The following is a 144179-nucleotide window of genomic DNA, read 5'->3' on the forward strand; positions in this document are numbered from 1 at the left end:
AACACAAAAATCACTTAAAGAAATTCAGGAGAATAAGACTCAAGAGATAAAAGCCAATAAAGAAGTAACGCAAAAAAAGAATTAAAGAAATGCAGGAGAAAGTGAGTCAAATGGCAGAAGTCATAAAAGAGGAAACACAAAAATCTCTTAAAGAATTAAAGGTAAACACAAACAAACAAATGAAGGAAATGAGCAAAACCATCCAGGATCTAAAATCAGAAGTAGAAATAACTAAGATATCGCAAAGGGAGACAACTTTGGAGATAGAAAACCTTGAGAAGAAATCAGGGGCCATAGCAAATATCAACAACAGAATACAACAGATGGAAGAAAGAATCTCAGATACCGAAGATACTATAGAAACCATTGACTCAAGAGTCAAAGAAAATGCAAAATGCAAAAAGCTTGTATCCCAGAACATCCAGGAAATCCAGAACACAATGAGAAGACCAAACCTAAGGATTATAGGAATAGATGAGACTGAAGATTTACAACTGAAAGGGCCAGCAAATATCTCCAACAAAATTATGGAAGAAAACTTCCCTAATTTTGCCCATGAGATGCCCATGAATAAACAATAAGCCTACAGAAATCCAAACAGACTGGACCTGTGCATAAATACCTCCTGTCAGATAATAATCAAAACCCCAAAAGTACTAAACAAAGAAAGAATATTAAAGGCAGTAAGAGAAAAAGGCCAAGTAACATATAAAGGAGGATCTATCAGAATCAGATCAGACATCTCACCAGAGACCATGAAAGCTAGAAGATCCTGAGCAGATATCATGTAGACTCTAAGAGAATAAAAATGTCAGCCAAGATTACGATACCCAGCAAAACTTTCAATCACCATAGATGGAGAAAGCAGGATATTGCATGACAAAACCAAATTTACACAATATCTTTCCACAAACCCAGCACTACAAAGAATAATAGGAGGAAAACTCCAATACAAGGAGGGAAACCACACCCTGGAAAAAGCAAGATAGTAACCTTCTTTCATCAAACCCAAAAGAAGATAACCACTCAAATATAAAAATAACATAAAAAATGACAGAAAGCAATAATCACTATTTCTTAATATCTCATAACATTAATGGACTCAATTCTCCAATAAAAAGACATAGACTAACAGACTGGATAAGGAAACAGGACCCTACATTTTGCTACATACAGGAAACACATCTCAGTGTCAGAGACAAAACTACCTTAGAGTAAAAGGCTGGAAGACATTTTTTACAAGCCAATGGTCTCTGGAAACGAGCCAGAGTAGCAATTCTAATATCAGATAAAATTGAATTTCAACCTAAAGTCATCAAAAGAGACATGGAAGGACAATTCTTGCTGGTCAAAGGAAAAATCCACCAAGAAGAACTTTTAATTCTCAACAACTATACGCCAAATGCAAGGGCACCCTCATTCATAAAAGAAACTTTACTAAAGCTCAAAGCACACATTGCAACTAACACAATAATTGTGACTAACTTCCATACTCCATTCTCCTCAATGAACCGATCAGGAAAACAGAAACTAAGCAGGGACACAGTAAAACTAATTGAATCTTTGGACCAATTGGATTTGACTGATATTTATAGAACATTTCACCCTAAAGCAAAAGAATATACCTTTTTCTCAGCACCTCACGGTACCTTCTCCAAAAATGACCATATAATTGTTCACAAGACAGACCTCAACAGATACAAGAAGATCCAACTAATCCCCTGCGTCCTGTCAGATCACTGTGCAATAAGAGTGGTCTTCAATAGCAACGAAAACAACAGAACACCCACATACACATGGAGGCTGAGCAATACTCTACTCAATGACACCCTTGCCAAAGAAGAAATAAAGAAAGAAATCAGAGACTTTTTAGAATTTAATGAAAATGAAGGCACAACATACCCAAATCTTTGGGACACAATGAAAGCAGTGCTAAGAGGAAAACTAATAGCCCTGAATGCCTCCAAAAAGAAACGGGAGAGAGCATACACTAGCAGCTTAATGGCATATATGAAAGCTCTGGAAATAAAAGAAGCTACTTCACCCAGGAGGAGAAGAAGATGGGAAATCATCAAACTCAGGGCTGAAAAGAATCAAGTGGAAAGAAAGAGAACCATACAAAGAATCAATGAAACCAGGAACTGGTTCTTTGAGAAAATCAACAAGATAGATAAACCCTTAACCAGACTGACCAAAGGGCACAGAGAAAGTATCCAAATTAACAAAATTAGAAATGAAAAGGGGGATATAACAACAGAACTGAGGAAATTCAAAAAATCATCAGATCCTACTACAAAAGCCTATACTCAACAAAACTGGAGAATCTGGAGGAAATGGACAGTTTCCTAGACAGAGATGAGACATCAAAATTAAATCAGGATCAAATAGATCATCTAAACAATCCCATAACCCCTAAAGAAATACAAGGGGTCATAGAAAGTCTTCCAACCAAAAAAAAATCACAGGACCAGAGAGTTTCAGTGCAGAATTCTATCTGACCTTCAAAGAAGACCTAACACCAATATTCTTCAAACAATTCCACAAAATAGAAACAGAAGGAACACTACCCAACTCCTTCTATGAAGCCACAATTACTCTGATGCCAAAACTACACAATGATCCAACTAAAAAAGAGAACTTCTGACCAATTAATTTCCCTTATGAACATCGATGCAAAGCATTAATCAATTGAAGGCTGCTTTTGGGTTAGAAATGAGAACATGTGTCTGATTTTCCTTTCTGTTCTAGGACAAAGCTGTGCATGTCCTGTGCAAGCTGCCTCAGTCTATGGCAGCTGATGTGTGCCTGGAGGTCCTGTGTTTATAGAATCTGGTTTCTTTGATTTCTTCAATCAATTTTGGCTGTTGTAGTCTTTTCTGCCTCCTCTTCTGTAGCACTCCCTGAACCAGGAATAGATTAGATGGCAAAAGAGAAATTGATAATACAAAAATTTTGGACCAGGAAAATAGACATACATTAAACTAATATTTTTTTGTGTTTATTTTTTTAATTTATTGATATATTTATTTACATTTCAAATGATTTCCCCTTTTCTGGACCCCCACTCCCCGAAAGTCCCATCAGTCCCCTTCCCTAACCCTGTTTTCCCACCCAACCCTTCCCACTTCCCCGTTCTGATTTTGCTCCATACTGCTTTACTGAGTCTTTTCAGAACAAGGGGCCACTCCTCCATTCTTCTTGTACCTCATTTGATGTGTGGATTATATTTTGGGTATTCCAGTTTTCTAGGTTAATATCCACTTATTAGTGAGTGCATACCATGATTCACCTTTTGAGTCTGGGTTACCTCACTTAGTATGATGTTCTCTAGCTCCATCCATTTGCCTAAGAATTTCATGAATTCATTGTTTCCAATGGCTCAATAGTACTCCATTGTGTAGATATACCACATTTTTTGCATCCACTCTTCTGTTGAGGGATACCTGGGTTCTTTCCAGCATCTGGCAATTATAAATAGGGCTGCTATGAACATAGTAGAGCATGTATCCTTATTACATGGTGGGGAATCCTCTGGGTATATATGCCCAGGAGTGGTATAGCAGGATCTTCTGGAAGTGAGGTGCCCAGTTTTTGGAGGAACCGCCAGACTGACTTCCAGAGTGGTTGTACCAATTTGCAACCCCACCAGCAGTGGAGGAGTGTTCCTCTTTCTCCACATCCTTGCCAACACCTTCTGTCTCCTGAATTTTTAATCTTAGCCATTCTGACTGGTGTAAGGTGAAATCTCAGGGTTGTTTTGATTTGCATTTCCCTAATGACTAATGAAGTTGAGCATTTTTAAGGTGTTTCTCTGCCATCCGAAGTTCTTCAGGTGAGAATTCTTTGTTTAACTCTGTACCCCATTTTTTAATAGGGTTGTTTGGTTTTCTGGAGTCTAACTTCTTGAGTTCTTTATATATATTGGATATTAGACCTCTATCTGATGTAGGATTGGTGAAGATCTTTTCCCAATTTGTTGGTTGCCGATTTGTCCTTTTGATGGTGTCCTTTGCCGTACAGAAACTTTGTAATTTTATGAGGTCCCATTTGTCAATTCTTGATCTTAGAGCATATGCTATTGGTGTTCTGTTCAGAAACTTTCTCCCTATACGGATGTCCTCAAGGGTCTTCCCCAGTTTCTTTTCTATTAGCTTCAGAGTATCTGGATTTATGTGGAGGTCTTTGATTGCCAAAAGCAATATACAGATTCAATCCAATACCCATCAAAATCCCAACTCAATTCTTCACAGAGTTAGAAAGAGCAATTATCAAATTCATCTGGAATAACAAAAAACCCAGGATAGCTAAAACTATTCTCAGCAACAAAAGAAAGTCTGGGGGAATCAGTATCCCTGACCTCAAGCAATACTACAGAGCAATAGTGTTAAAAACTGCATGGTATTGGTACAGTGACCAGCAGGCAGATCAATGGAACAGGATTGAGGATCCAGAAATGAACCCACACACCTATGGACACTTGATCCTCGACAAAGGGGCTGAAAACACCTAATGGAAAAAAGATAGCCTTTTCAACAAATGGTGCTGGTTCAACTGGATGTCCGCATGCAGAAGAATGCAAATTGATCCATCCTTGTCTCCTTGTACTAAGCTCAACTCCAAATGGATCAAAGACCTCCACATTAAACTAATATTTAAAGAACAACTACTGTAGAGCAATTTTATTTAAGAATGCGGAAAATATTTAATAATGTTTAAAATAATGTATTTTCCTATAGGTCATATTCATTTTTTTCTAAAAAGAAACCCTTTGTTCAGAATAAAAACACCATAAAATAACTATTCAAAATAGAATTAAATCCTGCAAAAATTATTCATAATTGTTATTTTCTTCAATTTGATTTTACAAAAATTCCTTTAAATTGCATTTTATAATAAAAGTCCTACACAGATTAGGTGTGCAAGTAGCATACCAAATATAATAAAGGCAGTTTACAGCAAGCCCATACCAACATCAATTAAAATAAAGAATATCTCAAAACAATTCTACTAATATCAGGAACAAGATTAGGTTGTCCACTTTTTCCATAACTATTCAATATAGTACTTAAAGTCTTAGCTAAAGCAATAAGATAACTGAAGAAGATTAAGAGAGTACTAATTAAAAGGTAGAAGTCAAAGTATCTTTATTTGCAGATGATATGATGGTATATACATATGTGATCCAAAAAAATCATCACCAAAGAATTCCTACAGCTGATAAATGCTTTCAGCAAAGTATCTGGATAGAAAATTAAATCTAAAAAATTATCCTATATACAACTAAAAGCTGACTGAGAAAAATATCTAGAAAACAAACATTTTATAATTGCCTCAAATAATATTGAATATTTGGGGATAAATCTAAGAAGACACGTTAAATATGAGTATAATTAAAAACTTCACATTTTTGAAAAGAATGTGAAGGAATAATAAGAATTTATCTTGAAGATGGAAAGATCTCCAAGGCTTATCGATTGCTTTGATTTACATAGAAAACTGCCATAATACCAAAAACAATAATATGCAAATCCAATGAAATTCTCATTAAATTTTCAACTCAATTCTTCATAGACCTTGAAAGAAAAAATTTCACCTTCACATGTAAACCAAAAATCTCAGAATAGCTAAAACAATCCTTAACAATTAAAAAATGCTAGAGAAATCACTATCACCTATTTCAAGTAAAACTATAAACCTAGAGTAATAGGAACAGCCTGCTATTGGCATATTAAAACAAACAAAAAACCCACATTGATCAATGAAATTGAACTTCAGACACATACCAATGGATACCTCTTTTTTTAAAAAAAAAAAAAAATCAGGACAACAATTTTAACAAATGGTGCTAGTCAAAATAGATGCCTCAAAATACAGGAATGCAAATAGGTCCGTACTTTTCACTCTGCACAAAATTCAACCCCAAATGAATTTTAAAACTTCAAAATAAACAAAATAAGATTCAGTGAAGCAGTATTCGGCAAAACCAGAACGGGGAAGTGGGAAGGGGTGGGTGGGAGGACAGGGGGAGAGAAGGGGGCTTATGGGACTTTCGGGGAGTGGGGGGTTAGAAAAGGGGAAATCATTTGAAATGTAAATAAAAAAAATATATCGAATAAAAAATATAAAAAAAATAAAAACTTCAAAATAAACAAAATACAGAGCCTTAAAAATACAGAGGCAGATGCTTGTAAGCAACTATTGGACTGGGTGTGGTCCAATGGAAGAGCTGGAAGATGGTCCGGAGGAGCTGAAGGGGTTTACAGTCCCATGGGAAGAACAATGATTTTGGCCAGGGATTGAACCATCAACCAAGGGGCACACATGGTTCCAGCCAAAAATGTGGCAGAGGAAGGTTTTGTTGGGCATCAGTGGGTACAGTGGTCCTTGGTCAGTTAAAGGCTCAATAGAGGCCCCTACAAAGGGAAAACATGGGGGCAGGGGAAAGTGTGTAGGGTAGAGGGGCAAATATGTGGAAGCAGGGGGTGAGAAGAGGGCCTGGGGCTCTTTGGGGAGGGGGGAAATCAGGAAAGTTTTTACCACTGGCAATGTAAATGAAGATGATACTGAATTTAAAAAAAATTTATCTTTGTGGTTGAATGGGGAGATTTGGGTATATGTCCAAGAATGGTATAGGTGGATCCAGAGGCAGGTAAATTTCCATCTTTCTGAGAAATTGCCACACTTGTTTCCAAAATTTCCAGAAAACATTTGCACTCATACCAGCAGTGGACAAATGTTCTCTTGCACCATATCCTGCCCAGTATGAGCTGTTACTTATATTATTGATCCTAGCCTTTTTGACAGATGTAAGAGGGAATTTCAAAGTTATGATTTGTATTTACCTGTTGACTTAAGGTGATGAAAATTTATTTGTTTCTCAGCCATTTGAGTTTACAATGTTGAACATTCTGTTTAGATTGGTACTGCTCTTTGGGTAGGATTATTTGGTTTTATGATAACTCTTTTCTTGAAATATTTTGGTTCTTTGTACATTTTGAGTATTAGTACTTTCTTCAGATGTGGAGTTAGTAAAAATATATTCACATTCTTCAGGATATCACTTTGTCCAAATGATACTGTCCTTTATCTTACAAAAGCGTTTTTGTTTCCTGACGTCTATTTATTAATTTTTGATGTTAGTGCCTACACTGTTGTTGTTACATTCAGACATTTTTTCATGTGTCAATGAGTTCAAGATTATTCCCAACTTTCTCTACTATCAGGCCCCTTCGGAGACAACCATGGCATGTTCCAATTGGTATATATTTCTTGTCATCCATAATAGTGTCAGGGCTTGGTGAGGGTTTATACCATGAATCCCCAGGTAGGGTAGTCTCTGGGTGGCCTTTATTTCAGTCTATGCTTCATAGATTGTTCCCCTTATTGCTCCTGTGAGTATTTTGTTCCCTTTTTCAGAGAAACCAAATCATCCTCATTTAAGAACTCCTTTTTTTTCTTTTTTCTTTTTTCTTTCCTTTTTTTTTTCTTGAGACAGGGTTTCTCTGTATAGACCTGGCTGTCCTGGAACTTATTCTGTAGACTAGGCTGGCCTCGAACTCAGAAATCCACCTGCCTCTGCCTCCCAAGTGCTGAGATTAAAGGCGTGCGACACCACTGACACTGATGAGCCTCTTCCTTCTTCTTAAGCTTCCTGTGCTGGGTGAATTGTAACTTGTTTATTTTGACCTTTTGGGCAAACATCCACTTATTAGTGAGTGCATACCATGTGTGGTCTTTTGTGATTGGGTTACTTCACTCAGGATGACCCTTTCTAGTTCCATCCATTTGCCTAAGAATTTCATGAATTCACTATTTTTAATAGCTAAATGGTACTCCATTGTGTTTATATACCACAGTTTCTGTATCCATTCCTCTCTTGAGCGGCATCTGGGTTCTTTCCAGCTTCTGGCTATTATAAATAAGGCTGCTGTCATTGAGTAGAGTATTGTTCACCTTCCATGTGTATGTGGGATTTCTGTTGTTTTTGTTGCTATTGAAGACCACTCCTATTCCATTGTGATCTGATAGGAGGCATGGGATTATTACAACCTACTTATATTTGTTGAGGTCTGTCTTGTGACCAATTATATGGTTAATTTTGGAGAAGGTACCATGAGATGCTGAGAAAAAGGTATATTCTTTTGCTTTAGGATGAAATGTTCTATACATATCTGTTAAATCCAATTGGCCCAAAGGTTCAATTAGTTTCACTGTGTCCCTGCTTAGTTTCTGTTTTTTTGATCAGTCCATTGCGGAGAGTAGAGTGTTGAAGTCACCCATGATTAAGATCAAAAATTGACAGATGGAACTTCATAAAATTGCAACGTTTCTATAAGGCAAAGGAAACTGTCAAAAGGACAAAACAGCAACCAACAAATTGGGAAAAGATCTTCAAAGAACTCAAGAAGTTAGACTCCAAAGAACCAAATAACCCTATTAAAAATGGGGTACAGAGCTAAACAAAGAATTTTCACCTGAAGAACTTCAAATGGCTGAGAAGCACCTTAAGAAATGTTCAACAACATTAGTTATTAGGGAAATGCAAATCAAAACAACCCTGAGATTTCACCTCACATCAGTCAGAATGGCTAAGATTAAAAAACTCAGGAGACAGCAGGTGTTGGTGAGGATGTGGAGAAAGAGGAACACTCCTCCACTGCTGTTGGGGTTGCAAACTGGTACAACCAGTCTGAAAATCTTGTTTTCTCTGTCTATGGTAATTGAAAGTTTTGCTAGGTATAGTAGTCTGGGCTGACATTCTGTTAGGGTCTGTATGACATCTATTCTGGCTTTCATAGTCTCTGGTGAGAAGCCTGGTTTAATTCTGATAGGTCTGCCTTTATATGTTACTTGACCTTTTTATTTCACTGTTTTTAATATTCTTTCTTGGTTTAGTGCATTTGGTGTTTTGATTATTATGTGACAGGAGGAATTTCTGCTCTTGTCCAATCTGTTTGGATTTCTGTACGCTGCTTGTATGTTCATGAGCATCTCTTTCTTTAGGTTAGGGAGGTTTTCATCTATAATTTTGTTGAAGATATTTACTGGGCCTTTAAGGTGTTAATGCTCACTTTCTACTATACCTATAATCCTTAGGATTGGTCTTCTCATTGTGTCCTGTATTTCCTGGATGTTTTGGGTTACAAGCTTTTTGCATTTTGCATTTTCTTTGACTGTTGACTCAATGTTTTCTAAGGAATCTTCAGCATCCAAGATTCTTTTTTCTATCTCTTGTGCTCTGTTTATGATGCTTGCATCTATGACTCCTGAATTCTTTCCAAGGTTTTCTATCTTCAGAGATGTCTCACTTTGCGATATCTTCATAGATTCTATTTCCAGTTTTTGATCCTTGATAGTTTTGTTTAGTTCCTTCACTTTTTTGTTTGTTTTTTCCTGAAATTCTCTAAGAAATTTTTGAGTTTCCTCTTTAAGGGCTTCTACCTGTTGACCCATGTTCTGTGTTTCTTTTAGGGATTTTTGTGATTCTTCTTTAAGGGCTTCTGCATATTAACCCATTTTCTCCCATAATTCCCTATGGGATTTTTGTATTGCCTCTTTAAGGACTTCTACCTGTTGATCCATGTTCTGTGTTTCTTTTAGGGATTTTTGTGATTATTCTTTAAGGGCTTCTACATATTGACCCATGTTCTCCTATAATTCCCTATGGGATTTTTGTATTGCCTCTTTAAGGGCTTCTACCTGGTGACCCATGTTCTCCCATATTTCTATAAGTGATTTTTTGTGTTTCCTCTTTAAAGGCTTCTCCCTTTTTATCCATATTCTCTTGTATTTCTTTAAGGGATTTTTGTGCTTCTACCTGTTGACTCATGTTCTTCTGTATTTCTTTAAGGGAGTTATTTATGTCCTTCTTGAAGTCCTCCATTAGCAATATGAGATGCAATTTTAAATATAGCTCTTGATTTTCTGATGTGATGGAGTATGCAGGGTTTGCTGTAGTCAGAGAACTGGGTTCTGATGCTGCCATGTTGCTTTTGTTTCTGTTGGTAATGATCTTGTTGTTGCCTTTGGCCATCTTGTTATCTCTGGTGTTAGCTGGTCTTGCTGTCTCTATCTTCTCTGTCATGCAGGCCTGTGTTTCTATACTCCTGGGGTTCCCTTTCTCTCCAATGCCCTGCAAACAGCTGGTTTTCTAGGAAGTATCAGGTGATGGGGGTCTCCCCTGTGGCAGACTTGGCAAGGGTTGAATGCCCTGCAGGATGCTATTTCTCAAATTTTCTGCTGCTGCTGGATCTTGAATGCTCTGCTGATGCTGGTTCTTGAATGCCCTGCTTCTACCAGTTTGAATGCCCCACTTGTTCCAGTTCTCAAATGACCTGCTCCTGCCCATTCTCTAGAGAGTATCAGGAAGTAGGATCCTCCCTGTGTCAGAACTGGCACAGGTCTACCACATCCAATGGAATGGGGTGGTGGGGGAAGAGGAGAGAGGGGTAGAAGGGAAGGAAGGGGAGTGGTGATCTGGAGGTTGTTGAGTATTAAGTTCCAAAGTAGCTCAAGGCCTCTAAGGGTGATGGTGATTTTTTTTTCGATATATATTTTTTATTTACATTTCAAATGATATCCCTTTTTCTGGCCCCCCACTCGCCAAAAGTCCCATAAGCCCCCTTCCCTTCCCCTGTTCTTCCACCCACCCCTTCCCTTCCCACTTCTCTGTTCTGGTTTTGCCCTATACTGCTACACTGAGTCTTTCCAGAACAAGAAGCCACTCCTCTATTCTTCTTGTACCTCATTTGATATGTGGATTATGTTTTGGGTATTCCAGTTTTCTAGGTTAATATCCACTTATTAGTGAGTGCATACCATGATTGATCTTTTGAGACTGGGTTACCTCACTTAGTATGATGTTCTCCAGCTCTATCCATTTGCCTAAGAATTTCATGAAATCATTGTTTCTAATGGCTGATGCCTTGCTCCTGCTAGTTCTCTAGCGAATATCAGGAAGCAGGATCCTGCCCATGCCAGATGTGACACAGATCTACCACATCTGTTGGAAGGGGGCAGTGGAGGCAGAGGAGGGAGGGGTAGAAGGGAAGGAAAGTAAGTGGTGATATGGAGGTTGCTGGGTAGTGAGTCCCAGAGTGGCTCTTGGCCTCTAGGGGTGTGGGGTGATTCTTACCGAGTAACATGCTACTGCCAGTTCTCTAGAGACTATCAGGAAGTAGGATCTTCCCTGTGTCAGATGTGACACAGCTCTACCACATCCAACAGAGCAGGGTAGCGGCCATGATAAATTCTTAACAGTGTTCATAGCTGTTTTATTCATAATAGCCAGAAATTTGGAAAAAAGGAAACCTAGTTATCCCTCAAGAAAAGAATGCAAAAAGGAAATGTGGTACATAAATTATTACTTTGATCCTGAATAAAAGGGGAAAAACCAAAAAAAAAATTAAATTGAACAAAACTCTATAAAATTTGCAGGCAAATGAATGGAACTATAAAAATCATTCTCATTGAGGTAACTCGAACCCAGCAAGATAATTATACCATGTAATTGCCTATATCTGGATATTAGTTATTAAGAAATTAATAACAAAATTACTATCTGTAGACTCAGAGAAGTTAGGTATAGAGCAAGTGACTCAAGATGCAGTGTAAATACAATAGATTTTATAGGTGGCCTGGAGAGAGATGAGATGAGATCAGGGGGATCAAGTACTGAGTGTGTGGAGAGAGAAAGCAGAATTTGAGGTCGTTTGAGGACAAATATGGAAAGCTGGTGCCAGAGAAACCTCCTAAATTTAGAAAGAAGATCCCAGTGAAAAATTCTATTAATCAAAGAGATGGAGTTCCAACTCACCACTTCGTGTTACCAAGAAAGCTTCATTACCATTTATTTCATTCTGGGTTACATACAATTTAGCTGTTAGTCAAAAGGTTCCTAAGGAAATACACATACAACTCATGTTGTTGCCAAGGTGATAGGTTGTTCTTAATGAACAGCTTTAAAAAAAAATTCTGGGAGAATCACAATCCCTGACCTTAAGTTGTATTACAGAGCAATAGTGATAAAATAAAAAAGTGTATGGCATTGCTACAGAGACATGCAGTTAGATCAATAGAATAGAATTGAAGACCCAGAAATGAATCCACACATCTATGGTCACTTGATCTTTGACAAAGAAGCTAAAACCAACCAATGGAAAAGAGAGATTATTTTCAACAAATTGTGCTGTGCCAACTGGCAGTCAGCATGTAGAAGAATGCAAATCTTTCCATTCTTATCTCCTTGTACAAAGCTTAAGTCCAAGTGGATCAAGGATCTCCACATAAAATCAGATATATTGAATCTACTAGAAGATAAAGGGGGGAAGGGCCTAGAACATATGGGTACAGGGGAAATTTTCCTGAACAGAACGTCAATGGAAAATACTTTAAAATCAAGGGTAGACACATAGGACCTCATAAAATTGCAAAGCTTCTGTAAGGCAAATACACTGTCAATATGACAAAATGGCAATCAACAGATTGGGAAAAGATCTTTACCAATCCTACATTCGATAGAGGGCTAATGTCCAATATATACAGACAACTTAAGAAGTTAAACTGCAGAGAATTAAAAAACCCTATTTTAAGAAAAAGGAATATAGAGGTAAAAAAAGAATTTTCAACTGAGGAATACTGAATGGCTGAGAAACACATAAGAAAATGTTCAACATTCATAGTCATCAGGGAAATGCAAATCCAAACAACCTTGAGATTCCACCTCATACCAGTTAGAATGGTTAAGATCAAAAACTTAGGTGATAGCAGATGCTAGTAAGGATGTGGAGAAAGAGGAACACTCCTCCATTGTTAGTTGGCTTGCAAGCTGGTACAAGCACCCTAAAAAATCAGTCTGGAATTCCTTAGATAATTGGACATAGTATTACTTGAGGACCTAGATATACCACTTCTGGGCATATACCCAAAGATGCCCCAACATGTAACAATGACTCATGCTTCACTATGTTCTCAGCAAACTTATGTATAATAACCAGAAGCTGGGAAGAACCCAGATGTCCTTTAACAGAGGAATGAACACAGAAAATGTGGTACATTTACACAATGCAGTACTACTCAGCTATAATAATCAATGATTTCATGAAATTCTTAGGCAAATGGATGGAACTAGAAAATATAATCTGGAGTGAAGTTACCCAAACACAAAAGAACACCCTTGGTATACACTCACTGATAAGTGAATATTATTACAAAAGTTTGAAATACCTGAGATAAAATTCACAGACCACATGTAGCTCAAGGAGAAAGAAGACTAAAGTATGGATGTTTCAGTCCTTCTTAGAAGGGAGAACAAAATACTCATGGGAGGAAATACAGAGACAAAGTGTGCAGCAGAAACTGAAGGAAAGGCCATCCAGAGATGCCCCACCTGTGGATCTATTCCTTATACATTTATCAAACCCAGACAGTATTATGCATGCCAAGAATTGCTTGCTGACAGGAACTTTATATAGCTGACTTCTGAGAGGCTATGCCAGAGCATGACAAACACAGAGGCCAATGCTCGCAACCAACCATTGTGCTGAACATAGAGACATGAAAGAGAGGTTAGATCAAGGACTGAAGGATCTGAAGGTGTTTGCAGCCCCATAGGAGGGACTACAATATAAACCAAACAGAACTCCCAGAGTCTCCAGGGACTAAACCACCAAAGTGGAGGAACCCATGGTTCCTGGTGCAAATGTAGCAGAGGATGGCCTTATCTGGCATCAATGGGAGGAGAGGACCTTGGTCCTGTGAAGGCTCCATGGCCCACTGTAGACTAATACCAGAGCAGGCAGCAGGAGTGGGTGGGAACACTGTCACAGAAGCAGGGGGTAGGGGTTGGCCAAGTGGAAGCCTGGAAAGAAGGTAACATTTGAAATGTAAATAAATAAAATATAAAGTAAAAAACAAACAGTAAATTGCAACTCAGCCATAAAACCTTTTTATGTTCTGTCTTGACTACAAAAAACTTATAACAAACACAGCTAGGGTAGCCAGAATCCTGAGACAGATAGACTAGAGATCTAGAATAAAATGAAATACAACTGGTCATTGGAGAGAGAGAGAGAGAGAGAGAGAGAGAGAGAGAGAGAGAGAGAGAGAGAGAGAGAGAGAGAGAGAGAGAGAGAGAGAGACTAGTGATAAAATGACTTGTAATAAAATGTTCTACTCATAGATCAGTGTTTTAAACAGCCATCCCTAGAGAAGCTTTCTCTGGCAAAAGAGATCCACAACCAGACAACAGATACACACACACACCCATACACACACACACACACACACTTACACAAATGCACACACACAGTGAGACAGACAGATACAGAGAAATAGATATAGAGAGTGAGATATACAAAAGAACACACAAAGAAGAGACAGAGACACACACAGAGAGAAACATATTGGAACATAAAGTTATAAATGGGATAGTTCCATCAAATTCTTCCCTTCAGCATTCAGGGGAACCCACTGAAGAGGAGGCAGAAAGAATGTAAGAACCAGAGGAGATGGAGGATACCTGGAGAACAACATTTGCTCTCTAAATCAACTGAAAAGAGCTCATATGAACTCACAGACTGAAGCAGCAACAACACACGAGTCTGGTCTTCTTTGTATATACCTCTCTTTTTAGATTTTTAAGAGACTTATGAGTATGGAAATGGGGAGATGGCTCATTCTTGTGTTTTTTCTCCAGTTGTATTTCTTCTTTTGGTTTGACTTGTACAAAATTATTTTAGTGGCTTTTTAAAAAAAAATCTAATTATCTTTTGTGTTGCTTTGTTGTTATCTCTGAGAAGCCTGTTCTATTATAATGAGAGACAGAGAGTAGATACAGATATGAAGTGAGGTGTGGTGTAACTGGAAGGAATCAAGGAAACAGAAAGTAATTAGATTACATTCTATGGGAAAAGAAGTCCACAGAGAAAAACATAGATAATTTCAAAACGAAAATTTAAATTTAAAAACTATTGTATGTCATTGCATTTGTAAGAAAAAGCTTTTAAAAATTGTTAAGTGCTCATATTCCACCTCTGACACTTCCATATCGCAGATACGCTGTCCCTACACCCACTATAAACTGTTTCCTGACTGACAGGCTACTATACTCATCCAGAGTGCAACATTTTCATTTATTCATTATTAACTAAAACACAGCTAAAGGTCTCACAATATCACAGTTACTATTTTCTAAACTCTCGTGATGAAGACTGCCTTATACTGGCTTAAAAACAGCCAGAGAAACAGAACTGAGGAAATGAAGATAAATCACCAAAGACATGGCCAAATCAATGCAGAGGAATAAAAATTGCTTATTCAATATATGATTCTCAGAAAAATATATATGCATGCAGAAGAATGAGTATATATACACATATATATTTCATTTTATGATTTGATGTACATCTCTATTTTGACTACAAATTCTGTAACATTCATAAATTATAAAGTCTTGATACCAATATGGTTATAAATTTTAATATAATATGAGTTGGTATGGTTAATTTACTGAAGCACATTTTCAGGAATAACCCCATAATCTAAAACTATTAAAGTTGGTTTAAATGCTTAAGTAACTTACTTTTCCCTCCTCACAGTGACAATCAGTCACAATATACTAATTTCTTGAAACATTTTATTACATGTACTTCAGAAATCATACAGTGATTTCTTTGATTTCTAAGTCTTTAAAATGACATGTTACTTTAAAATATAGTTTTGTAAAGGGGTATAATTTACAGTACATACTACACATTTCTACATATGCATTCATAAGCAGAGTTGTGTTTACTTAACATAAATACATACTTCTTTTAAATGTAGTTTTAGATAAATACTATTAAATTCTTTGACTTTGATTTATGAAGCTATTATAAAATATAATTTTCAAAAGGAGTGCCTCTCATAGGGAATAAGCTGCATATCTATGTACTAGAAATGTTAAAATGTGTGCAAAGAATTTTTTTTTAATTGTCTACAATATAGGTATGAAATCTTTTTTCTTTGGCTTGAGCTACCATTTAACTCTGAATATTTATGACAGAGGCAAAAGTAAACATAAGATGGCTTCAAAGGCTAGAAAATTAAAAGTGATGCAGTAAACTTGATTAATTCTGAAACAGAAGGAGAACATAACACTAAAACAGGATTACCAACTCGTGGGTTACAGATAGAAAAACAGTAAATTTCCATAAGGCAATATAGTAGAGAGATGCCTTGGGTACAACACTCATAATTCAAACATATTTAACTGATAAATATGAATAGATCATCTAATTGTTTTATGATCTTTAACCTTATTTTTTGCAGAACAACTAGAGAAACTTTAAAAAAAACATAATTTTAAAGTTAGTTTTTACATTATCCATACAAAAGTAAGGAATCCTAGACATGCATAGGTTGTGGTAATATTTTGTATATTTTATATACATGTATCCTTTATAATATACAACCCTTGATATCCCTTCATTCAGTTTCCATATCAGCAAATCATAGAAGAAAACATGTTGATTTCATCTGGAGTAAGAAGAGTGTTCTCATCAGCTCAGATGAGACTAAGGAGCAACTTTGTTTGTTCTGATGTTCATTCCACACCACCCATTTCCAACATGCTGCCCAAGTTCGACCCCAAGAAGATCAAAGGCATATACTGAAGGTGCATCAGAGGCAAGGTTGGCAGATTGACACCACATCCACATTGGCCTACAAGATCAATCTCCTGGATCTTTCTCGAAAAAAGTAGATAATGACATCGCCAAGGTAACGGCAGCAAAGAGCAGAGGGTGTTGGATAGGTCTAAGATGAAAGTGAAAGTTACTACTTTGAGCAGCCAGACCAGGATGGAGGTGATGCCTTCTGTCTCTGCCCTGATTATCAAAGTACTTCAGTAGTCATGGAAACAGAAGGGCACAGGCAAACATTAAACACAGAAAAAAACCTCTCTCTCTCTCTCTCTCTCTCTCTCTCTCTCTCTCTCTCAATGAGGTAGTCGACACTGCTTAGCAGATGCCATACTTATCTTTAGATAAAAACTTCCTGGAACTCCTAAGGAAAGCCTGGATGTGAGCCTCCTGGATATGAACTTCACCTTATGTGGGTTGCAAAAGTTGATAGCTGCCACCTTGATGACACTGTGGATGTCATCATCACACTCCTTAAGCATCTGCACAAAATATTTCATTGAAATATCATCTGACAAAAATAAAAAAGATTCTAGTTTTGACCCAACTATTACATGATTAGGAAATAGAGAAAGAAAGGATAAAAGTGTCACATGTAGAATTTTATTCTGATATGTGAAACTAGATCTGTCTATCTCTTTAACTGAAATTAATAAACCTTGACATTTTTTATTTTCCTATGAGAATATGAATATGGTACCTGATGTTAGGATTATCCTTTCATATTTATGTCACTAGATACTTAAATTCACAGCAAATATGTAATGTGGTTCATTATGTTCTGTGTTCTAAAGTCCTGTTCAAGAACAAATAATTATTCTGCACAATATCTACATTTCTATATCTATATTTTTTGATTATAATAATCAAACCTAAAACCTGTGTAAGCTAGGATCTCTTTCCATTACCACTCTAAGCTAATCCACTACAGTAAGTATATGTAAATATAAAATGCCTGGATTTTTAGTGTGTATTTCTAAAAGTTGATAATTTTGACCAATGCAACTATGAAAGTCCCACTTTATTTTTATAAATTCATACTTTAATATGTTATTAATCTATGATTTTCCAAAGTTACAAGATATCATTTTAATCACATTAAAAATAAAGCTTATGTGTCATAATTGAAATAATTGTTGATTTCTAATAAAAAATATCCCAATATATTTAGAAATAGTCAAGTAATTATGTAATCGCTCATTTCTAACTTGGAAATGTTTCTTTTATGTTTAAGAAAATTTGACAAATATTCTACTATACTAATAAATTTTACTCAGTCCACCTCATACAAACATTTTGAATTGGTAACCCACAACAAGAAAATGGCTTTCCATTTAGGAAGCATAAATGTAGAAGTTTGAAGAAATTTAAAAAGAAAATAAGTGAACTAAAATATAATATAAAGTGAAATAAATGTTGGGAAGAAGTGCAAATGGCCAGCAACTGTTCACTTGCTTTGTTATTTTACTGTATGTGTCTTATCCTTAGCAGAAAGGCCAATATTAAGAAATCTAAAAACAAATAGAAAAAGTGCAGGGAAAAGGGAACAGGTATTTGCTACTTGTGGGAGTAGAATTTAATACAGCTATTTCTAAGTTTGTAGGAATGTCCTTAAAAATATTGAAAACATCAGTAGAGACAGGCAAAGTCATTTGTGGAAGTTTTTGAGGCCTTAAATAAAGATGGGATTCCTTGAAGAGGACTTGCACTTGAAATTGCTGGCTAATACACACACACACACACACACACACACACACACACTCACATACACACACACACACACACACACACATATATATATATACACACATATATATGTATATACACACACATATATAGGTATATATACACATACACACACATATATATATACATATATATACTTTATGTATATATATGTATAGCAATACAGTTTGTATAATATAGAACACTACAATATTATGATTTTATACAGGGGATTTTTTGGATGATTTCTTTATTTACATTTCAAATATTTTCCCCTTTCTAGGTCTCTTGCAGTGTACTCTGGTCATTTCTTTTCTGTTGTTTTGCTTCAAATAAACTTTCCTTGCCATGTTCTGCACATGAAAAATACCACAAATATAATTCCAGAAAAATGAATGTGTAACTATCAAATTCCATGTGCTTGGGGAGAGAGAGCATATTCAAGGACCAAGAGAGATAGTCAACAAGGAACGAGACTTATAAGGACTGTTCCTTTAGATACATAAGGCATTAAACAAAAAGCTGTAACATTTTATAAAACCACAATAATTAAAGAAGACTTAAGCAGATGGAAAGATAAGTCATACTCAAACCTTGGACGTTCAAGCATAGTGGTGCACACTTAGAAGGACATGGAAGCAGGAGGATCAGGAGTTCAAGGTTATCCTTGGCTACACACAGTTTGAGAGCAGCCTGGGCTACAAGAGTACACACTACCTCTGTTTTTGTCTCTCTCTCCATACATATAATACATAACATATATAATACAGATATATATTTTACATATCTGTACAAATAAACAGATACTTGTTTTCATAATATTCTATACATTTTATGCAATTCTAATAAAAAGCCCATTAGGAATTTTTATGTAACTGGAGACACTGACTCTAGGATTATACCAAAAATAAAAAAAGAATTAGTCGGCAATAGGCGGCGGCGGCGGCAGCGGCAGCAGCAGCAGTGGCTGCTCCAGCTGAAGGGCCATCAGCAGTGGAACCAAGGCGTCACAGGGACCAGTTAGGCCCTGCGCCCACTACCACTGACCTTCGCTGACCAGCCGGGCAGCAAGCAGCTGCAGTTGTGCGGCACCTTTCCTGCACGGAGGCCACTTCAGAACTCGGCCTCCCACCAGTCAGGAGAGGAGCACCCATCTTGGTTCCGTACTCCAGGAATCGGACAGACTGAGGTACACAAACATAATCCGAGGCCAACACCGCGGTGGTCTGAGCCCGACGGGCGTTGGCCTGCACCCAGGCCCTGGGCGGGTCGGGGGGCCATCGGGGTGCCAACCCAGCCAGGAGGTTTTTTGCCCAGGCCTGCGAGCGCGCCGCCGCCATTTTGCCTGCAGGACGACAGAGAGCTCAGGCGGGCAGACCTGTAACAGGCATAGCCTAAGGCTAACAAAGCGGGGGTCCAGGCCCCAAAAGGCACAGGACTGACCCCAAGAACTGGGCGGCTTGGTGGGCCATCTGTGAGTCAACCCGCCCAGGTGATTGTTAAGCAAAGCAGACTCTCCCGGTGCTTTCAGGGAGCGCGGGCGCGCACGCCCGCCATCCTAGTCACCTGGCAAACCCAATTAACAGTCAAAACCCTAGGGGAACTTTGCTCGGACCTTGGCCTCCCAGGCTTTTGCCTGGAATCAGGGACTGGGCGGCCAGGCTAACCTTGTGTGCGACAGCCCGGTTGGCAGATCGGCTGCCCAGTGGAGTGAGCGGAATACAGGGGAGGTCACAGTAGCATACACCGTAGGCACTCCCTGGGAGTGCACACGGGCTCCATCTGCTCCACAGACACAATCTGGGGCAAGGCCTCAGGCAGAAGCCCTTAGCTCTACTCTCTCCGCTTCCGGATCCAGATCAGTCTGGGCAGCAGCATTACATCTCCAAGTCCTGCAAGTGGCTAGCTGGGCTTCTGGGCGGCCAGCTGGGAGAAGTCAGTGTGCTCCAGTGAATCCAGCGGGCCCCAGCGGGAGCCTTCGGGTGCCTGTTTTGGGATCCGAACAGCCTGGGCAGCAGCACACTGTCTACAAGCAGTGCAGGAGATAAGCTGTGCACCAGAGGCCAACTGGGAAGGGGCAGCTTGCACTGGTGAGTCCAGCACTGACAAGATAAACTAACACCAGTGAGATCTAGATGGCAAAAGGCAAACGCAGGAACGTCACTAACAGAAATCAAGGCAATATGGCAACATCTGAACCCAATTCTCCTCTACCAACATGTCCTGGATACCCCATCACACCAGTAAAACAAGATTTGGATTTAAAATCACTGGTCATGATGCTGGTACAGGAACACATGAAGGTCATACATAAAGAAATTCAGGAGAAAATGGATCAAAAGTTAGAAGCCCTTGCAAGGGAAACACAAAAATCATTGAAAGAAATCCAGGAGAATACAAAAGCAAACAAGGAGGAAATGCAAAAAACACTTAAAGAAATACAGGAGAACTTTGCTCAACAGGCTGAGGTCATGAAAGACGAAACACAAAAATCTCTTAAAGAAATACAGGAGAACTTTGGTCAACAGGCTGAGCTCATGAAAGAGGAAACACAAAAATCTCTTAAAGAATTACAGGAAAACACAAACATGCAAGTGAAGGAGCTAAGCAAAACCATCCAGGATCTAAAATCAGAAGTAGAAACAACTAAGAAAACTCAAAGGGAGACAACTTTGGAGATAGAAAGCCTTGGGAAGAAATCAGGGGACAGAGATACAAATATCAACAACAGAATACAAGAGATAGAAGAAAGAATCTCAGATGCTGAAGATTCCATAGAAACCATGGACTCAACAGTTAAAGAAAATGCAAAAGGCAAAAAGCTTGTAACCCAAAATATCCAGGAAATCCAGGACACAATGAGAAGACCAAACCTAAGGATTATAGGCATAGATGAGAGTGAAGATTTACAACTTAAAGGGCCAGCAAATATCTTCAATAAAATTATGGAAGAAAACTTCCCTAACCTAAAGAGAGAGATGTCCATGAATATACAAGAAGCCTACAGAACTCCAAACAGACTGGACCAGAACAGAAATACTTCCCGTCACATAATAATCAAAACACCAAATGTTCTAAACAAAGAAAGAATACTAAAGGCAGTAAGAGAAAAAGGCCAAGTAACATATAAAGGAAGACCTATCAGAATCACAGCAGACTTTTCACCTGAGACTATGAAGGCTAGAAGGTCCTGGGCAGATCTCATGCAGACTCTAAGAGAACACAAATGCCAACCAAAACTACTATATCCAGCAAAACTCTCAATCACCATAGATGGAGAAACTAAGATATTTCATGACAAAACCAAGTTTACCCAATATCTATCCACAAACCCGGCCCTAAAAAGGATAATAGGAGGACAACACCAATACAAGGAGGGAAACTTCACCCTGGAAAAAGCAAGATAGTAACCTTTCATCAAACCCAAAAGAAGTTAAGCATTCAAATTTAAAAAATAACGTCAAAAATGATAGGAAGTAACAATCACTATTCCTTAATATCTCTTAACATCAATGGACTCAATGCCCCAATAAAAAGACACAGACTAACTGAATGGATACGTAAACAGGACCCTGCATTTTGCTGCTTACAGGAAACACACCTCAGGGTCAAAGACAAACACTACCTTAGAGTTAAAGGCTGGAAGACAATTTTACAAGCAAATGGTCTCAGGAAACAAGCTGGAGTAGCCATTTTAATATCAGATAAAATTGACTTTCAACCCAAAGTCATCAAAAGAGACCCTGAGGGACACTTCTTGCTGGTCAAAGGAAAAATACAAAAAGAAGAACTGTCAATCCTGAACATCTATGCCCCAAATGCAAGGGCACCCTCTTTCGTAAAAGAAACTTTATTAAAACTAAAAGCACACATTGCACCTAACACAATAATTGTGGGTGACTTCAACGCTGCACTTTCCTCAATGGACCGATCAGGAAAACAGAAACTAAACAGGGACACAATGAAACTAATTGAAGCTTTGGACCAATTAGATTTAACAGATATATATAGAACATTCTATCCTAAAACAAAAGAATATACCTTTTTCTCAGCACCTCATGGTACCTTCTCCAAAATCGACCATATAATTGGTCACAAGACAGACCTCAACAAATATAAGAAGATCGAACTAATCCCATGCCTCCTATCTGATCACTATGGAGTAAAAGTGGTCTTCAATAGCAACAGAAACAAAAGAAAGCCCACATACACGTGGAAACTGAACAATACTCTACTCAATGATACCTTGGTCAAGGAAGAAATAAAGAAAGAAATTAAAGACTTTTTAGAACACAATGAAAATGAAAACACAACATACCCAAATCTATGGGACACAATGAAAGCAGTGCTAAGAGGAAAACTCATAGCCCTGAGTGCCTCCAAAAAGAAAATGGAGAGAGCATACATTACCAGCTTAATGACACCCCTGAAAGCCCTGGAACAAAAAGAAGCTATTTCGCCCAGGAGGAGTAGAAGGCAGGAAATCATCAAACTCAGGGACGAAATCAATCAAGTAGAAACAAAGAGAACCATACAAAAAATCAACAATACCAGGAGCTGGTTCTTTGAGAAAATCAACAAGATAGATAAACCCTTAGCCAGAATGACCAAAGGGCACAGAGAAAGTATCCAAATTAACAAACTTAGAAATGAAAAGGGAGATATAACAACGGAAACTGAGGAAATCCAAAAAATCATCAGATCCTACTACAAGAGCCTATACTCAACACAACTGGAGAATCTGGAGGAAATGGACAATTTCCTTGACAGATACCAAATACCAAAATTAAATCAGGACCAACTAGACCATCTAAACAGTCCCATAATGCCTAAAGAAATAGAAGGAGTCATAGAAAGTCTTCCAACCAAAAAAAGCACAGGACCAGATGGCTTCAGTGCAGAATTCTACCAGACCTTCAAAGAAGAGTTAACACCAATACTCTTCAAACTATTCCACAAAATAGAAACAGAAGGAACACTACCCAATTCCTTCTACGAAGCCACAATTACGCTGATACCAAAGCCACACAAAGATCCAACAAAGAAAGAGAACTTCAGACCAATTTCCCTTATGAACATCGATGCAAAAATACTCAATAAAATTCTTGCCAACCGAATCCAAGAACACATCAAAACGATCATCCACCATGATCAAGTAGGCTTTATCCCGGGAATGCAGGGTTGGTTCAATATACGGAAATCCATCAATACAATCCACTACATAAACAAACTCAAAGAACAAAACCACATGGTCATTTCATTGGATGCTGAAAAAGCATTTGACAAAATTCAGCATCCCTTCATGCTTAAAGTCTTGGAGAGAACAGGAATTCAAGGCCCATACCTAAACATAGTAAAAGCAATATACAGCAAACCGGTAGCCAGCATCAAACTAAATGGAGAGAAACTTGAAGCAATCCCACTGAAATCAGGGACCAGACAAGGCTGCCCCCTTTCTCCTTATCTTTTCAATATTGTACTTGAGGTACTAGCTCGGGCAATTCGACAACATAAGGAGGTCAAAGGGATACAAATTGGAAAGGAAGAAGTCAAACTATCATTATTTGCAGACGACATGATCGTCTACCTAAGTGACCCAAAGAACTCCACTAGAGAGCTCCTACAGCTGATAAACAACTTCAGCAAAGTGGCAGGTTATAAAGTCAACTCAAGCAAATCAGTGGCCTTCCTATACTCAAAGGATAAGCAGGCTGAGAAAGAAATTAGGGAAATGACCCCCTTCACAATAGCCACAAACAGTATAAAGTATCTTGGGGTGACTCTTACCAAACATGTGAAAGATCTGTATGACAAGAACTTCAAGACTCTGAAGAAGGAAATGGAAGAAGACCTCAAAAAATGGGAAAACCTCCCATGCTCATGGATCGGTAGAATCAATATAGTTAAAATGGCCATTTTGCCTAAAGCACTATACAGATTCAATGCAATACCCATCAAAATCCCAACTCAATTCTTCACAGAGTTAGAAAGAGCAATTATCAAATTCATCTGGAACAACAAAAAACCCAGGATAGCTAAAACTATTCTCAGCAACAAAAGGAAATCTGGGGGAATCAGTATCCCTGACCTCAAGCAATACTACAGAGCAATAGTGTTAAAAACTGCATGGTATTGGTACAGTGACAGGCAGGAGGATCAATGGAACAGGATTGAAGATCCAGAAATGAACCCACACACCTATGGCCACTTGATCCTCGACAAAGAGGCTGAAAACATCCAATGGAAAAAAGATAGCCTTTTCAACAAATGGTGCTGGTTCAACTGGAGGTCAGCATGCAGAAGAATGCGAATTGATCCATCCTTGTCTCCTTGTACTAAGCTCAAATCCAAATGGATCAAGGACCTCCACATAAAGCCAGACACTTTGAAGCTAATAGAAAAGAAATTGGGGAAGACCCTTGAGGACATCGGTACAGGGAGAAAGTTTCTGAACAGAACACCAATAGCGTATGCTCTAAGAGCAAGAATTGACAAATGGGACCTCATAAAATTACAAAGTTTCTGTAAGGCAAAGGACACCATCAAGAGGACAAATCGGCAACCAACAAATTGGGAAAAGATCTTCACCAATCCTACATCAGATAGAGGGCTAATATCCAATATATATAAAGAACTCAAGAAGTTAGACTACAGAAAACCAAACAACCCTATTAAAAAATGGGGTACAGAGTTAAACAAAGAATTCTCACCTGAAGAACTTCGGATGGCGGAGAAGCATCTTAAAAAATGCTCAACTTCATTAGTCATTAGGGAAATGCAAATCAAAACAACCCTAAGATTTCATCTTACACCAGTCAGAATGGCTAAGATTAAAAATTCAGGAGACAGCAGGTGTTGGAGAGGGTGTGGAGAAAGAGGAACACTCCTCCACTGCTGGTGGGGTTGCAAATTGGTACAACCACTCTGGAAAGCAGTCTGGCGGTTCCTCCGAAAACTGGGCACCTTACTTCCAGAAGATCCTGCTATACCACTCCTGGGCATATACCCAGAAGACTCCCCACCATGTAATAAGGATACATGTTCTACTATGTTCATAGCAGCCCTATTTGTAATTGCCAGATGCTGGAAAGAACCCAGGTATCCCTCAACAGAAGAGTGGATGCAAAAAATGTGGTATATCTACACAATGGAGTACTATTCAGCCATTAGAAACAATGAATTCATGAAATTCTTAGGCAAATGGATGGAGCTAGAGAATATCATACTAAGTGAGGTAACCCAGACTCAAAAGGTGAATCATGGTATGCACTCACTAATAAGTGGATATTAACCTAGAAAACTGGAATACCCAAAACATAATCCACACATCAAATGAGGTACAAGAAGAAAGGAGGAGTGGCCCCTGGTTCTGGAAAGACTCAGTGAAACAGTATTCAGCAAAACCAGAACGGGGAAGTGGGAAGGGGTGGGTGGGAGGACAGGGGAAGAGAAGGGGGCTTGCGGGACTTTCGGGGAGTGGGGGGGCTAGAAGAGGGGAAATCATTTGAAATGTAAATAAATTATATCGAATAATAAAAAAAAAAGAAAAAAAAAGCAATAAAGGTTTAACATATATAAACACAAAAAAAAAAGAAAGAAAAAAAAAAAAAAGAATTAGTCAAGGCAAAAATTGAAAACAGAACTGCCATAAGGCCCACCCATCTCTTGTAGTCTTGAGCATACACTCAGAGAATGCCATATCCTACCATAATGATCTTTTATTTCTAAGTTTAAAAAATTTCATGTCAAAAGAAAGGAAGTTTCCATCTATTGTATTTCTCATGATCTGCTGTAGGACTCTACTTCACATTATTTCAGACATAGAGTCGCCATTCCCCTTTAGTTGACAGGATGTGTATGCAAAGTTCAATTGTTGATAGAGTCAACTAACCATAACCATATTGTGACACAATGCACAAACCGAACTATTGCTTAACTGATGTGGGACGTTAATAGTTTTTAAGAAGAGGCACATGTATGTAAACTGGTCCCAGACTATCTTGATCTAACTTATTGCATAGACCCCTTCACTATGCCTCCCTCACAGTGATGGGACCCACCTGTCTTCCTACCCCAAAAGTTCACTTCTTTCCAGAAACTCTAGGTGTTCCTATTTTGTTATCTCATGATCTCTCTATAATTGCATCTAACCATTTTTTTTTAGTGGATTGTAATGTTCCAAAACATGTAGCTATTACCTCTATAGTCTTACCTACATATCTTTTCATTTTTACACTAGATTGCCTAGAGTTGTTAGTGGAATGGAAATTTGCCCAGAATGAGTAATTAAATAGAAATCACCACTGAGCTTACTTTGGTCTACTGATAGCACATGATTGAGCTATGTAGTTTGTTCATAAACATATATTTATAGGTTAGTATTCTTTTCCTCACTTGTTTCTAATAATTACAGGGAACTGACATCTTTTTAATTCACACCAAGGAAAGTAAGTAAACTTATTATACATGTGAGAAAAATAAAAAAGACAAAAAAATGTTTCTGATTCCTTACCTTCTTAATTTTCATCTTTACTTTATTTCTTCTCTCTATGCTGACTGAAGGACATATTTTTTTAAGTTTCCTACATATATATGTCAGTTCTAACAGTAGCATATACTTTTAAAATCCTTGTGCAAAGAGGTCAAAGAATTTATCAGTGATGTCAGAACCAACACTGAAAGGAAAAGAATTATTTTAACCATGTGAGTTTAGAACAATACCAGACTCACATCTGGCCCACCAGCTGTTACATCTCAATGATAATCAGCTATTTCTTATCCCATGAAAACTGGAGATAACATATTTCTATTGCTTTAAAATATAAAATTTATGAAAATTGTTGCTCAACCATAGAAAATTCATTCATGATTAAAGGTGGAATGAATGATCATTGTGCACAAAATTTCTCATAAATAACCCTCTATCACTATGGATATGTAATATTAATAAATAACATATTATAGATGTTCCATGTCTAAGGTCTGAACATCTTAAACAGCATGCTATTTTAGTCTACATTAATTTATGTTTATTAAAAATCTTATTTGAATTTTATCTTTTTTCCAGGTTTCAGTATCATTTTATTCAATATGTCTTGTATGATAATTAAATACAATGGTTTTACTTTTGCAACAATTTTTGTTGACACCTAAAAATTGCACATTTTATTTGTGCTCCGTGTGCTATACACATGTATGGAAACAAATTGTACTGACACAAACATAACTTTTTTATCTTCTGTAAGCCAATACTTAATCAATTTCTAGTTTTCAACTTTCTACTTTGGGTAGACACAGAAAAAAGTACCGTGACATTCAATTTTGGCTTTCCTTTCAAAAGAAATAAATATTATGTATGCTAATATATTTTGTATTATTATATATTTCAAAATTATGAAATAATCTGATCATGAGTACTCTATTAACTTCAGTTTTCCCTAATTCTAACTTTAGCAAGTATAATAAAAGTGATTTAAATCAAATATATGGATAAGGAAACATGCACAAATGAAAAAGAAAATGCAAAATAGAGTCACAGTTAAATTAATAATTCCATCTACAAATCATTTAATATTACTTAAAAACGGGAGCTAAGAATTCGTATGTGCAGCCAAGATAAATTGAAACAGGATGTGGTATCCTACAGCAATATGAACTATATTTATTACATATGGACATTGTTGAGGACTAATACCATTATGGAAATATCAAGTTGAATTTTAAAGGAACATTTATAACCCCTTTGCCAATATCTCATAATGTCATTCTGATGTGGAATCTTCTCAGAAAGTAACTTAATAGGGCCATATCAACTCCAATAAAAAGGCATCCTCTGGTTTCTTTAAAAGATAACTTGCCTGAAGAGGATAGGAACTTAACAGTGACACTAACAGAGTCAACTAACCTGGCCACTTGGCGCCCTCAGAGATTGAACGGGCTGGACATAGGCACCCACACCCACGCCCTGCACATTTGTAGCAGATGTGCAGGCTGGTCTTCATGTCCGTAGTGAATAATAGAGGACAGTGCACTAATCCCTAAAGCTGTTGTAGACTCTGTAAAGCTGTAGACAGCTCTATCTCAGTAGCCTTGTCTGGCCTCAGTGGGAGAATTAGCATCTAATGCTGCAGAGACTTGATGTGCCAGGGTGGAGAAGGACACCCACAGGGGAGGGCACAGGGCTCCACTCTTTTAGCAGAGAAGGTGAAGAGGATGAGGGGATTCAGGGATGGTGTCAGTATCATGTTAAGTAAGGACTTGGTATCGTTTGGCTCATCTTTTCTTTTTGAAGATTCCAGACTCGTGTATTCCAAACACAGAAAATGCCATGGAAGGATTGCCACAGATTCAGAGCCACCCTGGACTGCATAGTCAGTACAAAGAAATTTACAGTTATAGAATGACGTTTTGTATCAAAAGATTATTTGTAAGGGACATATATGGCAAAATTTGGCATGAGAGAATAAAAAATTCTCTCATTCTGTGAGCTTTGTAAAATCATCCCACATCTGCCTCTTGCCATTCCAAACATTTGTGTGTACTGTCATACTGCCAAAACAGATAAAATTTATAGCTCTTAACACTTCAAAAATCACATGCGAACAGTAAGCAATCGCCACTCTCAGACTACACCTGTTTCAACAAGACTTTCTACAAAATCATATTTCTGAAAAAATGACTGTATAGTTTGAATATGATTTGTGAGCTGACTTTAATTTCTGAAATCCCCATATAACGCTGAATGCAGTGATTGGCATCTGTAATTCCAGCACTTCTTGAAATGGAAGGTAGAGTCCCAAGAAACTGCCAGAATCTATACAGAGAAACTCAAGTACATTAAGCAGCTATTGAAAGTGCATACATTCTGCCTCAGATCCAAGGTGGAGGGACAGAATGGCACTGGGAGATTTTGATTCTTGCCTATCCCCAGGCCATGCCATGCCTGTGACTGGACACACAAATGCATAAACTGTTAAGTATTTAAAATTTTCACACTATTTAGAGATTAGTTCTCTGCATAATTTTAACATTATGTTACATTAATGAGCATATTCAAAACCATACTTATTATTTAATATAAATTAGGTATTAATTTAATTTTTAAACACTCGGTCAATCCTTGCTAATTCAGAAGTAATTTTTATGTTTGTTAATAGTGATACATTTTATGTTTGTTAATGACATAAAGTATGGGACTGGAGAGATGGCTTAATTAGGGTATATACTACTCTAGAAAAGGACCCAAGTTCACTTCACAGAAACTATTTGAGGAACTACATTATTATAATTCCTACTCCATGGTGATTCCACTCTTCTCTTCTCCACATAAACACACATCCATGTAATGACAATAAAACAAAATCTTTACCAAAAAAATTTTAAATGCTTTTAAAATTCATCTTTTTAAATAATAATATTATATAGTTGAAAATACTTTTGTTTATTTGTACCGACAATGTTTTTTCTATTTTAAGATGTAACCTTTTAAATAATTTTTACCCTCTTTGAAGTAAACCATTACCTTAAGAAAAATCTTATGCAACATTGTAAAAAATAGCTTTTTATTTTACATGCCAATGACTAGGTTGAAATATAAATCAATATGTAGGAGAAATAGCTTAAAGATTGTTTATTTCTGTCCAAATAATAGAGGATTAAGGTTATCTGGAGTAGAGAAATCTTGAAATAGTTATATTTCTGACAAATGAAATGATAAAATACAAACTACTCAGTTTATATTTGTCATTTAATATGTCTTTCCAGTTTTTATGTTTGTTCATAGAATTATTTTAAATATATAGTTTTAAAGAAATATCTCCCGGGAAAAGAAAATACTTCTGTTGACATGCATTATATTTGTCTCATCACATTATAAACAGTTGTGCCCAGAATGTCCTTTCATTAGATCTGGTTTTACATTACATTTAATTCATCAATATTATCGATGTACCTTACAAAGTGAACAAAAGTATATACAACAAAGTTTAAAAGTTACCTTGGACTGAGACTGGAAAAAAGTTACATCTTTATTTTAATATGGCACATAGTAAATAGTGCTGTATGTTTAATTAGCTGAATACCTTTGAATGGGCAAAAATTTGAAATAATTTTGCAGTTGATGATTTGGTGGTAGAAACTGATATTGTATAAGCATACTTAAAATTACTCAATATCATAAATAACTGAGTTTTAAAAATAACAACAAAGGAAAATTTTACATGATGTTCTGTGTTATTAACTACACTGTTACTGCTTTACAACACAGTGAGTATTTTCTATGTTGTTGAAAGACTTGCCAAGAACGATGAAAGTATTTTTTTTCTTATAATAACAATCAGTATTTAAATACTGACTTGAGAGTAAAAGGTAGAAAAACTTAAAATGTTGAAGAAGATATTTTGCATATGCTAATAGATAAACTTATAGGGGGCACTTGAATCTAAAGTCTTCACATTTTAAGGTTCCTGGATTGCCTTATGATGTGTGTTTTCTTCATTTTGATAGAAAAATATAAATTGCTTCCTTGTTATTGCTTCCTTGTTTAGTCTTCCTTGCATAATAGAATCATCCCGAGGCTGTTGTTAATCACACACATTTAAAGCACAGGAATTTATTTACTAATAAGTAAAAAGCATAGTAGTATAAAATAGTGCAATGCTAGCATGGTTATCTGCAGGCAGTACTGTTGTGCTCAGCTTTTTCTTTGTATATGCACACTACCGGATTTTTTTTTTTTTAAGTTGGGCTCTGCAGGTAAATAAAGGCTGCTTGTGGATTTCACTTAGTCTTAATGACCTTATTAAAGGTCTGTTTTCAAAGATCGAGTTTAAGCATCTCTACATGAATTTTGGACTTAGTTTCATAACAAGTGATACTGAAAATATTTTACAAATTGCAGGTCATGGAACTAACTGATGAATATGAGGGAAAAAGAATGACTATGGAAATATGAAGGTTTCAATCTTGACAAATGACTTTCTTTCTAATTGAATCTATTTATTGACCTTTTTGGCTTCATTAACCATAATCTAAATACATCTGACATCATAATGATTATACCCCATTAACTCCTCAATAGTAATATTTATCCACAAAACTTGCAATTTACAAATTAAATGCCTAATACATCTGTATAGTACAATACTAACAATTAAGTTTCTCAGCTGGATGCTACTATAATCTGCAGGTAATAGCCATAGTCATCAGAAAATATGCTCTTGGAAAAATTCGACTGTGTCAATGTGCTGTAAGTGAAATAAATATCATGAGAAGGCTCTAATTCTGTTCATTAGTTGAATATCTAGTTTTCTAATTAAGAAGTAATACTCGCCACTGCTGATATAGCTTAAACTTTTATTGTTTCTTAGAAAAAAATCTATGAAGTTCCCATTTCTTTGGATTAAATATGATAATGTCATAAAATTTAATGTATTTTCTTTTAGATTTCTGGCAAACTGTGATAGCATTTATTTGAGATGTTAAAAGGAGTTTCACATCCAAGAAAAAGAAAAAACTTGTATATAAATACTTAAATATAAAACATACAGATTAGAGTTTAAGCCACCAAGGTTTCAATTACTGCTCCCTATTCATTTGCTACGTGTGTTAAGATATATCCCCTTCTCAATCACAAAATAAATGAATGTATTGAAGGAAGACCTGTGTAGGGAACAAGATTTTTATAGAGGTATCAGATCTGACAATTCTTTTGAGACCCTGGCGATATTATGAAGATACATACTCAGCTGTGTGTCACCTTTTCTATCCCTACTGTAAATAAACCAGAAGGGACTATCACCATCATCTCTAGTAGAAAGAGGGATATGAGAATGTGCCACTTTCATCTTTTTCCTAAACATGTACCTATTGGAAATTTGTCTCATACTGAAAGTGTTTGAGATGCAAATGGTGTTTCCATTAGTCAAAAGAGGGATTAAACAAGAAATTCACAGTCACCTTCTTTGACATGTCTTGTGCTTATCCTCATAATTTATGTTAGCAGACGGAGAATTTGTTTCATTTGGAAACCTAATCATGCTCTACTTTTATGCATCTAATTTTTATGTCCTTTCATTTCAAAAAGAAATTCATTATGAGTATCCACTGAAAACACTGCATGCTAAACACTGAGATGATTTCATGTATAGCCACCAATATCTATTATGTAACTTTCCCTTCGACAAGAGAAATAAAAAGTAGCTGAGGGTAAGAATGAATTGAAAAGTAAAAAAAAAAAAAAATCCAGTTATTGTAAGTTTTGTCTAATTTACTTAAAGCAAAGCAAAGCTGTAAGCAAGGAAACGTGAAGAAAGAGGTGAGTTTACTTAATCAATGTTTTAAGCATAAATAGTCCAGAAAATTAAGAATAACATAATAGCCCAATAACAAAAATCCCAGGATAGCTAAAACTATCTCAACAGTAAAAGAACTTCTGGGGGTATTAGTATCCCAGACCTCAAGCAATACTGCATGGTATTGGCACAGGGACAGGCAAGTGGACCAATGGAATAGAATTGAAGACCCAGAAATGAATCCACACACCTATGGTCACTTGATCGTCGACAAAGGAGCTGAAAACATCCAGTGGAAAAAAGATAGCCTTTTCAACAAATGGTGCTGGTTCAACTGGAGGTCAGTATGCAGGAGAATGGGAATTGATCCATTCTTATCTCCTCATACTAAGCTCAGCTCCAAGTGGATCAAGGACCTCCACATAAAACCAGACACACTGAAACTAATAGAAAAGAAACTGGGGAAAACCCTTGAGGACATAGGCACAGAGGAAACGTTCCCGAACAGAACACCAATAACTTATGCTCTAAGATCAAGAATTGACAAATGGGATCTCATAAAATTACAAAGTTTCTGTAAGGCAAAGGAAACTGTCAAAAGGACAAAATGGCAAACAACAAATTGGGAAAAGATCTTCACCAACCCTATATCTGATAGAGGGCTAATATCCAATATAAACAAAGAACTCAAGAAGAAAGACCCCAGGGAACCAAATAACCCTATTAAAAAATGGGGTACAGACCTTAACAAAGAATTTTCGTCTGAAGAAATTCAGATGGCTGAGAAGCACCTGAAGAAATGTTCAACATCATTAGCCATTAGGGAAATGTAGATCAAAACAACCCTGAGATTTCACCTCACACCAGTCAGAATGGCTAAGGAGACAGCAGGTGTTGGTGAGGATGTGGAGAAAGAGGAACACTCCTTCACTGCTGGTGGGATTGTAAGATGGTACAACCACTATGGAAATCAGTCTGGCGGTTCCTTAGAAAACTGGGCATGACACCTCCAGAGGACCCTGCTATACCTCTCCTGGGCATATACCCCGAAGATTCCCCAGCATAGAATAAGAACACATGCTCCACTATGTTCATAGCAGCCTTATTTATAATAGCCAGAACCTGGAAAGAACCCAGATATCCCTCAATGGAGGAATGGATACAGAAAATGTGGTGTATATACACACTGGAATACTATTCAGTAATTAAAAACAATGAATTCATGAACTTTTTAGGCAGATGGATGGAACTGGAAAATATCATCCTAAGCGAGGTAATGCAATCACAAAAGAATACACATGGAATGCAATTATTGATAAGTGGATATTAATTAGCCCTGAAGCTCTGAACACTGAAGATACAATTAGCATATCAAATGATTCCCATGAAGAAGGAAGAAGAGGGCCCTAATCCTGGAAAGGCTTGATCCAGCATTGTAGGGGAGTACCAGGACAGAGAAAAGGGAGGGGGAAAGATAGAAGAATGGATGGAGAGAAGAGGACTTATGGGACATATGGGGGGTGGGACTAGGAAAGGGGAAGGCTTTTAGAATGTAAACAAAGAATATAGAAAATAAATAAATAAATAATAAGACCATAAAATGATTCATTCTTTTAAATTCAAGCTCAATATTATTTTACTTTTTATTAGTATTATATTTATATTTAAATTTACTCTACTTATAAATTATAAAGGATCCCCCAAATAAATAAGACACAAAGTTGTGAGGTATCCATACTGAGGCAATATTGGAAGAATAGGAGAGAAGTGGAGAGTTGGATATTACCATGATTCATTTTATACATTTTTAAACTTATCAAAAATAAAGAAAAATCACAAGAACTCAAGGGATATTATATTTATCAATTAATTCATCATATAACAGAAGAAGAAGCCATGATTTTGGAAAAGAGTAGGAAGGATAACAGAGTTTGAATGGCTCAGACAAAAGGGAAAATGATGTAACTAAATTTTCACAAAAATAAAGTTCATTTAAAAGATTATGTTAACCAAAAACATTACAATATCTAAAAACATCCCGAGAAAGCAAATTTTAAATTAAGCATCATTTTAAAAGTATATAAATACTGCTTATCAGTGAGTGCATACCATGAGTGTTATTTTGAGACTGGGTTACCTCACTTAGTATGATGTTCTCCAGCTCCATCCATTTGTCTAAGAATTTCATGAATTCATTCTTTCTAATAGCTGAATAGTACTCCATTGTGTATATATAACCACAATTTTGTATCCATTCCTCTGTTGAGCGACACCTGGGTTTCATAATCTACATATCAAGTGATGTCCAAAAAGAACAGAGGAGTGGCCCCTGGTTATGGAAAGGCTCAGTGCAGCAGTGCAAGCCAATACAATAACAGGAAAGTTGGAAGGGGTGGGTGGAGGTATGGGGGGAAGGAAAAAGGCTTATGGGACTTTCTGGGAGTGGGGATTCAGGAAACGGGAAATCATTTGAAATGTAAACAAAAATATATCAAATAAAAATATGTAAATACTTCAAAGTAATTATTTTTATTTCTCTGAGAAAGGAGAATTCAGAACCCATATTTATCAATAAGCAAAACAAATTTAACTCTCACCAATCACTATACATGATTTGAAAATTAACAAAACACACACATATAATTACTAATGTAATTTTAATATACCCATATAGAAAGTATTTTCTTCTCATATATAATATACATTTTCATATTCCAATCTGAATATTTGTGTTGTTAAGTATTTAGAATGATATAAGGGTCTTATGTGCAATCATTGTTGAGCAAACAATTGAAAACATGATTTCATGTGATATAGGACAACTTAGACTTACAATGTTTGAGTATCAGTTCTTTAAGTAATTTTAAAAATTTTATGGTACAGAATTAGTAACTCTGTATGTTCAATACACCTGTCAAAAAATTGACAGCCATACTCACACTGAATCATAGGTTAGAATACTAAAACCTGCTATTAGATACTGGGTATCATAGAAAGAGAAGAAATTTAAATTTATCTTCTCTGCTTTGGAGGGAAAAGGTTTGTGATTAGGGTCTCAAACCTTGAGAGAAGTCTGTGCTCTCATCTGAGAACTGGATATTTCTGGTGCTGTTTCTATTTTGATGCTAATTCAGTTTCTTAAGACTGGGACAACCACTCTGGAAATCAGTCTGGCGGTTCCTCCGAAAACTGGGCACCTTACTTCCAGAAGATCCTGCTATACCACTCCTGGGCATATACCCAGAAGACTCCCCACCATGTAATAAGGATACATGTTCTACTATGTTCATAGCAGCCCTATTTGTAATTGCCAGATGCTGGAAAGAACCCAGGTATCCCTCAACAGAAGAGTGGATGCAAAAAATGTGGTATATCTACACAATGGAGTACTATTCAGCCATTAGAAACAATGAATTCATGAAATTCTTAGGCAAATGGATGGAGCTAGAGAATATCATACTAAGTGAGGTAACCCAGACTCAAAAGGTGAATCATGGTATGCACTCACTAATAAGTGGATATTAACCTAGAAAACTGGAATACCCAAAACATAATCCACACATCAAATGAGGTACAAGAAGAAAGGAGGAGTGGCCCCTGGTTCTGGAAAGACTCAGTGAAACAGTATTCAGCAAAACCAGAACGGGGAAGTGGGAAGGGGTGGGTGGGAGGACAGGGGAAGAGAAGGGGGCTTGCGGGACTTTCGGGGAGTGGGGGGGCTAGAAGAGGGGAAATCATTTGAAATGTAAATAAATTATATCGAATAAAAAAATCAAGCTATTAAAAAAAAAAAAAAAAAAAAAAAAAAAAGAAAAAAAAAAAAAAGACTGGGACAAGGAGTGATCTAGATGACTTCCTGTGAACCTTCCCCTAATGAATAAAGATTTCTAGGAACCAATTACTGGGAGAGGAGTAGGCAGGTTGGAGGGGGGAAGAGGAGGCAGGAACAGGTATCTTGCTTCTGGAGGAGGTGGGGAAAGAAAAAAATGTGGCTAACAAGAGGCCCAGGTTTAGATGGCAGATGCACCAGGATTCGCCACCGGAGGATTTAACTTAGAATGTCTTATAAGTTAGAATACTAGTTGTTGCACCCAGAGATTGAGTTACCTATTAAATGCAACACCTCAACTGCATTCCTGAGAGAAAGGTATGGTGGCCAAGTGTGGGTTTGTGAGAAGTGCATCCCAAAAGGCTGTGGAATTTGGAAGGGTGGGGCTGGTATGGCAGCAGCCCACTAGTGAGAACAGTGAGTTGGGCAGTCATTGTATGGGATTAGCCTAGCCATGGATGAGGGGAGACTGTCAGGGCCAGAGAGTAGCTGGTGTTAGCACGGGATGGTGCCTAATATTTCATACAACAGAGAAATATCAAAAAGACTCATTATTTAGTGAACATTTTATCCTATAAAATAGCTGCAATTGTATTTCTTATTTTATATAGAATACAATTGCATATATATATATATATATATATATATATATATATATATATATATATACATACAAATAATATGAGAAGGTACAGGTTATTTAATATGAAGCAATCATTCTTAAATACAAAATTAAAACTATAGAGTTCTTATGAAAAGACAAAACCTTGAGAAAATGGGACCACAATCCATAAACAGAAAGGACCAATAAATTATTAATCAAAATTAAGGTATTTTCTTCAAGATATTAGAAAACAGATAAAAAGTGAACAAATCAATAATATTTATACATATTTAAAGTTCAATTTTACTGAGGCTGAAGACATAGTTTAGTAGTTAAGAGTGCTGATACTATTACATGATCCTAAGTTCAATTCTCAGCAACCACACACCATGTCCCAACTGTTTATAATGGTGATTCCCTTTTCTGAAATGAAGACAGAATACTCATAGACATAATAATAATAGACAAATAAATGAATAAATAAATATTTTTCAAAAAGTGAGCTTAATAATATTATATATAACATCATATGAATCACTATGAATTCTGCTATGCTTCAAATATAAATTAAACTCACCCCAAATTGTATTTTAAGGACTCTCTCCTTATTCTGTGAGGCATCACTGTGAGATGATTGCATCTTCAAAGTTTTTTCTTAAACAATGATTGGTTCATAATCTGTTGGCATTACTGTAGGGTAATAGGAACTATTAGTGGTCAGGCCTAATCTGAAATGTAGTTCAGAAAAGCATTTTGGGTGTATCCTGTCTAATTCTGGGGCATTTTCTAATGTTATCTGTCTTCTGGCCACCAAAGTGAGCACTTATGGCTTTCCATATTATTCTGCTATGTCATTACAATTCAAAAGAAAGACAGAAGAAATGGATCTAATTGTTCACTGTAAACATGAAAGGCCTAACAAATACAAGATATATAGTGCCTTTAGGAATGATCCACTAGACAAGATGAATTTGGGTTTAAAGGTTTTATAGGTGATTTGGTGTCTCAATCGTTCCACTGGCATTACTACCTGGCTTCAGGAGGCAGCCTCTTCAGGTTCCATGTTCCAAATGCTGTGGTTCACAGCTAAGGTCTCCTCCACTGATACTTGGGCATCATCCTTATCCCAGGTCTCTGTCTTGTTCTTGAGATGCCCCCTACCTCCTCACTCCCGTTATTTGAAAATTTCCATTCATTCTCATAGCCATCTAGCCATCTTGCTCTCCTTCCCAACACCTTATCCTGAACATTCTTCCATTCCCCTCCCCATCTCCCTTCATTCCCAGTTGCCTCTCTCCCTCTTCCTCATATGACTATTTTTCTCCCTTCTAAGTGAGAGTCAAGCTTTCCCACTTGACCCTTCCTTCTTGTTTAGCTTCTTTTTTTATGTAATAAGCATGGTCCTCTATTTTAAGGCTAATATAAAATTATAAGTGAGTTACATACCATGCATGTGCTTTGGGGACTGGATTACATCATTCAGGATAATATTCTCAAATTCCACCCATTTGCCTGAAAAATTCATGATGTCTTTGTTCTAGTAGCTGACTAGTATTTCATTGTGTACATATATCACACTTTCTTTATCTATTTTTCATTTGAGGAACATCTATGTTATTTCTAGGTTTTGTCTAATATGAATAAAGCTGCTATAATCTTAGTTGTGCAAGTGTCTTGCAGGATGTTAGAGCATCTTTTGTGTATATTCAGGATTAGTATACCTGGGTCTTGAGGTAGAACTACCTCCAGTTTTCTGATAAAATGACAATTTAATTTCCAAAGTGGTTGCACAAGTTTTCACTTCCAGCAGCAATAAAGGAGTGTTCCTTCCCCCTTGCTCCAACCCATTGCCAGCATGTGCTATATCTTGAGTTTTTTATATTAGCCATTCTGATTGGTATAATATGGAACCTCAGAGATTTATTGATTTTCATTATCCTGATGGCTATGGACTTTGAGCATTTCTTTAAGTGCTTCTTTGCCATTTGAGATTTCTCTTGAGAATTCTATGTCTAGCTTTTTACCCCAGTCTTTAATTGGCTTATTTGGGTTTCTGGAGCCTAACTTATTAAGTTCTTTGAAAACTTTTGATTATCCCTTTGTCAGATGTAGGATTGGTGAAGATCCTTTTCCAATCTGTAGGATGACAGTTTGTCTTATTGATAGTGTTCTTTGCTCTACAGAAGCTTTGCAGTTTCATGATCTCCCATTTATCAAATATTGATTTTAGAGGTATTAATATTTAAAATAAGCTAAAAATAGCCTTAGATTGTTTATAATCACAATTAGCAAAGAGACAATATAAATTCTAGCCTTAGGAAAATGTGGAGTGTATGTAAAGAATCCCCAAAACTCAAGTTAGATAGTGAGATACTTGTTAGCAAAGCAATTTAAATAATTTATTCAGACACGAGTGAAAGTTTATTAGATAATTATTTATGCTCTTACAAAATATAGTTGAGAGACAGTGGGAGAAATGAAGAGATTGGTTCATTATTTCCTATTGAGTTCTGTCAGTTTGCAGGTGGTAATTAACTGAAATACTTCCAGTTGTGTCAAAGGAAGTAACATTAGCTATTTTGAGAAAAGGTCATAAAAGAAGATCAATTTTTAATTACTGCCCCACATCCTTTTGAAGCTGACCATTCTCAGTTGTAAACAATGTTCTGAATGAAGAACTGCATTTACTTTAACTTATTTCTAGATCAAAGTTCATTTTTAATAGCAAGCAAATGAACATATTTTTAATATATATATATATAAATTCTTTCAAGGTTCCAGAAGGTCAGGGGGACCATCATTTGGAGACTGCCCATTCAGACTTTTCTCTCTGAGGATTTAGCAATGTTGTTAGACATTCAGCATTTTCTCTACATCTGAAAAAAAGCAAAAATCAAAAAAAAAAAAAAACAAAATAAACCCTTGTAAATAAATCTCAGAGTTGCTGTTTTAGGTTTGTCATATAAACGTCTATCAATTAAATTATCAAAATTTTTTTCATCTTGGATATTGAATTTCAGTCCCTTTAATTTAAATGATTGCACATGTCTTTTGCTGATCAGGCTAACATATTAAATTGGTTTAACCTTCTTCTCTGTGATTCCTGGAATTGTCTTTAAATGAGGTTTGATATTATGTTGAATCTGCATATGTAAATTTTTCTTTAACAAAATAGCCTTACTGTTTTATTAAACTAACATAATATCAAAAATCATGACATCAGTTTTAAGGTCACTTGTTCATTTCCCTTTTATTTTCATAGTTTATGTTAAATATCACTACCAACTTTATTTTCTCAACGTAATGTGGTGCTATGTCCTTTTACTACCACATGGAATGACATAAAACAATGTAAAAAAAACATTCATCAATTTGGGGTATATATGTAAATATGCACAGACATTAAAAAGCATACTCAAGGTTTTCCTGATACCAAAAATTAATAAAATGTGAGGTGCTTAAAATATCTCACATGTATTCTTCCCTGATCCCTGGCAATGTACAAAGAGACACTTCATTAGTTGTGTTGTTCTTTTGTCAGTCACAGATAGAGCAGGTGCATTTCTGTACTCATCCTAGCTTGATGGCTGGCTTGGTGGCTAAAGCTGTCTTATATCTAGCACTCACAACAATCAAATCAAATTACATCCAGGGAGCACAGTGTGATAGGAAATGACACACCCCTCATAGACATCAACCACACATGGCATATCATTGCAGTGAGACTAGGTATCTTCCTCATATTAAGGCTGGACTAGGCACCCAATAGGAGGAAATATTACCAAAATTATTCAAAAGACTCAAAATCAGCTTTCCCCCACCATTAGGAGTCCTACAGAAAGACCAAGACAGAAAAACCATATGTTACATGACTGTAACATATACCGAAGGCCTATTTCAAATCTGTGTAAAACTGTGCAAAGTAACCAAATCAGTTTTAGAACTGTAGTTGATGTAAGAAGATAGAAAATAATTTAAGATCAGCCTGTAAAAATTTATCTGTTATGGCTGTCCACTGAAAAATGTTTCTTCTTGTACAGGGAGGGTGACTCACATGAAATTATTTTTCTTTTCTTTCCCTCCCATTTCTCCTCTTCCTTCTCCTCTTTGTTTCCTCCTCCTCTCTCCTCTTCCTCTTTGTGTTTTAGTATCCAATACATTTTTTACTATTGTAAATGATATGCAGACACAAAATCTTTATGTATTAGTTTAGTTTTCTATTTGACTTAGGTACACATTGTATAATATTTAAATGCATCTCATTCAAAAACACCATTTCAATATGATGAAAATGTTAGTAATTCTAACTTTTAATTTTTTAATACTAATAATAAGTGGTTTTCTAATACTACTAATAAGAGGCGTGTTTTTTCTTTTCTTTTCTTTTCTTTCTTTCTTTCTTTCTTTCTTTCTTTCTTTCTTTCTTTCTTTCTTTCTTTCTTTTTATTTTTTGAGACAAGGTTTCTCTGTACAGCAAAGGTTTTCCTGGAATTCACACTGTAGACCAAGCTGGCCTTGAACTCAGAAATCTGCCTGCTTCTGTCTCCCAAGAGCTGGGATTAAAGGTGTGTGCCACCACTACCCGGCCATAAATGGTTATCTTTATTCAGCATATAATGAAATACTATGAATTTCTCTCAAGGAGGAAAATAGGGGACTTACATAAGTGTACATTTAATTTAGATCAAAGAAACTCTTATTCTCAGGCCCTTTGCTCTGCTTTCCTTGTGGGTGGTAAGGGGAAATAAATTGTGTTCTGGTTAATCTTCATGTCAATTTGATTGTCCCTAGTATTAACTAAGATGCATGGTATAAGTAGGTCAGTGAAGACATTTCCAGAAAGAATTGACTGGAGAAATCCCTCTGTCTGTGTAGCAACACACACACACACACACACACACACACACACACACACACACACACATACATAAAAGGCCAAGAACAAAGCTACATTCCTGTGCCTTCTCTTGATAACCAGTGTGTCTGTCTTGTCACTGCATCTATCTCCACCATCATCCTGAGATGATATCAGAATGCAGGTTCTTCCCCCTTCTGATGTAAACTAAAAACCAAAGGCTCTCTAGGCCTCCTCTAGATTGTTAGCAACAGATTTGACCTGCTAAAATATCCAGGCACTTGGACCAAAAGTTACTTTACTGTGTTCTCAGTTTCCTGAGTGTGCACAATCAGCGCTTATAATGTGAGTTGTGTCATAAATTCCCCTTCACAATGTGTTCACTCTATCAGTTATAACCTTTAAAGGACCCTGAGTAGTAGGGTCCTCTCTCTCAGTCTGTCAGATGACTTTATGAGCTTTTCCTAGCGTTCACAAATGGCCTCCTCCGCATTCTAGCCAGGTAAACTATATCAAGTCATTCTCATAATTGCCATATCTCCTGATTCTCTTTTTTCTATATAAAGTCATCTGCTTTAAAAATAATTCATTTGATTAAGTCAATGGCTTAATTTAAAGTAATTTCACTTTATAAACTAAGATAAAACTCTGATTTAGATAACAGGTTCTGAACATTAGAATAGGAAATATTTGGGATGTCATTCCAAAAGTAGATGCACTACTGTCAAAATTTCATTACTTAAACTGGGATTCTCAACAAAAAAATTTAACAAGCATCTAAAAGCACATGCTACATTTTTAATTATTTAAGAAAACATAAATGCCAAGAAAGTTTAAATGATGACATGCTATTACATTCAGGTAATGTTGCATTTTAATTAATATACACAGTTGTTGTTCTGCTATGTTTAACATTAAGTGGAGCAGTATTCAAGGAAAGAAATAAATGTGTTCTACTATAGTGACAATCTTACACTCGAGATCAAATGGTAAAAATTACTATCAGAAAAATACTTCACTATATTTCTTTGGAAGGATATTTCAAAATAAAATGCTCTGAAAAATGCTAGATATCACTTTTGGATTCCTAGAGTATTAATAATAGTCTAATGTGTATTGATTGAATCAATGTTCTTTATAATATAGAAATTTGCTTAAATCTATGAACAATATTTAAAGAAAGATATAAAGATGTTATTGAGCGAATAACATTCATGAATACATAAAAGAAAAATAGCTGTATTTTGGAAGACATTTAATTTAGAACTATACAAATATGTATACAGAAATAGAAGATAAAACATACATGAGCATTAGTCATAATCTTTGTTTTCATAATTTTTGTCACATTTAGTGTTTACAGTATGCTTGTGTAAGGGATATAACAGTTTGCTTTCTCTTCTTTATTGTATTAAGATGGACTTGAAATTGTGGTATAGTATAGATTGTCTGTAGAAGAGTATATGAATTGATGTGATTCCTTCTGATAAGGAAAGTAGGTAATGAAACAGATGTGAAATATATCAGTGAATTTTTTTCATTTACATACTGGATTAAATAAAGTTTAGAAAGTGCAAAAACAACTAAAATGTACAAAGAAGGTAAAAGAAGTTAAAAAATCACTTTATCAAGTACTGTTTGCAGAATTTTTAGTCTCTGGCTTCTTGATTGAACATTTCCTATCTTGTACTATGTGAAGAGTGGATCTCACATGGAGATATAAGTTGCTATGTTTTCAAAGAAGAATGACCAGTGAGTTCTTTTCAGATTTGATGCTTTTAAATGCTTTTATCTCAAGGTTAATATAGCAGAGTCAAAGGTGATGGAATGATGTCATTTCTACTCGTTGTGTCTTGCAAGAATTTTGAAAGTAACGCACATAGGGACTTCCCTTTACTGAGTTTTTAATAAAATATGATTAATTTATTAACTCAATAATCTTGGCAGAATACTGCCTAACTTATTAAGTGTGATTCTGGATAGCCTTTAAGTACTTTCTGAATATTTTTGTGAACCATAGCATGAATCTTTGAATTACCATACTCATGAAATTACCAAACATAGACCTCAATTTATTTTAATTATAAGTATTTATAAATAAAATGGTTGTCTAACTTAATTCTTTTTCGTTTCACAAACTGAATTTATATTTCATTTGACCTTCACAATTCAAATGCATATTTTACAGTAATTTAAAACTAAACAAAATGTAGAACTGCAAATGACATTTCTGAACTCCTTCCTAACTGCAGAGAAATATTATAGATATAAAAATTTAAAGGAAAAAACAGTAAAGAAATGGTGTGAATCAATGAGTATTGTCTTACCTTCTAAAGCCTAACATTTTGCAAATACAGACACCAAATCGAGTATGTATGTAGTATGCTTTGTTCAAATGCACTTCTTTCTTCTTCATTTTCTTCTCCCTCTTCTTACCACTTCCCCTTCCTACTTCATTTTCTCTAGAATCCATGCTTATTTTAGTGCTGTTGTCAGAGAAAGGGGAGAGAACACGTAAAGTTGGGTGCGTAGAAGTTGGCAGAAAGATCTGCTAAGAGTTAGGGAAGATATTGTTGTTCTTCCTATGGGGTTACAAACCTGTTTATTTCTTTCAGTCCTTATCCTAACTCCTCCATTGGGGTCCCTGCACTTAGCACAATATTTGGTTGCATGCATTCACATCTGTATTAAGCTCTGGCAGCTCTCTCATGGCTCCAGCTGGATATGTAGCAGAGGATTGCCTTGTCTGGAATCAACCAGAGGGAAGCCCTTGGTCCTGTGGTGGCTAAATGACTCTGAGGGGAGCCCCTTGGTACTGTGGTAGGTAGATAACCCAGAGAAAGGGGCTGCTACGACACTTAGGAGGGAGTGGGTGGGTGGATGGGAAGGCACCCTCATTGAGGCAGGGGGTGAGAGGACAGGATAGGTGATTTGTGGAGGGGAAACTGGGAAGGGGATAACATTTGAAATGTAAATAAATAAAATAACCATTTTTCAAAAAAAAGAGGGAAGAGGAACAAATATGGAATATATGGTATGGGATTGTTGATAAATAAAAACAATTAGAGACTAAGAAATAAACCCCACTGACTACTTAGTGCTGACTTCATGTTCATGAATATAAGACCATCTCCTGGGGCATGGTTCATTCCTTAGGAGCTGTTTCCTTAAAAATACTGACTGTCTGCTAAATGGATATTAGCCAAAAGTTCAGGATAAACAATATAAAATTCACAGACCAAATGAAGCTCAAAAAGAAGGAAGACCAAAGTGTGGATGCTTCAGTACTTCTTAGAAGGGGAAACAAAATAATCTCATGAGGAAATATGGAGAAAAAGTATGGAGCAGACACTGAAGGAAAGGCCATCCAGAGACTGTCCCACCTGGGGATACATCCCATATACAGTTGCCAAACCTGGACACTATAGTGGATGCCAAGAAGTATTTGATGACAGAAACCTGATATGGCCATCTCCTGAGAGGCTCTGCCAGAGCCTTACAAATACAAAGGTGTATGTTCTTAGCCAACCATTGGACTAATGGGGGGTCCCCCTCATATGTAAATATGAGAGTGGAGGAGTTGGAGAAGGGACTAAAGGAGTTGAGGGGGTTTGCAGCTCCTGCAGGGAGCAACAAGTCAGATCCTCAGAGCCCTCAGAGACTGGATCACCAACCAAAGAGTACAAATTAAGGGACCTATGTCTCTGGCCACATATGTGGCAGAGGATGGCCTTATTGGGCATCAGTGGGAAAAGTGACGCTTGGGCCTGAGGGGCTTTGTAGGCCCAGTGTAGGGGAATGCCAGGGCAGGAAGACTGGAATGGGTATGTGTGTGTGTGTATGGGAGCACTCTGATAGAGGGGGGGGAGGGAGAGGGAAGATGGGATAGAGGGTTTCCAGAGAGGAGACCTGGAATGGGGATATCATTTAAAATGTAAATAAAGAAAATATCCAATAAAAGACAAAAGAGGAAAAAAACTGACTGTCCCTTCCTCACAAGGCAAATACTGTCAATAGTTTCTTACATATAAATTTTTGTGATCTTAACAGTACCAGGAACTTAGCTTTATAATCCTACTCAAGGGGCTTACAAAGTTACTGCTTTAGACTAGTCTTACTTAGGTTTATGAGTGGCAAATTATCTTGGAAGACAAAGATAATAGTCCTTTCTAGTTCACACCTATGTTTTAGAATATGATAATGAAAGGAATGTTTTTATGTATTTGGAGCATGCACACATAGGACTGCAACATCAAACAGATCATGCTTGAACAGTTTCTTTACACGTCAAATTATTGAAAATTATTTTGGGGTTTTTATTGTGTTTTAAGGAGCACTTTTAGCATGGAAAAAACCCTGAATGGAGAATATATTTTATGTAAAAACATTTACACAAAAATAAAAATAAATAATAATATAGCTCATATATTAACAAAAGATAAATTGTTAAAACTGAATCATGGAAGGAGAATTAATTTGAGCTCTATATGAAAAGATTTTAAACACTTACTGCTATCATTTATGCTATTACAGATAATTTTATAAACACATGGAAGGTTTTTAGGTGTGACATGGATGCTGCATTTCAGTCATGCTAGATGCTAAAATGGTTCCGAGAAGCTAACTGCATGACAGCCTAGAAGTAGACATTGTTTGACCATGCAAGGGCATCGGGAGATTTAAGGCATGCTATTTACCAGTATAGGGAGTGGGGCCAGGTGTAATCAGATTTGTAACAAGTGAGGGAAATTGTCTAAATACCTAATATATTTTCAGAAAACACATTGGCGGTTTTAGCTAAGTTATCAGATAAGTGTCAAAAGCTATTATGAGACAACTAAAAGTTGACTTTAATTTTGCTGTAATGAGTTAGTTTCCTTCCAGCCATTTGTGACATGTACTTGCCATCAAAAATTCATCTTTTTTTCATTTTTTATTAAATATATACTTTATTTACATTTCAAGTGATTTTTCCCTTTCCTGGTTACCCCTCCCCGAAAGTCTCATAAGCCCTCTTCCCTCCCCCTGTTCCCCAATCCAACCCTTCCCACTTCCCTGTCCTGGTATTCCCCTACACTGCTGCACCGAGTCTTTCCAGGACAGGGGGGGGGGGGCTCTCCTTTCTTCTTCTAGGGCACCATTTGATATGTAAATTGTTTCTTGGGTATACCAAGCTTCTGGGCTAATATCCATTTATCAGTGAGTGCATACCATGTGTGTTCTTTGAGACTGGGTTACCTCTCTTAGGATAATGTTCTTTACAGGTGATGAATAAGAGATGCAGGCAAGTATTTTTTTGTTGTTGTTGTTGTTGCAAATGTGTAATAATTGTTTTTTTTATTCGATATAATTTATTTACATTTCAAATGATTTCCCCTTTTCTAGCCCCCCCACTCCCCAAAAGTCCTTTAAGCCCCCTTCTCTTCCCCTGTCCTCCCACCCACCCCTTCCCACTTCCCCGTTCTGGTTTTGCCGAATACTGCTTCACTGAGTCTTTCCAGAACCAGGGGCCACTCCTCCTTTCTTCTTGTACCTCATTTGATGTGTGGATTATGTTTTGGGTATTCCAGTTTTCTAGGTTAATAACCACTTATTAGTGAGTGCATACCATGATTCACCTTTTGAGTCTGGGTTACCTCACTTAGTATGATGTTCTCTAGCTCCATCCATTTGCCTAAGAATTTCATGAATTCATTGTTTCTAATGGCTGAATAGTACTCCATTGTGTAGATATACCACATTTTTTGCATCCACTCTTCTGTTGAGGGATACCTGGGTTCTTTCCAGCATCTGGCAATTATAAATAGGGCTGCTATGAACATAGTAGGGCATGTATCCTTATTACATGGTGGGGAATCCTCTGGGTATATGCCCAGGAGTGGTATAGCAGGATCTTCTGGAAGTGAGGTGTCCAGTTTTCAGAGGAACCGCCAGACTGATTTCCAGAGTGGTTGTACCAATTTGCAACCCCACCAGCAGTGGAGGAGTGTTCCTCTTTCTCCACACACTCTCCAACACCTGCTGTCTCCTGAATTTTTAATCTTAGCCATTCTGACTGGTGTAAGATGAAATCTTAGGGTTGTTTTGATTTGCATTTCCCTAATGACTAATGAAGTTGAGCATTTTTTAAGATGCTTCTCCGCCATCCGAAGTTCTTCAGGTGAGAATTCTTTGTTTAACTCTGTACCCCATTTTTTAATAGGGTTGTTCGGTTTTCTGGAGTCTAACTTCTTGAGTTCTTTATATATATTGGATATTAGCCCTCTATCTGACGTAGGATTGGTGAAGATCTTTTCCCAATTTGTTGGTTGCCGATTTGTCCTCTTGATGGTGTCCTTTGCCTTACAGAAACTTTGAAATTTTATGAGGTCCCATTTGTCAATTCGTGCTCTTAGAGCATACGCTATTCGTGTTCTGTTCAGAAACGTTCTCCCTGTACCGATGTCCTCAAGGGTCTTCCCCAGTTTCTTTTCTATTAGCTTCAGAGTGTCTGGCTTTATGTGGAGGTCCTTGATCCATTTGGATTTGAGCTTAGTACAAGGAGACAAGGATGGATCAATTCGCATTCTTCTGCATGCTGACCTCCAGTTGAACCAGCACCATTTGTTGAAAAGGCTATCTTTTTTCCATTGGATGTTTTCAGCCTCTTTGTCGAGGATCAAGTGGCCATAGGTGTGTGGGTTCATTTCTGGATCTTCAATCCTGTTCCATTGATCCTCCTGCCTGTCACTGTACCAATACCATGCAGTTTTTAACACTATTGCTCTGTAGTATTGCTTGAGGTCAGGGATACTGATTCCCCCAGATTTTCTTTTGTTGCTGAGAATAGTTTTAGCTATCCTGGGTTTTTTGTTGTTCCAGATGAATTTGATAATTGCTCTTTCTAACTCTGTGAAGAATTGAGTTGGGATTTTGATGGGTATTGCATTGAATCTGTAGATTGCTTTTGGCAAAATGGCCATTTTAACTATATTGATTCTACCGATCCATGAGCATGGGAGGTTTTCCCATTTTTTGAGGTCTTCTTCCATTTCCTTCTTCAGAGTCTTGAAGTTCTTGTCATACAGATCTTTCTGGAAGATTTTATTTACAAGATTTTTATACTTAGTATCCTTTTCAAAACTAGTGTTAATTTTTCTATCCATAAGGTTGCTCACAGAGAGAAGGGAATATGAATCAGCTGTCAGAATTCAGAGTCAAATGAGATGTTTTATTCTAGTTAAATTACTTGTCACTATAACTTAAAGAGAAAAACAAAAATAACCCACTCTTTCACATAAATATCAATAGGAGGACATTACAGCTAAATTTATTCTATTAAAATTTAGAATAAAATATAGTACACATGGAGGTACTTTAACTAGAAATAAGTATATTGGTATTAATTTAAAGGAAGATATTTTCATATTTAGTTTTATATATTATGCTTAATATTAGTTGTGTAATATTTACACAAAAGAATAAAAAAGAAAAACTGCTTCTATGATTAAAAAATATTTCATATACAAATTTAAAAGAATGTCTTCTCATTATTGTATTAAAAGGCTAATATATATTATTTAAATGTAATATATATGAATATTGTGATTTGAGTTTTCTCTTTGTTATATGAACATACACAATGATCAAGGAAACTAATAAAAAAAAAGACATTGAAAAGGGGCATGATCACAGTTTCTGATGTTTGTTGAGCAAGTATTCAGATATGCTGCTGGAGCAGTAACTAAAGTCATACTTTTAGAAGTAACTAAAAGGATACATTGTTATCTGCTGGTAACAGGCAAAGAGAAAGAGAGCCAGACTGAGCCTGGCACAGGATTTTGACACCTCAAAGCCCACACCTAGCAACACACCTCCTTCAACAAGACACGCTTCTTACTTATTCTCAAACAGTTCTTGTTGATATTATATAAGTCTTGTTGATATTAAATAATCTATGTAAAGGAATGCCAGCACCTCCAAGTATCTTTGTTCTTCTTCTATTTAAATTTACCTTTTTTGAGAACTTCACTGATGAGAATTATGTCACTCCCACTCCTCCCATGTCCAAAAAGATGGCTTTTTAAAATATCATTGTCATGTGTAAGTCTGTTTGTCTCTGTGTGTACACTATCCAGGCTGACCACTTGAGGCTGAGGAACCAATTGTTTTGCTGTGATCTTAGACTATACAGTAGAGAGAAGCTGAGTAAAAGCAAGCTTTCTTGTTTTCAAATTGTGTATGCGATGTGACCTGTCTCTTCAAAATACTGCCTCTTTAACTTCCTAGCCATGGAGAATTCTAACAACAAACTTTAAACCAATTTTTAAAAATAGTTTTTATTTCTTCACTTGCTTTTTTCAGAGCATTTTGTTATGTAACAGGATAAATAGCATCATTATGAGATAAATACCAATAAATAAGTCAAATAGATGTAGAATGATAACTCTCAAAAATATTAAAAAATTAGCTAATAGTATTTATTCTTGTTAAGTACTTATTGTTGGTTAATATATCATAATTGCAGTTAGGAAAAGTTAATGGAAGGGTACATAGGAATTCTTTGTTACCTTTATAACTTTTCTGGAAATCAAAACTTAACTTTATCCAGAAAGTATAAAATATTAGCAGTAAACAATGAAAGTGAACTCGGTCTTTGTAAGTGTCCTAAGGAACTGAAGCTAACTCCACTCTGATAGCCACATGGGCAAATGTGAGAAATGTCTCTCTTATAGTTTCCTTAAACTTAACATTTCAAAATTACAATATTTACTTTCTATGGAGGTAAGTAAATGCCATCCACTCCCAACTTAAAATATATAACTTGGAAACTACAAGAAGTTAAGCCATAGACTCCAAATGATTGAAATAAGATCATCACTTTCCTAATTCTTAAAATAATGTGCATTTCAAAGGATAAAAATTAAACCAATTTCCAAATGCATTAGTTAGAGTGACTGTGGCAGAAGGTTTCAATAAACAATTTAAGAGGGGCATGACAATTTGGCTCACCATTGCCGCGGGCTACAGTACATTATAACAAAAGAAGCACTGAAGAGTAACTCACTGTGGAGATGGCAGCCGTTTTCCTGGCAATAAACAGGAAATAAAGGCTCAACATAGTGACCTCTGCAACCTAGCCCCCTACTTCATACAGTTCCTCCACTCTTGAATTAGCATCAGAATCAAAGAGCCAAAACTTCTCCTCATAAGCCAGAAGTGATATTTCAAGTTCCAACCATTATAGAAACAACGTTTTGAAATTTTAATAAACACTGGAAAGAAAAAATAAAGATTCATGAATGGCAATAAAGAAAAACAGAAGAAAAAAAACATGTGAGCCCTATGTCTAGATTCAAATGTCTCTTTAGTTGGATAAATCTGATCATTTGTGATTTTGTCAGTATTAATAGGATGGAGAGTTATATGCCCTGTTTGTATATCATGACTATAAGGTCATTCATTTCCCTTACAAGAAGCACAGGATGTCCGAAGACCATAAAAATAAGGAAATACACACTGAGGAAAAGATGCAATTAGAAAAGAAGCCATGGAGAAGCATCTTTGGAATGCACTTTGGTTCTGTGAATTCGAGGAGAAATGTTTACACAACTTCAAATTTGAAGAAACAAGTGATAAGGTTAGGACAAGGGATTTGAGATTCACAGCAGGCTTTGGAAGCTAAACTAAGAAGTTGTGGTTCCTTTCATATGTTATTTATGAATAACAAATTTAAACTAATAATTTGAAGCCATGAAGTTAATTGTGAGAATTAAAACAATAATTGGCCTCATGTTTCCATAATTTTCAGCTTTATACAAAAAGTATATTTTCAAGAAAGAATGAAGAAGTCAAATTAGAACATATTAATAGTTACAGTAGCAGCTTATATATATATACACCCCATATATATATACATGTAAATACACCCCATATATATGTAGAACATAATTGCATATTGGTTAACTAGCATAACTTTAATGTCTTTTACACTGATATATTTTGCATATTTTACTATGATTATAATATTCTGTACATGTGATTTAGAAAATAGCTGCTATAAATTTAATAGTATGATTAATTAAGTCCTATGTTTGTTAAAGATATTTTCTATAACCAAAACCTGTCAAGAGGAGAAGAAATGTTCCAATAGACCTTGCTTTCTCAGTCTATAGTAGCAGTATGGTACTATTATGATTTTAATAGAATTTTAATTTCATAAGGATTTTAGTTCAAATAATATGAAATTTTGTAACACTAGTATTTGTGAGTTGTAGTTAAAAGAATTTGCTGAAGTCAGAGACAAAGATGACTATTGTTAAGTAACAAATTAAGACTTATACAGATCTTGGCTCCCCAACACCAGACAGATCTAACAGCACCAGGTATGCAGACATTGCCTAAGGCTAACATCACTTGGGTCTCAGACTGTGAGCTTTTGCCTGCACCCAGGGCCTGGGCAGCTCTGCTGGCCGTCTGTGTGCCAACCCTGTCGGGGATCTTTTTCCCTGCACTTAGAAAAAGTCCCCGCAGCATCTACCATCTTTGCTCCCTGATGGAGCAGACAGGCAGCACCAGGTTCACAGAGATGACCCGAGTATAACATTGCTTGGGGCAAGACACACAAGGGCTCCAACAGCACCCAAGAGGAGGGCAGCACATCATCAATCTGTGCCAGGGGAAACCCAGTCATCTAGTGGTGCGGAAATAGCCTTACAGGTATAGGACGTTCAAGCACAAGCCAGTGACAACAAGACCAACTAACGCCAGAAATAACCAGATGGTAAAAGGCAAATGTTGGAACATTACTAACAGAAATCAAGGCAATGTGGCAGCATCTGAACCCAATTCTCCAACAACAGCAAGCCCTGGATACACCAACACACCAGAAAAACAAGATTTGGATTTAAAATCACTGGTCATGATGCTGTTAGAGGAACACAAGAACGACATAAATAAATCTTTTAAACAAATACAGGAGAAAATATATCAAAAGGTAGAAACCCTTACAAGGGAAACACAAAAATTTAAAGAAACTCAGGTGAATATGGGTCAAAAGATAGAAGCCAATAAAGAGGAAATGCAAAAATCACTTAAAGAAATACAGGAGAACTTGGGTCAAAAGGCAGAAGTCATGAAATAGGAAACAAAACAAAAAAAAAATCTCTTAAAGAATTACAGGAAAACAGAAACAAGTGTAGGAACTGAGCAAAACCATCCAGGATATAAAAACAGAAGTGGAAACAACTAAGAAATCACAAAGGGAGACAACTTTGGAGATAGAAAACCTTGGGAAGAAAACAGGGGCCATAGAAGCAAATATCTACAACAGAATACAAGAGATCGAAGAAAGAATCTCAGATGCCAAAGATACCATAGAAACCATTGACTTAACAGTCAAGGAAAATGAAAAATACAAAAAACTTGTAACTCAGTAAATTTCTTGCCAACAGAATCTAAAAACACATCAAAATGATCATTCAAAATGATCAAGTAGGCTTCATCCCAGGGATGCAGGGATGGTTCAATATATGGAAATCTATCAATGCTATCCACTATATAAACAAACTCAAAGAAAAACACCACATGGTCATTTCATTAGATGCTGAAATAGCATTTGACAAAATTCAACATGCTTTCATGCTTAAAGTCTTGGAAAGGACAGGAATTCAAGGCCCATACAAAAACATAGTAAAAGCAATATACAGCAAACTGGTAGCCAGCATCAAACTAAATGGAGAGAAACTTGAAGCAATCCCACTAAAATCAGGAACTAGACATGGCTGCCCCCTCTCTCCATATCTTTTCAATATGGTACTTGAGGTACTAGCTAGAGCAATTAGACTACATAATGAGGTCAAAGTGATACAAATTGGAAAGAAAGCAGTCAAACTATCACTGTTTGCAGATGGTATGATAGTATACTTCAGTGACCCCAAAAACTCCCCCAGAGAATTCCTACAGCCGATAAACAACTTCAGCAAAGTGGCTGCTTACAAAATCAACTCAAGCAAATCAGTAGCATTCTTGCTTCTCAAAGGATAAACAGGCTGAGAAAGAAATTAGGGAAATGACACCCTTCACAATAGCCACAATATAAAGTATCTTTGTGTGACTCTAACCAAACAAGTGAAAGTTCTATATGACAAGAACTTCAGGTCTCTGAAGAAGAAATTGAAGAAGATCTCTAAAACTGGAAAAATCTTCCATGCTTGTGGATTGGCAGGATTAATATAGTTAAATGGCCATCTTGCCAAAAGCAATCTACAGATTCAATGCAATCTCCATCAAAATCCAAACTCAGTTCTTCATAGAGATAGAAAGAGCAATTCTCAAATTCATCTGGAATAACAAAAAGCCCAGGATAGCTAAAACTATTCTCAACAGTAAAAGAACTTCTGGGGGAATCAGTATCCTGGACCTCAAGCAATACTACAGAGCAATAGTGTTAAAAATTGCATGGTATTGGTACAGTGACAGGTAGGTGGATAAATGGAATAGGATTGAAGACCTGGCAATGAACCCACACACCCATGGTCTCTTGATCTTTGTCAAAGGAGCTGAAACTATCCAATGGAAAAAAGATAGCCTTTTCATCAAATGGTGCTGGCTCAACTGGAGGTCAGCATGCAGAAGAATGTGAATAGATCCATTCTTATCTCCTTGTGCTAAGCTCAACTCCAAGTGGATCAAGGACCTCCACATAAAACCAGACACACTGAAACTAATAGAAAAGAAAATGGGGAAGACCCTTGAGGACATGGACACAGGAGGAAAGTTCTTGAACAGAACACCAATAGCTTATGCTGTAAGATCAAGAATTGACAAATGGGACCTCATAAAATTACAAAATTTCTGTAGGGCAAAGAACTCAGTCAAAAGGACAAAACAGCAACGAACAAATTGGGAAAAGATATTCACCAACCGTACATCTGACACAGGTCTAATTTCCAATATATATAAAGAACTCAAGCAGTTAGACCCCAGAAAACCAAATAACCCTATTAAAAAATGGGGTACAGAGCTAAACAAAGAATTGTCACCTGAAGACTTTTGAATGGCTGAGAAGCATGTTAAGAACTGTTCGTCTTCATTGATCATTAGGGAAATGCAAATCAAAACAACCCTGAGATTTCACCTCAAACCAGTCAGAATGGCTTAGATTAAAAACTCAGGAGACAGCAGGTGTTGGTTAGGATGTGGAAAAAGAGGAACACCCCTCCACTGCTGGTGAGATTGCAAGCTGGTATAACCACTCTGGAAATCAGTCTGGTGGTTCCTCAGAAAATTGGGCATGACACTTCAGGAGGACCCTGTTATACCACTCCTGGGCATATACCCAGAGGATTCCCTGGCATGCAATAAGGACACATGCTCCAGTATGTTCGTAGCAGCCTTATTTATAATAGCCAGAAGCTGGAAAGAACCAGGATGTCGCTCAATGGAGGAATGGATACAGAAAAATGTAGTATGTTTACATAATGGAATACTCAGCAATTAGAAACAATGAATTCACAAAATTTTTAGGTAAATGGTTTGTTCTGGAAAATATCCTAAGTGAGGTAACCCAATCACAAAAGAATACACATGGAATGCAGTTGCTGATAAGTGGATATTAATTAGCCCAGAAGCACTGAATACTCAAGACACAATTAACATGTCAAATGATTCCCAAGAAGAAGGAAGGAGAGGGCCCTGGTCCTGGAAAGGCTTGATGCAGCATTGTAGGGGAGCACCAGCATAGAGAAACTGGAGGGTAGTGATTGGGAAATGGCATGAGGGAAGAGGGCTTATGGGACTTACGGGGAGGGGTGAACTGGGAAAGGGCAAAAGCATTTGGAATGTTAACAAATAATATAGAATAGAAATAAAAAAATAAAAGGTTTATACAGAAGAGGGAAAATCATAGTATTAAAGTTGTTTTTGTGTATTCTTTGGCATCGGTAAATGAAAGAAATAAGCATGGGCTAGGAAGCCCAAATAGTATGTATTTTACACCCTCAGATTTCATTATTGAGATTCCCATGTTGTGGAGGGGACACCCAAATATATGTCAAGTATAAGATTTTTAAATATATTTAAAAAGGATTTAGTCTTATTTTAATGAAAACAAAATCAACACTAAAGCTGTTTGCATCTGTCTCTTTCAACTTTAGTTAGTATTTTTTTTAAAAAAAATCTCAGCTCTAGGTATAAGACATATGGGTAGAGGAAGTGACTCAGTTCACACAGTGATTGCCACAACATGATCACCAGACCTTACATAAAGGAAACATACAGCCGTCAGCCATCATTATTCCTAGTAGTGGGCAGGTTTCACAAGCAGAAGTCTGATGTCTGCTGGCCAGACAGACTCAACAAACCATGACTATGTAGTTTCAATTAGAGATACTGAGAACAACACTCCTTATCAGATTATGAGTGCCCACATGACTGCATATCTACATTCATAATAGTATACTCATAATACACACACACACACACACACATACATGCATGTACACATGCACAAGCACTGAGAGTGAGAGAGAGAGAGAGCTGATAGACTTGTAACCTAAAAATGCTTGTTCAAATATTCGTGTGTACTCCACCCCACATGTTTTACATTGTGTACGTGCATGTGTATGTGTAAGAGAGAGAGCTACAGAGAGAGACACACACACAGAGATGGACATAGATAGATAGATAGATAGATAGATAGATAGATAGATAGACAGACAGACAGACAGACAGACAGACAGATAGATAGATAGATAGATAGATAGATAGATAGATAGATAGATAGAGACAGAAAGAGAGAAAATGGAATGAGAGAGAAAAGAAGAGGAGTATTCACATTCCTTTCAAAGTGCCCATCATTTGAACTCTATTTTAAGGGAATTGTGTCATCTGTAATGTAAATGAATAGACTGAAATTTAATCCAATGTACTTCATGTTCATTACAGGGCTTTTAAAAGTCAGTTTGTATAATACATTTCCAAATACAATTTTCATTTAAGAGTCTTACACACATCATATTGTTCAAAAACACTTTATGGGAATATTTTTATCTCTTTTATTGGCTTTAATACACAATAGAATTGTTTTTGGCTATCTTATATCTCTACTCCAATCTTTGCTTCTAAAATGTTCCCAAACAATGTTTTTACTTCATTTACTTTCTATAAATAGAAAGCTAGTTCTAATTGCTTATGTTATCTGGTATCATCTGGTTAAATAAACTCTAATGAGTCACAAAATTCCTTTCTCTCTTTGTCAGCAATTTCATTTAATGATGGTAAATTCTTATTTTAATACACATAGTTACCCACTAGAGTTTTAGATTTAATGAGTTATATAAGTCTATCTTGCAATATATTTAGCTCCTATCTCTTCCTCGTGCATCTAATTTCTGTTTAATAATATGATTTTGTGCAATTAAAATCAGGAATTATTGCAATTTCTGGTGTTTCCAGGCTATATATTCAAGATATACACTAATATATATATATATGAAAATACATACATATATATACATATATATATATATATATATATATATATGAAAATACAAAGATACAAGAACAAAGAATTTGTGATTTTTTTTTTTTTGCTTAAAGAAAAAACTGTGAAACGGTATAATTCTTCATTTGGGTTTGGCTTTCTATGTTTTTGATATTTATATTAAAACTCTGTATCACAACAATAACAAATTGGTGAGCTGATATCCAAAATACTGGAACATCTGAATACTCCTTCAATATTCTCTTTAAGATGCCCTGTGATCTCCATTATTAGATAAAATAATGATTTCTTCTTATTTGTTTTCTTTACACATAGTTGCAGCAACACACCTGCCCACAGTAAGTCCAGTCTCACTGGGAATATACACTTAGGTGTGATTTAACTATTGTGATTTTGTGGTGCTGTTGCCAACAACATAAGACAAATTAAGCTTCAAAACATGTTTTCATAGATTCATGGAGCTTATTTATGTTTTACATCTATACATTGCATCACTAAATTTCAAGGCCTTTTCTACCTTGCACTGAAACTACTGCAAACAGAAAATATAAAAGAAATAAAAGAAAAATAATCAACCATGTGTTGATCTGCACTATCAAAATTTCCAACATCTTTCTTGATTTGAGCAGATGGCATGGGAGATTCTGAACTAGGAATAACAATTAAACATCTGTAAAGTTACAATATATTTCAAAAGAAAAAAAAACCTACTGTGTGTTTGTGTTTGTGTGTGTGTGTGTGTGTGTGTGTGTGTGTGTGTGTAATTGTATTCAAAGATGACTTATACAGCTGTACCGTTTCTGCCAATAATTGTTCTACTGCATCTTCCCCAGAGGGTTCCTTGGTAAGGTGAGGTGAAACAATTTTGACTAGAATGTATATGCAGAGTATCACATTGATATTTCCATTTTTAATGGACATAGATAGAAAATAGATGGTAGATAGATACATAGATAGATAGATAGATAGGTAGATAGATAGATAGATAGCTGGATAGATAGATAGATAGATAGATAGATGGAGATGATACATAGATGATGTAAATATCTGATAGATAAATAGATGATAGCTCACTATTAGCAATGACAATGATAAATTTTACTCATACAAAAGTAAATTGATTTTTATGAGCCTTCTAGGTTTTTTTCAGATAAATCACAATTAAAAACAATTTAAAAATCTACTGATATTCAACTGGATAAGAGAAAGTTTCATTAAAAATCAAAATAGTCTGAATTATTTATAATTTAAAACGATTATTCACAGTTTAACTAATGTTGCTAACCATTGAGATCCATTAGATACTACATATTGGATCCATAACATACTTTGAAATCTTTTCTCCAAAGAGAATTTTGATACAATACTACTACCCAGGCTCATCACTAAAATTCCATGTCCAAACTACTCTATGAGCATGCCTTATGCTTTAGGAAATTATGTGGCAGGTGACATAACTCAAACATTGAGTGAAACCATTTCAATCTATTTTGTGGAACCTCATTAACAACATCACTAACTTTGTACAGTTTAAATCGTGAGTTCAGGTTAAATATTGCCGGCGACAAGTATACCAAGACTGTAAACTTGGTGATAGCTTTGGAAGATTCTAATATTTGTCTTTTCTTTTCATTTTTTGTTGTTATGGCCAATGGTCATTTGGCATTGTAATATTCAGTAGCGATTACTTCATCTTTGTTATTTTAACAGTAATAAAATATATTTAGTGTAATAAAGAAATGTCATTATAATGAATACCCAATACTCAAATCTATAAAGAAGATCTGAATTTTTTTCAGAGCTGAAAATTTTGATCATGTCATTTATCTTTGATATATATATATTTATATATATGTCCTCTTTGTAAAATGAAACAAATGGAATAGCTGTAAAAATTTGCAGGATTGAAATAGCTTTCATTGTTATGTACCTATACCTTCATTTCCAAAGGAGAAATAAATGTCATACCATTTCTTTCTCATTGAAATATTAAACTACTAATTTATACTTTGTAGATCATAAATATCAGTCTATACACATATACATTGATCTACTTTATAAATTAATTTTCTATGTAGATTGAGAGAGCATATTTCACTCAGCTGAGATATTATATAGTCACAGTTCTTGTGATCCAGCTGAAACTATAATTATCACACTGGAAAAGAAATGAGCAAGCAACTGAGTTCACGCTCAGACTCAGTGGAGAAGCTTTCTATGATGTCACTCCATTATCCCTTCCTGAGCCAAGCAATTGCTTACTGCTTCCAGTAATATCAAGTTATTTGCAGGGCCAGCATAATGGTACATTTGTCAATAGTGTTTGCTCTGCAGGCCTTATAACTTGAGTTGATTCCAGAAACTGTGATGGAAAAGGCTCTCTATCTCCATACACATTGTGCCCTACAGACACAATGCTAATAATTAACCTCATGAGAATAAAGTTCTTTTAGCATGTAAAAGTTAAAAGTTACTTCTAGCATGTAAACTCACAAAAACAAAGAAAAGACCATGCAACTGTAGAACGGATTCAACTATTCAAACAAATATATTTATTGCTCTGTTGCCACAGTCTATATACTATCCTTTGCATTTATAATGTTCTCCCCTATATTGAGACTAATACATGTTTTTGTATATTTCTTTAAAATGAGGTTGTATGATTAGTGACTGAGATGAATATGGCTTCAAACAGTAGTTTTCTTTTTTTCTGAAATGGATTGAAATGACCTATATTCTTTGTTAGATTCCTAATTGTAATTTTTTTATTCAGAGAAAAAATGTGATTCTTTGTATTTCTCCAGTGGCATATCCAGCATAGAGGAAAACTGACATGAATAACGATACATTTTCTGTAAAGATGTCTTTTCTTTCCACTTCTCACAGTAAGTTTGACAGGGAATGTAAGTTTGCCCTATACTATAGGTAGTTTGAAGACACTTGCTTCATAAATTGTCAGTGTGTTCTCTCTTCAACATTGTAAGAATGACCTTAAACAGAGACAAATGTCTTGTTAGAATACTAAATATTTTTTCAAGAATAGTTTGAGCTTTAAACAGAATATCAAAGTCTTTTCATAAGACCATATCTAAATCTTTGATTCTCATCAAGCTTAAGAATAGGTTTAAATAAATTATATCTTGATCAAATTCCATGCAGCTTGATTATAGTTCTCTTATTTCTATAATGTTAATTAATACTTATTATAATACAAAATAAGAAAATCTCAAAAATATTATGGAATGTAGTATTTTAATAGTCTTTTCGAATTTTCATTACATCTTTCAATGTGAATTAACTCAGGCATCACATACTTTGTAGCTTCCTTTGTATATCAGAACTGCAATTCGTATCTACTCAACTCAAGATTTACATCTAAATGGTACTGCATCACTTTTACAAATGATTACTTGCAATAATGTGGATAAAGTTAATATCAGTGTCACCAACACTAGACAATATTACATAATTTATTAGCTGATAATGCAGACAGGGCCCTTGATTTCTTACTACTCAAAAACAATAATAATAGTGGACATGAATGCAATAAAAGTTCAGTTGGCATCCTTTAATTGCTTCCCGTAATGATCTATACTTTTAGAATGAAAGAGAAATTTAGCAAATTCTTCAAATTATACTCTATATAATGGAGGATATTTAACAAAATATTTACTCATAAAGATGTTAACTTTATACTCTAAATGATAGTGATGATGTATATAGTTACCTAAGTAACAAACTTAGAAAAAGCTAATTTTAAATACACTTTAATTTTATTTCATTATATAATTATTTTATAATAGATTTATTTATCAATTTTTAAGTTGGTAATGAGTGCAGTATCTGATTATTCACTATGACAAAACCATACAGGGTAGATATATTCTATTTGTAATCAAAATACCTTTCATCAAAACAATAAACGTTCTCAGATATTTATATGTATTGTCTGTGAATATAGTTCAAAATATACACAAACACACACACACACACACAGAGAGAGAGAGAGAGAGAGAGAGAGAGAGAGAGAGAGAGAGAGAGAGAAAGAGAGAGAGAAAGAGAGAGAGAGAAGGGGGAGAGAGAGACTCAAATACACAGATACAAATTGAGAGAGAAAGAAAGAATTAAGGAAATTTCGACCAATCATCCTCTTCACATAACAGTACACTATCTTGCTTCTTTTTCTTTTTTTAAGTTACTTATTCATTTTACATGCTTCCTTCCTGGTCTCCCCTCCCACAATTCCACCTCACCTTCTCTGGGCTTTTGATGACCCCTGTGTATCCCCAACCCCATCCTGGCACTGCTTCAGGTCTCTTCAAGGCTAGGCATTTCCTCTCCCACTAAGGTCAGACAAAACAGCCCAGATAGAAGAATATATATTACAGACAGGCAACAGCTTTTTGCATAGTTCTACCACTCCATTTGTTGCGGATATACATGAAGACCATGACGCTTCAAATCTGCTGCATATAGGCATCTCCAGTCTGATTTGTGTTTTTTGGTTGATGGTTTAGTTTCTGAGAGCCCCAAGGGACAACATTAGTCTGTTGGTCTTTCTGTGGAGTTCCTGTCTCCTTTTGGCCCTCAACACTTCTTCCTCTTCTTCCAAAAGAGTTCCCAAGCTCCATCCACTGTTTGAATGTGGATTTCTGTGTCTGCCTGAGTCTGCTGCTTGGTGGAGCTTCTCAGAGGACAGCCATGCTAGACTCCTGTCTGAAAGCATAATAGCATGCCATTAACAGTGTCAGGAATCGGTTCTTCTCCAAAAGACGGGTCACAAGTTGTTCTGGTTATTGGTTGGCCATTCCCCCAGACTCTGCTCCATCCCTGTGCCTGCATTTCTTGTAGAAAGGATAGATTTTGGGTTTGTTTGTTTTGTTTTCTTTTGTAGAGAGGTTTTGAGGGTAGAGAGTAGACAAGAGGGGATGGGGTAATGGATGGAACTAGAGTACATGATGTGAAACTCACAAAGAAGCAGTGAAAAGTTGGAAAATAAATGCAATCAAATACTAAAAAACAAAATGTGTTGAAAGTTTGGTGGGTGGGTGGGTGGGTGTATCTATCCCTACATTGGGATTCATGCCTGACTGCAGAAGGTGGCCTCTTCAGATTCCTTAAATCCAATGTTGTGAGTCATAGCTAAGGTCACCCCATTTATTCTTAAAACAAATATATATATATCAACACTTGATTTTTGATAAAGAAGCTAAAACTATACAATGGAGAAAAGAAAGCATCTTCTAAAAATAGTACTGCTCTAACTAGATGTCTACATGTTGAATGCAAATAGATTCATATTTATCAATCTCCCACAAAATTCAAGTCCGTGTGGGTCAAGGACTTTAACATAAAACACTAAGTCTCATAGAAGAGAAAGTGGGAAATAACCTTGAATTCATTGGTGCAGGGGACAATTTCCTGAAGGGAACACCAATGGCTGATGCTCTCAAGATCAACAATTGACAAATAACAGTATAATTTCAAACTCAAAGTATTTGAAGAACCTTCCTGCTGATAAAATAGAGTACTATAAAATTAAAAAATATAGATACAGCTTTTTAACCGTTCGGCAAATAAGAAAGCTGAGAAAATCAGGGTATTATAGGATATAATATCATTTTACATTTGAAAAATATTTCCAAAAGTTTTTACTACATTTTTGCACAGGACTGGTGTAACTAGAACAATGCCGTACCAGTTAGCTTAATTTTAATTGATAAAAATTATGCTACATATATTTTCTACATTGTCTCATAATGAAAGATAATTTGAAGCATTGTAACTTTGGTCCTGTATTTATGATAGATTTCAAATATTTGTTTTTACTTTATTTTAAAGTAAAATCTCAAAAGTTTGACGTTAAGTTCTTTATTGAAATTTCATACTGTTTTCCAGTATTGTCAGAAAATACTCAAATATACTGATAAAATAGTTATTTGTTCTTTTGCAAACAGATATCTGTACTATAAAGAAAAGGCTAAGAAGCTTTGTTTTGAAAATTTTCTTGAAACTTAAATTGTTACTGGGACATAGCCATGTCAACCGATGTGTACACTGCCCATAGTGCCTGCATCATACTGTCAATGTCATGCATACATTACTTCTGCATGAAATTAACAAGAACTGTCAAGAATTAACAGCCATACTAACAGGTTCTTGGCAGCCAAATGCTAAGCCTGTGTGTAAGAGCTACCCAACCATACTGCTGTAGCATTACAACACTAAATCGCATGTAAATATCAGTCAAAATAGTTTTTCAGGACTGTAGCTGTGGACAACTTTGGAAGCAAACACTGAGCATCATTCCATGTGTAAATGATAAATACAGATGTTAAAGAATTTGGATAATGCTAAGAAAGCAACAAAATTACACTGATGCTGTGAAGAACTTCAGCCTTGATGTAAACCAGAGAAGTATAAAAGTTATATGATCACCACTATTCAAACAAGATATATAGGTTTACATTTATAATTTTGGTGCTACTAGTTTTAAAGAAAACAAACAATCAAGCAAAGGAGCCTTAGTGAAATACAGGAGAAGACCGAAGCCAAGAGCATGGGCATGTTATGTAGTCAGTGTTGTGTAAGAGCTTTGAACCACATGCTAGGATGGATCTTAACCCTTTCATTTTCATCCTTCCTAGAGCCTCTTTGAAGTTGTTTACATTACTCAGCTGGCTTTGTTACTTGTTTTTGTTCATGTAATTTTACTGGATATAGAGTCTAATTTTCAAATAGAGAAATTAGTGATCTTTATCCTTTATTTTGGGGAAGGAAAATAGACAATGAAAGGTCTGGGAGAGAAAACTATGTCTTAGTGACAGAATAAGGTTATAAATAAACTTATATTTAGGTCTGAGAGACAAACAGCATACTTTAAGGCAGTATTATCAAGGAAACACAGTAGATGCTGAGGAGAAGAACTGAAGAATGGAATATTAGGTTTTTGTCACAGACCCCTTTCCTCTTGCCATCTATCTGTGTGACAGAATTTGTAATGAAAAAATAAATGATGTACATACTAGTTTGGCTAACTTTTTTAACCTTGAGACTTTATAGCAAATATACTGCTTTTTGAACCTCAATATAAAAGGTACTTAAAATATAATGGTTGACATTTTGATGGTGTCCTTTGCCTTACAGAAACTTTGTAATTTTATGAGGTCCCATTTGTCAATTCTTGATCTTACAGCATACAGCACTAGTGATCTCTTCAGAAAATTTCCTCCTGTACCGATGTCCTCAAGGGTCTTCCCCAGTTCCTTTTCTATTAGCTTCAGAGTGTCTGGCTTTAAGTGTAGGTCCTTGATCCATTTGGATTTGAGCTTAGTACAAGGAGACAAGAATGGATCAATTCCCATTCTTCTGCATGCTGACCTCCAGTTGAACCAGCACCATTTGTTGAAAAGGCTATCTTTTTTTCCATTGGATGTTTTCAGCCCCTTTGTGGAGGATCAAGTGGCCATAGGTGTGTGGGTTCATTTATGGATCTTCAATCCTGTTCCATTGATCTGCCTGCATGTCACAGTACCAATACCATGCAGTTTTAAACACTATTGCTCTATAGTATTGCTTGATGTCAGGGATATTGATTCCCCCAGAAATTTATTTGTTGTTGAGAATAGTTTTAGTTATCTTGGGTTTTTTGTTATTCCAGATGAAATTGAGAATTGCTCTTTCAAACTCTATGAGAAATTGAGTTGTCGATTTTGATGGGTATTGCGTTGAATCTGTATATTGCTTTTGGCAAAATGGCCATTTTTACTATATTAATTCTGCTGATCCATGAGCATGGGAGGTTTTTCCATTTTTTGAGGTCTTCTTCCATTTCCTTCTTCAGAGTCTTGAAGTTCCTGTCATACAATCCTTTCACATGTTTGGTAAGAGTCACCCCAAGGTACTTTATACTGTTTGTGGCTATTGTGAAGGGTGTCATTTCCATAATTTCTTTATCAGCCTGCTTATCCTTTGAGTATAGGAAGGCTACTGATTTGCCTGAGTTGATTTTATAACCTGCCATTTAGCTGAAGTTGTTTATCAGCTGTAAGAGTTCTCTAGTGGAGTTTTTTGGGTCACTTAGGTAGACTATCATATCATCTGCAAATAATGATAGTTTGACTTCTTCCTTTCCAATTTGTATCCCTTTGACCTCCTTATGTTGTCTAATTGCCCCAGCTAGTACCTCAAGTACAATACTGAAAAGATAAGGAGAAAGGGGGCAGCCCTGTCTAGTCTCTGATTTTAGTGGGACTGCTTCAAGTTCACTGTACACCAGTCAGAATGGCTAAGATTAAAAATTCAGGAGACAGCAGGTGTTGGCAAGGATGTGCAGAAAGAATAACACTCCTCCACTGCTGGTGGGGTTGCAAATTGGTACAACCACTCTGGAAAACAGTCTGGTGGTTCTTCTGAAATCTAGGCACCTCACTTCAGGAAGATCCTGCTATACCACTTCTGGGCATATACCCAGAGGATTCCTCAGGAATCAGTCTGGAGGTTCCTCAGAAAACTGGACATGACACTTCCAGAGGACCCCGCTATACCTCTCCTGGGCATATACCCAAAGGATTCCCCGGCATGCAATAAAGACACATGTTCCATTATGTTCATAGCAGCCTTATTTATAATAGCCAGAAGCTTGAAAGAACCCAGATGTCCCTCAAAGGAGGAATGGATACAGAAAATGTGGTATATTTACACAATGTAATACTACTCAGCAATTAGAAACAATGAATTCACAAAATTTTTAGGCAAATGTTTTGATCTGGAAAATATCATCCTAAGTGAGGTAACCCAGTCACAAAAAAATACACATGGAATGCAATCTCTGATAAGTGGATATTAATTAGCCCAGAAGCCCTGAATACCCAAGGCACAAATTGCATGACAAATGACTCCCATGAAGAAGTATGGAGAAGATCCTGATCCTGGAAAGGATTGATCTAGCATTGGACAGGAATATAAGGACAGAGAAAAAAAGGAGGGAGGTGATTGGAGAATGGATGGAGAGAAGAGGGTTTATGGGACATATGGGGAAGGGGATCCGGGAAAGTGGAAATCATTTGGAATGTAAACAAAGAATATAGAAACTAAAAATATTTATGAAAAAATAAAAATGGAATACCCAAAACATAATCCACACATTAAATGAGGTACAAGAAGAACGGAAGAGTGGCCCTTGTTCTGGAAAGACTCAGTGTAGAAGGATAGGGCAAAACCAGAACAGGGAAGTGGGAAGGGGTGGGTGGGAGAACAGGGGGAGGAAAAGGGGCTCATGGAACTTTCAGGAGTGGGAGTGTAAATAAAAAATATATTGAATAAAAATAAAGAAAATACAGTATGAATATATATATATATATATATATATAATGGTTGAATTTAATAATCAGAATATTGAAAATATGTACTGCCTTGACTATCAGCATGGTAATGACTTTATCTTATTTCTACCTGTTGGAAATTAGAGAAAAATAATCATAAAATAATCTTCAGATTAAGGAGACTGACAGAGTCCTTTGCGTCTGGTGGTTAGATGAAAATATCTCTCAATCCAATAATTTATTAACTGAATTTTCATAGTTTATATGTCTATACACATATTACATCCACTAATAAACAAATTGGTAGCTATAACACTAAGGGATTGGAACATTAAACATTGTGCCTTAATACAGTGTATCAAGAGCTCTAAATAGGCGTCCAACTCCCAAAAATAGTAGGAAGAGTGTTATTTATAATCTAATACCATTTTTCTTGTAACTTTTAAAATAGTTATATGAAAATGTGAGTATTTAAAGATAATATTTGGTTTTATTTTAAAATTATCAGTTATATGGATTTTTTTCTTTTTTTCTTTTTTCTTCGATATATGCTTTTTTTAAAATTTGACATATTTTTTATTTACATTTCAAATGATTTCCCCTTTTCTGGTCCCCACCCCCGAAAGTCACATAAGCCCCCTTCCCTCCCCCTGTTCTCCCACCCACCCTTTCCCACTTCCCTGTTCTGGTTTTGCCTTATACTGCTACACTGAGTCTTTCCAGAACCAGGGGCCACTCCTCCATTCTTCTTGTACCTCATTTGATGTGTGGATTATGTTTTGGGTATTCCAGCTTTCTAGGCTAATATCCACTTATTAGTGAGTGCATACCATGATTGATCTTTTGAGAATGGGTTACCTCACTTAGTATGATGTTCTCCAGCTCCATCCATTTGCCTAATAATTTCATGAATTCATTGTTTCTAATGGCTGAAAAGTACTCCATTGTGTATATGTACCACATTTTTTGCATCCATTCTTCTGTTGAGGGATACCTGGGTTCTTTCCAGCTTCTGGCTATTATAAATAGGGCTGCTATGAACATAGTGGAGCATATATCCTTATTACATGCTGGGGAATCATCTGGGCATATGCCCAGGAATAGTATAGCAGGATCTTTCGGAAGTGACATGCCCAGTTTTCTGAGGAACCGCCAGACTGATTTCCAGAGTGGTTGTACCAATTTGCAACCCCACCAGCAGTGGAAGAGTGTTCCTCTTTCTCCACATCCTCACCAACATCTGCTATCTCCTGAGTTTTTAATCTTAGCCATTCTGACTGGTGTAAGGTGAAATCTCAGGGTTGTTTTGATTTGCATTTCCCTGATGACTAATGAATAGTTTTGGTCTAATATAATATAAATTTATAATTTATACCTATATGACCATATAATTTAAGGCTGAATTATTAGAATATTATAATCTATAAATTTTGCTTTTTGATTTAAGTTTTTTTCATTTTTATTTACTAATTTTGAACCTACCAGGAAACATTTTCAACCCAAGTAAACGTGCTGAAGTCTAGCCCCGGCAGGGTTCAAAACCCATAGATGGATGCATACTAGAGAAAAGAAGACTTGGACCAAGAAGTCCAGTTCACACGCTCTGGCACTGATACAACACAGGCCACTTTTATTTATACATCTGTTTTTTCACAGTTGTAAGGGTTTTATGTTCGTTCTCTCATTTTCTCACATATAATCAGTCTCTTTTAAGAACTGCTTACATTCAACAATAATGGGAAGATTGTACTTTTTTTTTCTCCACATCAATCTTCAGGGTTTCCTCCTAATACACAAAGTGTATCAAGAAACAGGAAACACAACTTTAGCAAGTAGTTACCATCTTACCTACTACATAACCAAGTGACCATGTAGGCAGCAATTGTGTTTAGAATATAGAGAGGTGATAGATTATGTATTGAGGAAATGCTGATTTAATTATTGTTACCTAATATGTCCCCATATCATAATCAGGAGATGTGATTCCTCTAATACCCAGGGCTCCCCAAAAATTAGTAACCTGAGTTAACTTCCTTATCCTTGCTTGACTCGCTTTTGAATGTTCCTGTTATGTCTTGGAACCAACAATTCAGCAAGACTGTCTGAACCTTTAGATAATCCTCTAGCTGCTGTATGGAACAGGTTGGTGGGCACACTGATGTCAGAAGTAAGTTACCATTAGGAAAAAACAGGAGATGTTAGCTGATATGCCTGGATCAGATCCTCATGTTGAGACAACTGCATCATCATTATTATCAAACAGCAGAGTAGTAATGATCTATTCCATTCTCATAGTCCTCAGAGACAAACAAGATTGAATCACAGTCCATGCAATATTTTTATAATTCTGGGGATATGTCTGTTCCAGACAAAATTAAAATAAAAATGTCCAATAGCCAAGACAAAAGTGCACATTCATAAAATAAGTGAACCAAGACATCTCTTGCAAAAGGCCAGGAGATTCTGCATGAATATCCCCACAGGTCTTGCCATATAGGAACCCAACTCCTCAGACCATGGCATAAGGAGAGCTATCTGCATTACACTCATGTAACTTTTCCAGAAGAGGCTTGTCTACTGCCATTAATGCATTTTAAAATATGCTTCTCCACTAGTTGCATTATCTCATTTTAAGAAAATTTTAATGCTGCTTTTTAGCACCATGACTCAACTGAAAGATGCACTTAACTTGTTTGTACATAAAATGTGCCTGGAGGGATAGGGATGCTCAGTGATTAAGAGTGAGAACTGCTCCTTCTAAAGCCCATGGTTCAATTTTTAGCATGCATATGGAGGTTTACAAACATTTATAATTTCAGTTTCCATGAATCTGATATCTGAAATGTGTCACTTTTTTCTTGAATATTGCTGAAATGTTACAATTAGTTAAGCAAATATTGTTTATTCATGACATTGAAATGAGGTCAGCCTGGCTTCTCTGGAAGACTTAGAAAGTAGTTGCTTATATACTATGAAATATAACAAAAGAAGCACTTAATTTTAAAGAACTGAGTCATTTTGAAGCAAAAATGTCTATCCTCTAATAAGTATCTTTCTTGATGACATAATGTTTATAATTATATATAAAACATGTTCATCTTCCAAAGATTTAAAATATTTTCATCAGTTAGTCTAAATTAATAAGTGTTTCTTATATATTGGTTATTTGATAGGCACAAAAACATTAAAAAATTCTTGAACTTAAAAAAAAACCCTAAAGAAGTATTTAGATGTTTGGCAAAATGAATACATTTCGAAGTTCTCAAATAATGAATTATCCAAAAGCCATAATAACAACCTAAAATAGTCTCTTAGTGTTATGTTAAGGTTTCTATCTACCAGAATTTCAGAGTAGATACATATCAGAAAAAATTCATGATACTTCAATACAAAATTTTAGCATTTCAAAAGGTATTAAAAGGCAATAATATAAGATACAAGCTTAAAATATACTTATATCAGAGGCAGTAACTATTTGTTTTAAAATAAAATTCTAGGCAATAGCTTATTCTTAGCAGTTAATATATATAATTTGGTGAAAGAGTATACTTTGGGAACAGGAGAAAAGGTACCTATTTTTCTCTCACACATTTTCCCATACATATTTAACAAATGTATTAAAATGAAGAAACACATTTAGCTTTAAAATAGTATTTTTAATTGCATAAACTAAGTGAAAGTATTTTTAAAAGAGTTTACAGAACAATTAAAAAGGCAATATAGTAGAGCATGTATCCTTATTACATGGTGGGGAATCCTCTGGGAATATGCCCAGGAGTGGTATAGCAGGATGTTCTGGAAATGAGGTACCCAGTTTTCAGAGGAACCGCCAGACTGATTTCCAGATTTGTTGTACCAATTTGCAACCCCACCAGCAGTGGAGGAGTGTTCCTCTTTCTCCACATCCTCTCCAACACCTGCTGTCTCCTGAATTTTTAATCTTAGCCATTCTGACTGGTGTAAGGTGAAATCTCAGGGCTGTTTTGATTTGCATTTCCCTAATGACTAATGAAGTTGAGCATTTTTTAAGATGCTTCTCCGCCATCCAAAGTTCTTCAGGTGAGAATTCTTTGTTTTACTCTGTACCCCATTTTTAAATAGGGTTGTTTGGTTTTCTGGAGTCTAACTTCTTGAGTTCTTTATATATATTGGATATTAGCCCTCTATCTGATGTAGGATTGGTGAAGATCTTTTCCCAATTTTTTGGTTGCCGATTTGTCCTTTTGATGGTGTCCTTTGCCTTACAGAAACTTTGTAATTTTATGAGGTCCCATTTGTCAATTTTTGATCTTAGAGCATACGCTATTGGTGATCTGTTCATAAACTTTCTCCCTGTACCGATGTCCTCAAGGGTCTTCCCCAGTTTCTTTTCTATTAGCTTCAGAGTGTCTGGCTTTATGTGGAGGTCCTTGATCCATTTGGATTTGAGCTTAGTACAAGGAGACAAGGATGGATCAATTCGCATTCTTCTGCATGCTGACCTCCAGTTGAATCAGCACCATTTGTTGAAAAGGCTATCTTTTTTCCATTGGATGTTTTCAGCCCCTTTGTCAAGGATCAAGTGGCCATAGGTGTGTGGGTTCATTTCTGGATCTTCAATCCTGTTCCATTGATCTGCCTGCCTGTCACTGTACCAATACCATGCAGTTTTTAACACTATTGCTATGAAGTATTGCTTGAGGTCAGGGATACTGATTCCCCAAGACTTTCTTTTGTTGCTGAGAATAGTTTTAGCTATCCTGGGTTTTTTGTTATTCCAGATGAATTTGTTAATTGCTCTTTCTAACTCTGTGAAGAATTGAGTTGGGATTTTGATGGTTATGGCATTGAATCTGTATATTACTTTTGGCAAAATGGCCATTTTAACTATATTGATCCTGCTGATCCATGAGCATGGGAGGTTATCCCATTTTTTGAGGTCTTCTTCCATTTCCTTCTTCGGAGTCTTGAAGTTCTTGTTATAAAGATCTTTCACATGTTTGGTAAGAGTTACCCCAAGATACTTTATACTGTTTGTGGCTATTGTGAATGGGGTCATTTCCCGAATTTCTTTCTCAGCCTGCTTATCCTTTGAGTATAGGAAGGCCACTGATTTGCTGGAGTTGATTTTATAACCTGCCACTTTGCTGAAGTTGTTTATCAGCTGTAGGAGTTCTCTAGTGGAGTTTTTTGGGTCACTTAGGTAGACTATCATGTCATCTGCAAATAATGATAGTTTGACTTCTTCCTTTCCAATTTGTATCCCTTTGACCTCCTTATGTTGTCGAATTGCCCGAGCTAGTACCTCAAGTACAATATTGAAAAGATACGGAGAGAGGGGGCAGCCCTGTCTAGTCCCTGATTTTAGTGGGATTGCTTCAAGTGTCTCTCCATTTAGTTTGATGCTGGCTACCGGTTTGCTGTATATTGCTTTTACTATGTTTAGGTATGGGTCTTGAATTCCTGTTCTTTCCAAGACTTTAAGCATGAAAGGATGCTGAATCTTGTCAAATGCTTTTTCAGCATCCAATGAAATGACCATGTGGTTTTTTTTCTTTAAGTTTGTTTATGTAGTAGATTGCATTAATGGATTTCCGTATATTGAACCAACCCTGCATTCCCGGGATAAAGCCTACTTGATCATGGTGGGTGATCGTTTTGATGCGTTCTTGGATTCATTTGGCAAGAATTTTATTGAGTATTTTTGCATCGATGTTCATAAGGGAAATTGGTCTGAAGTTCTCTTTCTTTGTTGGATCTTTGTGTGGTTTTGGTATTAGCATAATTGTTGCTTTGTAGAAGGAATTGGGTAGTGTTCCTTCTGTTTCTATTTTGTGGAATAGTTTGAAGAGTATTGGTGTTAAGTCTTCTTTGAAGGTCTGATAGAATTCTGCACTGAAACCATCTGGTCCTGTGCTTTTTTTGGTTGGAAGACTTTCTATGACTCCTTCTATTTCTTTAGGCGTTATGGGACTGTTTAGATGATCTATTTGGTCCTGATGTAATTTTGCTATTTGGTTTCTGTCAAGGAAATTGTCCATTTCCTCCAGATTCTCCAGTTGTATTGAGTATAGGCTCTTGTAGTAGGATCTAATGATTTTTTGGATTTCCTCAGTTTCCATTGTTATATCTCCCTTTTCATTTCTAAGTTTGTTAATTTGGATACTTTCTCTGTGTCCTTTGGTCAATCTGGTTAAGGGTTTATCTATCTTGTTGATTTTCTCAAAGAACCAGCTCCTGGATTTGTTGATTCTTTGTATGGTTCTCTTTGTTTCCAATTGATTGATTTCAGCCCTGAGTTTGATGATTTCCTGTCTTCTACTCCTCCTGGGTGAATTGGCTTCTTTTTGTTCCAGGACTTTCAGGTATGTCATTAAGCTGCTAGTGTATGCTCTCACCATTTTCTTTTTGGAGGCACTCAGGGCTATGAGTTTTCCTCTTAGCACTGCTTTCAGTGTGTCCCAAAGATTTGGGTATGTTGTGCCTTCATTTTCATTAAATTCTAAAAAGTCTCTGAGTTCTTTCTTTATTTCTTCTTTGGTCAAGGTGTCATTGAGTAGAGTATTATTCAGCCTCCATGTGTATGTGGGCTTTCTGTTGTTTTTGTTGCTATTGAAAATCACTCTTACACCATAGTGATCTGATAGGAGGCATGGGATTAGTTCGATCATCTTATATTTGTTGAGGTCTGCCTTGTGTCCAATTATATGGTCGATTTTGGAGAAGGTACCATGAGGGGCTGAGAAAAAAGTATATTCTTTTGCTTTATGGAGGAAATGTTCTATAAATATCAGTCAAATCCAATTGTTCCAAAGCTTCAATTAGTTTTACTGTGTCCCTGTTTAGTTTCTGTTTTCCCAATCAGTCCATTGAGGAGAGTGGATTGTTGAAGTCCCCCACAATTATTGTGTTAGGTGCAATGTGTGTTTTGAGCTTTAGTAAAGTTTCTTTTATGAATGAGGGTGCCCTTGCATTTGGCGCATAGATGTTCAGAATTGACAGTTCTTCTTGGTGGATTTTTCATTTGACCAGCAAGAAGTGTCCTTCTGTGTCTCTTTTGATGACTTTAGGTTGAAAGTCTATTTTATCTGATACTAGATTGGCTACTCCTGCTCGTTTCCTGTGACCATTGGCTTGTAAGATTGTCTTCCAGCCTTTTACTCTAAGGTAGTTTTTATCTTTGACACTGAGGTGTGTCTCCTGTATACAGCAAATTGTAGGTTCCTTAGATTCATGGTCTGTAAGCAGTTTTTATCAATTGTCCTTGCACACATAAACATGTTGATGTAACCTGCTCGATTTTTATGTTACCAGTCACATTATCCTGGTATAGTGTTATACTGATATAATAGCGTAATGCTATGATATTATACCAGTATAGTATTAACTACGTATACAGAGCTCTTAACCACATAAAACAAAGGAACATCCCTTTGCAATAGCAACCACTGGAGAAAACTACATCCAATTAAACGTGACCCTGTGATGTACAGTTTCAACTGATCCAATTTTAACAAAACTCCTGTAACCTCAGGCTCAGAAAATATCTCAGGAATAGGTGCAGCAAGACATAAGACCAGAGTAACAGGATATCTGCATTGTAGTTGTGTCTGCTAGATAAGGAAGCAACACCCATGAGGTTCACAAACATGGTTGCTTAAACAAGACCCACACATGGAGGACATCAATAGAGATTTTAACATGAAAGGGGGAAATGTCATGGGACCCCTACCCTAGAATGCGACAGAATGGAATGATGAGTGGGACACATTGTCTTCTCCAGGGAAAAGCTTCCCTACCCTCATATCGACTATCAAATAAAATAAAGTTTTAAATTATTTTTATTTCTGTCAGTTCATTAAAACAATATTGATAGAATAACTTTACTGAATAACATCATCTTTTTCTGTGTCTGATGCTACCTAATTGTGTTTATGTGTGTGCTCACATGCACACATGCATGCACAAATGTCTTTGCATAGTCATTAAACATGTCTATTTAATTTTTACAAATAAAAATAATGGAAAATGTAAATATTCATACATAAATTTCCTCTATAGTAAGAAATTGATCTTTCTAAGTTAAAGGTTTATTTTTTAAATAATAATTGATTCTTTCATTCTTATTTCGCTCTTTTTCATGAAAACATCTGAATTGCTTTTGGTGGTCTTTAATAAAAAATAAAAATAATAAATGTCTAAAGGTGTTTTTTATTAGTTTGAAATTCTGCTAAGCAAATTAAAGACAAATGACATAAAATAAGAAAAAAAACATGAAGAAATGGTTTATAAACACTTTGTAAAAGAAACTCATAATCTTGTTCACTACCTATGTTACCTGTATTCTCCAGATATCCAATAGTCTTTTTCTCCAAAAAAGAAAAATAATACAAAAATACTATGTGAATTAATCAAATTCTTATTTTTAAGTTTAAAAACTTTCAGAAATAGTGAGAAAATGAACAGAGTACAAAAATACTATTTAAAACGAACAAAAATAAACATAAAAATGTATTGTAAAAGAAACCAGAAAGGCATTGGCAATCCAATTAAATCTGAGTTATGCTATTGACAGTGGTCTTTCTTGCAAAAAATTTTTGAACATAAGAATATACTGAATTGGTATGTAATTTAGATCCACCACTCCTACTCAAAAATATACTAACAAGTTTGCATAATAAGATGTGTTTAACCACTATGCAGAAGAATCTTTCCTCTTCTATTTATGCTTCACTTTTACAATCATAAGCTCTGTGGAATGACTCATGATGAGTGACGTCGTTCCTATGAGATACTGATGGTGGATTATTGGTAGCCCATTCCCTGTAAAAGGAATCACATTTTTATTCTCACATGAGTGAGGAAAAATGATAACATTCAAACTCACTTATGGTTTACATGAAAAAGATAAAACTTAAAACATTGAAATCAAGATTGAGTTTTATGAATAGTAGTTTGCAAACAGACAGGAATAACAAAGAACAAGATTAAGTCAGGAACTGAAAGAAACTGATGGAAGCATTCTAAAGCACTCTATCAGAAGACTGGTAAATGAATGCTGACTGATTTCATCATCATAATCAGAAACTTTATAGTCTGGCTAATGTCTCTGTATAAAATGAAGATTACACTACCTGTTCACAACATTCCTGTGTGCCATACAAGTAATATATAACTTGAATTTATTAATATTAATGGTTAGTAGGTATGAAATACAGATGTATATTCTTTACCACCATGTAATACATTTTCTTTAGAATATGAAATAAAAGATTTTTCTGAAATTCTATTGTGACTTATACATTTTCATGTACAAACAAAAGATATATAGTGTCACTGATGCTCAAAAAATGACTATACTGATGTCACTACATTCTTTTAATCCTTTTAGCTCTTATTTTAACATTACTTCTTCAATGATTTGTATTATGAAATTAAAATTCCCTTAACAAATGTTTCTTACTCTTGTTCAGTATTTTCATATTTTTCATATTTGAAACTAGAAATAATCCAGAAAAATGTCATGTCATCATATTGTCATCATATTAATGACAATCACATATCATCATTAAAATGCAGCTAGTTAATTAAATATAACAAAAGGATGATTATTTTTATATTTAATACATACTGGATATTTTTTGTTTACAAATAATGTGTGATACATATTTACTTTGTATAAAACATGATGTCTTTCTGCATTATCAAAATAGTAATGAGAACTCAGTATACACATTTTGGCATAAGGTTCATAGCTCATAAACAAAAAGTTAATTTATCTAAGTTTTCATAGTATGTGGGATTAAAAGTGTTTCATTATTTTAAAAATAATTTTAATATTCCTGATATCTGTAATCAATTTTCAATAGATGGGTTTGCACACATGTATTCTAAGGATCACATATAAAGTCACTGTCTAAAACTACAAACTCTTGTGCAAACTACCTGCTGTAACTTTAACTTGTAAAGGAATCACCATGATATAATCAGATGAGCCAATCTTCAAAAATATTTCCTGGGCACACTCTGTCTATTTTCTCATTTGTTGTAAATATTAAGTCTCTACCTATTGTTAATTTAAAACATTAGTTTGAAAGACAGATTTATCAATTTTTGTTTTCAATTATAATAACACACTTTAACAAATGATTTGTTTTAGAACAGGTAAAATTCTCTTCACATAGGATACCCCCTAAAAATGGTATATAATAAGTCAGTATTAGACCTGTAGGCAACAGAAATTTGTGTAATGGATCTACTATGAGCATTAACAGCATATATCCTAAAGAAGCATGGAAAAACACAGAATATGGTCTCATATTGAGCTTCAGTTCTCTAAGGTGATTGATCTGGGTCACTGGTGTTAGTAATGAAATATAGATTGTCTCCAATAGAATAATTTCCCAGTTTAGAACTATTGAAAGGACACTTACAGGTAATAATAAAGAAATAATTGTGAGTTACAGTCTTCATATATTTATTTATATTTATATTATTGTTAATATATTAGCTATATATATTTGTGATAGTAGACAAAACCACTAGTCTTTATTAGGAATAAAATATTTAAATAAATAAATGTTACCTATTTGAAATCAATATTTCCAGTAAGATGAAAGAAGTTTTAGGAACTTTATTAAATGGTTAAAAATACACAAATAATAAAATGAAATATTTATTTTTGGTGAATAAAATATAACCAGAATTTTATTGGTATTTATATAGAGATTGTTTCTCAGAGGTCCTACACATAAGAACTCTTGCATAGTTTACAGATAAGTTATGTATTTATTCTTAAACATTAAAAAGTATTTCTAGTTTAACTGTAATTCCAAAGATATTTATCATAAAAATAATGATATTTTCCAATAATTAAAGAAATAAGCACAAAAATGTTCTATTCATCCTCAAAAATTACATAATTACTCTACAAATAGTTTCCATCTGTGAAATATGAAAATCATGGTTTCAAAACTATAAATATGAAACCCTGTGCATACACCAAATCTATCTGTAGAATAAGGCTACATCTAAAATTGCTCATTGGCAAAGATCACACATTTCCTTCACAGATAGTATACTGATAGTTAAGTTTCTAAAAGTGCATATAGTAATATAAACTCATGCTAGTAATATTTAGATTGTCTGGTTTTAATTCATTAACTCAATATACATTCTGTTGGTATATACTGCTTTGGATATACAGTTTTGTTTTCATTTTCTTTGTTTTTAGTATTCCATTTTCATATTTTTCATGATTAGTAAAGTCAAAACTACCCAAATATATACCAGAAATATAATGCAGAAATGAAAAATTTTAAGTAACTTGTATAGCTTTAAAATAAAATACTATATTTTCAAGTATATTCAATTAAATTAATGGTAAACTTTTGCATGGAAATTGCAATGAAATAAAGTAAGAAATAAAAGTGTATACTGTTCAAATATATTTATATATTTTTAGAAAGTACAGCAAAAATAAAGATACTCCTAATCCTTGAGGAGTACTGAGTCAAGATAAGTAGGAGGCACGGATGAGTGCTGAGGAAATACTTAATCATTTTACTAGAAGTGGGTATAAAAGTGTGCTCAGATTTTGAGACATAAGTTAATTTAAAAATAAATAAAATAAAGACTGTGGTACAAACATCCAATTGTCAAAAGTCATCATAAACATCTGAAATTTCCGAAGAAGAAATTATAAAAGATCATAAAGATATCATTCAGCAACACAAGGAATAAATGTAAATTAATAACTCATAAAATTGAACAAATATATTAAAGAGAGAAGTGGTTTTCTGAATACATTTCAATGAATACAAAGTCATACATATGGTAGAATTTAGGAGAGGGACAAACTTCGCACAATTGCATAAATTTTAATATAATCAATTTTGTTTGAAATAACAATTACATTAATACTAACTCAAAGATTGACAATGGAAACACTTTTCAGTTTTTGGAAATCCTCATCAACATTAGTGCATAAAGGAGCTGTGCAACAGCAACAACAACAACACCAGCAACAGCAGCAGCAGCAGCAACAACAACAACAACAATAATGGACATTCTAAAGTGGACCAGTGAATGATCATAAGGCTTTAACTCTATACAAAGAAGTATTGGAAACCTAGGAATGCTGGGCATGGGGGAAAAAAATCTTCCCTAGGGAAGAACACACCAATTGGTTAACCAGCACCAAATGGTCAGTCATGAAATGTGCATAAAATTAGCATTGTGCAATTTGAGCAGGTTGTATTTATGTGTTTTGGAGTATTTGTGAAGAAACGAATGAATGAACAAATGAATGAATATAAAAACAATTACTACAAAAGGAGACCAGGAATTTGAAAGAGAACAAGAGGGCTGTATGTGAGGCTTTAGAGGGAGAAAAGGGCATGGGGAAATTTGGGGATGATATTATAATCTGAAGAAATAAAATATTTAAAACTTTTCAAAGGAAGTAAATATCAAAGCCTGAGAGTTGTTGTTCCATCTACAACCATGGAATTTAAGAATAACGTAACTAAGGACACAACCCAATGAGGGAGAGAGTACTGGAGAGATGAGTGGAATTGGGGAGATTTTGGAAGTGAGCTTATGCTGTTGTTCATCTCATTTATCACTTTCTGTTGAAGATGAGCTAGTGCAATGAAAATCTTCAGGAATCTGTGAGTGGGACCCCAGCTAAAACTCCTAGTAATAGAGGATACAGAGTCTGAACCAGCCATCTCCTGTAACCAGCCAAGGTTTCCAGTGGATAGATTGGGACACCAACCCAGTCATGAAACCTTCCAGGTACAATTTGTTCTGCCTGCAAGATAGGCTGGGATAAAGGTGGCACAGAAATTGTGAGACTTGCCAACCAATGACCTATCCAGCTTGAGACACATCCCATAAGAGAATGTCCATGCCTGACATTTCCTCGAGGGTCAGAAACCAAAGGCTAGATATCCCAGATCATGAGATAGATCTAAACACATATTGAAAATAGACAGATTAAACAAACCCACCAACAAACCAACAAACCAACCAACAAACCAATAAACAAACAAACAAACAAACGAATGAATAAATAAATAAATAAATAAATAAATAAATAAATAAATAAATAAATAAATGGTAAATGAAATCATTCCTAATGATCATCTGCTATACTAGCCACTGTAATACCAGATTATAGAAACAACTGTGAAAGGGGCAGATTATAAGTCACCAAGTAAAAGGAAAAAAAATTGCAGTGGTATAAATAAGAGTGCAATCAGAAAGCTGAATAGAAATAGAATAGAATATCATTGTATCTTCACACATTATTGTTTTACTTTCAGAAAGGGAGTTTAATAACAGAAATAAAGAGCCCAATAGATTATATCATCCGTGATTAATATCAGTAGTGAGTAGATCCATTTTATGGAGCACCAGGAAAAAGGAAGTGAGAACACCTCTGTTTGCCCAGTTCTGCTGAAAAGTAGTAATTTTATGTATATCAGTATATCTTACATACATCAATAGAATATACATTATAAATATATATAATAGGCAAATGTATAAAAGAAGCATGCATTGCATGTATGGTTTTTAATTATATAATATTCCACAAATTATTTTTGAACAATCTAAACAAAATGCCTTACTTGATAACAGGAGTATTTTCCTAATATATAGATAACACCCTTTCAATAATTGCTATAACCTTAAGGCACTTGGCAATATATTGAATGGTATTTAGCATTAAAATTAGCAATTAAAGACTCACTTTAAATAAGAAACAAGATTTATGAATTAAAAACATACCAAAATATATATGTTAAAAGATATTTTTTGCAATATATTTATATTTACAAGCATTGTTATTTTTTATTGTGTGTAATAACATACACCAATTATTTGTAATAGAATTTTAAAAAGATATTAAATGTTTAACTAAATTATATTTCTGCAATATTTTAAATAGCTTGCTAAAAATTGATCGTGTATATAAATGTATTTTGCCTTATAAAGGCATATAAGATGTTAATATATACATGCATATTATGATTTGTTATAAATATCTGAAGGAAGAACAAGCTTGCTTTTACTATTATTTTTTGAAAAAATATAAAGTATATTCTTATATTTATCCATTATTCAAATCCTCGTAGATCCAACTTCCATACCATATCAAACCAATATTTTATCACTTTTTTTAACCTCATCCAATCCAATTAATGCTGGTTATACACTCTTGGAAGTGTTGCTATCAGAGACTTTTTAATCTACCAGAAATAAGACAATAGAAAATTGATTCTACATCTTCTGGAAACTATCGATTACAAACTGAGCTTCAACTAGGTTAAGAACTTCATGATTAAGTCCACATCTCTTTTGAGACTTTAGTTTTTTTTACAAAGGGCATTAAGCTTATCGGTCTTATGCATGGTTTCACAACCACTGTCAATTTCTTATGTGCAAGAGTATGTCTGTGTCTGGAAAACACTGTTTCCCTGAAGTTATTTTTGTGATCCTCCAAGCTTTCTGCTTTCTGTTTCAAAATAATCCCTGTGTGCACCTGTGTATGTGTGTGTACATGTGTACATGATATAAATGTTCCAATTAAAGCTGTGCACTCCACAGTTTCCCTGTATATACCTTGGTCAGTTGTGATTTGGTCTTTGCTAATGACTATGTACAACAAAAGAAAGTGTCTTTAGTAAGGATTGAGAAATACAAAAAATATGGTTATAAAGGTAAGTTTTACAGAACTGATTTGCCTCATTAGCAGAGTATCAACTTATGTTCTCTCTGACTCAGATATCTTCTTGCCACAGTTTCTTAGCCAAAATAACTGAGTTGTACATTATTTTCTATTGTGTGTGTCTGAAATCTACTCAGAAAATGGTTGCCCATGAATTTTATGCTATTCTTTTAGCAGGGGTCTCACCCTGCCAGGCCATTCATTATTTGAACCATGAGGCCCACAGATAGATAAGGTGGATGATTACTTTTCTCCTCTTTTCAGGTTCATGGCATCTTCCAGCACTATGAAAACCAGCCAATAGACATGGCACTTCCAGGTCAATAGCAGCTTGACTTTTCCATGCTTTAAGACTCAGGTATGTGTGGTATTCACCAATATGTGCCATAAGCTGTGTGACTAGATGAAGTTGGCAGTAGAAGTCTTGGTTCCCCATTTGTAGTCAGTGTTCCCGAGAGTAGTGTGGGGGTTGATTATCTTGGTAGAATATGTTTAGATTACGAGCTTGGAGATTAGAGGTTGCATATGATAGACATAAGACATGAGATTATCAGGTAGTTCATGAAGGTGAGTACCAGTATCAACTTCTACATACACATCTATCAGTCCATAGTATAGTTGCTGTGGATTCATGATAACTGCATATAAATTAACATTTAACATTAATAAATGACTGACACATACTGTATTGTTTATTAGCGGCATTTATGTTTATTTTCTCTTATTTTCAGCATTGATAATTAATAAATGTGTTCTATTTTCAAAATGTACAGTTTATATAATATCTAGTTTAGTTTTCTCTGATTTAATGGTGGATTGCTAACAGGAAATTCCTGGCTTGTGCTGTTTGTTGCCAGGGTAAAAGATACCCTTTAGGGAGTTTCCCCATATTTACAGGATTATCTCTCCGGATATCTCCCATTTGCAAAGCACTATTTCTTGTAACTCTTCTTGATCTGCATTCATTAGTTCACTGCCTACAATTACCATACCATCTACAAATTCCAGAAGTCTTCTAGAGAAGTTGCTAAGAATGCTTTGTCTACAATTCTTCCACAGGTAAAACAATAAGTGTGTTGATACCTAGGATTATAGGCCATTGTTTGTCCAAATACACAGTTATTGGCATTAATATCTGCAGAATTTCTAACCCATATATCCATGGGTACTGATTTGGCTTTTAATAGTCTAAAAATATTTTTATACTCTGCATTTGCATTTTTGAAAGCTGAAGTTTCAATTAGTACCTGTTTCACTTATGGATTTGATATTGTCCTCTTTACATGATATTAATCTATAAGAAGCCAGTAAAAGCTTCTCTGGGTTTTTGCATAATTTTTGTGAATGTCAAGACCTTTGTACTTTTTAATTCTCCTAATCCCAGACTCTTAAAGATACTAAAGTATATAGTATAATGATAGAGTTTTCAAAATTAATCTGCTGCCTTAAATTAGCAAATTGGCCTTCACCTAACAATTCATCTTTCATGCTATTAACACCTTTAGATCTATTACAATTTTCCATAATTGCAGCTTCTTCTTGGTACCATTGAAATTGGTCATGCTTCCAGTATGACTGCTGCTAAATCTTTCCAGTTTTGGGAATAGTCTTGTTTTGGATATCCCAGATATTTAACATTTATCTTAAATACGGTGAGTGAAATCCATGGTATTATTGATTCTTTAAAATGTTCATGATCTTGTATTTTAACAGGTTTCTAGACTAGTTGTTGGTTTTGTGAATTTTTACCATTTTCTGAGATTGTTCTTGGGTACTGGGCAAGTTAGTGAGGGTGGTTACATTTTTTCAATTTTTTAAAGAGGTGATTTTTAAATTAATTCTCAATTTTTTAAAGAGGTGATGCAGTGGCCTCTCTATCTTGATTCTTTTATTAGGTCCCCTACTTCATATTAAGCATACTCTGTTCTCATATTTCCTGTCTCCTTTGTCTCTCAAACCTTTGTATCACAGCTGATTTTTCTTGCTGTTCAGCATTTTTTCAACACCTTTTTAGAGGAAATATATAAAGATTGCAATTTAAAGAAGGTAAGATGTTTACTCTGTTGGTCACAATAGTGATGGCTTTTTAAAGTAGCATTGCTATTCCCCCCAAATCCTACCTGTGGATCTGAAATAGAGTTTTGTATTTTTTAATTCATGGAATGTCTGTTTATACAATTAAAATAGTTTTTTGAGAATAGATTATTGTGATCTCAGTGCTGTTCCTTGCTCGGAGTTGGCAGCTATAAGAGCTCATGAGTCTCCTGAGTCTGGGCACCCAGAGGGACTAGAAGAATTTAACTCCCTCTGGAGATGATCCCAGACATATTTCTCCTCTGTGACTTTCTATCAAATGTCTCCTGTCCCCTGCAATATTTTTGTCAGATGTCTTCTGCTTTCTGCAATGTTGGTAGACCTTTTCTGAGCATGATCCCTTATCTTCTGGTTTTCATGCTTTTCATTGCCATTCCTTCTGCCTCAATGTTCTCTTCCCTCTTATGTATGGCGTTTTTGTAGTTGTTTCCATTTGGACTGGATTCCACAACTCTGCAATCTGATTTGTTGTGGTTGTCTTCAATTGTCTCCACTGACTGCAAGGATATGCCTCCTTGATGAGATGGTGAAGATTTCAGTAATCTTTAGATATAAGAGCAGAGGTATATAGACCATTATTAGGACTGTTATTATGATGGCTTAGTATATTAATGGTTGTAAGTTTTCCTTCAATAACCTTGATATCAATAGCAATGAGAAGTTAGTAAGTTTCTGGTACCAAACATTATCACCATCCGGCTTTTTAGGTATTCAGTTCTACAGGAGTGGGTATTCAGGTCGCTTCCATATTTGGAGTCTATGTGTTTTGTTTCTGAGGTGCACAGTGTCTTCATCAACAGGGACTGTCTGTCTGCCTTAGATGTTTAACCAAGGGCAAGTGAAACATAGTATTGGTTTTAAGAGTCCATTGGACAACAATGACAATTCAAAAGAGATTTTTTTTGTGTGTGTTTAATTCTTTTTTTTTAATTCGATATAATTTTTCTAAAAGACTTTTAAAAAATTGGCAGCGTTATTTAGAAAAAAGAAAGGTAATTATTATTTTTTATCCTGCAGAAATTATTGTACTGAGTTTGCCTGAGCTCTTCAAAAATACCAGGCTTTTCTCCCTCTCCCTCTCCTCCTTCTCCTATCAACATATTTATTTATCTCTGTACCTGATTCTTTTGTATCTTCATGAATTTATTTAGAAATGAGTATTAGTATTCTTACATATATCTGCAAAATGTAACTTTATAGTATTCTAGGAATGATGGAAAGAAACACCATCACCACCTATCTCAAAGGATGTTTTACCCATCTAATTTCTTAGTAACATGTACTATGTTTAAACACTTGATACAAGAAATATTGTGTATACAAAATTCCTATAGTAGAAGGGAGTTCCAAGGGTTTAGACTGTAACTATTTGTTTGTTCAGAATATTTATGTAGCTTTCCAACTGTTTGATAGTTACTGAAACCAAACATTTGTCTGTCATGGTCAGAACAAATATTCTTAAGGTTCCATACTTTTAGTCCCTTGATTAAAGAAATTAGTTTATATAGAAAATAAGATCCCAGAATCCTCAAACTTCAGGATATCTAAAAAGCCTCAGATAATTTGCCAAGGTCAGTATGCACAGAAATAGAAAGATCCAGAGTTTAGGGACAACACTTACATCTAACACATAGGATATTTGTGAAGGACAGAAGGCAAATAAATGTAGCTTGTGAAAATGATTCTTACATAGGACCTGCACTTATTTTCCTCAGCCTTAAATAAGTTAACTAATTGTATTGGTTTGGGTTCTCTAGAGTCACAGAATGTATGGATAGTCTTTATATAGTTAGTGAATTTGTCAATGACTTACATTCTATAGTCCAACTCCCCAACAATGATCAGCAGCAGCTGTGGATGGAAGTCCAAGGATCTAGCAGTTTCTCAGTCCCACGAGGCAAGCAGTCATGGAAGAGTGAGAGAGAATCTTCCTTCTTCCAATGTCCTTATATAACTCCAGCAGAGGGTGTAGCCCAGATTATTGGCATGTGGGTCTCCAGCAGAGGGTGTGGCCCAGATTAAAGGTGTGTGCATCCACGTCTTTAATCCCAAATGATCTTGAACTTGGAGATCTCCTTGTCTTAGCCACTATGCTTCAAGGTCTCCATGCCAAATCCAGGTCAGAAACTTATGTCTCTGAGCCTCCAAATTAGGATCATAGGTGAGCCTTCCAATTCTAGACTGTAGTTCATTCCAGATATAGTCAAGTTGACAACCAGGAATAGCCACTACAATCCACCCCTTGTCAACTTGACACAAATAATATCTCATGTCCACATGAAACAATAACAAGATTGTGAATATGCCTAACATGATATAACTATTCCTCGTACAATCGCAAACACATTTGTAAATTTACAATGGGGAAATGTCCCTTGGGAACATTCTTTTATTGTTTCAATACCAATTGATGTTACAGAGATTGGAAGAAAGACAAATGTATCTTCAACAAAATAAAATAGAAGCATTCATATTACTTATAATCCTCATTTCTGCAACTGGTTACATGGCCTTAGATGGTACTTATAACTACCTTCCTCTGCTACCCATTCTGTATTTCCTTCACCTTTGGCAAGCACCTCAAAGAGGTCTTGGCTCTTTTCCTGCAGGATTGACCCATACCTTCAATCCTGATGGGTCTGTGTCCTTTGTCATCCTGCTTAGATTAGGCTGTTGTAGTTTCCCGTTGACTTTAATCACAGGATATGGTAGTACTAAGAGACAGCCTAGGGAATCTCCTGCACTCCAGACATAATCCTGCTTACCTCCATTGTAGAGAGGCAATCCAATTTCCCCATGGTAATCTGGATCTATCACCCCTCCTAACACTGTTATTCCTTTCTTAGCCGTTGGTTTAAGGGCATTAGAAGCCCAAAATGGCCAGGGGAAAGTCTGAGCTTCCAGTTCAATGGAATGCTTCTTGTGGCTCCTGGTAGGAGCACTCCCCCCTCTGGAACCAAAACTTCTAGGCCAGAAGAACCTAAATTTGTGGGGACAGGAAGCAAAAATTTTCCTAAAGGGTCACTAGGAGTGACAGTGAGTGGAACTATTCCGTTTTCCACCCCTTGATTCCTGGACTCATGGATCCTGGCTATGGGAGAAACTGTACCATATATTGAATGCTGATTCAAAGCATATACTGTCTTCTGAAGAACTCTGCCCCAGTCCTCCATGCTGTTGCCACCTAATTGGCGCCATAACTGTGTCTTCAAAAGACCATTCCATCTTTCTATCAGACCTGCTGCTTCAGGATGATGGGGAACATGGTAAGACCAGTGAATTCCATAATCGTGGGCCCACTGTCGCACTTCTCTGGCTGTGAAATGAGTCCCTTGGTCAGAAGCAATACTGTGTGGAATACCATGATGATAGATAAGGCATTCTGTGAGTCCACGGATGGTGGGTTGGGCAGAAGCATTGCGTGTAGGAAAGGAAAATCCATAACCAGAATAAGTATCTACTCCAGTAAGAACAAAACGCTGTCCTTTCCACAGGGAAAGTGGTCCAATGTAGTCAACCTGCCACCAGGTTGCTGGCTGGTCATCTCGAGGAATGGTGCCATATCTGGGGCTCAGTGTTGGTTTCTGCTGTTGGCAGATCTGGCATTCAGCAGCAGCTGTAGCCAGGTCAGCCTTGGTGAGTGGAAGTCCGTGTTGCTGAACCCAAGTATAACCTCCGAAGCTCCTCTGAGCCAGGCCACAGCCTCCTGGAACCCGGGAACAGGCCACCCTCTCGGTTTCAGAAATCCAGAGCACCCGCTGAGGGAGCACACTCCAGGGCAGGATTTCTGGTCGACCTGAGCAAGCTGCCCCCAACCCCTGTGCTTTTTCTAATAGGTTGTGCAGCCACTACCAGCCCCTGCTCTAACTGGAGGGCCACAGTGTTTCTTGGGATCTCCTGGGATCAGTGTCAATTCAGAACCAGTATCGAATAGCTCCCAGAAAGTCTGATTATTTCCTTTCCCCCAGTGTACAGTTACCCTTGTAAAAGGCCTTAGGTCTCTCTGGGGAAGAATTGGAGAAAGACTAACAGCAAAACTTTTAGGTGTCTTATCAAGATCCTTCCTTGGGGGAACCCGGCCACCCCTTCATTCAAGGGGTTCTGGATCTGTAAACTGGCTCAAATCTGGAAATTGATTCACTGGCCAAGATTGCCTTTTGCCACGATCCAATGCAGCCTTTCTATCATTTGTTTGAGGATTTTTCTGCTTATACAGATCAAACAGATATGCAGTAGGTTTCCCGTGTATTTCATCCCTGGGAACACCATGATCGATTAGCCAGCACCAAAGGTCCACAGAGTCATTCCATTCTAAGTTCCACCTCTCTGCCCATTACGGGGTATGTCATTATAAACATTGTTTTGTCTACGCTGTCCATTATAATAACTATGATCACCTTGTCTCTGGGGTGACACCAGGTGTCTACACTGTCCATTATAATAACTATGCCACCTTGTTAACTCGGGGCCCAATTAAACCCATTGAATTTAATCCATCTAATTGAGCAGCTGCATCTCCAACCTTAAGGTCTGGCACAAGGAAAAGGGCAAGAATAAAACTCTTTAATGTTGGTGCCCCTCTCACCAGTTTGTGTCTTATAGGACTGGTAAAGGGCATATCTTCTGGACCTTCACACTGTGGAGGATTAGGTTTTACACAATGTATCCACTCTAGCATTGCAATTTCCCTAAGCCTTAAAATCCCTTCATCAACACTAAGCCAAGGGATATCAGGCATCTCCAACTCCTTTTCAGTAGGCCATCCTTTGATAAATACTTCAGTCAACCAATCAAACAAATTTTTGACACCTTTTGTAACTGTGAGAGTTTCCATATTAAACCTAGAATCTCCACTCAGAGGGCCCATAGCAATAAACTCAGCCTTCTCTAGTTTTATGTACCTTCCACCGTTATCCCACACCCTTAAAATCCATTCCCACGCATATTCTCCAGACTTCTGCTTGAATGAATTAGCAAACTCATTAAGCTCCTTGTTAGTATAGTGTATTTCCTCATGGACTACACTTTCTACCTCCCCACTAGGGGCCTGCTTTGCCTTGAGTCTGGTTATAGGTCTAGAAGAAACTATTGGTGGGCCATCAGTATTGTCAGCAAAAGTCACTGCTGGTTTATCAGGCTCTGAGGAATTAATTTCCTCAAGTGGAGAAGGCATTATTTCAAGGGGTGGGGCAGAGGGTACTACTTCTTCAGGTGGAGCAAATTCTTGAAAATCTGAAGATTCAAAATTCTCAATTTCAACGGGGTCTTCCCATACATCCCCATCCCAAGTTATAGGATCCCATTCTTTGCCAATTAATGCCCTTACTTTAACTGCTGACATCTTCTGAGGTTGAGACTTAAATTTTCGCTGTAATTCAGCCAACCTTATAATGAGGGCTTCAGTTTGATTTTCTGCTACTTGAGCTCTATGGCTGCTAGAGAGTAGATTCTCTTCAAGGGCACACTTAGCAACTTTTAGATTGTTTACTTGAGTCTAGAGCTCTTCGATTTTATCACACAACTCCTTCCTTTCCTTCATTGTTTTTTCCAGAGATGCTAAGAGCAACCAGCCAGCAAAATCATTTTCTGATTTTTTCCCCAACTTGGAGAAAGTATTGTATACCACCGAATCACCTAATTCATCAAGATAATCAAAGACATTAGCTTCTTTAAACTTGAGATATAGTTTCATCCACGGGTCTTCAATATTTTCCAAGCTCCCAGGAGGGAGAGAATCTGGAGAAGTTTCAGTAGTTAAAGGTGCTATTGGATCAACCAACCAACTCCAAAATTTTGAAACATTCATCCTTATATTTCTGCTCCTCTAGAACCACTTCTGATACCAACTGCTGTATTAGTTTGGGTTCCCTAGAGTCACAGAACATATGGATAGTCTTTATATAGTTAGCGAATTTGTCAATGACTTACAGTCTATAGTCCAACTCCCCAACAATGATCATCAGCAACTGTGGATGGAAGTTCAAGGATCTAGCAGTTTCTCAGTCCCACAAAGCAAGCAGGCAAGGAAGAGTGAGAATCTTCCTTCTTCCAATGTCCTTATATATCTCCAGCAGGGGGTGTAGCCCAGATTAAAGGCTGTAGGTCTCCAACAGAGGATATGGCCCAGATTATTGGCATGTGGGTCTCCAGCAGAGCGTGTGGCCTAGATTAAAGGCATGTGCATCCATGCCTTTAATCCCAAATGATCTTGAACTTGGAGATCTCCTTGTCTTAGCCACTATGCTTCAAGGTCTCCATGCCAAGATCCAGGTCAGAAACTTATATCTCTGAGCTTCCAAATTAGGATCATGGTGACCCTTCCAATTCTAGACTGTAATTCATTTCAGATATAGTCAAGTTGACAACCAGGTATAGCCACTTCAATATTTAAAACTGGCAGGATGTTCACACTGAATGATCTTTATCTGAATCAATAAGATTATGTCTAAAAAGGATCATAGGAAGATATTTGGAACTTTGCCTTTTTACCATGAGAGTAATCATAACAATTGGTAGAATTTCTTGAGATCAATTCCACTGTCCACAGTGTTCTGATGTGAGTAAAATGCCATGTATCTAAAATCACAGCATTTGACTAGCAATGGTAGGAAAACCAAGGTATGTTTGAAACAAGCCTTGGCTATCTAATCTACCTACAAGCCAACTGAGCACTGGAATATGGAGTGAAGATCACATAATTAACTTTAATCAAAAAGCAGAGAGCAAACTAGAAATAGATGAAGCTTTAAGATCCCAAATTACAATCCCTCCAGAAAGACCTTAGATGAAACTGGAAACCAACTATTTGAGTGCCTAAACCTACATGGGATTGTTCACACTGAAGCTACCACATTCAATAATAACAGAAAAAAACAACAAAATGAATACTTGTATGCTGTGGATATGAGGTCATCTAGCAGACAGAGGAAACAACACAAGTCCAAGATGTCTGAAATTAAACAGAGCAATCCAAATAACACATATAGAGGTTTATCCAAAGGCTTTGAAGGTAGATTACCCTGTGTATTATCTAACAATGCTACCAATTAAACAGTGTCCATTGAATTTAAGGACTGATTTATGAAGACTATGTACATAGGAAGTCTGATTCATGACCTGACTTGAACCATCCCCCAACATGTGAAGAACTTACCAATTAAGGATAAAAACCATAGTAGCTGAGTACAGCTAAGCATAATCTAAAATAATTACAAGCCAGGTGGAGAGGTGTAGATGATATACATCAGATAAAGACACTTTCTACCAAGCCTGATAATTTCTACTTAATATCAGGATCCCATCTGATGAACCAAAAAAATCAGTTCCTTAAAGTTGCCTGCTTACCTTCAAGCACGTTGTATTATACATATATGTGGCATGTTGTACATGCATGAGCACATGTATGTGTATGTGTGCACACACACACATGAACAGGCACACACAGATACACATATACATACACATTCACATACACATAAACACAGAGAGGGAGAGAAAGGTGGAGGCAAGGAAGGAGGGAGAGAGAGAGAGAGAGAGAGAGAGAGAGAGAGAATGAGAGAAAGTAAATGAAATTTAATAGATAGCTAAATACAAAGGGCTCCATATTTGGCTTAATGGTATATTTCCTGATCATTTGTAAGACCTTTGGTTCAGTAACAAGTATTGCAATAAGGATTTACTCATTAATTAACTTTAAAATAAGTGCATCCAAGAATTGTAATATCTGAACAGCTAGCCTGATGGCTTGGCATTTGAGACTATGCTCAAAACCTCCTCACATTCTAGATCCTAAAATTTCAACACTATTTTGTGGATCATGAGACCACCTGGATCTCCCTATGTGTGTATATACCCATTCATAGAAAAACACACTTATATATTAAAAATAAAATAAATATGTTAAAAGGTATCTGAACAGTATGAATCACTGATGTTTCAAGACTGAAAAAAACCTGATTGCACTGGTGTAATTGATACAGGTTACCATATGGATAAAAGCAGGAAAAAGAAGCAAAATTTACTGAGTAATGATTATTGTAGGCTTGGAATAAACCTATGATATAATAAAAAAGCAGGGATTTAAAATATTATAATTATTAGACTTTTAAAGAAACAAAAGGAGCCAAATTTACTAATACTTTTCAGTAGAAATTTTCCTTTAAAACAATGAAACTTCAAAGCAAAATAACTCATAAGGGAATAAAGTTAATGTGGTTTATCCACATCTTCTGTTACAAAGGAGCCAGAAAATATAAGAAAATATCAATATCAAATAAAATTCTTAAGGAAATGTTCAATATTTGCAGATGAAATCCATTCAGAATACCATATTTGCAGTTTTGAACAGCCATAACAAGAACTGATGAAATAGAAGTTGAATCAATAAAAAGGATATAGTATTAAAAAAAGAACAAGATTACTATAGTCATAGAAAACTGAATGGTAAAAAAAGGAATCAATTGATAAATAACAGAAAGCGCAGAAAATATGGAAATAAGAGAAAAGTAATATTATTGAAGAAATTCTAGATCAATATTTACAAACATAGCAAAATATTAGTCTATTTATCCAGGAAAAATTTAAAGATATAATATGATAATGATAGCAACTTTTATGTATGTAATTACCAACAGTTGAAGCACAAAAAAAATCTTAAAATTCATAATATAAATAACCAAGTCTATTCAACGGAAATTATATTTGAATGTACCCACCCTTCAAAGCTTTTAAGTAGTAAGCTTAATCTTTAGTGTGATAGGACAGGAAGACTCGCCTAAAGAGAGCTTAGATCAGGATAGCTTACCCATGAATGGATACTGTTGATATTATAACAGACTGAGTCCTCATAAAAGTGTGCTGTCATTGAGATAAAGTTCTATATTATTCATGATGAAGGACTATAAATGAGCCTATTTAAAACATTCTTACATAGACACATAAAATAAAGATGACAGAAGCATAATAAGAAAAATAAATGGTTCAACAAATTGCAGAAGATCATTGGCAGGATAGTCCCAAAGAATGGGCAGGGAAATAATTAGAAACACTAAATTCTGTATTCCAAATATATACATTTTCAAACAGGACAAATAAAGCATATATATGTATACATATATCTATATATACATATATATGGCAAATAAAGCATATATATATATATATATATATATATATATATATATATATATATATATATATATATATTAGGATTTTAGGTTACCAGTTCTCTTAGCTATCCTTGCAGAAATAGTTAAGTTTCTGTAAAGCAAAAGGACACTGTCAATTGGACAAAATGGCAAACAACAAATTGGGAAAAGATCTTCATCAACCCTACATCCAACAGAGGGCTAATATCTAATATATACAAAGAACTCAAGAAGGTAGACTCCAGAGGGCCAAATAACCCGATTAAAAATGGGGTGCCGAGCTAAACAAAGAATTTTCACGTGAAGAATTTCAAATGGCTGAGAAACACCTTAAGAAATGTTCAACATCATTAATCATTAGGGAAATGCAAATCAAAACAACCCTGAGATTTCACATCACACCAGTCAGAATGGCTAAGGTTAAAAACTCAGGAGACAGGAGACAGCAGGTGTTGATGAGGATGTGGAGAAAGAGGAGCACTACTCCACTGCTGGATTGCAAGATGGTACAACCACTTTGGAAATCAGTCTGGTGGTTCCTCAGAAAACTGGACATGACACTTCCTGAGGACCCTGCTTTACCTCTCCTGGGCATATACCCAGAGGATTCCCTGGCATGCAATAAGGACACATGCTCCACTATGTTTATAGCAGCCTTATTTATAATAGCCAGAAGCTGGAAAGAACCCAGGTGTTCCTCAATGCAGAAATGGATACAGAAAATGTATTTTTACACAATGGAATACTACTCAGCAATTAAAAACAATGAATTCATGAAATTTTTAGGCAAATTGTTGGAACTGGAAAATATCATCTTAAGTGAGGTGACCTAATCCCAAAAGAATACACATGGAATGCAGTCACTGATAAGTGGATATTATCCCAGAAGCTCTGAATTCTCAAGATACAATTAACATATCAAATGATTCCCAAGAAGAAGGAAGGAGAGTGGAAAGGCTTGATGCAACATTATAGGCAATTACCAAGACAGAGAAATGGAAGGGGGGTGATTAGGGAATGGGCAGAGGGAAGAGGGCTTATGGGACTTATGGGGAGGTGGAAACCATGACAAGGGAAATCATTTGGAATGTAAAGAAAGAATATAGAACATTGAAAACATTTTAAAAAAATTAAAAATTTTAAAAAAAATTAAAAATATAAAGAAGTTAGTTTTGAATTAATTATTATTATATTTGTTGAACCAGGACTTTCTACATAGGCCTACTGTCCTTGAACTCAAAAAGTAAATTATATAAACCTAGCTAGATTCAAAATCACAGAGGATTACCTGCCTTGGCAAAAATGGAGGTGATCCTCCCCATGGACGGGCCTTTTATTGGTTTTACAGCACCAACCAGTTAACCCCCGCAAATGTCCATACAGTTAACATTTTATGGATGCAACAGGATATATTTAGGTATAAATTAATAAAATAACAAATAATAAATAACAGATGACATATTTGAGGGAGAATCAGTAGGAGTATATTATTAGATTTGGAGGGAACACAATGAACAAATAAAAGGAAATAAATTTTATAAATACATTTCAAACTAATTCAAATTATATAAGGACCTAAACAACACTGATTTAAGAAAAATAATAAAATAACATAATATATTAAAATATAATTTATTATCATAGTTACATATTAATAATTAACTATAATACATCAACATGATATATAAATTATGAAATATAAAAATATATAAGTTCCCATTATAAAAAAAATTTAATTATAAATAATTCATATATAATTGGGTTAATATACTAAAAATAATGAAATTATAGCACAATCTAATATAACTCATTATATAGGTAGCTTAATGATGACTACTTAAAATACAAATTATTAATTATCAAAATAAGTGATATACAAAATGATATAATAGAAATACACATAGTAAGATAAGGAAGTGTCCTGGTGCAAGATAATATCAATCAAAATATCATACTTTTAATTCACATTGCAAAATGAAGGTCACAACAATCTGTATTCAGATATACACAGACTATAAAAGTAAACTTTTTACTCTTTTGTGGAGTTCAGAGGCAGTCTTTCCAAGTACAAAAGTCAGACAGAAGTTTAGACAAGACAATTTGAATCAGTCAGTTTCGAGGGTGTAGTATTTATTTATAATTCTAGCTAGCTTGTATAAAAGATACATACTCCATGTATTTTATTTACAAGTTGGAAGCCAAGATTGGGCAGGTTTGGAGCTAGGCTAACTTATTACTCAGCTATAAAGTCTCTTCTATCACTTGGTATACATGAGCATCTGCTCTTTGGGCAACCAGATCTTCAGAGTCAGTATTTAATATTACAATACAAGCAGCATAAGACCAACCCATTGCAGGAGAGGAATTTATCCCAGAACAGGAGTGGAACCAGCCATCTAGCATTCAGAAAGAGCTAGAAAGGGTGAGTTCATTCAGTATTTCGTCTCCAACACTGAAACATTCTAGGCCTAGGTTAGCAGATGGAGGCTGGAAGCCCAATCCTTTAATAACCAGGGTGGCAGAAGGTTAGATATTGTGGAGGCTAGAAAGCTTCATGCCTAGGCATAAGGAAAACTAGACAAAGATGTCCTGGGTTCAGCCCAAGACATGTATTTTTATAGTTTGGGTACAGCTATCATCATATTGCTTCATATGAGAAAATAGTGACTTTTACAATTTATAGGACATAAACAATTGCTATTAGTGTAAAGGTATCTATCTTCATATCATAGCTATTAAAATCCTTAGGATATGAACTAATGCTTCAAAATACACTTCAATGTGAGGAAAGTATTTAAAAGTTCCATATACTTGAAATTATTCTTAACTCTCAAGAAGATAAATTGCATATCTCAGAATGATGACCTCAAAGACATGTGAATATTTAGCTTCTATAAAAAGCAGGCACCAGCGGGAGCCTTCAGGTGTCTGCTTCAGGATCTGAACAGCCTGAGCAACAGCACCCTGTCTCCAGGCAGGAGAACTTTGGTCAACAGGCTGAGGTCATGAAAGAGGAAACACAAAAAATGCTTAAAGAATTACATGAAAGCATAAACAAGCAAGTGAAGGAGCTAAGCAAAACCATCCAGGATCTAAAATCAGAAGTAGAAACAACTAAGAAAACTCAAAGGGAGACAACTTTGGAGATAGAAAGCCTTGGGAAGAAATCAGGGGACAGAGATGCAAATATCAACAACAGAATACAAGAGATAGAAGAATCTCAGATGCCGAAGATTCCATAGAAACCATGGACTCAACAGTTAAAGAAAATGCAAAATGCAAAAAGCTTGTAACCCAAAATATCCAGGAAATCCAGGACACAATGAGAAGACCAAACCTAAGGATTATAGGCATAGATGAGAGTGAAGATTTACAACTTAAAGGGCCAGCAAATATCTTCAATAAAATTATGGAAGAAAACTTCCCTAACCTAAAGAGAGAAATGCCCATGAATATACAAGAAGCCTGCAGAACTCCAAACAGACTGGACCAGAACAGAAATACTTCCCGTCACATAATAATCAAAACACCAAATGTTCTAAACAAAGTAAGAATATTAAAGGCAGTAAGAGAAAAAGGCCAAGTAACATATAAAGGAAGACCTATCAGAATCACAGCAGACTTTTCACCTGAGACTATGAAGGCTAGAAGGTCCTGGGCAGATCTCATGCAGACTCTAAGAGAACAGAAATGCCAGCCAAAACTACTATATCCAGCAAAACTCTCAATCACCGTAGATGGAGAAACTAAGATATTTCATGACAAAACCAAGTTTACCCAATATCTATCCACAAACCCAGCCCTACAAAGGATAATAGGAGGACAACACCAATACAAGGAGGGAAACTTCACCCTGGAAAAAGCAAGATAGTAACATTTCATCAAACCCAAAAGAAGTTAAGCACTCAAATTTAAAAAATAACGTCAAAAATGATAAGTAGCAAAGATCCAACAAAGAAAGAGAACTTCAGACCAATTTCCCTTATGAACATCGACGCAAAAATACTCAATAAAATTCTTGCCAACCGAATCCAAGAACACATCAAAACGATCATCCACCATGATCAAGTAGGCTTTATCCCGGGAATGCAGGGTTGGTTCAATATACGGAAATCCATCAATGCAATCCACTACATAAACAAACTCAAAGAAAAAAACCACATGGTCATTTCATTGGATGCTGAAAATGCATTTGACAAAATTCAGCATCCTTTCATTCTTAAAGTCTTGGAGAGAACAGGAATTCAAGGCCCATACCTAAACATAGTAAAAGCAATATACAGCAAACCAGTAGCCAGCATCAAACTAAATGGAGAGAAACTTGAAGCAATCCCACTGAAATCAGGGACCAGACAAGGCTGCCCCCTTTCTCCTTATCTTTTCAATATTATACTTGAGGTACTAGCTTGAGCAATTCGACAACATAAGGAGCTCAAAGGGATACAAATTGGAAAGGAAGAAGTCAAACTATCATTATCTGCAGATGACATGATAGTCTACCTAAGTGACCCAAAAAACTCCACTAGAGAGCTCCTACAGCTGATAAACAACTTCAGCAAAGTGGCAGGTTATAAAATCAACTCAAGCAAATCAGTGGCCTTCCTATACTCAAAGGATAAGCAGGCTGAGAAAGAAATTAGGGAAATGACCCCCTTCACAATAGCTACAAACAGTATAAAGTATCTTGGGGTGACTCTTACCAAACATGTGAAAGATCTGTATAACAAGAACTTCAAGACTCTGAAGAACAAAATGGAAGAAGACCTCAAAAAATGGGAAAACCTCCCATGCTCATGGATCGGTAGAATCAATATAGTTAAAATGGCCATTTTTCCAAAAGCAATATACAGATTCAATGCAATACCCATCAAAATCCCAACTCAATTCTTCACAGAGTTAGAAAGAGCAATTATCAAATTCATCTGGAACAACAAAAAACCCAGGATAGCTAAAACTATTCTCAGCAACAAAAGAAAGTCTGGCGGAATCAGTATCCTTGACCTCAAGAAATACTACAGAGCAATAGTGTTAACAACTGCATGGTATTGGTACAGTGACAGGCAGGAGGATCAATGGAACAGGATTGAAGATCCAGAAATGAACCCACACACCTATAGCCACTTGATCCTCGACAAAGGGGCTGAAAACATCCGATGGAAAAAAGATAGCCTTTTCAACAAATGGTGCTGGTTCAACTGGAGGTCAGCATGCAGAAGAATGCGAATTGATTCATCCTTGTCTCCTTGTACTAAGCTCAAATCCAAATGGATCAAGGACCTGCACATAAAGCCAGACACTCTGAAGCTAATAGAAAAGAAACTGGGGAAGACCCTTGAGGACATTGGTACAGGGAGAAAGTTTCTGAACAGAACACCAATAGCGTATGCTCTAAGATCAAGAATTGACAAATGGGACCTCATAAAATTACAAATTTTCTGTAAGGCAAAGGACACCATCAAGAAGACAAATCGGCAACCAACAAATTGGGAAAATATCTTCACCAATCCTACATCAGATAGAGGGCTAATATCCAAAATATATAACGAACTCAAGAAATTAGACTCCAGAAAACCAAACAACCCTATTAAAAATGGGGTACAGAGTTAAACAAAGAATTCTCAACTGAAGAACTTCGGATGGCGGAGAAGCATCTTAAAAAATGCTCAACTTCATTAGTCATTAGGGAAATGCAAATCAAAACAACCCTGAGATTTTACCTTCATCAGTCAGAATGGCTAAGATTAAAAAGTCAGGAGACAGCAGGTGTTGGAGAGTGTGTGGAGAAAGAGGAACACTCCTCCACTGCTGGTGGGGTTGCAAATTGGTACAACCACTCTGGAAATCAGTCTGGCATTTCCTCAGAAAACTGGGCACCTCACTTCCAGAAGATCCTGCTATACCACTCCTGGGCATATACCCAGAGGATTCCCCACCATGTAATAAGGATACATGCTCTACTATGTTCATAGCAGCCCTATTTATAATTGCCCGATGCTGGAAAGAACCCAGGTATCCCTCAACAGAAGAGTGGATGCAAAAAATGTGGTATATCTACACAATGGAGTACTATTCAGCCATTAGAAACAATGAATTCATGAAATTCTTAGGCAAATGGATGGAGCTAGAAAACATCATACTAAGTGAGGTAACCCAGACTCAAAAGGTGAATCATGGTATGCACTCACTAATAAGTGGATATTAACCTAGAAAACTGGAATACCCAAAACATAACCCACACATCAAATGAGGTACAAGAAGAAAGGAGGAGTGGCCCCTGGTTCTGGAAAGACTCAGTGAAGCAGTATTTGGCAAAACCAGAATGGGGAAGTGGGAAGGGGTGGGTGGGAGGACAGGGGAAGAGACGGGGGCTTACGGGACTTTCTGGGAGTGGGGGGCTAGAAAAGGGGAAATCATTTGAAATGTAAATAAAAAATTATATCGAATAAAAAAAAACTTTCCAAGTCTAGCAAAAATTATAAACATAATCTCATTTTACTATTTTAGCAGTTTACTTATAGAAAATGTTGAAATTTATTTTCTACTTTAAAAGATAAGAAGAATAACTGAAAGCACAGGAATAGTTCTTCATTTTATATTATAATTTTTAGACTATAAATCTTCAAACTATTAAGAGTATTCTTTGTTAATAAATGTTTAGTGTATGTTATTAAGTTTGTGAGCAGTTTTCTTATTTTAGAGAGTTTCTTGTCTATGGGTTGATTACCTTCTGTGCTTTCATATTATGGGGTTATGCTCAAAATACCAAAACTGATCTTCTTAGTGAATTAATATGTTGTGACATCTTCCAAATACTTTGTATTAAATAACATTATGAGGATAACATAATAGTTTTATAAGTTTACTATTGTTGGGATGAAACCCCATGATCAGAGCAGTTTGGGAAAGAAAGGGTTTATTAGCCTTAAGTTTCTTTATCCTCATCTCTGTTCCTCATTAAAGGAAGTCAAGACAAGATCTCAAACAGTAGGAATCCTGAGAGAGGAGCTAATACAGAGGCCATAGAAGGGTGTTTCTTACTGGCTTGCTTCACATGGTTCTCTCAGCCTTTCCTCCTTAATAGCAAGGACCACCTGGCAGGATTAGCCCTACTCCTGATCTAGACCCTTGCACTTCAATCCCTGATTAAGAAATGCCCTAAGGCTTGCCTGCATCCCAGTGGTTTGGATGCTTTGTCTTAACTGATGCTCTCTCCTCTTCAGTGACTCTAGCTTGTGTCAAGTTGACATAAAACCAGCTAGCATACAGGTTGCATTATAAAAATCACTATTAATGTAAATAAATCCAGTTTCTTCTTGTACTGAAAAGGGTAGCATGATCCAATTGCATATTTTTCTTTCTGATTAAAATAAACTATTAAAAGATTAAATTAAATACTAATAACATTATACAAGAAGAAAATATCAAGTAATAACACTAATGTGCTTCAGAAATGTAATTATGCTAACTGATATTTATTTGTAAATTTCTAAATTATTTTTAATTATGTGGGCTTATGGGGGAAGTAGGGGAACTCAAGACATATGCGTTTGATTACAGAACTTGCTGTGGCCAGATTAAATATTGCCTTCTAATTGGAATTACAAATGCTCTTAGCTACCCATCCTTCATGCTTGGAACTGAATTTGGGTCCTCAAGCAAAGAATGAAACACTAATGTGTTTGTTCGTTTGGTTTGTTTATTTTCTAGGCTTTATACCAAATACAGATGGGGCATTATAGGAGCCCAAGTGACTGTAGTGGGAAAAGCACATATTTGTAAAACATCCCAAAGAGACTCATGCATTTGCATGCTTAGTCCCAAATAGAAATCCTATTTGAAAATGTCATAGATCTTTTAGGAGGCAGAAGAAGGAGAAAGTGGAACACAGAGTTCAGGCCTCAAGGTTTCTATATCATGTTTACTTCTTGCTGAGCTTGGGTTCAGTGGGATCAGCTAACTCTTTGCACCTGCTACCATGTTTTCTTTGCTTCAGATTATTATGAGCTATCTTCTTCTGCAAATATAAAGCAAAATAAACCTATTATCACTTGAGGCATCAAGGCATTGTATTGTAGCATCTGGAAAAGATAGCCACTCAATGCTCAACACAGCACTTTTGACAATGCAAGACAGCAAACTCATAACTTTTTCATGCCTGGAGTTACTTGTACAATATGCAGACATAGCTACCAAATAAATTCCTCTTCCTTGGACATTTAATATCAGGAAAGGGACTTGTGAGTCTGGTAAGGTTTCATTTTTTCACAAGCTTATAATCTTTTTGAGATTCTTGAATCTTATCATCCTACTTCAACCATTAAGAAAGAAATACTGCAATTTTGGAGAAATAACTACACAACCTTCTATTCTTTGCTCTGTCTCTTACATTCTCAGTTATCTTTCAATACCCCATAAACATTGGTAAAAGTTTACATTATGGGTGAGCATTAGTATGCCACAGCAATAGTCACTATTCTTATCAGAATTACCAGTTATGAGTCTGTATTTTCCATAACCATTTGCCAATAGAGATATTTCCTTCTAGGAGCAAAGGTGACAATTCCATTAACCTATGTTCATGAACACTAATACTTAGAATGCAACGAATGATCTATCACATTCATATAACAAAAGTGCCCTCCACAGCATGAGACTTTCTTTGCTTTAACACATAGTATCATGAAGTAGGACTTACACTCAATTTGAAAACAATTGAATACATTCATATCAGCTGTGCTGCAGCTGCAGCAGTTGGCAAATCTTGCCTGGCATGTTAGCTGCATTTCACAGAGTCTGTAACCAAGCATGTCAGTAAATATTCTTACCTAGCACATTTGCCATGGCCTTTCCCTGCTTCTCTTGTTCTTTGGTGACATCGTAGCCAGGCTTTAATGCTTCCCAGAGTCTTAAGAGCTCTGAATTGTCTCGGTCAACTTTTGCTTTAGGAGATTACACTGGACACAAATCTTGCTAAACTTTATTTTCTGTAATTTGTCTACTTTACATGTTCTCCTCCTCTTGAATGTGCTAGTACCTTATTGCTATGTATTGATATGTATTGATAGTATTCTGATTGCCAAAGCATCTTTTGTTTCATAGAGATGAATCTTCACCGTGTGGGTGGCCAAAGCCATTGAAACCAAACAACATTTCTAAGACTCCAGCTGAGATTAACTTTTTAAAAATAATCTCCTATAAATGCAAGCATACAAGGTCCAGTGAACTTGGCATCAATACTTTCTCCAATGCTATTGCCATAAAAATGTCTCTATTCTCTTCTAGTCCTTGCTCTCCTTGGGAGGCTCAGATGATCATAATCAAGTTTTCCTAGTGTGTTCTGGGAAATATTAAAATAATGGCACCATCCCATACTCAACTCCTATTTGCCCTGGGGGGTCTCTCAGCCTCTAGGCCAGCCCCAGGCAGTGGTATTCCCAGCTTGGTTTTCCTGCCTCAGCAGGCACCTACCACCTGCAGCTAGTTATCACCAACCCCCTTAACCCAGTAAATCACAACTCTAGAAATTTATAATTAATTAGTCAGATTTATATATCAATATATTCTCAATTCACAAGATGCCCACACAATTTACTCAGAGCCAATTGATATTGATTTAAATTGATCATCTAGATAAGACAAATTGTCCTGTAATTATCCATCCCTTATAAGATATTCGTAGCTACCTATCACTATTTAAAGCCACTTGAAATCTGGACCCTCTTCCTCTTCCACAATCTTCCTTTCTTCTCTCTACTTGTTCCCTGTCTCTGTCCCTGAAACTCTTAGTTCTGCCTCCCTCTTCCCTGTCCAATCACAGGCTTCTTGTTCTATTAATATTTAAATTAATTTGGGGAAAATTCTGGTACACTGGTGTCTTATAGAAACCACTCCACCAGACATCAATTTTGCTCCGTAATAAATATGTATTTATATTGCACAGCAGCTTCACTTCTGTGACCATATTCATGATTTTGCTTAGAGTTATCAACAAATATCTGACAAGAAGCTCAGAGGTCACCTGACAGCTCATGACAAATTGCTTTAGCATATAATGCTGTGGGAGAGATTTCATTCTAAACCCACAACAGTGATATTAAGACTAAAACTCCTTTTTTTCCTATGTTCCAAAGCTTTAAAAGTACGTTGAACAGCGTTATTTTACATCTTCTTTTACATGTTTTTCACTTAAGCCTTTTAAGATGCAGCTTTTTCTCAGATTATTATAGTGTATTGTGCAAAGTCATTATTGAGAATTCCATCTGCATAATGAATCTTGAATTTTCTCCTTCCTGTATACTAAGGCTATGAAATATGTCTTATATCACACCTTGTTTTCTCCTGATTTTTTCATGTTTATAAAGAGTTATATAACTGAGATTTAATTTGCACTTCCCCCATTACATATTGCCAGTTATTAAAATAGGCAATATAATGCTTCTGCCTCATACTTTTCTTCTATTGTCGTCTCAAATAAAAGACTATTGCAGTGAACATTATTTGCCTACATCCCCTAGCTGTTATTTCAGTCTTACATGAACAATTATTTTTCAGAACAAAACTGAGCACCACCTACATGTCTTATTCCAATGGTTGCTGAAGATCATATTAAGATCATACATAGTGTAGCTATGGATCTAAATATATTCCTGATTACATCAGCCTTTATTTTTTTAGATGTCATTACTCTTGTATGGCCAAGTCTACTCTTCATAGATGTCTGGTATCTTACTAAGTAGAAAAGGTGATTGTCTTTTCTTAAATTAGGAAAATTCAGGTACTACCTAATAAAATTGAGTTAAATCATATTATTTCATAAAATTAGATATTGAGTTGATTGGCAAGATGACTTTTGTTGTTATCCCCAATTCTTTAGAAGTTTATGGTAGAATATAACCAACCTGGACCACAGAGAGAGGCACTGTCCAAAAAATATGACAAAAAAGAACAAAAACATTATATTTTATGAAATTAAAAAAGCATGATGTAAGTTTTCGAATATACCATATTGCCATTTGAAAAGTAAAAATACTGTGATTAAAATTTTCCCTAGCTTAAAAGAAATATCATGCATGGGCTGTGTTGATATGTTAGTGATTTAAAACATATATTGTTCCTGCAAACAATTAAAGATGGGTCTCAGTACCCATGTCAGGTAGTTTGCAACTTCCTATACTTCTAGTTCTAGAGGATCCAACAATATGCTCTAGCTTCTATTGGTACCTGCACTCTGGTATACACATACACACACACACACACACACACTCACACACACACACTGATATACACACACACATGTGTGTGCACATGCATGCATGCATGCATACCCATGTATACACATAAACACAAAATAATACTATTCAAATATATATCATATAGAAATAATTATGAAATCTAAATGCTAGATTAATGAAAGATGGTAGTTTATACTAAATTTTCAAACAATAAGAATCATGGCAAATTATGAAACTCTGTACTTGTATGATCCTAGTGTTGCTGAATTTACGTTTTTGCCTTCATCTTTACAGGTCAGTCACATTTAATGTTTCATAAAATCCACAGGATCCTATCATCGCATTTTTGTTGATATTATTAGATACTGATATTTTCTTACTAAATATATTGGATTCTATTTGGGCAATCTAAAATAATAAGCATTATTGTTATATCAATATGCTATATATGGTATGAATATATTCTTTTACTCATAAAACTATTTAATATCAATCTGCATTTTTAGGTACATCATATTTTTATATTTCTATTCAGAATATCATTTATCTTCTACCTTAAATATGATACCACGGGCAGATTTCAACTTTTACCTACTATAATTCTCTAGTAGGAATATTTATATAGAAACTGGGTCCAGGAGCACGTGCATGACATTTCAGCAGTAAGAGGCAGCACAGGACAGACGGGAGTCAAAGTCATTCTCAGCTCCACAGTTCCAGGCCAATCTGTGCTACAGAGGATGCTGTCTCAAAGTACAAACACACACACACACACACACACACACACACACACACACTCACACACACACACACACACACACACACACACACACAACCTGCCCTCCAGAAAAGTAAATGTTTTATAGAACTAATGATTATCTAAGACAAATAAGAGACACTTTCTAGAATGTATGTTCATCAAAACCAAATATAACATTTTCATTTTATGGAAAGAATGTTTTAATATTCAGCTAAATATTGCGTGGTTGAAGGCTTAGACTTTTTTTTTTCAAAACCTATTTTATTTAGGGTTCTTAAATGCTTCAACCTCTTTTCTATTGTTCTGATCAGTGATAGAAAATTTTAGTGGGAGGAAAATTTAGTAGGAGGAAATATTTTAATAGGAAAAGGTCACTATGACCTGTTTAGAAGTAGTTCCTTGGGAGTGATATCACTCTTTCTTGGCAGTATACCAGCAGGCCAGGTCAATAGCAAACACCAAAAATGAAATGGTGGCATCACAATCTAGGAAAAAACATCAAGACTCTGCTGAATAAGCCAGAGTCAGCAGAAATGGCAAGCAAGAACCAACTGAAATACTAGTTCATTGCAGCATTTTTTCTACACAAAGTGAAAACCAGCAAAAACCATGGAAGGCCAGTGAAGCATTGCTAAGTAGCAATGCAAGAGCAACCTCTAACAGTCTGTGGGATTGTGTTTATATTCTAAGGATCATGTGTTCTCTCAAGTGTCTGTTTTCAGTAAAACATCACATGCCCTCTTACAAGACAGATTCCAGAAAAATATCACATGACACATCTGAGTTGTGAAAGAAACCAGGAATATCCACTCTGATGTCTTTTCAGATTTGTAAAGTTTCACTTTCTTTTTCAAATTATATATTTGGTTGCTGTAATACTGATAGAAACAAGTACTGTCACTTGCCTGAATACCTGGAAATTGCCTAGCAGGAATATGACTTTTTGTCAGATATCCAACCTTATCCAAGAACTTGATTTTCAGGTCCTGTGACTCTTGATTCCTTTATTGTGATATTGGGTATTAATGATATGCAAAGACTGGCAAGATTTTCTGTCAGACTGGGTTATATTATGCTCATCTAAATTTCATCTCCAATCTCAAAAACAAAAACCAACAAAACGTTACCAGGAGGTACAATCTGGTGCATTCAAGTTCAACTTTGGAAAAAGTTATCAAGAAGAGCTCTACCTGACACAAAGGCGCACCTGCTGCTCTCACACCTCTGAGATTCCCAATCAGCAAGACACAGCTGGTGTTTATTCTGAGTGTAGAACAAAGAAGTAGTATTTGAACATGCTTAAAAAGACTACTCCATTACCTGATTGCACATAGGGTCCTCTAAGGAAAATCTGAGGATAATTTGATTCTTATTCTAGCCTAGGTGATAAGATTTCATTCTTTAAGTTTACACAGTTTTTCCCTTTTTAATATTTAATAAAATTTCAGGAAGTATAAAAGTATATAGAACATTTTTATTAAACATGGTATTGATAAATTTCACCATAAAACAGGAAGGTAAGAGGTTTTTCTTCATCCATCCTTCTTTCCTGTTAGGTATTCCAAACCCTCCTACACACTACACACACACACACACACACACACTACACACACACACACATTAATATTACATTTATATATTATACATATGTATATGTATATGATATATATGTATATATACATATATGTATACATATATTATTTCATAACAGTTCATACACTAAAATTGTGTGTTAATTTACCTATTGTATACAATGCAGAGCATGTGTGTTTTATGAGTTTTTAGTTTTTAGATATTTTTTCATAATTATTTTCAAATGACTTTTCCTCATCTCATAATATTGCTTACTGTGTACATTCTATTATAATCATGATTACACTTCTGAATTTAATTTGCAGCACAGTCCATGCCTGCTTATTCTTTTGTTCTAATCTTCCTCCATCTTCAAATTTCAAGTGCATATGTTATAAGTAAACTGTAGTAGCTGGACTGTATTTTAAATTTTAATTCACTTTGCCAATGTACTTGTTCACACTAATATAACTTGCATTCAAATTAATGACTTAAAGAAGACTGAAGAGCCTTCCTTTTGTATACTCTTTCTTCTGATATTAATTTCTAGTATAATATTCCTGTGTTGATATAAGAATTTTTCTTATTGTTATAACAATAGTGTTTTAATATATATATAAATATATAAATATATATATATATTAAATATATATATATTATATATATATATATTTAACAATATATATAAATTTTAGAAAACACTTTACAGGGGTTTACAGTGGTGGTTGGAAATGTCAAATAACTTTTCTCTTCATTTTCTAAAGTTCATACATTAATTTAAAATATCTTGAATATGATTTCTAAGACATTTCGCTTTTGGCCTCCTTAAAATCCATGTTATCTCAGAGCAATACTAAAGCAATGTGTTAAATTTAAGTATCTGATGAGAGGAGTTCCCAACTACCAACTACATTTTATTATTTAATGCTGAATATAAGAATTATTTTATTAAAATTAATAGATTTAGAATAGAATAGTGAATTATATTAATCTCTAATATACTCCCTTGTAAGAAAATCATGTTTTCCTGTATTCTAAGATGGGAAATGATGACAAAGCCAGAGAAATCTGGAAACTGATTGTGGATATTGATGTGGATAGTTCATAACAGGCAAAAGAAAACATGCTTATTTTTAAATATGAGTAGGTAAAAATGCCCAAATTGGTATTATTTTAATATGACGAGGCATAGTTACCTTTGACTCTAAGTACTTCATATAATTTTAAGATTCTGTTTTTTAATTGGATGTATGTGTCATTCATATTATTCTTCAACAATAATTACTGGCTCTAATTTTAAGTAAAAAAATATTCTGTTCAATAGCATGAAAGTAAAAATACTAGCAAACAACATCAGAATATGCAAGTATTCTGAAACCAACAAAAATAACTTCTGAACCAGAAATACAGGGATACACATGGTAGTAATTTATTCTTATGGTAAATAAGATACAGGTCTGGTTGTTATTCTGTGTTGTTTTGCATATAGCTCAGTCTAATCATGGTCTTTTAAAACAGCTCCATAAAGAATAAGCAAATTATTTTTAAATTCAGTGAACTCATTGCTTATACATAAACTTAAATGAATCCTTTATATTTCAGATTGACAAGGTTGCAGGTTTGCACTGTATAAAATTACATTTCTAAAATATGTGAATCAAATAAATTATTAATTTAAGTACTTAGATATTTAATGCTATCTACAAGAACTATATTTAACATTTACTTCTAGTAATATCATCTAGTAGCATTTATTTTACAGAAATTTTACTATGAAATTCCTGATTTAAAAATCAATAAAAGACTAATATATAAAATGCAATGTTTTTATCATAAACTACCTGCTTTGTTTTCTATGTGTTTTCATTTGGGTACCCAGCTTAAACATAAATACTTCTTCTTTACTCACATATAACTTGCATGCAAAACAGTATAGATATTTTCAAAATATCTGATCAAGGCAATGATTATTATGAATACAGATATCCTAGGCTAGGTGTGTGCTTGATATGCTTTAGAGAGAAATAAGAGGCTAATATGTGTACATCATTTTGACCAAAAATAAACTAGGAAGAAATTGCACACAGAAGCCAGTGTGGATGTAACTGGAGAAAAACCTTGGGTGGTCTTTAAACCTTTTCATGACATAGTCACATTAGCATGGGCAAGTAAATTGCAATTATCCAGATCTCTGGTATTTTTGATAGGAGGTCCTTATTAGGGCTTATATATGCTTAGACTATATAAAAAGTAAATATATGGTAGAAAAGAGAATAGAACATCAAATTAAACACTTAACATATACTGATAGGGTATGAATAATAGGAAGTAAAGCCAACTGCACACATGGACTTCAGCTGAAAATGGCCTGTTGAAAGCATCCTCAGATGCTGCATGTTACTATTTTTTATTACACATATTCTTTATTTACATTTCAAATGTTGTTCACTATCCTGTTCCCCTACTCCCAAATTCTCTTAACCCATCCCTCCTCACCCAGCTCACCAATTGACCCACTCCTGTTTCCCCGTTCTGCCATTCCCCTAAACTAGTGCATATAGCCTTCTCAGGACCAAGGGCCTCTCATTCCTTTGATGTCCAACAAGGCCGTCCTCTGCTACATATGCTGCTGGAGCCAAGGGTCCCTCCATATGTACTCTTTGGTTGAACGTTTAGTTCCTGAGAGCTCTGGGAGTACAGGTTGGCTCTCATTGTAGTTCCTCCTATGGAGTTGCAAATCCCTTCAGCTCCTTGCATCCTTTCTCTAGCTTCTCCATTGCAGACCTTGTGCTCAGTCTAATGGATGTCGGTGAGAATTTACTTCTGTATTTGTTAGCCTCCATCAGAGCCTCTCAGGAGACAGCTATATCAGGCTCCTGTCAGCAAGCACTTGTTGGCATCCACAATAGTGTTTTGGTTTGGTAAATACATATGGGATGGATCCCCAAGTGGGGCAGTCTCTGGAGGGTGTCCTCTTCAGTCTCTGCTCCAAAATTTGTCTCTGTGTCTCCTTCCATGGTTAATTTGATTCCCCTTCTAAGATGGGCCTAAGTATCCAAACTTTGGTCTTCCTTCTTCTTGAGTTTCAAGTGGTCTGTGAATTCTATCTTGGGTAATCCAAGCTTCTGGGCTATACATATCCACTTGTCAGTGAGTGCATACCATGTGTGTTCTTTTGTGGTTGGGTTACCTCCCTCAGGATGATAATTTCTAGTTCTATCCATTTGCCTAAGAATTTCATGAATTCATTAATAGCTGAGTAGTACTCTGTTGTATAAATGTACCAAATTCTCTGTATCCATTCCTATGTTGAGGGACATCTGGGTTCTTTCCAGTTTCTGGATATTGTAAATAAGACTGCTATGAGCATAGTAGAGCATGTGTCCTTATTACATGCTGGGGAATCCTCTAGATATATACCCAGGATTGGTATAGCAGGGATCCCCAGTAGTATTATGGTCAATTTTCTGAGGAACTGCCAAACTGCTTTCCAGCATGGTTGTACCAGCTTGCAATCTTACTGGAAGTGGAGAAGTGTTCCTCTTTCACCACAATCTTGCAAAGTACCTGTTGTCTCCTCAATTTTTGATCTTAGCTATTCTGACTATATAAGGTGAAATCTCAGGTTGTTTTGGTTTGCATTTCCCTGATGACTAAGGATGTTGAACATTTCTTCTTAGCCATTTGATTTCCTCAGATGAGAATTCTTTGTTTAGCTCTGTAGCCTATTTTTAATAGGATTATTTGGTTCTCTGGAGTCTAACTTCTTGAGTTCTTTATATATATTAGATATTAGCCCTCTGTTGTATGTTAGGGTTGATAAAGATTTTTGCCCAATTTGTTGATTGCCATTTTGTCCTATTGACAGTGTCCTTTCCTCACAGAAGCTTTGCAATTTTATGAGGTCCAATTTGCCTATTGTTGGCCTTAGAGCTCAAGCCATTGATGTTCTGTTTGGGAAATTATTCCCTGTGCCCATGTGTTTGAGACTTTCCCCGCTTTCTCTTCTATTAGTTTCAGTGTATGTGCTTTTATGTAGAGGTCCTTGATCTACTTGAACTTGAGCTTTGTACAAGTAGATAGGAATGGGTTGATTTGCATTTTTCTGAATGCTGACCTCCAGTTGAACCAGCACCATTTGTTGAAAATGCTGTTGTTTTTTCACTTGGGGCTTTAACCCCTTTGTCAAAGATCAAGTGACCATAGGTATGTGGGTTCATTTCTTGGTCTTCAATTCTATTCCATTGATCTTCCTGCCTGTCTCTACCAATACCTTACAGGTTATTATTATTATTATTATTATTATTATTAATTATTACTGCTGTGTAATACAATTTGATACCAGGGATATTAATTACCCCAGAAGTTATTTTGTTGTTGAGAATAGTTTTTCTAATCATGGGTATTTGGTTATTTCAAATGAATTTCAAAATTGCTCTTTCTAACTCTATGAAGAATTGAGGTAGAATTATGATGAGGATTGTATCTGTAGATTGTTTTTAGCAAGATGGCTACTTTCACTATATTAATCCTGCCAATCCATGAGCATGGGAGATCTTTCTGTCTTCTGAGATCTTCAATTTCTTTCTTCAAAGACTTGAAACATTTGACAAAATTCAACACTTCATGATTAATGTCTTGGAAAGATCTGGAATTCAAGGCCCATGGATAAATATAGTAATAGCAATATACAACAAACCAGTTTCCAACATCAAACTAAATGGAGAGAAACTTGAAACAATTCCATTAAAATCAGGGACTAGACAAGGCTCCCCACTCTCTCTCCACCTATTCAATGTAATATTCGGAATCTTAGCCAGAGCAATTAGACACACAAAGGAGGTCAAAGGGGTACAAATTAGAGAAGAAGTCAAAATATCACTATTTTCAAATGATTTGATAGTATAAGTATGTGACCTCCAAAATTCCACCAGAGAACTCCTATACCTGATAAACAACTTCAGGAAAGTGGCTGGATATAAAATTAACTAAAAAACAAACAAACAAACAAAAACAAAACAAAACAGTAGCCTTCCTTGACTCAAAGGATAAACATGCTGAGAAAGAAATCAGGGAAACAGCACTCTTCACTTTAGTCACAAATAATACGAAAGGCCTTGGTGTGACTGTGACTGTCACCAAACAAGTGAACATCTGTATGACAAGAACTTCAAGTCTCTGAAGAAAGAGGCCATGGACTCTTAAGGAAGAGTTGAGGGAAGGATTAAATGTCTTGACTTGGATGAGAACACCATAGAAGGACCAACAGATTCAACTAAACTGGACCCCTAGGAGCTCCCAGAGACTGAGCCACCAACTAAAGAGCACAGAGGATGGAGCTAGGCTCCTAGCACAGCTGTAGCAGAGGTGAATTTGTCTTAAGGTTGGTCCTGGAACCACTGAAGTGGAGTTTTTTGGATAAGCTGTGGCTTGACTGGGGTATCTGTTTCCTAGTCTAGCCTCCGTAGGAGAGGATGCTCCTAATCTGGCAGAAATTTGGTGTGCAAGGTTCAGGAGATAGCCAGCAGGGCCCCACAAGCTCAGAGAAGATTGGGATCCTGAATGGGGGAAGGACGGTGTGTGTGTGTGGGGGGGATGGAGAGACTGGAAGAGGGCAGCATTTGGGCTGTAAATAAATAAATAAATAAATAAATAAATAAACATACAAACAAATATTTTAAAAAGTGGAAGGTAAAACTCTATTGATCACTCTTATAATATTAGAAGGTGCTACCTAAGCTGCCAGGAAGAAAATCAATTAAAAGTACTACCCAGCTGCAAAGCCTAAGGACCACAATAATGACCAGCAGAGCAAGATATCCCCAAAAGTACAATAGTCTCACTTCTAACATGAGGGCACCAAACATTATGTATTAGACTTAAAACCCATTCAATGGGAGTGATTTCATCTCTGGTACTGCAAATATCTCAAATTTCCTGTAGCTGGAGAAATCATCCATCCTAGAAGAGAACCTATTACTGCCACTTTCCTAAACTGGACCATTTTCGTAATCCATTGTAAGGACCTATTATAGTTACAGAGAAGCACAGATTTGCTCCTCCTCACAGCTTCTTTTTGAAGCAGCTGGAGATCATCATGAAAAGTCACAACTAGTTGAAATACAAAGGAGAACCACCTGTAGAATGCCTTTCTGCAGTTATCAACTGTATCTAAAGCCGAATCCTTACACCTATGGTCCAGAAAATCAAGTGAAAGAAGATAGGAAAGTTTTAAGAGCCAGTGGATCAGGACATCTGCTATAGTGTCTTTTTTATGCATCAGGTATTTGGATATAAATATTTTAACAATGCTATCACCTTGACACTGGCATCACCAATTTATATCTCAATGTAGAAGAAAAAATCTTGAAGGACAAAGGGCTACAAGCTATTGGCTGCTGAGAAAGAATCAGGCTTTTCCAGAGATGACCCCACTGATCTATCATCCAACCTCTAATGGTAGGCATTAAATATATATACATAAGTATAATACTAAATGTACTCTGTAAGGTATGTGTGTTTGTGTGTGTGTGTGTGTGTGTGTGTGTGTGTGTGTGAATCATAATTTTTAAAAGTCAAGAATTTGAGGAGGACTTGGAAAGGACATTGAGACCCTTAGGGTGAAGAGAACTTGGACTGAAAAGTAATGTAAGTAGAATACTGATGTCAAATTCTAATTAAATATTTTATATGAGAAAATGTAGCATGACAATGGCATTAGATGCTGAGTTTCTGGTGAGATACTTAATATGGATATAGCTTTTATCTAAATATAGATTTACCTGTTAGGAGTAGTCATGTCCCAGACAAAAGAGATTATCCTATGTCATAAAGCAGGCTTAGGGATATATAGTACACAATTATAAATATAAAGCTGACTCAAATCCAGAAACTCTGCAAAAATTTAGTGCCTTGTGTATTTATTGCCAGTGGCATTAGCTATGGGCAAAGAAATCACATGAAAAAGTAGCAGTTATTTTCATCAACAATAGTAACTCCTCGATAAGCCTGTCATCTTTTATATTAGACACTTTCTAAATCTGTTCCACACATTCCTTCCCTGACTGGAATCAAATCCCTTACATACTTTCCCAAAACTTTGTAGATTTCATTTGCCTGGAGATAAGAATAATTTAGATTTCATGAGAACAGCCCATATCAGCCACAAACCTAAATGATTACCTTTTCCCAATATATTCAGGCCTGCGATTCTTTTTTATGAAATTTAATATATTAAAAGCGTATTTTGTTCTTAGATATAAAATATACACTATGGCTACAATGACTTTCTGACATTCATATTTTAAAGAAAAATACAACTCTCAAGTGTAAAAAATCTGACTTTCTTGAAACTTCTATTTTGGTTAAAGTAGCAGCTTAAAGAGGGTTGGTATCATTTTGAGACTGAAGTGGGAATTTGCTGCCTTGGGCTAGAACAAGCAGTGTAAAGGTTTCAGGAAACGAAATCTAGGAACAAGTGAATTTTCATAGATTTTGATAATTTCTAAGAGCTAGACAGATTTATTTTTTCCCTTGAGTGGGAATAATGAACAGTCGCAGAGGAGAGAGCAGTGTCAAAGCTTGTGATTCATGAATGAAGTCAGTTTTTTCTTTTTCCATTAACAATGCTGTACAAGATTTCTGTCCCAGTATTTGGGGATCCATATTTATAGGTACAAGAGTACGTGGGATAATGATTCTCAGGTTTTGTGATTTAACAAAGTCTGAGGGGGTTGTTTAGAAGCAGTCAGTTTCACCTTCTACTTTCAGAGATTTTAGTCAATGGAGAAGGGTAGCACAGGCAATCGGATATCGACCTTTCACATAGCCTACCTGTGTCCCCCAAATTATGAGGGGTTACCAGTTTACGGGAAGTAAATGTTCCGGCATTGTCCTGAGTGCACACATTTGATTTAGCAGTGTCACAGCTTCCTTAACAATAACATTTTCCTCCGTGTATATTAATTGTACAGTGTCAGGTTCCACAAGGACCTTTTCATATAAGCATATTATGTACCTTGACCACATTTGTCACATATTCCTATATCTCTTCCTTTCTTTCCCTCCTCTCCTTTGCCTTCCTTGTGCCCTGTTGAGTGCCAGCCCTGGCGGGGTCTTGGTTCTTGTAGATTTTCCTTGAAGCAGTGGAGGGGGAAGAGTGTTGGCAGAGGGTAAGACTTTTAAGATATTTAGAGTTGGTGTATAATAATTAAAAGCTTACTTATTTAAATCTAATTTACTTTGATACTGTAGGTAACCTGCCTTCTGTGTTTCTTTGAAGCCAGAAACTGCAGTAGCTGGTTCTTTTTTTTTTTTTTTTATTCAATATATTTTTTATTTACATTTCAAATGATTTCCCCTTTTCTGGCCCTCCCACTCCCCCCCCCAAAGTCACAAAAGCCCACTTCCCTTCCCCTGTTCTCCCTTAGCACTTCACCCTGAAACAGCAAGGGATTAAGTAAAATAGCCTTTGTTCTATCTCAGCAGGAAGTTGCAGGAAGAAAAAGGGACACTTTTGAAAGGGACATCCTCTTGATAAGGCTGGGGGTGTGGGGGCTGTACAGAATGGGATGTGGAACTGTGGAAGGGCAAACCAGGAGGGGATAACAACTGGACTGCAAAAATATGGAAGTAATTAAAACCATAAAAGAAAAGAAAATCTATTATTTCTAAGTTGTAAAATGTTTCCTATGAAAGCTCTCTAGGAAAAAGGGGGAAATGGAATGAATGAAAAAGGGGGATAAGGCAAAATTTCTACTTTCTTTGTCCTCAGCAGTTATACATCTTTTAAAAAACATGATCACATAGCAAAAAAAAAAAATAATCACACATAAAATCAAATCATAAACCGATTAAGAAGCTTACAACAGTGTATGTTAACATGCATATCCATTATGAGTCATTATCTAACTAAACATTCATCATCTGTCACAGCTCAGCAGGTTCACTGAGAGTTAAAAATCAAGACTAAGTTATTAGTGAAGTTTTGTATAGATAAACTCAGTCAATATTTTATCTTCTGCCTTAGCATCTACAATAAATAGTTCCCTTTCAATGACCTTTGGTTAATGGTTTTACAACCTCTTGGAATGTGTTCTGAGTAGTATAAAGTCTGATTACTACCTAGAAGCAATTAACTGGTGACACATGGGAGATTGGCAGAGTTCTCATTGCAGTTTTGACTATCAGAAAAGGACCTAGTAACAGTCCCCCCATAAAATATTTTAATAAATACTGATATAATTTTAGGAATTCTTATAGGATCATCAATAAATATTAAGAAGTCATCTATTTGTATATATAGCGTCACTATAAGACAGTACAGCTTCATAGATCTGTGGAGATCTGCTCAAAAGGGTAGGCTAATACCTAGTGAATATCATGTATGTTTAATAACAGGAAAGAATATTAAACCAGGAATCTTTCCTAGAATGATTTTCTCTTGGGCCTTCTTCTGGGAGCATTATTTATTATAATTATAGATTTATAATCTGAGGCAGACCGTCTCGGAAAGATGACTTATCTACTAGTTATTAGCTTGTCCTATGATGGCTCCTGACAGTGCCCTGAAACAGTGTTTTTTTCCTTCTATGTTCATCACACTCACACAAATACATACATACATACATACATACATACATACATACATAGAAGTATACATTACATACCATATATATACATAAAAGTTTATGGATTTATATAGATTTATGTTTAACATAATTAACAAATGAAATATTTCACATTCTGATATTGATGATGTCCTATTGATAATCCAGTTTTATCTATTCTATGACAAATATTCACATTTTATAGCTCAGTAGAATTCCACTGTGCTTATTTAGAGTATTTTTCTTTTTGTATGTATTTACAGATGTGTTTGTGTATCTGGTGTTTGAATGGTTACATATGAACATATATCTGGAGGTCAGATGTCATTCTTTGAAGTCATCTATCAGATGTCAAGTCATCTATCTATCTTGTTTTCTGAGACTATGAGCTTATTAGTCATATTGTCCAGAGTCATACTTGTTTTTATTTTTCCAGAACTGTGATTTTAACTATGAATCTCTCTCAGTGGCTGTCTTTATGTAGATCTATAGATGCAACTCATCTTTCTGTATGTCACCATCTGAAGTGAACATTTCTGGTTTCTTTGGTAACTGACCTGTATAACATAATCCTTTTCTGGAAGGTGTCTTATGACAGATGATGTTTTTTTGAAGCAAATGCATGGGAAGATGTATTACTGAAGCAAGCACATGAAAGAACATATGTTTTGAAGGAGCAGATGCTTGAGAGGTCACATAATATTTAGAAAGAATATAAACATAGCCCACCAATGAGAGGATTAGTTGCGATGACTTGCAATGCTTCATTCATTGGTCTTTACTGGTCTTCACTTCATAGACAGAAATACGTCAAAGAACTTCCCATGGTATTCTAGCTGATTTTTGCCACTTTTGCTCACTCATGCTGATTCTGCAGATCCTTGACGTTTCTGCAGGATTGACCCTCTGTGCTACTGATTCATGTTTGATGTTTGCTATTAAACTCGTCTGCTGGTGTCCTGACAATGAAGAGTGGCATTACCCCAATGAACTACCTCTAACGTGTAGGTATACCTTTCCCTATAAGCCTTCTTTTTCCCCTACCTTTGGTTGGTGGCCTAGAAGTGAGGTTGAAGCATTTTAAAACCCTAAATAAAGTAAGTTCAGAAAAATCTAAGCCTCCACTGCCCACTTTTGTTGTGAGATAACTATCAACCTCAACATCCAAAAGAACAGAGATGCTCCTTCATCAGCAGCCATCATCTGCTCATAGCTCCTTACCTAGCAGTGTAGACAGTGAAGTACTAACCTTATTCATGCGGGAATTTTGACTGGCTTGATCTTGTATATGTCTAGTGTCGATAAACATAGATGCTGTGAGTTCATTTCTGGGAATGTCATGTTTTGTATTTAATTTCTCTCCTCCCTATCCTTTGGCATTTAGACTTTTTGTTCCCAGTCCATGATGGTGAATGAGATAATTAAGGCTGGTATAGAGTATTCATCTATGACTATAAGCTCATAATCTGTTATTCTCAACACTTTGACCACTTACAAATCATTGAACTATTAACCATTGAAAAAGAACTTTCACTTCCTAAGATTGAGAGCAGCACAAATCTATGAATACAAAACTAAATGTTTAGGAGGGAGTTTGACAACATGACCATTTAACAAAACTTTCTGGGTCTATCCCCTTGTTTATGAATGTCTAAGAGGCTCTGTAACTTGGCTGATGATAACATTTTCAAGTACTACACAATAAAGATATTCTCTTCAGCAATTCAAATAATGTAATTTTATTCATTATCATTAATTGAATATTAAATACATGTCTTTTATTTGCTTAGTAAGTTCTGAATAGATAGCAAACTTTGGTTGTTCAAAGAAAGTTCATTTTTTTGTATAATGAGGCTTGTAATAAAGAAGGAAAATAAACATGACTACATAAAGTGTGAATAATGTGTATCTGCAAAGCCCTTCTGTGTCTGACCTGAATTACAAAGAGGAATTCAGCTTTGAAAAGAGGTGAAGAGATCATTTCAGGAAGGAAAAAATAGCAACTATAGAAAGGCTGAAGGCATTTATGATGAAAGGTACAGTTGTAACTCTTTGAGCTAAATTATTTTTGTACCTTGGTATTGTTGTATCTTCCTCAAATAGGCCTATATACCTAGAAGAGTATGACTTGTGTTTTAAACAGAAAAGTGTTCTTATGCTAAATGTTCAGTATTTTTTTAGTCTCTGCACAGCTGAATAGAGTATTTTAATTGGGTGGCTGTGATGCTGTTTTTGTCAATGAACTCTAACCCATATCAAGTGCTCCTGGATTTAGACAGTATTCATTAATTTGTATGACACTGTTATCTGCAACAAGTTATGGATAAGGATAATGAAAGCACATGCTCTTCATATGGAGCAGTGGAACAGTTACAGAAAATAAATAACTCTGGGAAAGTGTTTTGTTTCATAAATTAGAGCAGACCTGAGATTGGGAGGAAAATTCATGTATATTCGGAATGAGAGAAAGACAGAGATCCGAGTTATTTGTTTATTTGATTTAGAAATCTGACTTTGAATAACAACTCTTTCCAGAACAAGGAACTGAGATCACTGCTAATGCTGAGACTAAAAGAATATTGTAAGTATCTCTCCCCATCCATAACACAGCTAAGAGACTGAAGAAATAACATGAAGTATTACCTTAAATTCACTGTAGTAAACATATAGTAGGATTTCATTAGAAATAAATTAAGTAGATATAAAAATATTTAAAGTGAAAAAAATTAATGAATCATTGAAAATATGCAAAATATAAATAAATTCTTAGCTTGTCTTTGAAAAGAAGAATGAATATTCCTATTGGTAAAATCAGAGATGAAAATGAATGCAAGAAAAGTGACAATGTGAACATAACAACACCAGAAGTGATTCTAAATAACTATAAGCTCCATTATATTATAGCCTGAAGAAGTAAGCAAATCCATGGACAAAATGATACACAGATATATTCTATAGACTATAAATACCCTTATGTCAAAAGCCATTTCTATAGTCTATAAAGGGCATTTGATAAATTCCAAGATTCTCTATAAATTATCGAATGTATTTGGAATATAAGGAGCCTACAGTAGTATATTGGAGGCAATTTATCAACTAAAAGTTAATGTTACACTAACATGAGGAATTTGACAACCTGCTAAGAGAATGAATAACACAAGCCGGGTAACTTTTGCTTTTACTCACATAGTATTCTATTCCAGCACAGAGCAGATCTAAACTCACAAGAACTCACTGAAATATACTGTTTGGGGATAGCATGATATTATATGTAGAAAATTATAAAAATGCCTCTAAAATCTATTAGAACTAATAAAGACATTAAACAATTTTATCATTTTTAGTCTTTGATATAAGAAAAATGTTACTTTGTTATTATCAGTGTAATTTATAATATGTTCTCTCTCTCCGAGGATGATACATTAAGTGAATTTTAGGAGTAGAGATTTGAAATAGCTATTCTGTCTACTACACATACTTATCTGGTGTTGTTTGATCTTCAGGCACAGTGAACGTCAGCTTATAAAAATGCCCACAATATTCTATCTTCTAAAAATATAAACTAACATTTAACGTTTGTATCATTGATATCAACCCACAGCAGACTTTCCAAACTAAGGTGTCAAAATTACAGCTGTAATAAAATTATACAAATGAATATCAAATAATGGATGAAATATAATTGTACAATAAAGATCCTAAAACACCGATGGAAGAAATGAAGAGTACACAAAATAGAGTAGAGTCACGTTTCCTAAGACTGGATCTCTAGTGCTAAACATCCAAACTATTTAATATAATTTGAAGATTTATTGCAATAATGATAATGACAATTTTCACATACCCAGCAATTCCACCCTCCTCAAAAAACTGTATTTTAGATGGAATCATAAAATCCTTAGAAAATAAAATAATCTTGAAGAAAAATGGCATATTAGAAGACTTTAGAGTACATTTTTTTCAAAATTTGTGAAAAAGTTACAGTTATTAAAACTAATTGGAACTGGGCTTAGGATGTATCCCAGCTGTTTAGATATAAACATAATGTTTATGAAGCTCTTAGTTTATTCATCAGTACTACATAAGCAAAGTTATTAATGGCATGTGCCTTTAATTACAAAATTCAGAAAGTAAATACTAAAAGATAAGACGTTCAAAGGTAGTCGTGAGTACCCAGTATGATTGTAAATTATCTTTCATTTTTGTTGTCATTGTTGTTATTTTTTTAATATCTAATAAGAGGGTAATTTGAAGGAGGCAATATTCATTTTAGCTCACTATCTGAGAATTCAGTCCATCATTGTTGGGAAGTCACTGCAGCACCTAATGTCAGTAAAACAATAGAGATAAAAACCATCTTATGTTGGTGTTTTGTTTTTGTTTTTGATTTTTTTATGAGCTCCATAACCAATTCGAGGAAATCATACTGCCCATTATTAGGCTACACCTCTCACCTAACACAACTTAGCCAAGATTATTGCCCACAGTAGGAATTTATACTTTTCCATCTAGGTGATTCCAGATGCTGTGAGATTGATAATCAACACTAGCCATTACAGTAAATTCTGGGTTGTGATTAAATTAGATTCTGTGTCAAAACCAAAAACAAACCAAAACAGTATCATGTTAACAACTAAACAAATAGACAGGCTGATGTAAGCTTTGCTTATAGTCTATAAGAAAGTCCAGGCATCTTAGGCAAAAGCTACTTTTTAATATCTAACTCTGGTAAAGTTAATTATCCGCAAGTAAAATGTTGAATTCCTTACAGTTTCCAGTAACAAAAGCAAAATCTAATATAGATTAAAAAGGTAAAATCTTTTATCTGAACCACGAAACTTCCAGCAGTAAAAAAGAAGGGATGTTTCAGTGGGATGACTGATAATATCTAAAAGCTCCAAGAGTGTGGGGAACTGATAAGTCATACAAATTGGATTACTGAAAATGAAAAAGCTTCTTCACAGCAAAGAAACAGATCCCCGCAAGTGCAGAAACCACCTGAAAAGTAGGAGATTTTTTTATTCAATTAATTTTTTTTCTTTTGTTTATTCGATATAATTTATTTAGATTTCAAATGATTTCCCTTTTCTAGCCCCGCCACTCCCCGAAAGTCCCGTAAGCCCCCTTCTCTTCCCCTGTCCTCCCACCCACCCCTTCTCACTTCCCCGTTCTGGTTTTGCTGAATACTGTTTCACTGAGTCTTTCCAGAACCAGAGGCCACTCCTCCTTTCTTCTTGTACCTCATTTGATGTGTGGATTATGTTTTGGGTATTCCAGTTTTCTAGGTTAATATCCACTTATTAGTGAGTGCATACCATGATTCACCTTTTGAGTCTGGGTTACCTCACTTAGTATGATATTCTCTAGCTCCATCCATTTGCCTAAGAATTTCATGAATTCATTGTTTCTAATGGCTGAATAGTACTCCATTGTGTAGATATACCACATTTTTTGCATCCACTCTTCTGTTGAGGGATACCTGGGTTCTTTCCAGCATCTGGCAATTATAAATAGGGCTGCTATGAACTAGTAGAACATGAATCCTTATTACATGGTGGGGAGTCTTCTGGGTATATGCCCAGAAGTGGTATAGCAGGATCTTCTGGAAGTGAGGTGCCCAGTTTTCAGAGGAACCGCCAGACTGCTTTCCAGAGTGGTTGTACCAATTTGCAACCCCACCAGCAGTGGAGGAGTGTTCCTCTTTCTCCACACCCTCTCCAACACCTGCTGTCTCCTGAATTTTTAATCTTAGCCATTCTGACTGGTGTAAGATGAAATCTTAGGGTTGTTTTGATTTGCATTTCCCTAATGACTAATGAAGTTGAGCATTTTTTAAGATGCTTCTCCGCCATCCGAAGTTCTTCAGGTGAGAATTCTTTGTTTAACTCTGTACCCCATTTTTTAAGAGGGTTGTTTGGTTTTCTGGAGTCTAACTTCTTGAGTTCTTTATATATATTGGATATTAGCCCTCTATCTGATGTAGGATTGGTGAAGATCTTTTCCCATTTTGTTGGTTGCCGATTTGTCCTCTTGATGGTGTCCTTTGCCTTACAGAAACTTTGTAATTTTATGAGGTCCCATTTGTCAATTCTTGCTCTTAGAGCATATGCTATTGGTGTTCTGTTCAGAAACTTTCTCCCTGTACCGATGTCTTCCCCAGTTTCTTTTCTATTAGCTTCAGAGTGTCTGGCTTTATGTGGAGATCCTTGATCCATTTGGATTTGAGCTTAGTACAAGGAGACAAGGATGGATCAATTCGCATTCTTCTGCATGCTGACCTCCAGTTGAACCAGCACCATTTGTTGAAAAGGCTATCTTTTTTCCATTGGATGTTTTCAGCCTCTTTGTCGAGGATCAAGTGGCCATAGGTGTGTGGGTTCATTTCTGGATCTTCAATCCTGTTCCATTGATCCTCCTGCCTGTCACTGTACTAATACCATGCAGTTTTTAACACTATTGCTCTGTAGTATTGCTTGAGGTCAGGGATACTGATTCCCCCAGATTTTCTTTTGTTGCTGAGAATAGTTTTAGCTATCCTGGGATTTTTGTTGTTCCAGATGAATTTGATAATTGCTCTTTCTAACTCTGTGAAGAATTGAGTTGGGATTTTGATGGGTATTGCATTGAATCTGTATAGTGCTTTAGGCAAAATGGCCATTTTAACTATATTGATTCTACCGATCCATGAGCATGGGAGGTTTTCCCATTTTTTGAGGTCTTCTTCCATTTCCTTCTTCAGAGTCTTGAAGTTCTTGTCATACAGATCTTTCACATGTTTGGTAAGAGTCACCCCAAGATAATTTATACTGTTTGTGGCTATTGTGAAGGGGGTCATTTCCCTAATTTCTTTCTCAGCCTGCTTATCCTTTGAGTATAGGAAGGCCACTGATTTGCTTGAGTTGATTTTATAATCTGCCACTTTGCTGAAGTTGTTTATCAGCTGTAGGAGCTCTCTAGTGGAGTTCTTTGGGTCACTTAGGTAGACGATCATGTCGTCTGCAAATAATGATAGTTTGACTTCTTCCTTTCCAATTTGTATCCCTTTGACCTCCTTATGTTGTCGAATTGCCTGAGCTAGTACCTCAAGTACAATATTGAAAAGATAAGGAGAAAGGGGGCAGCCTTGTCTGGTCCCTGATTTCAGTGGGATTGCTTCAAGTTTCTCTCCATTTAGTTTGATGCTGGCTACCGGCTTGCTGTATATTGCTTTTACTATGTTTAGGTATGGGCCTTGAATTCCTGTTCTCTCCAAGACTTTAAGCATGAAAGGATGCTGAATTTTGTCAAATGCTTTTTCAGCATTCAATGAAATGACCATGTGGTTTTGTTCTTTGAGTTTGTTTATGTAGTGGATTGTATTGATGGATTTCCGTATATTGAACCAACCCTGCATTCCCGGGATAAAGCCTACTTGATCATGGTGGATGATCGTTTTGATGTGTTCTTGGATTCGGTTAGCAAGAATTTTATTGAGTATTTTTGCATCGATGTTCATAAGGGAAATTGTTCTGAAGTTCTCTTTCTTTGTTGGATCTTTTTGTGGCTTTGGTATCAGCGTAATTGTGGCTTCGTAGAAGGAATTGGGTAGTGTTCCTTCTTGAAAAGTAGGAGATTACACTAGCAAACTACACAACTTATACTGAGTTGTCTAAATAAATTCTAAAATTGAACATGAATAAAACCAAGCAATAGATCATCAAAAGAGGCATTGTTCACAAATAAAAATGACTAATATGTATGTGAAGATGATCAACACTATTAGTCTTCAAGAAAATATAGCTAAAGAAAAGCCAACAAAATATCATGCCATGCTAACGAGATGGCCATCATAAAGAATAAAAGATATCCAGGGCCAGAAAGGATGTAAAAAGTGAAGCATTGTGAATTACAATGTACATTAATGTAGCTAATGTGGAGAATGGTCTGGAACATGTGTTTTGCTATTTTTTTTTTAACTAGTAACACCAAATTAATCTGTCAAGAAGAAATATGTACTCCAATGTGGTGCTTCAGTGTCAAAATAGAAGAAAAACAAAACATTATATATGTCTGACAAACAATAAATATATGAAGTAAGTGAGCTGCTCAGTCACGTGACAGAAAGGAATCTTGCCATTTCCAACAACATGAATTAAACTGGAAATTATTAAGATATGGGAGAAAACTCAAGCAATATTTTGTTAAAAATAAAAAGCAAAAATTACTTGAATGTGAAACTGTTGATTTTGTAGAATTTTTTTAGAGAACTGATGATGTCAGCAGTGGGTGGGCAAAGCAGAAAAAAGCCTGCCAATGTGTGCTCTTACAGTGAGGTGTGTAGTGTGGTACTGCAGAGCAAGAAGACTACAGTTACTAAAAATGCATTCCAAAATTTTTAAAACTGAATGGGTTTTGAAAATTATATAAATAAAATAATTTATGCATGTTAAATCAGTAAAATAATTTGTATCTCTGTAGAAATTTATGTTTATTCTGATATAAAAATTTATGAAATGTAGGCATATATGTAAAATATTTGTATTTATAGATAGAAGTTAAATTTAATCTTATTTATAAAAAATTTAATATTTTTATAAAAATATAAAATCAATTTACAAATTTTTTCAGATGAGTCTAGTACATCTTCCAGATACTAACTCTGTTCTTGAGGAAACAAACAAAAAGTAGTGCTAACAATGGTTAAAATATGCACCTGGAGAACTACATATGAATATGCAATAATCCCAAGACAGTAGAATATCTATTATTTGTTTATTAATTAGCAAGTAATTAATAATTTCGAAAATAATCTCTGGGTAGCCAGCAGTCAAAAACAGCTATTTGTTTATAGTTGGAAACCAATTTCCAGAATAATTGTTAATGTGGAGAAAATTAGAATATTGTTGTCATTGTTCTCATTTTTAAAGTATTTTTATTATAAAACAGAAATATTGAAACAGTAATGGCTGAATGTCATTCTATCACCTATTAAATGTTATATCCAATGTGTTTAAAAAGTATTCATACTGAACCTTTCTCAAATCTTCATTTCTGCCTGCTTCTGAGTTATTGAGTCAATACATCACCAGGACACATTTGTTCTACTTATGTAACAGTGTGATTCATCAACACAAATATGCTAGCACACTGATAATGAATTACTCAATAAAGTCTGAACAGCTGGCAAGAATATGTAGAATTAGGTAATGTATAAGTTTAATGTGTTTCATTGTTTAATTTATTCAGTTCAGAACAAAAGAAGACAACATATTTAAAATTTCAAGGGAAAGTGAAACTCAATAAATTGCCTCTTCTATTTTGTATTGGAAAAAAGAATAATGTATGTTTGTAAACTCACAATGACTTGTTGACCTTATATCAATCATGAGAGTGTTTGTCTATCATAATTCACTTGAACATCTCTATTTTAAATGTCTACTTTTGTTATATTTTGTTACAAGAATGCTTAATTCTTTTTAAATGAGGTTACATTTTTTTCTTTGAAATATTAAGATAGTTATAAAACTAACTTTACATTTCATTTCGTCTTATTTTGCATAAATAAATGCATGTTGTTGATTTCCCACAAGAATGTGGTAACTTTTTGAATAAAAGAGTTGTTCTTATTATTTCACCAGTGGACATTACAGAAAAGTTACTTTTTTGCATAAAAATAGAATGATTCATGTTTGCCATTTCCACTCTGCAAATATACAGGATCTGCAACCTCCTAAAAGCATCTCGCTTGCACATTGTTCTGTTTCATCCCTAAAGCAAGTTTGTATAAGTTTACTTCATGAGAATTTTATTAAAACCCTATCCAGTCTTCAAACAGTCCCCAAGGAAGAACAGAATCAAACAACATTCTTTCAGTATTGATGGTCTTTTCTTCTCTGCCCTATAGAATTGAAATGTTTTTGACCACTTAATATTGCTTTATCAGAAACTTAATCAAGAATAAAACAAATCTGGAGTGATATTTAATACCCAATCTTTGCTATCATTCTCATTGAGATTTTCTGGTGACATGTTGTCCACAAACATTATTTTTTTCACCCAAACAATTACCATATCATCAGTCCTACAGTAAAGGAAGATCAATATAGTTGTGGTACTTACATTTACTGCCGAAATATTCACTGATTGACTGATTGTCTACTTATTGCAAGTGACATTTTGTCTAGTCATTAGACAGATTTTCTGGTGTTTCTATAACATAAATTAATGGCATAAATTTTGATATATATATATATAAAAAATATAAAGATTTTTTTGGAAACTGAATGGGACATAATATAAAAGTTATCTTGGCTATGGAAAGGCATAGGTTTAGATAGTGATTCTACAAGAAATAATTTAAAATTTGCAAGGCTATGTATAAAACAGAATCTACTGGTAATTTACTATTCATATTACTGCTGAATATGCCATTTGAACTCATTTAATTGAGCTAAAAAGCAAGTTGAGAAACTGGCCTTCTAAACATCTAACTACAGAAAATGCGATTGAATAGATGGCACAAGCTATTGTACACTGAGATCCATCATTGTCAGCAATGCTGAAGTTAAGTATCAGGTAAAGAAGGAATTCTGGTGATAATGATGTTAGGATTGCTCAAAGATTTGCTGGCTCTTTTCATAGACACTGAGATGCTCTATTTCCTTCCAAAGAAAAAGGCTTATAGGATGTCTGATAACTCTTTCTGCTTTTCCCCATATTATCATCTTAGTTTATCTCATACATGATGTCTTACTCCATTTAGGCTTTCCTAAAATCAAGTACCAGAGCCTAGCTGGCTCATAAGCTAAATACAGTAGTTCTGTATATGGAGGCATCCAATCCTTTATTACCAGCATATCTGGTGTCTGAAGAGGGCATATTTATTATAGGCATCATCTTCATGAAAGGGATGACAAACAAGTCCTTCGAATCTTATTGGTAAGAATAATATTGTTATTCATCTTAAGATAGCCCCTCATTAATGCCACATTTATTCACATTATTATATTGATTACAATGAAGTTCGAAGGGAAACAAGTGTTCAGCCATTCATAACACAGGGTTCCTTTAATAATAGATTTGAATATTTAATCGTACTTTGGTCTCAGATTTCCATAGATCCAGACTAATCAAAGAGAATATCTGAAATACTCCCAAAGTATTCTAAGTGTTTCTAAGTGGCCTATTAGAAAACTTCATTAACACAACTAAATATATTTATATTAATCATTATTCATTCTCAATCAAAAGAGGGACACTGTTTTTGAGGCTTAGGGAAGCTTTGAAAGTACTAGTTTAAACCTTAGAAATTTTACATGTTATAAAATCATCATAGCAAGTCCTTACAGATATTATATCAATGGGCATATGTTTTGTATGTAGCTGACCACAAAGCAAAGGTTTAACTCTGACCACCTACTTCAAGAGTAGAGCTTCTGAGATCCTGTTATCTAGCTAGACATCTGAGCATTTCATTTAACTTCCTTATTTATGCTTTTATTCCTGTCTCTCAGCACAACTATAGTTCTATCTAGCTAACTTTGTGTTCCTCACAGTAATGAAACTTCAAAAGTACTAGGAATTCATTAACATTTTAATAAATATTCATCATTTAATAAGCATGTAGAAAATGGATGATTTGGTCTCCTAGACTTGCAAATATTAGACTGACAAATTGTAAAACCCTATTATTATTCAACTTAAAAGTTTACAATAAATATTTTTCTTATTTAAATGCTTCACAAAGCATTTCTCAGTATTGAGGACAGCTTAATGTAATTTATTTTAAAAGCTAAACTGAATTCCTAGACTTCATTTTTTTCTTACAAAACTTAACTTGTAAACATGTCATACATGTGTCACCTAGATTTCTGAATCGTGTTTTATTTATTACTGTGAAAATTATTGCTTGCCAAATTGTACCCTTATGGTGTGAGTGAATCAGAAAAGTGCAAATGTATTCAAGGCTGTCCTATTTAGCACCAGCAAACCTGAAGCTTAAAATTTTCATTCAAATGACAATCTGAATCTATTGTTGATAATGCAAGAAATGTACTATTAAATACTGCAATTATGCATTGAAAAGAAAAGGTAATATTATTTTTCAGTTTAATCAAATGAACCAAGCTTTGTCGAACATCATGTCAGGCTAAGTTAAACTCTAAACTTAGGAATACTTTAATAAGCCAAAACAAAAGCTCATTGCATTACATTTGTTCCATACTTTCAAATAATTATCTTGTTTTATCAATGGAGAAAATATTACATATACATTTTATAATGATATATTCATGTATTTAATGTTTGAGATGTTAGTTTTCACCAGTAACTACTCTAAGATTCCCTAATTATGATGAACTCCTATCTCTTAAACAGTAAGCCAAATATACTTTTTCTTCTGTAGTTGCCTTGGTCAAATATACAAATATGCAAAATATACAATACAACTGACATAATATGTAATATAGGTGATGTACAGTATGTATAATATATGATGTAAAGAATATTTATGTACATGTGTACATATATATATTGTTTTGTTGGGAACACTGAATAATACAGACTGTTGTAACTTCTAAGAAAAAATTATTATAAGGATGAAGTTACTAAAAATTTGGAGCAGTTTGGGAATTCACCAACACCTCCCACTGCTGAATACTATCTTGGTAGTATGGAGAATACTGAAAGCCCATGGTTGGAAATATTCAAACAGCTTGCTGTGTGGAAAAGATATTTATTGACTGTTTATATATAACTTTGATTTAAATTTTTGAAAAAAAGATAAAAGAATGATGACAGCTGCTTGCTTCTAACATTTCTGGATAAATTAACAACAGAAGAGGATTAATTGGCATAAAAATCAACCAATGGCATGTATATAAGCATAACAGACAGTGACAAAGGAAAACAAGGCATTGGATTGCAATGCCCATAAACAGTTTAAAGGTTTCTTAGTGTGCATTATGTCAGGTCCCAAATTACTCCAGCACAAATGGCCAACTGTACATCACACACACTCACAATTAGCATATGGAATACCACACTCACCAACAGCTGCACTCAGTACCTGTGATTCTTCTCAGTTCTCCTTATGCAACTTTCTACCCTAAATAATTTCAGACAAAGGATTCCATCTTTTCAGAGTTTCTATGATATAAAAATTTGCCATGTAGGCCACACACTTAGTTCTTTGATTCTCCTTCTTAGTCTTTCTCTTCTTTTCCTCTGTAACTCTCATCCTCTCTCTTTCCTCTCCTGACCTAGTCTTCTGAGAGCCTTGCATAGTCTACTACTTTCTCTTTCTGCTTTAGACTCTCCCTTATATTTACAACAAAAGCCTTCTCCTCAACTTTATCTTGGAATAGTTATATCCTCATTACATTCACTCTGAATGTGATTCTTCTAACAAACAGGTTGTTGAAAATCAAACCAAAGCCCTCATCATAGAATTGGCCAAATTATTACAACAAAAAATTCATGTCCAAGAAGGTAGCAGCTATTAAAGTAAAGGTACTTATTAGTAAGAAATATAATCCTGTATGTTGGGATATACTGCATGGGAGATCACTCTGGAGGCTCTGTACTATGAATCTTCTGATTCTGAAGTGTTCATCTCACCAGAGCAAGTAGTCTTTCCACCACTAACAGAGGATGTATTCCAATCCTTACCTTCTGAGTTAGTTAATCTCTCATTGTCTGTCAAAGCAGCAGTAACTTTTCCTTAAGGGATATAAGGCAAGAAAATCCTGATGTCCCTTAAGGTCTCTATTCCTATTACCAGCCTTAAGGCAAGCTCAGAGGGCTGGTAGAAACTTTAGTTCGTGAGGATATACATTATACATCTAAAAATAGTAATGTGATTTCAAGCCAAAATATGATGACTATATGTGTGAATGGATTTTAAGGGTAGGCTCTAATGATGAAAGGATTATAAGATTAGATCAGGCCTTATTTATTAATATAGGCCTACAGAGTAGAAACTCTGCACTTGATATCGAAGCTTCAATTTAAAAGTGATCTGATGAAAATAAGCTTAAGATATTTTCCTTGGCACAGTGTTGATAAAGGGATTTTATAGCTCTGAGAAATCCTTTCCTTGCCAGAAAGGGAACAATGTGAAAATCCTATTCTTCTGTAATTAGAAGTTCTAGAACTCATGTCTTCCGTTAATGCAGTAAGTAGTAAAATAGGGATGGGGCACCAGCATATTTGAGGAGAGTTGTTGTCTCCTTATTCCTTGTGCCACATCTTTGATGAATTAAATGTAATGGGTTTATTTTGGTTCCAGAATAGCAGGGGTCAGCTGGCAGCACTTAATTGCTAGAGACAAAGTGATTGTGCTTATCATCAACATCATCACACAAGCAATTTCCATAGTGGCTTCGCCAGGAGCTTAGATCGGCCAGGTGATTAATGAAGTTTTTGGTAGAAGTCTGGATTATAGTAATTTGAGTGAGTCTCCATATCCATCCTGTAGCTATAGCCTCAGTTATTGATTATAAAATTGGAATATGTACTCTTGAATATAGACAGAATTCACACCTTGGTTCCATGACATGTACAATGAAGGCTTTCATAGTAAGAAAACTAAAATGGCCCCTTTCCAGTTGTCTCTGTTAGAAAAAATAGTGAACCAAAACCAGTGTTGAATCCATGGAGGAAATTCAGAAATTAGTACCATAATAAAAGACTTGAAAGATGTAGAGATGGTAGTCCCCCTACATCTCACTTTTCGTAACTATTTGCCCTACACCATTCTCCAGGAGCATGGAGAATGAAAAATACTTATGGCAAACTTAAGTAATGAATCTAATTACAGCTGCTGTACCACATATGAGGTCCATTCTTGAGCATGCTAACATATTTTCTGATACATCATATGCAGCTGTTGGTACAACAAATGCCCTTTCCTCATTACCTGTCCACAAGGACCACCAGAAGAAGTTTTTCTTAGTTGGCAAGGCCAGCACTATACCTTACAATTTTTTAAAAATTCTTCTTTCATACATTACATCCTTACTGCATATTCCTCCTCCACTGTTTCTAGCCCTAATCCCACTTCACCTCTCCCCCACATTCACTCTTCCTCTGTTTAACATCAGAAAAGTGAAGCAGCCCATGAATAGCAAGTTTTAATATGACTAGGCACAAAACTCCATATTAAATCTGGGAAAGACAACTCAGTAGGAGAATGAGGGTCCTAGAAAGCAGAATATAAGTCAGAATCACCGCCAATACTTCCCCTGTTAGGAGGTATTAATGAAGACCAAGCTACACAACCATAACATACACACAGATGACTTATGTCATAACATATACACAGATGACTTAAGTCATAACATATACACAGATGACTTACGTCATACCCATGCAGACTCTGAGAGTTAATTTGGTCTCTGTGAGACCCTATGAGCCCTATTTATTTGATTCTGTGGGTTATGTTCTCATGGTGTCCTCCAGCTTTACGGTTCCCATAATCATTCATCTCCCTATTCCATGTCATCTTTCAACCTCTTCTTAATGTTGGCAGTGGGGCTTTGCAACTCCTCCCGTCACTTGCTAGATAAACACTTTGTGATGATTTTTTTAAACTCAAGGATATATTGACTCTTTAGCCCTGTGTCATAACTTAGTTTAAGGGATCTTTATAGATCTTTTCCACAAAATTTCCAATGGGTTCACTATATTGGTGACATTTTGCTGACTGGAAATGTCTAGATGTATGATTGTTTACCTACTCATAGGTTTCACTCAATGGTTTGCTCCTTAGTCAGGGGTATGAAGAAGCATGGTTTGGAAAGTGGTAAGAAAGACATTTGAAGGAGTGGCATGTGCATAGATCTTGCCAAGTGAGTGAATGACATGAATATGCACATTCTATGGGGATGCATATTAGAAGATGAGCCCAGCAAAGGAGGAGGTCAATAATAATCAAGTGGATAGGATGACCTGTTCTGTTGACAGTCAACCTCTTTCCCCAGGCATTTCTGCCACTGCCTAATAAACCCATGAATGACATGATTTTCGTGGAAGAGATGTTACTACATGGGCTTGACAATGTGGATTTCCACTTACCAATTTGGCTACAGCTTTGCTGAGTGCCAGATGTGTCAACAGCAGAGAATGATATTAAGCCCCAGAAATGATACCATTCCACAGGGACCATCTAGAAACCTTGGGGTAGGTTGGCTACATTGGACCACTTTTATCATGAAAAGGACCATGCTTTGACTTTATTGAAAGAGAAATGTATGCCAATTATGGATTTTTCTTTCTAGCATGTAGCATTATTCCAAACATACCATCTGTGGACTTTTATAATGCCTCATATACAATTATGACATGGTATTCTACACAAGATTGCTTCTGACTTAGAAACTCACTTTCATATCCAGAAAAGTACAACATGCTCATTCTCTCCATCTTCATCTTTCTGAATACCTTGTATGCAAGACAGATTTGAGGGTCAAAGATTTGTGGGTGGGTTGATGTTCCTCTCCCTCCTCTGGAATTTCTGATTGGTTACAATGGGTGGTCACTTCAGTCTCTAGATCCCTTTCTAGTAGAAATATCAACTAGGCTTTCCACCATAGACTCCTGTATCCTCTACTTCCCCAGAGATGCCCAACTCTGATTTTTATTCTTACTCCCAGTTCTGTTGCGTACCTCCTCCCCACACCCAATCACCATCCCTGTTCACCTCCTAACCCTCTCTCCTACCTAGTTTCTTCTCTCTAGCCACCTCCCATGACTATTTAGTTTCTCATTCTGAGTGAGATTCATGCATCGTCTCCTGGTACCTAATTATTACCCAGCTTTTTTGGGGCCTGTGGATTATAGCATGATTATCCTGCACTATATGGCTAATGTCCACTGATAAGTGAATATATATACCTTATGACCCTCTCTGGCTCTGGGATACCTCATTAAGAATGATATTCTAATGTTCCATAAATTTGCTTGCAAAATTCACGATGTTGAAGAGTGTTCCATTGTGTAAATGTGCCACATTTGCTTTATCCATTCTTCAGTCTAGGGATATAGATTCTGGTTATTACAAATAAAGCTATTATGAACATAGTTGAGCAAATATATCTGGGTTATAGTGGGGCATCTTTTGGGTATATATTTGGGAGAGGTATAGCTGTGTCTTGAGGTAGAACTGTTTCAAGTTTTCTTAGAAACTGCCAACTTGGTTCCAAAGTGATTGTGCAAGTTTGCATTCTATCCAGCATTGGAGGAATGTTCCCCTTGCTCCAAATCCTCCCCAGCTAGCAGATGCTATCACTTGAGTTTTTGATCTATTTGACTATACCTGGAATTAACTACAGCTTAAATGCTGAACTATTGCTATGAGGAAGTTTTCTTGTTTCAACAATTTGAAATATAAATTCTAATTATAAATATAAACTCTAAATATAAATCACTTAGAGGTGGAAGAATTTCGTGATTTTTGGACCTTACCTCAAGTGGTAGCTTATGTAAGGGACATGGAAAAAGAATGTGTTCATTCTTTGTCTGAATGTCTTATTCTTGCTCTTGATGAAAAGTTCATTCCTTTATTGTTGTTAAATTCTACTTTTTTTGAAGTCTGATGGATTCTGAAGACCACCTGAGATATACAGATTTATGGACAGAATAACTACTGGATCCCAGGGTTTTCCATAAGTAGAGAGTCACTGTTGGTTTAGTTGGACTACAACTTGGAAGCCACTCTAATAAATCAGTTACTCTAAAGAGCTTTGGCTGATACAGTAAGCTAACCTAAGTACACATATAGAAAAATATTATAATTTATATATTTTTAAGTTTAAAATGTTGCATCTGGTTAACAAAAGAATATATATTATTGTAATAAAATATGATATTAAAATATGTACCTATACATCTTACTATTATAGAATTAATCATTTTGTTAACTAACTCTATTTTAAATATCACCTGCAATGAAGTGATTCAAATCAAAATCTATTGAAGAAACTAAATAATATAGAATAAAAACTTATTTTTTAAAGTGTGTTTTTTGTAGCTTCACATCATAATTTAGCCAAAATTATTATATAACTGTAGTGAGAATATTGGAATTATTGTACTATATCTGAAGAATATTTTTACTATGGCCTAATATTCTCTAGTTAAGTCTTTCATATACATATACTATAAATATACACAGCATTCACATATCTAAAATCTAAGATTGTAAGACTCTAAGACTCATTATAATATTGCCCTTCAATATCTTTGTTATGACATTTAATGTATATGACTGCAACTACTTAGAAAGTTAGTTTAATCTGTCTCTAAAATTACTATTGACAATGTGTCTGTATGGTTTATATTTCTGTGTCTATTTGTCTCTCCCTCAAGATCTTTCTCTCATACATATTTGTTTCCCTTTCCTTTTTATGTTTCCCTTTCTCCTTCACTCTGATTATCAGAATTTTCAAAAGCACAGTGAGAATTATACAGGATGACATGAGTTTTACTAGAATGAACGAATTTCAGATATAAAGTATGTGAGCTGCTATCATATCTGTTAGATCATTAGAAATGAAGATTAGGATACAACTCTAGTCCTAAGTTCTGATTAAACACAAGGATTACCAGACTTTAAGTTGAGACTCAAAGTTCAGTGGAGATTTGTGGGGTCAAGTGTATCACAGAAAGTATATATAACTTGGTACTAGAATTTAGTGTTGAATTTAGAGTGCTTTGTGTAAGTGCTTAATCAGTATATAAAGAACTGGATATTAGCCCAGAAGCTCTGAATACCTGACACAATTCACATATAAAATCATTCCCAAGAAGAAGGAAGAAGGCCCTGATCCTGGAAAGGCTTGATGCAGCAATGTAGGGGGTTAACAGGACAAAGATGTGGGAGGAGGTTGATTGGGGAATGGGCAAAGGGAAGAGAGCCTATGGGATTTATGGGGAGGGGGAACCGGGAAAGCGGAAATCATTTGGAATATAAACAAAGAATGTAGAAAACTTTAAAAAAAGAATTTTAAAATAAAGAGATCGACACCAGTGTCTGATCATGGAAAATTTACATAGAATAATGAAAATCAGAGCATGAAAATCTTTAATATTTTTCTATATGGTGTATACTTTGTTCATGTGTCCTGTGAATTATAAATTCATTAAGTCTGCCAGTTAACTAACTATCCCCACACACGGTTTAGTTACATTTGCAAATATTATTGTAACATGAAGCACAAAACACAGAAGAATTCAAGATGATGAATTATTCAAATAAAATAAGCCTGAGTATAAAATTGTTTATATAAAAGAAACTTAAAAATATAGCAACCAAATACACTTAAAGTCTTCGTGAACATCTAGAGGTAAATGTTGTGACTATCCAATGAGGATGGAATTTGCTCCATGTGAATAAGTGTTGCTGCTTTCTTGTTTTACCTTCAGGGCCATGAGAAACACTGATGTCATAGTAAGTTTTTGATAAAGGCTTTTGAAAAATGAACAAAACAAGACAATAACAAGAAAAATTTACTTTTTACTGACCACTTACTAACTGAAACTGATTGTATCTTAGCATATTCTCTTTGAAAAACTCATCAATTCCTCAGATAAAACATTTTAATTTTGCCTTTCTGGAATACCATCCAGAGAATCAGTACAAAAGATCTAGCAAGCTACTTTTAATATAAACAGCTATTTGGTTAGTTTTGGGCTAAGATTTGGAAAAGTCTAGAGTTTAAATGTACTTGAGAATAGAGGAGTAAGAAAAACACAAGACTAACACTAAAGTTACCAATTTTTCTTTTGCATATTGTCTAGACTAACTGAAAAACACTTAATTATTTTGTTTTATATCTAATATGGTTGTTGCCAGCTACAAACATGTTTTGCATCCTTATCCACTCTTTTTTGTGCATTCATGATTTTGATGCACAAAAGACAAAACTGCTTTAAGAATATTAATGTAAAAACATCCCAAAATAACAACTAACACTTTTCCAGTGAGCCCCACCTTGATTACTGTGATGGCATCTGCCATGGACTACACACTGGAGCAGAAGTGAGTCATCCCTTTGTCCTGTGTATGCATAATGCATGCCTTATCTTCCTGTCAGTTGTCTCAGTTCTCAGCCTGAGTGTCACGTGAGTCCTAGTGTTGACTCTTAAGGAAATAATCCTTTATTTAATATTAGTCCAAAGGCTGATGAATGATGAGAACCATTTCAAAATCTCTGCTTTAAACTCAAAACGGTCTATGGTCAGGTTCCTTAATAAATTTAAAACCTTAAAAAACTTAAGTATTTTGCATTGGTTTGATAGTGTTAATTCAATTTTATATGTGTTAGAATTTCTCAAATATGAACCAGTAAAAACACTCCCTCCCAGGCATAAGAGCCTGAGTTTAATTCCATGGACCCACATGGTAGAAGAAGGAAATCAAGTATTACCAGTTGTCCTCTTACCTCCATGTGCACCCAATCACACACATATGCACATACACACACACATACACACACACACACACACACACACACATGCACACACGCACACACGCACACACACACACAGACAATGATGGAATAAAAATGAAATAATGAATTTGAAAACAGAGTTTATAATATCACCCTAAATAATGAATATTTCATCTTTGAAATGACCCGACTAAAAGTAAACTCTCTCCTTAATGTCTTAAAAGTAATGTTCTTTAATCAATGACCTTGTTTCTAAATCAAATATTTTTGTGACATTCTTGCTAATTTCTAAATATCAGTTTGGGTTGTTTTACAGACCACATAGGAATTGAGATATTTGAATGACATGCAGTTTACTCCAGAGAGCACTCATTCCCCTGATGCTGGAATGACAATCTATCACAATCTTTGGTTTTGATCCCTGAATCTAACATTTTTGCCCTAGGATATTTACCAAGTGAATTATTTTCATTTTTATTTGGCTAATGTTGAATGTCTTATATTAACTATGAAACTGTACTGGCAAAAATGCTCTATGCCCATGGTATAAAAGGAAGAAGTATTAAAATAACTAAAGGTGACTTAAATAATGAATATTTTAAATAGACACTGAAAATTCAAAAATATGGCTGCAGAATCATGAAAATTACATAAGTAAATGAAAATACATTCTGTGTTTATTAACTGATGGCCATTTTAAGATATTAATATAATTCTATGCAATATGTAGGTAAATTTACAAACAAAAGTCTAAGGAATTTTTTCTATACACAGAGGTAATGAAAAATTTTTTATAGAATTTCAAGTGATTCCTAATAAACAAAACAACATTGAAAACTAGGAAAAAAGCTGGAGAACTAATACCTCTTGCTTTCAAACATTACTTCAAAACTACAATGATGAAAACAGTAAGTAATAAGATAAAAACAAAGATGCAAGTGGAAACCAAAAAAAAACTAGATCAGAAAACCCTGATGGCCAAGGTGGTGACACTTATATATATTTATTTGTTTTTAACAAGGCACTCAAGACCACACAATGGGGGGAGAAGCACTTATTTCATAGGTATTTACATTTAACTTAGAATAATTTTGAATGCCTACCCAATTGCCTTTAATTACTTCTTTATTTTTTGAGATTATATTGTAATTATATTTCTCACTTTCCCTTTTCTCTCTAAGCCCTTCTGTATACCACTCTTTGATCGCTTTTAAGTTCACGGTGATTTTTTCATTAATTGTTGTTACATGTATCTAACATTATATACATATATATCACTAAATACCTACTGCACCATCTATAGAATGTTAACTTTGTGGGTGGTTCCGGGACTGATCATTTAGTGTTGTATCATCAGTTAGTATAATCTTCCTTGGACAATGGCTTCTCTCACTCTTAGAGGTTCTTTGCTTTCTCTAATTTTGCACTGGGTTGACGCATCCAGGGCAAGCCCTTTGTGAGCTTCATCATGGCAATGGTTGCTTTCCTTGCTAAGCTCATGCGCAGACAGACATAGCAGTGAGATTTATGCATAGTGCTTCTGAAACTTCTAGGAGGCACAATCTCACACAAAACTCCTGGATTTTCTGGTGTCTGGCTCCTACAATCTTTTAAATATTAGAGATTTAGTGGCCTTCTTTGAAAAAATGTTTGTGAGGCCATGATAATATCAGAACTGTTTATAATGTGGTGAAAGTAAACAAAGTACCTAGTACAGGTGAAAAGTTAAGCAATAATATAATATATAGATACAAAATACTAACATTTCCTCACTTCCTTAATGCTAACCACTTTATATTTTTCATGATATTTAACTACAAAGCTATCCGTTTAATGGTCAGAAAAAAGATTACATATTAACGCTTCCATATATAGGTTAATATGTATATATATATACATATTAACCTTTCCATATATATATATATATATATATATATATATATATACATATTAACCTTTCCATATATATATATGTACATACATATAAATTACTTCTTTAAAGCAGAAGTAATTTATAAACTGTTAAAATACTGCAAACCTGAACTGAGCACTATCTGTTTATGCATTAAAGTTTAAAGTTACATGCTAGAATTGAATATATCATATATTATTTGGTAGATTAAATATGTATGAAAATACTACTCATTGATGGAATGCTTAGTTCAAGAGTAATACAGGTAGGGTATTTTATTGAATCAACACAAAATTGTATGAATCAATATTAACTTTTTTTATTTTGTAAATACAAATTCCAAAGAAGGAAAGAAAGATTTCCCACACTATAACTGACAAATTAAAGGCAGCATTCAAATTCAAATGTAGACATTTGGAGATAGTTTAAATTTTCTATCTATTAGGTATGGTCTTAGAATCCTTTCTTATTAGCTTGCGAAAATTCTCCTGTTTAGAAATTACAGAGGATTAGCTCTTGCATATATAATGCATGAAATAAAATTCTTGGAGAAAATTGACTGTAAGATTAAATGTAAAATGGAAAATTATTTCCATATTATTCAGGTAAAGCATCCTATACCCTGCACAATAACAATATTTATGTTATAATAAATGGCAAATATCCCTCTTCCAGTAATAGTCTTCCTGTTCTCATATCTCCTCCACAGGTACTCTAGTTGACTACTAAATTGAGGGACTTCTTTCTCAATCTGTGATAACTAATTTGGTTTTTAAGTACATTACATCTGAAATTGAAATTCAGCTGGGCATATATCTGAGGGATTTTCCTAATAGCGTGTTTTATTGATTTTTGTGATTTTTGAAATTATAAGCACATAATATCTTACTTCCCTTTCCTACTTCCCAACCCTTCCCCTCTATATAACAATCTTTGTTGTCTTTCAAATTATTTGAGGTGAGAAGACCCACTCTAAATTTGGGCAAGGCATCTTCTGGTATCAGTCCATATACAGGTCATGAAAGTAAGCTTTTGCCATTTTCCTGATTCCTCTTACTCTCTCTAGCAAGCTCATCTATTCTCATGCTTAGGGATTCCACTACTCAAGTTAGAATTAACTTATTTTCTATTTCAAATTAGACAGATAACCTACAGGTCTTCATAAACACTTCAGAGCTCAATTACCAGACTGAGACTGCTGGGTCATCCAGTCTCCTAGACTGAATATCTACCTTATTCTTGGATTCTTCATAATGGGTAGTTGAATAACACACTCTATCTCTATCTCTATCCCTGTCCATATCATCTGTATCTATATGTATCTATATCATAAATCTTTGTATAATCAATTCTGTACTTTAAATGAACTCTGATTTGGATACAATTGAAAATTATGTGTATTGGACTGTGAAACATATACTGATAAACCGTGCTAGTTAGAGCTTCTTCTTTGAGCTTCTATCAAGAGCCAAATGATGTTAACTAATTGCTGAAGTCACAATACAATAGTTATGGAAAAGAAAGTAACAGATCAGGTTTGTAAAAAATATTAGGGTAAAACAAAAGAAAACCAGATAAGATGAAGTAAGCAGAAAGAAAAACGAAATAAACTCTTGAAGATGGCAAGGGAGATAAAGTACAATGAAGGAAGGGGGAGAAAATATTAGAGAAGGGATGAAAGATACTGAAAGAGAGAGAAAGAGAGACAGAGAGAGAGAGAGAGAGAGAGAGAGAGAGAGAGAGAGAGAGAGACAAAGACAAAGACAGAGAGACAGAGAGAGCACCAAGAAGACTAAAGCAGAGAAAATTATACTCTGTTTGCTTCCTCATAAATTCATCATGGATGAATTGAAGAAATGTATATAATCATTGTTTGAGGTCTAATGAAATATACCCTCACCACTCCAGTGACTTTCTTGCCAGAATTTAAGGTGCATTGCCATCCTTTTTAGAACTGAAGGAGCCGCACATGAAAAAGGATATATACAGTAAAATTTTAATTTGGTTTTCAACTACAGGAAGATGAATGAGATTTATGATTTTTATATGCCAATTTTGATTACACTTATGAATATACATGCCACATTTTTCGACAAACAATTTGAAATGCCCTGTTTCCTGCATTCATATTTTTATTTTGTAGTCTCAATTGACATGGGAATATGTGCATGAAGCTGCAGGCACCTCACATGTCATCTAGTAATTATAACACCTTCATACAGAATTCAAAATAAATTACACAAAGTAATTTATGCAATAATTGAAAAAATGCTCATGCATATTTATCATTCTGCATTCTCCAAAGATTAGTCTTTTAATTTTGTCCCATTTCTTAGAAAGAGTGAAATGTAAAAAATAACAAAATGAAACCATGTGTACTGCAGCATATAGTAGTGGTGCAAACTCTCTCATTTCTCCTTACACTTCATTTTCAATCTCTTTCCAAAGAAGCAATGAACTGACACATATAATATGCCAATATGTTTTGCACATTGAAATGTTGGCATTTGTGGTACTCAACTGTGTCAAGTTATCATGAGCATCCACATTTGTAAATACCTCGTTGACAGATGATCTTCAGAAAGTCTGCTACTGGCAGAGATTGTTAGTGTAGTGAGACAAAATTAGTGGTTAGAACAGACTTTTGCTTGTAGATTACCAGGTTTATTTTAAAAAAAATTATTATCTAATTTTTTAATATTCAAACCTGCATATTGATGATAATGGCGATATGAAAAAAATTAGGAAGAATGGTCAACAAGATGACCTTGAGAGTACTATCAGTGTTCACCAAGCCCTATTCCTGAGTTCAGGTTCAGTGTCTGATATGGCATAAAGAAAGAAGGACACTCATAAGTTGTCCTCTGGCCTTTATATCTGTGCTATAGCATCTACAAAATTTCATCCCCTGCCTTAAGAAACAAACATAGTTTAAAATTAATAAAAAAAATGAGATATTAGATCAGGTTATTCAATTATTTTTTAAAAGTACTTGTTGACTTTTTCTCAAATAAAAAGTACTTGAGAAATTGAAGCTATAAAAGTATACATGCAGAAAACCCATACATATATACAGACAGACATATATGGTTCATGTACTGAGTTGAATTAAATTACGAACAGTTTTATATGACGGTATATTATTAAATATTCCATTTATTTAGCAAAGCAACTTAGACCTTCTCTGATCAAAACTCTGTCTGGTCAGGATAAGTGTTTGCTCCTCTGTGTCTAAAACTTGTAACTCAGCTAAACAATACTTCTGAGTTCTCCATAGCCAAGGATAGCTTCACATAACTGTGCTTCAACTCATACTTGTGGTTCGGGACCTCAATACACTAGCCTTCATTTAACTTCTCTCCCTATCTATCAAACATGTTGAATAATGCAATTCTTTCAGTTATTCCCAAATTATGTGTACTTCATTTTGTCATTTCATATAAAATTGTAACAATAATCTTTTATATGACTGTCTGAGAGCCTTTTGAAGGCATGGATATTTTTCACAAATCTCAGGGACTTATGTTACTCCAGTTATAGTATAATAGACATAAATTATATCTTTACTTTTCTGCTATATGCCTTCAACCCAGGAAGCAAACTCTACTGTCCAAAGTTGGCTGATCTCAACTAGAAGAGATGAAAGGATGGCTAGTTATTTACAGCTGACAGTAATTATGTTTGACAATCTTCTTTCTCCAGTACTCCTTCCTTAAAGAGATCTATAGGTACAGACAACTTAAATAAACTCAGAATATGTTCTCTGATATTAAAAATGTTGCCTATTGTCCATCTTCTCAAGACACCAAGAAGACACCCCATCAGAGCTATTGCCCTCATAGTTAAATTAATTGACAATTCCATTATCATTTGAAAGGTTGAGTCACAAATATTGGTGGACATTACCAGTAACAGTTTAATTTTTATAATTTCATATTGTTAATGGAGCAAAAAGATTGTGTACATAGCAATGACTAAAGTAGCTATAATCAAAGCATTCAAAATTTAGGACAAATCATGCCGAAGGTTTGTTTTATATTTTAAAAAGTTGTCAATATCATCTGGCAGCCTGTCTTTTATGTATTACTCCTTTAGGGAGTTTCCACTGCATTCGACTTTTATATCATTCCTCATATGACCTTCAATTCCAGCTATTTCTCTCTACATTCTCTTCCTCTACCATGTTTCTCCTCCCCATCAAAACCTGAACCTCCTATTTCCAACCCAACCCACCACCAGTCCACCCATAAAACCTATTCTAATTTGCAGGGACATCCAACAGCAACCCAGCCATAAAAACTTTGGCCTGCACTCTTTTCTGCCTGCATGTTATGCTAGAGTAATGATGTCCTAGAATGATGGGAAGAGCCAACAAATATCTGGTTGACTTAAGACCCACTCCGCAAGATGGAACTCATACCAAACACTTCTTGGGTGATCATGAACCTGAGACTAGATATCCCAGAAAGCTATGGTAAAACCAAAAACTGCTGGTCTAAAAGAAATGTACCAATAAAAATGACACCTAATCTCTGCCACCCGGTGCTTTCTGTTGGGGCAGACACATGGCTGATCTCCAGTGGAGGAGAATCCATCTTCTAAGAACCATCCAAGAGAACCCACTGCACTCAGAGAAGTTGGTAAGAACTCCACCCTCACCCACCCACCTTTAGAGTCCCAGAGCTGCTGCTGGGGGCCCAGTGGACTTGGAACCCATCAGCCACCAAAATCCCTGCCCTCCAAAAACCACTCCCTCTTCCCCTTCAGCTGCCCAGTTCTTTCTGCTGGGGCAGACTCTTGGCTGGTCCCACCCAGTGAAGGCATTATATCCAGATCAATCCAAAAGAAGCCATTGCACTCAGTGCAGTTGAGAACCCACTGCACTCAGAGAAACCAACCCAAGAGTCTGAAGGCTTCCCAGGAGATCTACTATAGCCAGGGCAACAGCTATACTCTCTGTCCCTGTGAAGAGCCCCACCCCTCGTAGGAAGGGCCCCCAGGTAATCTGCTACAACCAGGGCTGCAGGCCTACCAGGAGACCTGAATCAACCCAGGGTCAAAAGAGGCAGATTCCAGACAATCACCTAGACCAACAAACATCAGGGATATCCAGATGGCAAAACGCAAGTGCAAGACCATAAACAACAGAAGTCAATATATGTGGGCTTCATCAGAACCATTTCACTCACCACGGCAAGACCTGAATACAACAACACACCTGAAAATCAGGAAGCTGATATAAAATGCTATCTCATTAAGGTAATAGAGTCCTTAAAGGAAGATATCAATTACTCACTGAAAGAAATATAGGAAATCACATGTACACAGGTGAAGGAATTGAATAAAGTGATTCAAAACCTAAAAGTGGAAATAAAAACAATAAAGAAAACACAAATGCAGGCAAACCTGGAAATGGAAAACATAGAAAAGAGGTCAGGAATTGCAGATATAAGTATCACCAACAGAATATAAGAGATAAAGGAGAGAATCTCAGGTGTAGAAGATACTGTAGAAGAGATGGACACAACAGTCAAAGAAAATGCAAAATGCAAAAAGCTTCTGACCCAAAACATCCAGGAAATCCAGGACACAATGAGAAGACCAAACTTAAGGACTATAAGTGTAGAAGAGAGTGAATATTTACAACTTAAAGGCCCAGTAAATATCTTCAACAAAATTATAGAAGAAAATTTCCCAAAACAAAAGAAAGAGATACCCATGAACATACAAGAGGCCTATAGAACTCCAAATAGACTGGAACAGAACATAAATTCCTCCTGTCACATAATAATCAAAACACCAAATGCACTAAACAAAGAACGAATAATAAAAGCAGTAAGGGAAAAAGGTCAAGTAACATATAATGGCAAACCTATTAGAATTAAACCAGAATTCTCAGCAGAAACTTTGAAAGCTAGAAGATC

The sequence above is a fragment of the Apodemus sylvaticus genome, chromosome 4, assembly GCF_947179515.1.
Source record: "Apodemus sylvaticus chromosome 4, mApoSyl1.1, whole genome shotgun sequence".
NCBI classification, from domain to species: Eukaryota; Metazoa; Chordata; class Mammalia; order Rodentia; family Muridae; genus Apodemus; species Apodemus sylvaticus.